The sequence below is a fragment of the Anguilla anguilla genome, chromosome 10 (assembly GCF_013347855.1).
Source record: "Anguilla anguilla isolate fAngAng1 chromosome 10, fAngAng1.pri, whole genome shotgun sequence".
NCBI classification, from domain to species: Eukaryota; Metazoa; Chordata; class Actinopteri; order Anguilliformes; family Anguillidae; genus Anguilla; species Anguilla anguilla.
This window is the reverse complement of record NC_049210.1, coordinates 672,511-800,388: the sequence shown is the minus strand read 5'-3', so window position 1 is coordinate 800,388 and position 127,878 is coordinate 672,511. Positions and strand designations below refer to the sequence as shown.

The 127,878-nt window shown below is 45.8% G+C and overlaps 12 protein-coding genes across 16 annotated transcripts; 9 read left to right on the top strand and 3 right to left on the bottom strand.

Moving 5' to 3' along the window:
• Positions 1-42,988: 42,988 nt before the first annotated feature.
• On the bottom strand, positions 42,989-59,972 carry LOC118206581 (hypermethylated in cancer 2 protein-like). Of its 2 annotated transcripts, none has more exons than XM_035379425.1 (2): positions 59,273-59,972; positions 42,989-44,832 (listed from the first exon to the last, which is right to left on the bottom strand). In XM_035379425.1, the coding sequence occupies exon 2, from the start codon at positions 44,801-44,803 to the stop codon at positions 43,058-43,060; it is 1,746 nt and encodes a 581-aa protein (XP_035235316.1). In that variant the 5' UTR covers positions 44,804-44,832; positions 59,273-59,972; the 3' UTR covers positions 42,989-43,057. The 2 variants fall into 2 exon arrangements, with proteins under 2 accessions (XP_035235316.1, XP_035235317.1); XM_035379426.1 differs by lacking the exon at positions 59,273-59,972 and adding an exon at positions 58,570-59,246.
• Positions 59,973-61,328: 1,356 nt separating this feature from the next.
• LOC118206582 (adenosine receptor A2a-like) lies at positions 61,329-98,237 on the bottom strand. 2 transcript variants are annotated; one of them, XR_004761209.1, is made up of 3 exons: positions 98,099-98,237; positions 97,439-97,473; positions 61,329-62,449 (listed from the first exon to the last, which is right to left on the bottom strand). XR_004761209.1 is itself a non-coding variant. In XM_035379427.1 (2 exons), exons 1-2 carry the CDS (start codon positions 64,330-64,332, stop codon positions 62,377-62,379), a joined length of 1,113 nt encoding a protein of 370 aa, XP_035235318.1. In that variant the 5' UTR covers positions 64,333-64,348; the 3' UTR covers positions 61,329-62,376. The 2 variants fall into 2 exon arrangements, 1 of the variants encoding a protein (XP_035235318.1); XM_035379427.1 differs by lacking the exons at positions 97,439-97,473; positions 98,099-98,237 and adding an exon at positions 63,293-64,348.
• Positions 67,420-69,611, top strand: LOC118206589 (G-protein coupled receptor 183-like). Its single transcript, XM_035379435.1, has 2 exons — positions 67,420-68,434; positions 68,560-69,611. Exons 1-2 carry the CDS (start codon positions 67,569-67,571, stop codon positions 68,630-68,632), a joined length of 939 nt encoding a protein of 312 aa, XP_035235326.1. The 5' UTR covers positions 67,420-67,568; the 3' UTR covers positions 68,633-69,611.
• On the top strand, positions 71,490-73,545 carry LOC118206586 (trace amine-associated receptor 7e-like). The gene is made up of 2 exons (XM_035379431.1): positions 71,490-72,368; positions 72,459-73,545. The coding sequence occupies exons 1-2, from the start codon at positions 71,503-71,505 to the stop codon at positions 72,532-72,534; spliced, it is 942 nt and encodes a 313-aa protein (XP_035235322.1). The 5' UTR covers positions 71,490-71,502; the 3' UTR covers positions 72,535-73,545.
• LOC118206587 (trace amine-associated receptor 7e-like) lies at positions 75,603-77,912 on the top strand. Its single transcript, XM_035379432.1, has 2 exons — positions 75,603-76,481; positions 76,572-77,912. The coding sequence occupies exons 1-2, from the start codon at positions 75,616-75,618 to the stop codon at positions 76,645-76,647; spliced, it is 942 nt and encodes a 313-aa protein (XP_035235323.1). The 5' UTR covers positions 75,603-75,615; the 3' UTR covers positions 76,648-77,912.
• Positions 79,477-80,762, top strand: LOC118206588 (trace amine-associated receptor 7e-like). Its single transcript, XM_035379434.1, has 2 exons — positions 79,477-80,578; positions 80,669-80,762. Exons 1-2 carry the CDS (start codon positions 79,713-79,715, stop codon positions 80,742-80,744), a joined length of 942 nt encoding a protein of 313 aa, XP_035235325.1. The 5' UTR covers positions 79,477-79,712; the 3' UTR covers positions 80,745-80,762.
• Positions 83,963-84,917, top strand: LOC118206590 (trace amine-associated receptor 2-like). The gene has a single exon (XM_035379436.1). The coding sequence runs from the start codon at positions 84,048-84,050 to the stop codon at positions 84,915-84,917; it is 870 nt and encodes a 289-aa protein (XP_035235327.1). The 5' UTR covers positions 83,963-84,047.
• LOC118206591 lies at positions 88,278-89,203 on the top strand. Its single transcript, XM_035379437.1, has one exon. The coding sequence runs from the start codon at positions 88,334-88,336 to the stop codon at positions 89,201-89,203; it is 870 nt and encodes a 289-aa protein (XP_035235328.1). The 5' UTR covers positions 88,278-88,333.
• LOC118206583 (G-protein coupled receptor 183-like) lies at positions 93,177-94,606 on the top strand. The gene is made up of 2 exons (XM_035379428.1): positions 93,177-94,131; positions 94,217-94,606. Exons 1-2 carry the CDS (start codon positions 93,266-93,268, stop codon positions 94,341-94,343), a joined length of 993 nt encoding a protein of 330 aa, XP_035235319.1. The 5' UTR covers positions 93,177-93,265; the 3' UTR covers positions 94,344-94,606.
• A 30-nt stretch (positions 98,238-98,267) lies between the features above and the next one.
• On the top strand, positions 98,268-104,687 carry ube2l3b (ubiquitin-conjugating enzyme E2L 3b). 2 transcript variants are annotated; one of them, XM_035379440.1, is made up of 5 exons: positions 98,268-98,403; positions 100,537-100,632; positions 101,088-101,274; positions 101,875-102,039; positions 102,492-104,687. In XM_035379440.1, exons 1-4 carry the CDS (start codon positions 98,377-98,379, stop codon positions 102,027-102,029), a joined length of 465 nt encoding a protein of 154 aa, XP_035235331.1. In that variant the 5' UTR covers positions 98,268-98,376; the 3' UTR covers positions 102,030-102,039; positions 102,492-104,687. The 2 variants fall into 2 exon arrangements, with proteins under 2 accessions (XP_035235331.1, XP_035235330.1); XM_035379439.1 differs by having other exon boundaries at positions 101,875-104,687.
• Positions 104,688-104,971: 284 nt separating this feature from the next.
• Positions 104,972-110,568, bottom strand: ydjc (YdjC chitooligosaccharide deacetylase homolog). Of its 2 annotated transcripts, none has more exons than XM_035379430.1 (6): positions 110,468-110,568; positions 108,875-109,053; positions 108,273-108,432; positions 106,647-106,746; positions 106,094-106,271; positions 104,972-106,005 (listed from the first exon to the last, which is right to left on the bottom strand). In XM_035379430.1, exons 2-6 carry the CDS (start codon positions 109,036-109,038, stop codon positions 105,666-105,668), a joined length of 942 nt encoding a protein of 313 aa, XP_035235321.1. In that variant the 5' UTR covers positions 109,039-109,053; positions 110,468-110,568; the 3' UTR covers positions 104,972-105,665. The 2 variants fall into 2 exon arrangements, with proteins under 2 accessions (XP_035235321.1, XP_035235320.1); XM_035379429.1 differs by lacking the exon at positions 110,468-110,568 and adding an exon at positions 109,813-109,941.
• A 1,247-nt stretch (positions 110,569-111,815) lies between these two features.
• On the top strand, positions 111,816-114,448 carry sdf2l1 (stromal cell-derived factor 2-like 1). The gene is made up of 3 exons (XM_035379438.1): positions 111,816-112,089; positions 112,616-112,812; positions 113,267-114,448. Exons 1-3 carry the CDS (start codon positions 111,906-111,908, stop codon positions 113,543-113,545), a joined length of 660 nt encoding a protein of 219 aa, XP_035235329.1. The 5' UTR covers positions 111,816-111,905; the 3' UTR covers positions 113,546-114,448.
• Positions 114,449-127,878: the final 13,430 nt, after the last annotated feature.

Genomic DNA, 127,878 nt, shown 5'->3' with positions numbered 1-127,878 from the left:
TTTGTAGCTGAAGTGACACTCTGGAGGAACTGGAGTCGGGTCTAAACCAGACCCGTGTGTCGTCTCAGATAAGGATTAACCCCCAGAGAAGCTGCCCAGGCCCCAGGCTCTGTCTGCTGCACAAAACCGTCTCTGTGTCCCAGTCCGCGCCTTCAAGCCCCAGTCTGAACCTTTTTAAGTGGGGGAAAAAAAAACATCAGTTGAAAGAGCCTGAAACGTCAACATCCGCCTCAGTTTCTGTTTAACTCTTAAATGTGTTTATTTTAAGATTACTGCACTTGCACAGATGAGCTATTCCTAAATGCTTCTGGATTCAGAATTTTCTGTCTGAATGTCAGGGATAAACCCCAAGGAATATTGTGGTCACACGGCAACAGATTTTAGTTGCATTCATTCAGTGTCGAGAGGCTTCTGGGAGATCTTGTGGAGTAAGTCGCTGCTTAATTAACGTGGCGTTCCAACAGAATATAATGTGATTAAATCATGATGAATAACTGCCACACGCAGTCTTGCCAATTACACTTTGGTTGTGCAGAAATGGCCGCTGGTTACATTTAAAAGAATCAAGCTGATTGCACTGAACTTGTCTTTATTGTCTGATTTCGGGCATTATCTTTAGTCTAGAGGACGTTGTGAATCCATGTGAGCTGTCCTTTTATAGGAAATATTTACTGTAATAAGCATTTTGCTCTGACGGTCACTGAACCGATCTGTAGTGACGGGGAGACTGGAAATGTGCTGAAATAAGTCTTTGTATTTGCCAAGACGCTGAAGCGAACTCTTCAGTTGGCTTGCAGAAGCAAGAGCTAATGGCCAAGAACTGAGCGGCTTTGGGCTGCTGCTCGAGCGAACTTTCAGCGAGAAAACTTTCTGCATAACAAACAAACGTTGGTCATGAGCAGGTCTACTATAACATCGCATCTTCCCAGCGCTTTACTGCGAGTTCAGTGTTTTGGGCGAGTCAGGTGTCTGTGAAAGGATTGCACTGTTGCTCTGCAGTGACGATTCGTTTCAGGTGTAACTGTACAGTACAGGTATCATGTCGTCATTTTTTGTTCCATGTTCTTTGAGGCTTACATTTTTCTGTACGTTTTACCTTATATTAGACACATTTATGCAATGCGACGTACAATTGTGGCATACCGAAGTTCATTGGACCAACTTAAAACACAGGTCCGACAAGGTACACTACTCATTATGTAACGGTCATAGGCATGAGCACATTAAGTCCAGTTCACACAGTAAGCATAGGCTAGGTCAGAGTAATGCTAAGTCAAACTAGGAGGCACGACAAGAACTACAACATCAAGATAACGATACAAGTGCAATATAAGTGCCGGATGGAGGTACGTGTATCATGAAAGTGCTTTCGGCCAGCCAATCCCAGTGCACGCTGGCCGACAGTCGGCCAATCCCTGCGCTCGCTGCCGGACAGTCAGCCAATCCCAGCGCACGCTGCCCTTCAGTCAGCCAATCCCAGCGCACACTGCCCGACAGTCAGCCAATCCCTGCACATATTGCCCTTCTGTCGACCGATCCCAGGGTACACTGCCCTACGGCTTTCATCTGGGAGGCCTAATTAGCATATTTACATATTTGGGTACAAACACAGCGTGTGCTAATTAGCTTAATTAGCAGGAAGGTTTTAATGATTTGTTTAACAACAACACCCTGCCAGAGGGATTATCCAGGGGGACAGAGGAAGTGCTTATTTTGGGGCGGTGGTGGGGGGGGGAAATCACCCCTCATTTCTGCCTGTGATGTCTCCATCACTCCCCCCCCCCCATAAACATTGTAACTGCTGCAGTACCAGACGAGTGCGTTGCCCCCATCCTTCTTCTCCTCCTCCTTCCCCCCTTTTCTCTCGTGTGTGACCCCCCCTCCTCCTCACCCCCAGCCCCCCTACTTTAAGCATACTTGTTCAGTCTCCCCCCCCCCCACCCCTCCCTCCTGCATTAATTAGGGGCTCCAGTGAGGAGCTTCTCTGGGAACGGGAGCCGCTGCTGATGTTCACTTGTTATTAAGCCCCCACCCCCCCCCCCCCCCCGAATCACGGCCCTGAATGAATTATTCACCAGCACCGCTCCTGACTTCAGAAGGGGAGGGGGGATGGGGGGGGGGCCCGGGGCCTGCACTGAAACCTGGGAAATGCAGGGGGGGAACAGGCCACTGTGGCTGCATGCTCTGGGCTTCCTGGCTTCTCCAGGGGTCAGCGAATTGGGGGAGAGAAGCTGAACCCCTTCTCCTCTCCTCTCCTCTCCTCTCCTCTCCTCTCCTCTCCTCTCCTCTCCTCTCCTCTCCTCTCCTCTCCTCTCCTCCCCTCCCCTCCCCTCCCCTCCCCTCCCCTCCCCTCCCCTCCCCTCCCCTCCCCACCCCACCCCACCCCACCCCACCCCACCCCACCCCACCCCACCCCACCCAGGCACTCTTAGCAGCTCATGAACACTGCAGCACTCTCAGTCTGCTTCATTTCATGTTGAATTTTTACATTTTATTTTTATTTTTTTATATTTTTGTAAAACTTCTCGTTTATTTCTGACTGGGTGTGTTGGGTTAATATTTAATGGCAGCAGCTGGATCCCAGCGCTGTGCTGTGATGTTTGATGGGCTGTACACGTGTAGCTGTGCATCTTGCTCTCCTCATCACCATCTTTATGAAGCTGCCTCTCCAGCTGACCCTGTGGGCCGCGTCGTGTGATTGGACTGATGATCCCGCTCCCGTGTTTCAGCCGCTAAGAAGAGTACGGACTGATTTTATACCCTTCCGTGGCGATTCCTGTTTTTCTCCGCGTTCTTATGAGCTGGTTATTAATCATAGAAGAGAGCATCCATTCCTTATGCTGTGTCATCTAAAAAAACCCAGTTAATGAATTCATTCAGGGACTGCCGTGGCTGCCAGCACAGATCACTGCTGCTCATAATAAGCCCGGCTCTCGTGAAACAATCTCATACGCTGGAAAAAAGAGCGTTTTTTTCTGTGCTCTCTGAAAGGCACGCGGCTTCATGTTTAAATTTCAGATCGAAATTCTCTCAACCAGAACATCTGTGAGCTGTTCTCCTGCTGCGGTCTCGCCCAGTGCGCTGTGTGTAGATGCAGCTGTTGTGGTTTAGGTGGAGTAACAGGGAGGCTGAATGCTTTGGGAGGTGTGGGGGGGGGGGGTTGGTGCGCGTGTGTGAGATGACCGGGGGGGGGGGGGTGAGAGTAGTGAGAGATGTGAACTAAACATGGGAGTGGTGTGATCATCATGCTGTGTGTGATTATCACTCTTGCTGTTTATTTGCCACTTCTCTTGTAAATAAACAACCTCTCCCAGCCCCCCCCCCCCCTCCCTTACAGAGCTGTGTTGAGTGTTTTCGCGATGTCAGAGTTGTGAGGGTTGGGGGGGGGGGCTGGCTGTTTGTGGAGAGAGGAATTTGGTGCCTCCGTTCTCCCTGTGGCCAGGACCTGTCAGAGGGAGATGCATGTGCGTCTTTAATCACACGTTTTCTCCAGAACGCTGCGGCTGCTTCAGATCTGACACAGACGCAGTGATTTATCCGAACCGAGGGAAACCCGGCCATTCTGAGCAAGTTCAGACACAGAGTGTGTGTGCAGGAGAAGCCTCTGTGGCTGTCCAGCACCGCGAATGGCCCGCTGTGATTGGAGGAATGAGCAGCTGAGAAACGCCGACTCGTGTGCACACGCAACGCCACCGTGTCTGACGCGGACGCGTCTCTGCAGTCAGAGGGGCCCTATCCGCTCCCTCCGCTCCCTCCGCGTCTCTGTGACGGTTCATCTCGTGGTTTGTCATCGCGTGAGATGGCCGTCGCCGCGTTCTGGAGACGCTGTGGGGAAGGCGTGGCGTCGCTGGGTGCTCGGGAGCAGAGCACCATCCCTTGGTTGGGGCACTGTGTTAGAGGCCAATGGGCATGCAGGACAGAGTCTCCTGTAGAAGATGGCGGAAACGCGTGGCGGGTCATGCGACGCTCTCTCGCGCGCGGCGGGTCATGTGACGAGGCGGGGGTCTCATGGCCTGCATGCGCTCTGCAGTAATTAACCCTTCGTTATGGGGCCTGATTAAGCAGAGCCGGGGGAGAAAGGCTCTGTTGTGCGGCCCCCTCCCAGACAGTCGGCCCCATTGATGAGGGTCTAATCGCCACGCGGCCGTGAGCGGTTCTCCTTCCGGGGTGCGGAAAATTAAGGGGGGGGGGGGGGGGGGGTGGGGTGTGGGGGGCGGCATCCCGTGTCCTCAATGAGCTGCGAGCCGCTCACAGAGCTCAAGGCCGCTTGTTCACGCTCTCTTAGCGTGTGTCCAAGCGGTTACCCGGGTCTGCGCCGGGCCCCTCTCCCTGAGGCGCGCGGGGTTTTGGACGCTGTCCAGAATCGCTCACGGACACAAAAGCAGCGCGTGTGATCTGCTCGTTCGCTCTTGATTAGGGGGTGTGCCGCTCGTTTCCACACCTCGTTAATTTCAGCTCGACTTCTAAACGTCTCGTTTGCGGTCAGCGGACGGTTTCGTTTGGACACACGTGCCACTGCAAGTAAACACCGTGTTCGTTAGGATGAGAAACGTGCGCTGCTGAATACTGAGGTTTTGGGATGCGAGTTCAAGAGTAGCTTGTGACGTTAGCCTAGGCCGGATGGCAGTGGTCAGGAGAGCCATGCGTTGAGTGGGATTCCCCCAGCACTCCCTGCTGCTCACACTGTGAGCTCAGCCAAGTGCACAAGTTGAACACTTTGCTCTCCACTCAGGAAAACAGGGATGCACGCTCAGGAAAACAGGGATGCACGCTCAGGAAAACAGGGATGCACGAGGTTGAGGAGTGCCTCAGGTCACCCTTTACTCCCAGATGTGCCCCCCCACCCCCCGGGTGAGTCATGCAGCTGAAATGCAGGAGACCCATCAGCTGATTAGAAATATAGTTTGGGATGGCAGACTACAGTCTCAAGTTCCCTTCTAGACATTTATCTGTGCTTTGAACCCCCCCCCCCCCCCAGCTCTGGCTGGTTAGAACCCCCACCCCCCCGCTGGCTCTTATCAGTCTGGCTCCGTGTGTCTCAGCTGGTGGGGGGGGGGGTCACCTCCCTTTTAAACCTTTATCTCTGATCACTCTAAGAATTCCAGCCTCTTCACACACACTCACACACACTCATACACTCTCTCACACACACACACACACACACACACTCACACACTCTCTCTCACACACACTCACACACTCTCTCACACACACACACACACACACTCACACACTCTCTCTTACACACACACACACACTCACACACTCTCTCACACACTCTCTCACACACACACACACACACACACACACGCACTCTCTCTCATACACACACTCACACACGTGTGTATATTGTATTTGTCTTACATCACAGCAGAATTGCCTCAAACTGAAAGGAGTTCATTTTGTCATTTTGCCCTCTCATGATTTCTTATTTGGCGTCCTTGGTGACTTGCTGGGCAGTACCTTTCCTGTCCAGCAGGGGGCTGGTGCTCTCTCACTAGCGGGGCTTTGGTAGAGAACTCCTTGCTTTTCAGTGGATTACTTTAGATTTACACTGACCTCTCTGCATTTATTCTAAAAGGCATTCTGTATCCTGTCACAAGCAGTAGCTGTAACTTCATCATATAAGAGCCTTTTAACTTTTGACTTCAGTTATATATTGATCTATGTTTCTTGTGGAATACAGTTTTGTTAAAATTGAGATTCAGGCCTCTCTGTTTCCACAGTGGATTTTCTGTTTCAGGCGGAGCTAGGAGAGCAAAGCAGGTGTTTCCCTTTGCCTTGGAGACCTGAAACCCATCTTCCTACGTAGCATAGTGTTTGTCTTGGGGAGATATTAATTTCCAACGAGAGACGCAACGCAGTATTACTGCCGTACCAGTTCCCAGAATCCTCGGCGTGAGCAGTGGGAAAGCGTGGCTGGGCTGCCATCCTGGAGGGGGGGCTCTTTTCTCTCCGCCGCTCGAGAGTGCGATTCAAACGACGGGGGCATCTGGGCGCTAATGCCCCAGGGGAGGGGGGCGGGGGGGGGGGGCAGGAGGGGGGGGCGCAGCAGCTTGTGCTCATCAGGGCTTTGAGAGGGGTCTTTTCAGCTGGCCCCTTGACCGGGTGCATCTCATTACGGGGGGGCGAGGGGGGCGAGGGGGGGGGCAGGGTCCCAGCGCAGCGCAGCTGCTGGAACTGCCCCACAATCTCTGTCGCCACGGCAGCACAAAAGGGGGAGAGGCCGGGGGGGGACCCCATATGGCAGCGAGTTGGGGTACGCTGGCCGGGGAGAGGGAGGGCACGGGGGGCATTGGGGGGGGGGGGGGGGGGGGGGGGGGGGGGGCATGGGAGGGGTACGGGGGGGAGAGGGGGTCCTGGCCAGGGTGTGGGTGGGTTTGTGGGGGTCTTGGGGGGGTGCTCTGGCCAGGGAGAGGGGCGCTCATGGAGGGGGTATGTGGTGGGGTTAGGGGACCATGGTCACAATGGCCATACCCAGGGGAGGCAAAAGCCGCGTTTCCACCGCAGGAACTATACCCCGGAACTAGGAACCTTTTGAGGAACTCAGTGCGTTTCCACCGCAGGAACTAGGGTCTAAATTTAGTTCTGGGGGCTTTGTTTTACCCCCCAAAACGTTCCTGCTCGGGGGGTAGTACTTTCCGAAAGTACAGGAACCTTTTGGGTGGAGCTTGCGGCGCTGAACATTTCTGATTGGTCGAGTACTCGTAGCATTTGTGTTGTATTTATTTTCCGCCATTACCCGCCATGTTTGAAAATATGCGGGCGCAACCCGATTTATTTTCATAATAACTTCAAATCAAACTTGTATGTTATGCGGCGCAGTAGCCTAGTTTTGGTTATAGCCTGCCAACGTCTTGGAATTATAACGTGTGCTCTTCTGTTCTTTTCTTGCTTTAGTATTCGTTTTATAAAATGCTAAGCATTCGTGCTGGGACAGCATATTACGTACTAAAACATTCAAACTGATGAATTCGGTTGCTGAATATTTTCTTCCGGATTTTCTTTGTTAGCCCGTTGTAATTGACTCAAAACGTTTGATACAGTTATGGGAGGTATGCGGTAGTTCTGCGTAATTCACATTGGTGATAGCCTACAGTAAAAGCAAACTGGAAATCACCTTCCGCACTTTTTGTCATGGTAAAATAACAGGTTAATTCTAGTAATAGTACCTTTAGCTTTTTCAGACTGCCGTAATTTTACTCTGCCATTCTTCAATTTCACAAAAAGACCAGGAAGACTATGGACTAATTTATGGTGCATGGTTCGCATCTGGTGGGCACACTTCGCTGCTCGGCTAGCAGTAACTCCGAAGGAAAACAAACGGTGGCTGTACCACTACTAATTTAAATTTTCACGCAAGTCCGAGTTTTCGTTCTATTCTTGTCATAATGCGATTAGCCTATATAGAATTGACGATGAGAAAGTAATTAAACAGCAAATTGTTTACAACGTGTGCATGTTTTCTGCTGTTGTTGCCAGTTATATTGGAAATGTGAATGCATTCTGTCGCTTCGGATGTCAAGACATGAAAGCGAATGTTCGCATAAAAACATAATGAATGTGTTTGAGAGGATATATAAAACAGTTACAATCTGACTATTGGTCTGTTATATCCTATTTGTTGCATAACGGTCCAAGTTCAACTACCAACGACAGTTTTGCTTGACAACAGTAAAATATGCCCAAACGGCTGCAGAAGAATATTTCAATTCCATGTGATTAAATCGATAAAAATCAATAAATACAAAAGTAACCATATATAGTCATTGTTGGTAACCCGTTGTATATAAGTGGAATAAACCCCTCCGGGCTGTCCCGGTTATTAGAAAATAATGTAGGCTACTTCGGTGGTAGTATGGTGTTACAGAAGAAATCATATGACAGATGGACCGACGACAACGTCGCTTTTCCATACGTCAGTGGGCTAATTTGCCTAATCTTCGCGGGACTTTAGACCCCGGTGGAAACGCAGACAGCCATTGGCTGAAGGAACCTTTTAGTTCCTGGTAAAGCAGTTCCTGGGACTGAAAGTTCCGGGTAATTTTGGTGGAAACGCGGCTAAAGCCAACCTTCTTATGGGGCGGGGACTTGAAGTTCTGTCTGGGGTTTGGGTGGTGGTGGGGGGGGGGGGGGGCTTGCACTGGTGGCACTGACCTGTACTGTGCTGCAATCAGAGAGGGAGATCCATAATGGAACTCAGGTGAGTGATGTGTGCGTGGGTGTAAATAGTTTTTAAACTGGAGAGCCGGTCGACTGCCTTTGGATCAGCTGGGGTTCCCTGTGCTGTGTGGGACGGCGGGAGAGGGGGCCGGGTGGGGCCTGTTTCTCTGTTGGGTCAGGGGCAGGGGTTATTTACGAGCCCCCCCCTCCCCCCTGTTTATCAGCCGGTGATAAAGACTGACGCTGGGATCCTGTGTCTCTGCCTCTTTAAATTTTTAATAGTCCCATGTCATCAGCTGCATAAGCGCAGATATCATCTGTTGAGCTAAGATTAGCCAAGGCAATCATGGGAGGTCATGTGTGAGCTATCTGTACTGTAAATCTGCCACCATTACCAGCAGATAAAGCTACAGCTCGCCCCTCTCTCTCTCCTCCCTCTGAGCTCGCCCCTCTCTCCCTCTCTCTCCTCCTCCCATCCCTCAGAGCCCACCCCTTCTCTCTCTCTTCCCTCAGAGCCCACCCCTTCTCTCTCTCTTCTCTCAGAGCCCACACCTCTCTCTCTCTCTGTATGTCCTCCCCCCTCCCTCTCGATATATTTGTATATCCACCCCCCCCCCACTTGCAGCATACCCAACCCTATCACACACATGCACTGATGTACCTCCCTTGCATGGGTAAACCCCCCCTCTCCCCCTCAGCTGCATCCACCATCCCACACATGGTATGGTGGTCTGGCTATGTGCAGTACGGTGGTCTGGCTGAGTGCAGGATGGCGGTCTGGCTGTGTGCAGTATGGCGGTCTGGCTGTGTGCAGTATGGCGGTCTGGCTGTGTGCAGTACGGTGGTCTGGCTGTGTGCAGTATGGTGGTCTGGCTGTGTGCAGTATGGCGGTCTGGCTGTGTGCAGTACGGTGGTCTGGCTGTGTGCAGTATGGTGGTCTGGCTGTGTGCAGTATGGCGGTCTGGCTGTGTGCAGTACGGTGGTCTGGCTGTGTGCAGTACGGTGGTCTGGCTGTGTGCAGGATGGCGGTCTGGCTGTGTGCAGTACGGTGGTCTGGCTGTGTGCAGTACGGTGGTCTGGCTGTGTGCAGTACGGTGGTCTGGCTGTGTGCAGTACGGTGATCTGGCTGTGTGCAGTACGGTGGTCTGGCTGTGTGCAGTACGGTGGTCTGGCTGTGTGCAGTACGGTGATCTGGCTGTGTGCAGTACGGTGGTCTGGCTGTGTGCAGTACGGTGGTCTGGCTGTGTGCAGTACAGTGGTCTGGCTGTGTGCAGTACGGTGGTCTGGCTGTGTGCAGTACGGTGGTCTGGCTGTGTGCAGTACGGTGGTCTGGCTGTGTGCAGTACGGTGGTCTGGCTGTGTGCCAGGGGAACCCGCGTGTTGGGTGTCCCTGTTGGCACGGTGCCCAGCCCTCCTGCATAATCACAGCCTTCAGCACCTCACAGGAGTGTGGCTCTGTTTACATGACTGGGGTCAGAGAACAGACTCCCGCCCGCTCCCAGCACCCAGCATCATGTGACCCAATCCCCCGCGGCTGCCCCGGAGAGAGGGAGGGAGGGAGGGAGAGAGCGAGAGAGTGAAAATGAATGAACAAGAGAAAAAGAAAGGCAGTGGAAAAGAGAAAAAGGGAGTAAATGAAGAAGGAAGAGTGTGGTAGAGAGTAGGTGGGTGTGTGGAGAGAGGAAATGAGAGGACGTGGTGGGGGGGTGAGGGGGCGGGGGTGAGTAAGCAAAGGCTCAGTTCCTCTTGTGGTAAACACATTCACACACACACACACACGTGCACACACACACATACACTCACACACTCACACACGCGTGCTTACTTTAGGTTGTCCGTCGTGTCCGACGATGACAATCCTGCTTCTGCTACTTGTGAGTCTTCTTGTGGCTGTGGAGCCCAATCCGCGATCCACACTGTCTGCCACAAACAGAACAGGTGAAAGCACTGACTGGGGGTGTGGATGTGGTGCTGGCTTCATGTCTCTTTAGACGTTTCCAGGCTCGTCGATCACCTCGGTCCTCCTCGAGCTCATGACCTCCTTGTGGGCAGAGCTGCAGCCAGATGGAGCGTTGAGCGGCTGGGTCGGGTTCAGACCACACTTTCTCATCTCACACACACACGTACACACATACACACCACTCACACACACGCACACGCACACACACACACCACTCACACACACGCACACACATGCACATACACACACACACACACACTCATACACTTACACACACACACACCACGCACACACACACACACACACACACCACGCACACACACACACACCACTCACACACACACACACTCATACACTCATACACTTACGCACACACACACACACCACTCACACACACACATACACTTACACACACACACACCACGCGCACACACACACACGCACACACACACCACTCACACACACGCACACACATGCACATACACACACACACACACGCACACACCACTCACACACACGCACACACATGCACATACACACACACACACACACACTCATACACACACACACACTCATACACTTACACACACACACACCACGCACACACACACACACACACACCACGCACACACACACACACACACCACTCACACACACACACACTCATACACTCATACACTTACGCACGCACACACACACACACCACTCACACACACACACGCACACACACACACACACCACTCTCACACACACACTCACACACACACACACACATACACTTACACACACACACACCACGCGCACACACACACACGCACACACACACACACACACTCATACACTCATACACTCATACACTTACACACACACACACACACATTCATATACTCACACACACACACCACACGTACACGCTGACTGACACCAGTCTCACACGCACTACGCTTGCTGACACACACACGTACACCACTCATACACATATACAAATACGCATGCAGCTCCCTCTAACACAGCAGATGCATGCTAACACACCAGGGACATGCTAACACACCAGGAGCATGCTAACACACCAGGGACATGCTAACACACCAGGAGCATGCTAACACACCAGGAGCATGCTAATACACCAGGGACATGCTAACACGCCAGGAGCATGCTAACACACCAGGGACATGCTAACACGCCAGGGACATGCTAACCCACCAGGAGCATGCTAACACACCAGGGACATGCTAACACGCCAGGGACATGCTAACACACTAGGAGCATGCTAACACACCAGGGACATGCTAACACGCCAGGAGCATGCTAACAGCCTTGGGGGAAAGCTAACACACAAGATGCTCAGCTCTGTGTTTTTAACTTTGAAAGTCCGGGCCAAGTAAAATTCTGTGGAGGATGTTCAGTGTTGTATACAGCACCAGAAGCTCCTGTTATCACCTGACACTCCCTATAGCTAAGCTGGGAAATGCCTACGTAGTCTAAAGAACCTGTTCTGCCACCCGGCCTAAACTGCATCCGGATCCTCTAGCTGGTTTTGGGTGCAGAGCCCATGCTAACTCTGTGGGGGCGCTGTTGTTTGCCCTCAGGGGCAACTGTCAGCCCACATTGTGGATCATCAGGTCTGCTTGCATTCTTCTCTGCAGGCGGGCTAACCGTTTTCACCCCCCCCCCCCCCATGCCTAACCCCCCCCCCCACCAGGGCCCCCCCTCCAATGCCCGGCACCACTTTGTTGAGCTGCATTTGCAAAATGGCTCCCTCACGTTTGCAAAACAAAATGTGTCTCTGGTGAGGGGGAGACCCTTAAGGGGCTGCTGAGGTGTGGTGAGAGCAGCGGGACTTTCACACGATGCCTGGGACCGCTGCCCTCCAGCCCCCGGCCTGTACCCCCGGCCTGTACCCCAGACCTGTACCCCCGGCCTGTACCCCCAGCCTGTACCCCATACCTGTACCCCCAGTCTGTACCCCCGGCCTGTACCCCAGACCTGTACCCCTGGCCTGTACCCCCAGCCTGTACCCCATACCTGTACCCCCAGTCTGTACCCCCGGGGGGGACCCCGTTCTGGGAGGACTCCATTTCAGGGTTTCCCTCCAGCTCGTAATTAACTGGCTCCGTCGTTTACCTGACATTTCAGGGGCTTTTATTGATAAGCGTGTGAATGACAGCTGACCCCTGGTCTTCTACCTGCGGTGTGTGAGCCTTTCATTGAGTCCCTTCCATGGCTGAACAGGCCTTCAGTTAATGTGTGTGTGTTCAGTTAATTAGCTAATTGAGCGGGTTAATTGATGGAAAGGGGAGACGTGCGCGCACACACACACACACTCACGCACACACACACACACACACACACACCGGCCCACCAAGAACTGCTCTCCCACTCCTGAGCCAGTCAGCCGCGGCAAGCCCCACACCCTGCTGCAGAGCTCAGCCTGGAGGGGTGCAGAGAGTCAGGGGGCACGGGGGCACTGGGGGCAGATAGGGTGCATTTGCTGCAAGGGGAGGAGCAGGTGAGAGGGAAGGAGGGGCAGTTGGAAGGGGAGGGAGGGGTAGGTGGGAGAGGAGGGAGGGGAAGGAGGGGCAATTGGTGCAGTTGGAAGGGGGGGAGGGGTAGGTGGGAGAAGAGGGAGGGGCAGGTGGGGGGTAGGTGGGAGAGGAGGGAGGTGCTGTTGGGAGGGACAGGTGGGGGGGGGGGTAGGTGGGAGAGGAGGGAGGTGCTGTTGGGAGGGACAGGTAGGGGGAGGGGGTAGGTGGGAACAGTGGGAGGTGCTGTTGGGAGGGGCAGGTAGGGGGGAGTGGGAGAGGAGCTCTTCTCTCCGAAGGCAAGTGTTTCATGTGCTTCCCTTTCTTGCACCAGCATGAATACTCCACCAGGTCTCCATGGCAACCGGCCAACTACTGCTGCATGTTAAGAAGGGGGTAGAGCAGTTTGATGCCCCCCCCCCAGCACAGAGCCAGGGGATGGGGGTGGGGGTAGGGGTGGGGGGTGTAAAAGAGAATGAAAAGGGGGAGGGGGAGAGGGAGAGGACGAGAGAGAGGGAGGGGTTCATGTGTGTGTGCCTCAAATGGCTCTCCACTGCCGCCAAGACACAGGAAGGAAGAATCTCCTGCACAGAAACATCATCATCATCATCATCATCATCCTCCTCCATACTGCTATGGGGGAATCAGATTCTACCACTCAGACACACACACACACACACACGCACGCATGCACACATACGCACACACACGTGAATGCACAGCATTCGTTTCATGACACTGAAAGCAAATAATCCCAGAGCTGTGTACAGCTGTGGCTACAGGAAGAGTGTAAAATGCAAGCAAAACAAAAGCAGATGTGCTGGTCTGTGGCAGCCGGGGTCATGATCTATTGCCAAGCATAGTTTAGCCTAGTGTAGCGTAGTGTAGCCTAGCCTAGTGTAGCCTAGTGTAGCGTAGTGTAGCCTAGCCCATGTAGCCTAGTGTAGCGTAGTGTAGTGTAGCCTAGCCTAGCATAGCGTAACGGCTGAGCACTTTCATGAGCGCTGACTGGGCAGCTGCAGAGAGAGAGAGAGAGAGAGAGAGACAGATGGTGTGGTTGGCGGGGGTGAGTTTGGACCCTGGTCTCAAGATGGAGGGAAGGAGAAGAGTCCCACGCAGAGCCGTGTGGAGTGCGTTTGTCCTTGGGAGGGGCTGTGTTAAATGCTATAAAGGCTACAGCAGCGGGTGAAAGCGCGATGCTAACAGCTGTGTTTCCCCCGGAGCTATGGCGGTGTACCGCTGGTCCTCCCCGCGGCTGTAGAGCTCATAAACCCTGTGCACCGGTAACGCCTGGGTCTCCAGCGTCTGTGAGCCCTCTCAGACTGGACGGGACGGGACGGGCGGGGCGGTGGGGGCAGGGGGGTCAGGGGGACAGGGCGGGGGGGGGCCCCGGGTGGCAATGCTACTCCCTCTGTGATCCTTTCCTTCCCCAACGTGCCAGTGCAGCTCAAGGCTGGTAAATTCCCCGGCAGATTAAAATGCCAACTGTGTGTTTATGGGGGATTGGGCACAAATCCCTCGCCCGCAATCCGGATTAGCGCTCAACATGGCAACCCGGACAGCCAGCGCAGGACCTGCTGTATCAGCGCTACGGCAGTGTGCACAGCACAGCGGGAACGCGCAGGAGGATCAGGGAGAGCGGGGCTCAGAGGGACACAGACCGCAAGGTACTGCCAGCACAACCCGCCCCCCCTCGTCCCCCCCATAGCACCAGGCAGCAGGGAACATATAAGCTCCAAAATGAAGTGTTTTTGTACCGCAGCCCGGCCCAGCCCAGCACAGCTACAGAGCAGCGCAGAGCACAGCAGCTGGTTACAGCATGCTATGTGCTACGGTGTAATAGCGCTGCGCTCACGGTGCTGGTGAACGGGGTGGTGAACGGGGTGACTCAGATGGTGAAGAGAAAAGGCAGGAGGAGAGACCCGAGTCAGCAGAAAGGACGAGCGGTATGAGAGAGGAGGAGGGCCAGAGAGAGAGAGGGAGAGGGAGGAGGAGGAGAGCCAGAGAGAGAGAGGGAGAGGGAGGAGGAGGAGAGCCAGAGAGAGAGAGGGAGAGGGAGGAGGAGGAGAGCCAGAGCGAGAGAGGGAGAGGGAGGAGGAGGAGAGCCAGAGACAGGAGGGAAAGAGGGAGAGAGAGAAAGAGTGAGCAAGTGAGCGAGTCAGAGGAGAGGTGAGAGAGAAACAGAAGAAAGGATAGAAAGGCATTTAGAGCTGTGAGGAGCATTACCCCCCCCCCCCCCCCCCCAGCCTACTCGTGCCCTGAGTGCTCCTGTAATGACCCTGGGGAGGGCAGCTCTGTGCAGGGGGGGCTGTGCGTTAGCCGCTGGAGATCCGCTAATTAAAACCTGCCCCTCCCCACAGCCCTGATCAGCCTCACACAACTGCCCTGAGAGAGCGCGTCTGCTCCTGGGGGGGCCCTGTCCGGCCCAGCCTGGCCCCCAGCCCTGAACCCCCAGCCTCACCCCCAGTGCACCCCTCAGCCTAAACACTGTCCTTAACGCTGTCCCTATATACTGTCTGTATTTCTGTCTGGGGGAGGGAGGTCTGTGGCAAATTGTATGCTGGACCTGGTCCCAGCCCCCCTGGTATGAACCCCCCCACCCACCCTCCCCCCCTCCTCTCTCTCCAGCTGCCAGACTCTGCGTGTTCTGTCCATTTCCCTCTCCTCCTGCTCGTTTTTCACCCTCTGGAGCTGCTCTTGTAAGACTCCTGTTTAACGTCTATCTCCAATATTCAAACTTCACTCAAATCTGGCATGGCTCCACTGGGGGGGGGGGGGGGGGGGTCTGGATAGGATGCTCCAGGGAGGGGACCCTGGAACTTATTTCCATGCCCCCCCCCCCCCCCACCCTGCCCCACCCACCTGTTAAGAGAACCAGAGGATGAGAGTCACCCTCCTGTTGTCTCTAAGTTGCAGTTTAGTGTAATGGCTGGTAACTGGGAGGTTGCAGGGTTGATGCCTTGGTAGGGCACTGCCATTGCACCCTTGAGCAGAGATGGTGAAGCTGCATGTAAGATATTCAGCAGTATCAGTGGTCTGTGAGAGAAGGCTGAGGGAGGGGAAGTGTGCTGGGCTCCTAAACGCCGGGGGGGTCACATGGGCTCGTAAAGGAGGGTGTGTTTGACCCTGGGGGGGGGGGGGGGGGCATGCAGTGCCAGGGCGGGCGAGGGGGGGGCTGCAGGTGATGAATGGTGGTTAGTGAAAGGGCTGTGCATGGCCAGCTGTCGCCCCCCCTCCCGCCCCGCCCCCCTCTCCCCCCCTTGGGCTGGGGTGCGAGGGACACAGTTAATGCAGGGTGACAGAGATGAATGGGCTCCAGGCCCCACCAATCCGCTGCAGCTGATTGGTCCTCTGCCCACCTCTCATTTGCATATATTGTGGGGGGAGGGAGGGAGATGGGGGTAGGAACCATTAATGTTAATCAAATCACTGCTGACAGGAAAAAGCTCCTGATGAGTTTCATACGAGGGGCTGCCCACGTCCTCTCCAACTGCCGAATTTCAGGCAGATAAAAAAGGAAAGACAGCAAATTGGCACAAGCTTAGCATGTACTGTGTAGGGTGTGCATGGGGTCTGTAGTCCTGTGTAGGGTGTGCATGGGTCTGTAGTCCTGTGTAGAGTGTGCAGGGGGTCTGTAGTCCTGTTTAGAGAGTGCAGGGGGTCTGTAGTCCTGTTTAGAGAGTGTAGGCAGTTTGTAGTCCTGTTTAGAGAGTGCAGGGCCTGTAGTTCTGTTTAGAGAGTGTAGGCAGTCTGTAGTCCTGTTTAGAGAGTGCAGGGGATCTGTAGTCCTGTTTAGAGAGTGGAGGCAGTCTGTAGTCCTGTTTAGAGAGTGGAGGCAGTCTGTAGTCCTGTTTAGAGAGTGCAGGAGGTCTGTAGTCCTGTGGAGAGAGTGCAGGGGGTCTGTAGTCCTATGTAGAGAGTGCATGGTGTCTGTAGTCCTGTGTAGAGTGCGCATGGGGTCTGTAGTCCTGTGTAGAGTGCACATGGGGGCTGTAGTCCTGTGTAGAGTGCGCATGGGGGCTGTAGTCCTGTGGAGAAAGTGTGCATGGGGGCTGTAGTCCTGTGTAGAGTGCGCATGGAGGCTGTAGTCCTGTGTAGAGTACGCCCCATGCACTGTAGTCCTGTGGAGAAAGTGCAGGGGGTTTGTAGTCCTGGCCTGATACCCTGTTCAGGTCATGTTCTGAGCTCATTAGGCTGTATTTGTGGCACTGATAGAATCAAGAGGGTTTCAGGTAATCCTGTAATCTTAAAGCCTGTGTGCGTGTGCATGTGTGTGTGTGTGTGTGTGTGTGCGTCTGTGTGTGTGTATGTGTGTGTGTGTGTGCGTCTGCGTCTGTGTGTGTGTGTGTGTGTGTGTGTGCGTCTGCGTCTGCGTCTGTGTGTGTGTGTGTGTGTGTGTGTGCGTCTGCAACTGTGTGTATGTGCGTGTGTGTGTGTGTCTGTGTGTGTGTGTGCGTCTGTGTGTGTGTGTGTGTGTGTGTGTGTGTGTGTGCGTCTGTGTCTGTGTGTGTGTGTGTGTGTGTGTGTGTGTGTGTGTGTTTGTGTGTGTGTGCGTCTGCGTCTGCGTCTGTGTGTGTGTGTGTGCGTCTGCATCTGCGTCTGCGTCTGTGTGTGTGTGTGTGTGTGTGTGTGTGTGTGTGTGCGTCTGTGTGTGTGTGTGTGTGTGTGCGTGTACATATAGTATACAGGAAATAGTTTTAGATGCACAGGCCCTGTGACAGTCCACATACAAGGATGTTTAAATTAATGCTTTTTAAATAAAAATGTGCATGTAGGTGCATAGATGTAAATAATTAAGTCAGATCCGCATTATGGAAGACAAGGTTATTTTTGTTGCCTTCATCTATGAAATGTGCTGAGGGCAATCTTCCACAGACTAAACACGCCTGGCAGATGCTTAATTGCAAATTGTATTAATTAGCTAATTAGCAGAACATCCAATTGGAGCCTCTGTTTCAGGCCTGCTCTAGGCTCCCAATAGGGAGCAGGCTTTGGGTTTCATACAGCTAATACTGTTATGGCCCTGGAGGTAATGACTAAGGGACGAGAGCCATGATGCCCTGTGCTGAGCTGAATTCCATGGTAACAGAATGCCACGGTAACTGAACACGGACGCTAATGACACTGTTCAGGTTACTCTGGCCAGTGACACTTCCTCCACTTCTCTTGTGTTCCTGAAATATGAGCTACAAACTCACGTGCCGCTTCGAAGCCATACAGTGAAGCTCACACCGTCAGAGCTGGTTCAATGATCTAATATAAGATATAATATATCCAAAAGTGTTTCATTAAGAGGAGCATGGGTAAGAAATATGGGTGAGAATAAAACTTAAGTGTCATGTCTGATTTTACAAACATTTAAAAACATAATTTTCAGATAATATGGTGTTTACTGGGGTTTGTTCATTAAATAATGCTGTAATGCCCTTTAAAGCCGACAGAAGTGTTTGCATCCAGATCCTTGATTGGCTAGCAGCAGGCCACTAAGCCTTCTCACAGATAAATATCTTAACTTTCGCTGGCATCAAATTAAGTTAATTAAAATTGTCACAAATGATTGATCAAATGCCACATACTGTCTGTATAATGTGAGAGATCTTGCAGAATGAAAAACACGCGTTTGGACATCGTTATGAGCTTGGCTTTGAAATGCTTTCCCAGAGAAGGAAATTTATGATGTATTGTTTTAATAAAATGGAACGATATGAATCTCTTGGCAGGAGCTTCTGTGACCGTGGGTCCAGAACAGATGCTGTGCGCTTACATGCGTGTCCTAAGCATGTGGCATCTGGCAACACGTGTGTTTCACCGGGGTGTGGTCATGTGCTCCTTTGTCTCCTCTCAGTTGCACATGGGAATGGAAGGTGTCTGACAGTGTGAGGACGGTGTGCGGCAGTGTGAGGAAGGTGTCCGGCAGTGTGAGGACGGTGTCCGGCAGTGTGAGGAAGTTGTCTGGCAGTGTGTGAGGAGACAGTGTGTGGGGGGCGGATCCTTTTGTTTTCAGGAGATTTCAGTCTGTTTTCTGAAACTGAAAATGCCCCCCCCCCCACCACTGGCAGCATGCTGACTCCTGTTGTATCTGCCTAGCGCCAGCAAACCCCCCCCCCCCTCCCAGCCCCCCGACCCCAGTCAGCACAATTACAGTACAGCTCCTTCGTCAATCTAACAGCCGAGGAGATGTGCAATTACTGTGGGGGGGGGGGCAGCCTGCTGGGCTGATTGGGGTGGGGGGGGGCAGTCAGCTTGCTGGGCTGAGTGGGGGGGGGGGGGGGGGGGGGGGGGTCAGCTTGCTTGGCTGAGTGGGGCGGGGGGCTGGGGGGGCGGGGGGGGGGGTAAATCCGGCGAGCGCGTCTCTGCCTCACCTGCAGAGTAAACGCATTACCAGGTTGCCGCCGCCGTCACCTGTGCGCTGGAGTGTTCTGGGGGGGGGGGGGGGGGGGGTACAGAGCAGACTGCACATCAGTGCAGCCATATTACAAATCCTTCTCCCCCATTGTGTTATATAACTCACAGTCATCTGCTGTTTCTGCTGGTCAGTCATTCTGAACCTCCCGTCTGTTATTTCCTGTGCAGTACAGACATGCGGTACTGTGTAGCTGTGTGATACACACTCCCTGTCTGTAATTATCTGCCTTTGCTTACAGTCCGTCACGCTTTCATATTCCCCTGAAGCCCCGCCTCTAATTCTCCCAGCAGCACAGAGGGGTTGTGTACGGGTCAAAACCAAGCGAATCGTCTCCATGGCAACCCTAATGAATATGGTTCCCTCATGGCCGAACCCCCGCTGTGTGTCCGTGCCCCCGGTGTGGGCAGGACGGGGCACAGCCTGTGGGCATTACAGTGGGGGGGGGAGGTCACTACCCCCCAGGCCTGTGGAGGGGTGGTTTAGCAGTCTTCCCTCTCCTTTGTGTGCGTATTGTGACGATGATGATGGTGGCAGTTTGGAGGGAATAACCCGGTCTGGAGAAATCCTCCATCCAACATCCAACAGCAATATTTTGTCCGACAGGCCACACCCACCTCCCACAATGCAACAGGGCTGTTCCTTCAGGCCATGCCCACTTCCCACAATGCAACAGGCCTTTCCCCCAGCAGGCCATGCCCCCCTGCCCTGCCCCTGCCCCCAGAGAGCTGTGAGGATGTGGTCCGGGGTCCAGGTCTCCAGCTCATGGGGGAGAGGCTTACTCTGAGGCTGATTACAGTAATGCTGACCTGGCTAAACCCCCCCAGTCCAGGGGTGGGGGGGGAAGCGGGTATTACAGGATCTCTTTCTCTGCTCTGTGTGGGGGGGGCTGGTGGGGCTGGGGGGGCTGGGGGGACTAGTACAGGATCTCTTTCTCCCCTCTGCTCTGTGTGCACATGACACCGTAGATGTGCTGTGGTGCAGAGACACAGGTCACATGACTTCTGTCCTGCTCATTACCGTAGTGCCAGTAAGAGCCTGGGAGGATGGTGGCTCATATTATCTGAATGATTAATGCTTTAGTCACAGCGTGTTACATGCAATATTCAATTTAAACTGTTGGAAACTGTCCTCTCACTTTCATTTTTATTTATTCATTTTTTGAAGCATTTCAAGCATTTTGTACAGAATTTAATATAGATGTGTGTGTGTATGGGACAGTGGCTGTGGAGGGCAAGGTGTGTGTGTGTGTGTGTGTGTGTGTGTGTGTGTGCATGTGCGTGTGTGTGTGTGTGTCTGTGGGACAGTGGCTGTTGGAGACGCTGATGGTGTGTGTGTGTGTGTGTTGGACAGTGGCTGTGGAGATGCTAATGGTGTGTGTGTGTGGGACAGTGGCTGTGGAGACACTGACAGCGTGTGTGTGTGTGTGGGACAGTGGCTGTGGAGACACTGACAGCGTGTTTGGTGTGTGTGTGTGGGACAGTGGCTGTTGTGAGATGCTAATGGTGTGTGTGTGTGGGACAGTGGCTGTGGCGATGCTAATGGTGTGTGTGTGTGGGACAGTGGTTGTGGAGATGCTAATGGTGTGTGTGTGTGGGACAGTGGCTGTGGAGACGCTGATGGTGTGTGTGTGTGTGTGGGACAGTGGCTGTGGAGATGCTAATGGTGTGTGTGTGTGGGACAGTGGCTGTGGAGACTGACAGCGTGTTTGGTGCTTCCTGCTCGGGTTGCTCGTGTTTTTATTGCACATTGACTTATTGCCACTGAGTAAATCTGTCGGCCGCCATAATGAAGTCCCTTTATTGGCTTAACGGCTTCGGTCAAGTGTCTGCCACCGTGGCGGGGTCTCTGACTCCGTGGTGGTGGAGGGGAGGGGGTGGGGAGGGGGTGGGAGGGGCAGGGGGAGGTGTTTCCTGCTGGTTAAAGTAAAACTGGTTTAGCTGGCTTTGGTTGGCTTGTGTGAAAGTCTACCTGAAAACAGCGCTGAACTTTACTTTAAACTCAAACACAGTTACAATGTGTTTCTGGGTTTCATACAGACAAAGCCTTGATTATTGAGAATAGTCTTGTTGGCTTTGCCTGGTATGTACATTTGCTGGTGTTCAGTAAATGTCAACAAACATATGATCAAGTGTTATGTATCTGAAAAAATATATAGTTAATTTGTTTTGGGAAAAAGATCTGACCTCTGAATCCTTTGGAATATTATTTCACCAGTGAAACAGGATCAGTATATTATTTCACCAGTGAAACAGGATCAGTATATTATTTCACCAGTGAAATGGGATCAGTATATTATTTCACCAGTGAAACGGGATCAGCTCTTGCATGGTGTGTTTCGGTGGAAGTTTGGTTAGCCTGGGATTTGCTGGATCTGGCTTGATGCTAGGGGCCTCAGTCTTTAGATACAGAGTTTTTTTGTGTTTCTTTGGATGGTACAGACGTGAGGCACGCCTCAGAGAGCAGGGGGCTCCAGTGGGGGGGCGGGGGGGGGGGGGGGGGGGGCGGCGTTTCTGCCAGCGTGGAAATCCAGGCTCCAGCACAGGACAGGATTACCAGGATCCTCCCCAACCTGTTGGGCAGCATTCCAGGGAAACCATGGCAACTGCAGGGGTGTGGCCTGGGTCCCGCCCCTCTTCTCCGTTTGGGGGTTTGCGGGTCGTGCACACGTAGTGGCTTGAGTTGGTACCTGCGTTAAACAGAGCACCTCCGCGTCCCGTGGCAGCACAGAGAACGACCGTGTCGCGGTCCGGGATCTAAATATGAGCCTCGTTTGCACAGCCCCGCTGAAGTACACACCCAGTCAACACAGGGAGCTGTTGGAGCGGAGCTACAGTGGAAAACCAGCACATTGCTACATAGCTGTGCCCCATAAAGGAGAACTGTGTGAAGTATCCCACAGTACCCTCCCTCTCTCCCTCTCTCTCTCTCCCCCTCCCTCGCTCTCTCTCTCCATCCGTCCCTCCCTCTCTCTCTCTCTCTCTCTCTGGTGTGTATGTTGTACAAACATGCCGCAGTGTATCTGGTGAGAGATGTGCGCTGTTAGTAAATAGTTTTCTCTGCCTGAGAGAACAGGGACTCTGGGAAGCTGATTTTCACGTGTTTGAGTGCTGGTGCCCTTGGCCTCTCCATACACCTCAGGGACTACACTGTAGCCTAAGGAATAATACCCTGCATGCAGCAGGCTCAGTGTAGGAATAATATCCAGTATGCAACAGGCTCACTGTAGGAATAATACCCAGAATGCAGCAGGCTGAGTGCCCCGGCAGCCCCACACTGTGCTGAATTCACTCTGGAAAATTTATTTTTCATAATTAAATCCTTACACATAACATACCTGGTTATTTTCAGCACAGAAGCTGGAATTTAACATAATTAAAAAATAAAAATCTATAAGTGATAGCCCTCTTCTTTCTGATTCATCACAAACGGAAAGGGCTCCATGTCTGTTGAACAGGCGCACAGCAGAGACTATCCCCTCCCGTTGTACAGAAGTGAACGTGATTTAATTACATGTGCATGAGCACAAACTGCATGTTTCCTGGCCTAGTTTAGCTAGGAAAGAAGTGTAAAGTTTTAGCCAATTTAAAAAAACACCATGGGAATTATTTTGCTTTTTGGTATGAAATGTGTTTTGACATGTTTCTGAGTTTGGGAAGAGGAGTTTCATCACCAATTAATTTATGAAAGGAGTGTAAAGTGAGCTTTTTAATCTCCGCGCGCTCAGCGCTGTCCCCTGGGGAGGGCTTCATTTCCCCTGAGCCGCGGAGCGTCACGTGTTTGACACTGAGAGGGTGTAGCTGAGTGTGTGACACTGTCCTCCCCAGTCCTCTCCAGTCCTCTCCAGTCCTCTCCTGTCCTCTCCTGTCCTCTCCAGTCCTCCCCAGTCCTCTCCAGTCCTCTCCAGTCCTCCCCAGTCCTCTCCAGTCCTCTCCAGTCCTCCCCAGTCCTCTCCAGTCCTCTCCAGTCCTCCCCAGTCCTCCCCAGTCCTCTCCAGTCCTCTCCAGTCCTCCCCAGTCCTCCCCAGTCCTCTCCAGTCCTCTCCAGTCCTCTCCAGTCCTTTCCAGTCCTCCCCAGTCCTCTCCAGTCCTCTCCAGTCCTCCCCAGTCCTCTCCAGTCCTCCCCAGTCCTCCCCAGTCCTCTCCAGTCCTCTCCAGTCCTCCCCAGTCCTCCCCAGTCCTCTCCAGTCCTCTCCAGTCCTCTCCAGTCCTTTCCAGTCCTCCCCAGTCCTCTCCAGTCCTCCCCAGTCCTCCACAGTCCTCCCCAGTCCTCCCCAGTCCTCCCCAGTCCTCTCCAGTCCTCTCCAGTCCTCTCCAGTCCTCCCCTGTCCTCCACAGTCCTCTCCAGTCCTCCACAGTCCTCCCCAGTCCTCCACAGTCCTCCCCAGTCCTCCCCAGTCCTCCCCAGTCCTCCACAGTCCTCTCCAGTCCTCCACAGTCCTCCCCAGTCCTCCACAGTCCTCCACAGTCCTCTCCAGTCCTCTCCAGTCCTCTCCAGTCCTCCACAGTCCTTTCCAGTCCTCCCCAGTCCTCCACAGTCCTCCCCAGTCCTCCACAGTCCTCTCCAGGCCTCTCCAGTCCTTTCCAGTCTTTTCCAGTCCTCTCCAGTCCTCTCCAGTCCTCTCCAGTCCTCCACAGTCCTCCACAATCCTCTCCAGTCCTTTCCAGTCCTCTCCAGTCTTTTCCAGTCCTCTCCAGTCCTCCACAGTCCTCCACAGTCCTCCACAGTCCTCTCCAGTCCTCCACAGTCCTCCACAGTTCTCTCCAGTCCTCCACAGTTCTCTCCAGTCCTCCACAGTCCTCCACAGTCCTCCACAGTCCTCTCCAGTCCTCCACAGTCCTCTCCAGTCCTCCACAGTCCTCCACAGTCCTCTCCAGTCCTCTCCAGTCCTCCACAGTCCTCCACAGTCCTCCACAGTCCTGCACAGTCCTCTCCAGTCCTCCACAGTCCTCTCCAGTCCTCCCCAGTCCTCCCCTCTCCTGCTCCGTTCATGTGTGCCTGTAAAAAGTGCATGTGAGCGTGATCGTGTTTCACGCGTGTCCATGCTAGTGCATGCGTCGGCTCTCTGATAAATGCTTGTGTGCATTTCTGTGCGCACGCCTGCTCCTCCTGCATGCGTGTGTGTTTGCGTGAGAGCGTGTGGAAAAGGCCCCGGGGGGGGGGGAAGGTGTTTTCGCGTTATTGCGGTGAGACCGTGGGTCCTGGCCGTGGTTACAGTACACCCCCTCAGCTGTGTGCGGTGGGACCTGCTTGCAGCAGCCCTGCTAACGGCAGGACCCAGGGGCCGGGGGCCGTAATTAGGGCTCATGCTACATAATTACTCCTGAGCTCAGCCCCGGGACTCACAGCACTGAGGGCGCAGCCCCACATCCCTGACACGCCCATTTTCACTGCTGCGTTTCATGGGTAAGTGTGTAACCGCTAACACACAAACATTATGAGGACATTGAGATAAATTTACCATAAATATATATTTAATGTTATATGTTAAATATATAACACCTCACACACAATACATACAAATAATAATAAATACAACAAAATATATATAATCATAAATAATATCGCTAAAAAACTCTAATTATAGATATTTTAATGTATTGGAAGGAAACCTTTTCGTTATCTGGATCAAAAGAAAGCTAAATGTAAAAGATGAATCTGTGTAATGCTGATGCAGAAGCACAGTATAATGCCATAAAGGTAATATACTGTATTAGTACAATGTGCTAATTTCAGATCTGAGGGCGTCACAGGCGTTTAAAGTGATGGACAGGAGGCCAGAGTGATTTTCTTGGAAACAGATCATGACCTCACTGTGAGATATTAATCCGTCAGAATTAATCCGCTAAATTCACTTAGCTAAGCCGTGTCTTCCTTTGCATGGCTGCGCTATGGGGACGTATCAATCATCCTGTTCCAGGAAACCTCGCGAAACATCTTTATGAGATCAGCCCGAGCTTCCTGCCCTGTGGCCAGCTGGAACACTGCTGTGGCCGGAGATCTCACAGGCCTGCATTCAGGCCCGAAACAGAGCACAGTTCCTGACTCTGGAAGTGCTACAGAGACAGCAGCCTGTGGGCAAAGAGATCAGCTGGCTCACATCTTTTTCCATATCACGTTGTGTTTTATGTTTATTTATTTATTTTTCTTCTTCTGTTCTCCTGTGAAGCCTCAAAGCAGCTCAGCTGCAGAAAAAAGGGAAAAAAAGAAAGAAAGCCCGATCTGCTCTCGGTGGTGAGCCCATTCCTAGGAGCCCTCGGGGAATCGCCCACTCTAAAGATCAGCGAAACATCTGACCCTGGAGCAGCTGCTTCGCTTTAGCGCTGTAGCCTGTGAGCGTAGCCCCAGCCTTTAGCACCCTTAGCGCTGTAGCCTGTGAGCGTAGCTCAGGCCTTTAGCATCCTTAGCGCTGTAGCCTGTGAGCGTAGCTCAGGCCTTTAGCATCCTTAGCGCTGGAGCCTGTGAGCGTAGCCCCAGCCTTTAGCATCCTTAGCGCTGTAGCCTGTGAGCGTAGCTCAGGCCTTTAGCATCCTTAGTGCTGTAGCCTGTGAGCGTAGCTCAGGCCTTTAGCACCCTTAGCGCTGTAGCCTGTGAGCGTAGCCCCAGCCTTTAGCACCCTTAGCGCTGTAGCCTGTGAGCGTAGCTCAGGCCTTTAGCATCCTTAGCGCTGGAGCGTAGCTCAGGCCTTTAGCACCCTTAGCGCTGTAGCCTGTGAGCGTAGCTCAGGCCTTTAGCATCCTTAGCGCTGTAGCCTGTGAGCGTAGCTCAGGCCTTTAGCATCCTTAGCGCTGTAGCCTGTGAGCGTAGCTCAGGCCTTTAGCATCCTTAGCGCTGTAGCCTGTGAGCGTAGCTCAGGCCTTTAGCACCCTTAGCGCTGTAGCCTGTGAGCGTAGCTCAGGCCTTTAGCATCCTTAGCGCTGTAGCCTGTGAGCGTAGCTCAGGCCTTTAGCACCCTTAGCGCTGTAGCCTGTGAGCGTAGCTCAGGCCTTTAGCATCCTTAGCGCTGTAGCCTGTGAGCGTAGCTCAGGCCTTTAGCATCCTTAGCGCTAGAGCGTAGCTCAGGCCTTTAGCATCCTTAGCGCTGTAGCCTGTGAGCGTAGCTCAGGCCTTTAGCACCCTTAGCGCTGTAGCCTGTGAGCGTAGCTCAGGCCTTTAGCATCCTTAGCGCTGTAGCCTGTGAGCGTAGCTCAGGCCTTTAGCATCCTTAGCGCTAGAGCGTAGCTCAGGCCTTTAGCATCCTTAGCGCTGTAGCCTGTGAGCGTAGCTCAGGCCTTTAGCATCCTTAGCGCTGTAGCCTGTGAGCGTAGCTCAGGCCTTTAGCATCCTTAGCGCTGTAGCCTGTGAGCTGGTTGTTAAAAATTTTTTTAATATTTTTTCAGATATTTGTCACTCTTTCGACATAAGACTATAGTCTTCTGTATTTTGGTGTTTTTGCCAGAAATTCATTTTTTCCATAAATCTTTCTATGCACATTAAAAAGAAAGATGTTTAAAAACATTTTTTGTCCCATTTTTGTCACTTTTTGACATAAGGCTGTGGTGTTACTGTATGTGTTTTTGTGTTTTCCCCTGATACTCATTTTCACCACAAATTTCTTGAATGCAATCTGTGTGAAGCTCACATGTTTCTGTGTGTATTCTGTGTGAATCTCACATGTTTCTGTGCGTATTCTGTGTGAATCTCACATGTTTCTGTGCGTATTCTGTGTGAATCTCACATGTTTCTGTGTGTATTCTGTGTGAATCTCACATGTTTCTGTGTGTATTCTGTGTGAATCTCACATGTTTCTGTGTGTATTCTGTGTGAATCTCACATATTTCTGTGTGTATTCTGTGTGAATCTCACATGTTTCTGTGCGTATTCTGTGTGAATCTCACGTTTCTGTGCGTATTCTGTGTGAATCTCACATGTTTCTGTGTGTATTCTGTGTGAATCTCACATGTTTCTGTGTGTATTCTGTGTGAATCTCACATGTTTCTGTGTGTATTCTGTGTGAATCTCACATGTTTCTGTGTGTATTCTGTGTGAATCTCACATATTTCTGTGTGTATTCTGTGTGAATCTCACATGTTTCTGTGTGTATATGTTCTGTGTGAATCTCAGTCCAGCTCACATCCTGCCACAAATGGCTCCTCTCATTTCCAAACCTCTCATTTTCTCTCAGCAGGCTCCAGCCTGTCGTTCCCTTGGTGAAATTGGGAAAACGGCCACAAATCCATCAATTCTAATTAGTATAAACAGCATCTTTTTTTACTGCCACTGCAGAAGTGCTCATTACGGAGTGTAAGTGATGAACAGAGGGATAGAGGGAAGAATGGCAGTGGAGGGAGAGGGGGAGGGGGGAGGGGGAGGGGAGGAGGAAGAGGAGGAAGAGGATGCTTGGTGTGTTTTTCGTGTTGCGGCTGTGAACACAGTGTGAAACTGCACCAGACATGGAGTCTGCTTCTTAATCACCTCGATTCTTAAGCCTAAAAGAGGAAAATAATAACAAGACCCCCACTCCGGTTCCCGAGTTACACACGTGAGGTCTCAGCACGCTGGCCGCACCGCAGACAGAACAGAACTCTGCGTGTTAATGACCCTCTCCCAGCCTCGAGGGGGCTGTGCGGAACACAATGAGCTACCGCTACACGCTACACGCTACACGCTACCGCTACACGCTACACGCTACACGCTACCGCTACACGCTACACGCTACACGCTACCGCTACACGCTACACGCTACACGCTACACGCTACACGCTACCGCTACACGCTACACGCTACACGCTACCGCTACACGGGGAGTAGGACACATTACTGGTGTTCTGGGCTTCGTCTCGCCTTCCCTCTTGTCCTCTCTCCCTCCCTCCCTCTCTTCCTCCCGTCCTCTCTCCCTCTCTCCCTCTCTCTCTCTCTTCCTCCCTCCCTCTCTCCCTCTCTCCCTCTCTCTCTTCCTCCCTCCCTCTGTCCCTCTCTTCCTTTTCCGGAGTGCAGAGAGGAGGATGAAAGGAGGAACGGGGGCTCCTCTCCCTGAAGCTCCTCTCCCTGTGATCAGGCCCCTGCTACAGCGCGGCCTGTCGCTTTGCATTGTGGGACGGAGAGAGGGGGCTCGGCTAGCAGGGGCTGCAGGTGCTGAATTAATAACAGGTCTGTGAGTGAGCGAGCGAGCGAGCGGGGGGGGGGGGGTTATGTAACCGTATTGTTGCTTAGAGGCCTTGAATTACGCCAGTTTCTCACGAGTTGTGCAGGAAAAATATATTTAATATATTATATATATAAAAAATATTCATTAGCGTTTCACTCAACCTAAGCATTAGACACATTGATGTTAGCTTTAGCATTAATTTACATGGTTTTTATATCCCTTTATACAGGTGGACAAAGGGAGCAATGACTGCGTCCCATCTGGGAATCGAACCTGCAACCTCTGAGTTGTAAGCCCAGTTCTCTATCCACTACAGTTTGAGAGTCGACACAGCCGGCCTGTCTATCTCACAGACTGCTGTGTGAACCCTCTATCATCCAGTGTACAAACAGCAGATCAGCTTTATCAGAGGCTCCTGTTTCACACCGGAATAGAGGGACATATAGGGAGGGGCAAATACAGAGGGGCATATAGAGAGGGGCAAATACAGAGGGGCATTCAGAGAGGGGCAAATACAGAGGGGCATTCAGAGAGGGGCAAATACAGAGGGCCATATAGAGAGGGGTAAATCAGAAGGGAATAGAGAGGGACAAAAACAGAGGGGAAGATAGAGAGGGGCAAATTCAGAAAGGCAGAGAGAGGGGCATATAGAGGGGGCAGATAAGAGAGGTAGACACAGAGCGGCAGATACAAAGGGGTAGATAAGAGAAGTAGAAACACTTAAATTGTGCTACAGTGCTGGAAAAAAGGAATAGAAATGGGTATAGAAATATTTATGAAAAAAAGAGTTTCTGGAAAAACATCAAAATACAAAACACTATAGTCTTATGTGGAAATAGTGACAAATATCTGAAAAATATTTTAATGTCAATTTTGTATTCAAAAAGCTTGCAAATCATTTAAATTGTGCTGCAGTGCTGAAATAAATTAATAGAAATGTGCATAGAAATATTTATGGAAAAAAAGAATTTCTCGAAAAACATCAAAATACAAAAGACCATAGTCTTATATCCAAAGAGTGACAAATACCTGAAAAATATTTTAATGTCAATTTTATATTCAGATGGATTGCAAAACATTTACATTGTGCTGCAGTGCTGAAATAAATAAATAGAAATGTGCATAGAAATATTTTTGAAAAAAGGAGTTTCTGGATAAAATACAAAAGACTATAGTCTTATATCCAAAGAGTGACAAATATCTGAAAAATATTTTAATGTCAATTTTATATTCAGATGGATTGCAAATCATTTACATTGTGCTGCAGTGTTGAAATAAATTAATAGAAATGTGCATAGAAATATTTATGGAAAAAAAGAATTTCTCGAAAAACATCAAAATACAAAAGACTATAGTCTTATGTGGAAATAGTGACAAATATCTGAAAAATATTTTAATGTCAATTTTGTATTCAAAAAGCTTGCAAATCATTTAAATTGTGCTGCAGTGCTGAAATAAATTAATAGAAATGTGCATAGAAATATTTATGGAAAAAAAGAATTTCTCGAAAAACATCAAAATACAAAAGACCATAGTCTTATGTCCAAAAAGTGACAAATACCTGAAAAATATTTTAATGTCAATTTTATATTTAGATGGATTGCAAATCATTTACATTGTGCTGCAGTGTTGAAATAAATAAGTTGAAATGTGCATAGAAATATTTATGGAAAAAAAGAATTTCTCGAAAAACATCAAAATACAAAAGACTATAGTCTTATGTCCAAAGAGTGACAAATATCTGAAAAATATTTGAATGTCAATTTTTTATTCAGGTGGATTACAAATCATTTAAATTGTGCTGCAGTGCTGAAATACATTAATAGAAATGTGCATAGAAATATTTATGGAAAAAAGAGTTTCTGGAAAAAATACAAAAGACTATAGTCTTATGTCCAAAAGGTGACAAATACCTGAAAAATATTTAAATGTCAATTTTGTATTCAAATAGCTTGCAAAACATTTCAATTGTGCTGCAGTGCTGGAATACATTAATAGAAATGTGCATAGAAATATTTATGAAAAAAGAGTTTCTGGATAAAATACAAAAGTCTATAGTCTTATATCCAAAGAGTGACAAATATCTGAAAAATATTTTAATGTCAATTTTATATTCAGATGGATTGCAAATCATTTACATTGTGCTGCAGTGCTGAAATAAATAAGCTGAAATGTGCATAGAAATATTTTTGAAAAAAAGAGTTTCTGGATAAAATATAAAAGACTATAGTCTTATGTCCAAAGAGTGACAAATACCTGAAAAATATTTAAATGTCAATTTTGTATTCAAATAGCTTGCAAAACATTTCAATTGTGCTGCAGTGTTGAAATAAATAAGTTGAAATGTGCATAGAAATATTTTTGAAAAAAAGAATTTCTTGAAAAACATCAAAATACAAACGACTATAGTCTTATTTCCAAATAGTGACAAATATCTGAAAAATATTTAAATGTTATTTTTTGTATTCAGAGGGTCTGGGAAACTTTTAATTTTGCATCCAGTCTGATGTACCAGGACAGAAACGACTCTGAAGAAATTTATGATGAATATGAGTTTCAGGGGGTAAACACCAAAACACTAAAGTGTATCGTCTTATGCCCAGTAATTGGAAAAAAATTACAAAACATTTTAAATTTCATTATTTTACTCAGATGGATTGGAAATCATGTTAATTTAACAACCATGGTTAAGTAAATTAATACAAATATAAATCAATATGCATATTTAAATTATTATTTTTTTATTCAGTGGAAATTATGTTAATGTAACAACCAGTAAATGAATAGAAATCTGTTTGAAGCAGTTCACGAAGAAAAGTGTTATCAGGGAAAACAGCAAAGTGAAAAAAATGCAACAAATATTTAGTCTTTTTATTCAGATGAATACAAAATCATTTATCACACCCTGGTTCTTATCGAGGTACTTTGATGTGTTGATCTTCTGACTGAGAAGGGAAGTGCACTTTCAGAGGGACCCCTGATGCATTGTGGGTACTCTCCACCTGTGGAGCTCCGCCGATCGACTCCATTGTTTTTGTCGAACTTCATTTGAACGAGGCGTCCCCTTCACTCCAAACTGTCTGCATTAAGCGCCCTGCTAACAGATAACTGAACAATGAGGGTGTGAAGGCACTCTGCGGACACAGCTGCTCAATCAGCGGATTAATAAAGGCCAGCGCTACCTCAATGACACGCCACGCTAATTAACAAAACACTTACACCCAAACCCGCACTGGCCACAGCCGAGACGCGGTGCTAATACTAGCGTACGCCTTTGCTGTAGCCCGCGCGGTAGCTTACATTAGCATCCAATGAAAAGACCAGGAGGGGGAAAAGCAGGTGACAAAAAATTCCGCTTTGCATTTTTCTCCCACCGCTCTGCGGCCCTTTCTCCCCACGGGCACGGAGAAAGGAGCTCGCATTATTAACAGAAACGCGATTGTGCTCCGGCAGCCCAAGCCTGTTAGCAGGGAGCGGTGGCTGAATGGAAATAAAAGGGCCACGGCGGTGGAGAGTGGGCCCCGCTGCCCGCTGAACCGGCCCATATGCTGAAGCCTGTCGCCATGCCCACCACCTGCAGGGCCCATTCAGTGCCGCCGCCGCCGCACCCACGCTCACATTCAGCTCCATCTGGGGCCAGGCCCGCAGGAGAACAGGGACGCACAATAAAAACGAAAAAAAAAAGAAGGTTTATTTCTGCGGAGGGAAACACAGGTACCGAGTTTCTGTATTAATCCTGGGGCGACACAGCTGGCATTCAGCATTCAGGAGGTCAGCTTTTATTCTTCATCCCCCCCCCTTTTTCTCTCTCTCTCGCTCTCTTTCATTCATGTGTGTGTGTTTCCCTCCCCCCGTGGCTGACGGGGGTCTGAGTGAAAGAGACGGGCACATTTCTGGCACCATTTGCCCGCACCGTGCGCTCCGTCTTCAACACCCAGCGCTGGAGAGCAGCGTGTGGGCTCTGAGCGCAGAGCAGGGCTGCTGGAGAATGTGCTGCGGCTAACACGCGGGGCTAAAGGCTGTGCGGCTAACACGCGGGGCTAAAGGCTGTGCGGCTAACACGCGGGGCTAAAGGCTGTGCGGCTAACACGCGGGGCTAAAGGCTGTGCGGCTAACACGCGGAGCTAAAGGCTGTGCGGCTAACACTCGGGGCTAAAGGCTGTGCGGCTAACACGCGGGGCTAAAGGCTGTGCGGCTAACACGCGGGGCTAAAGGCTGTGCGGCTAACATGCGGGGCTAAAGGCTGTGCGGCTAACACGCGGGGCTAAAGGCTGTGCGGCTAACACGCGGGGCTAAAGGCTGTGCGGCTAACACGCGGGGCTAAAGGCTGTGCGGCTAACACGCGGGGCTAAAGGCTGTGCGGCTAACATGCGGGGCTAAAGGCTGTGCGGCTAACACGCGGGGCTAAAGGCTGTGCGGCTAACACGCGGGGCTAAAGGCTGTGCGGCTAACACGCGGGGCTAAAGGCTGTGCGGCTAACACGCGGGGCTAAAGGCTGTGTGGGCTAACACGCGGGGCTAAAGGCTGTGCGGCTAACACGCGGGGCTAAAGGCTGTGCGGCTAACACGCGGGGCTAAAGGCTGTGCGGCTAACACGCGGGGCTAAAGGCTGTGCGGCTAACATGCGGGGCTAAAGGCTGTGCGGCTAACACGCGGGGCTAAAGGCTGTGCGGCTAACACGCGGGGCTAAAGGCTGTGTGGGCTAAAGGTTGTGCGGCTGTGATTGGGAACCCCAATCATTACAACTACAATGATAACGACAACTATATAATAAAAATAAATGTTCTGCGTTTATGTAACACTTTTCTCACACTGAAAGCTCTTTACAGTGATGAGGGGAAACCCTCCTAAGCCCAGCCCACCTGGGTGATGCACAGCAGCCATTTTGCTCCAGACACCCTAAATATTAGCCAATTAAACTGGGAGATGATTAGGTGGTTGAGAATGTGGCCAGGACACCAGGGAACCCCCCTACTCTTTGCAATATGTGTCACAGGATTTTTAATGACCACAGTGAGTCAGGACCTCAGGTTAACATCTCATCCAAAAGTTGGCATCTCTAAAAGCACTGTGTCCCCATCACTACACAAAAAAATTAGGGTTTATTTGACCATAGGGAAGATCACCCCTTACTGTATTAGATGTGAGAAAGCCTGCACCTACTTAGCTTCAGTCCGTGGTGGTAGAGCCCCAGCACAGCACGAAGGCAATAATAACAAGGCAATACTAATAAGGTAATAATGACCATGATAGCCTGGAGCCAATAGGAACAGCCAACCGGGACACAGGCCCACCCAACAGCAGAGGACTTGGGGGAACGACCCTGGCCTTCAGCACCACTTGCAGAATAATTCTGTTGGACCGCGGGCCCATAATGCACCTGGGCTGCACCCGCTGTGCGTCGATAGTGCTGGGTTATTAATGCAAGGCCTCGCACCACCACGCCAAGAGCCTTTGATGTGCTCTGGCTCACAGTATACCTGCAGGCTGGCAGAGTACCTGTAAGAACAAAATCAATTCCAGCCCTGCAGCCTGGAGCTCTGAGGGGCTTCCCTGGGGGGCGGGGGGCGGGGGGGGAGTCCACATAAATGCCCCTCCCTTTTCAGCTCCTGGAGAATGGAGGGAGGGAGGGAGGGAGGGAGGGAGGGGGGAGAGAGAGAGAGTGCTCACTCTGAACCCCAGTTTCATACGGCAACCAGAGGCCGAGTCAGAACTCTGAGACAGCAAACAAGTCCGGGCTGGAACTGGGCCGACACTGGGCCAATACCGCGCCAGACCGGACTCAGCGCAGACCCAGCTCGCTTGCCCTGCAGTACATCTCTTAAAATTTAGCTCAATTCTCACAGTGCAAAATAAATTAAAAAAAATAGAATAAAATGGAGGCCTACAAAACAGATCTGAGACCCAGCGTTGAGCACAGTAGACCAGGACCCCCCGCTGGCCTTACATAAGCAACACGTCTGAAAGCTGCAGAATGCAGTTCCGTTTACCGCAAAGAGGAAGAGGCCAGTCAGAGTCAGAGAACCTGTGGTTTATGTTAGATCCGCAACCCAGCTGAGTAAAGGACGCAGGAAGCGTGTGACGGGGAGAGACGACACTGGTTTCCCAGCTCGGGGTGGGGGGGGGGGGGGGGGGGGGGGGCGGGTCTTTCTTTGGCCTCCAAGACCCGCACAGGCAAGAGCAGACAAGCAACAGCCCCCCCACCCACCAACCCCCCAGGGCTGCTGGGAAATTCCTCCCTGTCAAGGAAGGTATGCCACAGGTTAATTGCAGCCACGTTTCTGCATGTCCCTACCCTCTCTGCTGCACAGGGAGAGCAGCGGTCTGTGTGGCAGAGCGGTGCGTGTGGCAGAGCGGTCTGTGTGGCAGAGTGGTCTGTATGGCAGAGCGGTCTGTGTGGCAGAGCGGTCTGTGTGCCACAGAGGTCTGTGTGGCAGAGCGGTGCGTGTGGCAGAGCGGTCTGTGTGGCAGAGCGGTGCGTGTGACAGAGTGGTCTGTGTGGCAGAGCGGTCTGTGTGACAGAGTGGTCTGTGTGGCAGAGCGGTCTGTGTGGCAGAGAAACAGGCCAGGAGCGTCAGGGAGCACCACAAGATTTCAACTTACTGCTCAACATCAGCGAACATTTTTAACAGGTACACAGGCTTTGCCAATGACAACAATCCAGCCAAAAGATACAGACAGACCCTTTTTAGAATGACTGACTCTACTTTTTTGACCCGTGGTTAAGCTGATTGTGTGTGTGATTGTGTGAGTGTGTGTGAGTGAGAGTGAGTGTGTGTGTGAGCGTGTGTGTGTGTGTGTGTGTGAGTGAGTGCGTCTGGGTGGAAGGGGGGTGTCGGTGGAGTATCAACACCCGGCTCTTTGTCCCGAGACGCGACCCCATTCAGGGTCATTTAACATGTGACACCACTGGGGGCACAGTCTGAGGGGCCCATTATGAGCCGCTCAGGACCCATAAAAATGCCAACTGCTCCCCCTCCCCACCCCTTCCCCCTCCCCCAATTCTCCCCGATGCTAAACAAGATGGAACAAAGAACTCGCCCAAGAGAGGGAGAGACCCAGAGACGAGGGGGGAAGAGCGAGCGAGAGAGGGAGAGGAAGAGAACAAGAGAGTGCGAGAGGGAGAGACAAAGAGGGATAGAGGCAGATGGAGAGAGGTAGAGAAAGAGAAACAGGGTGAGTCATTTGCCCCTAGCTGATATGCAGCAGGCTTCCTGAAATTGCCCCCAACACACACACACTCTCTCACATACACACACCCACTCTCTCTCTCTCACACTCACACACACACACACACACATACACACACCCACTCTCTCTCTCACTCACACACACACACTTTTACATTTACTGAACACATTTGTGCTGGTTTTTCCTGCCCTGGGGAGGGGTGTGGTTTCCCCGCTGGGGGAGGAACGCTGTTTCGGGTCTCTGCTGGAGGACGGCGTTATTGTGAAACGGGATTTGTCCGGAGAAGCTGCACCTGGCCCCCGCGGCAGGTAAACCTGCGTGGGAGGGGCCAGGGGAGCCAGCAAGGTGTGGACATGCAGGTGGAAAACAGGTGTGCAAGGGCCACATGAGCATGCGCATCTGCAGCGCGCCTAGTCACGATCCCCCCGTCACATGACCACCCCGTCCCAGGAAAACAGGAACACAGTATCACATGTAAACTTAACCACCTGATGCTGCAGAAACGCTGCTCACATGAGCCCCTGCAGAAGGGTCCACGTGCCCGACTCACAACGTGCCCACAAAGCAGGAGGAGCCTGGTATGAGCTGGGCGAGGAGGGCCAGCACTGGGGCTGGAGCAGCGATGCCCCCCCCACCCCCGCTCAGGCAGAACAAGACTATACCCACACACCACCCAGGAGAAAAAAAAAAAGAGAGAGAGAAGAACTTGTTTTCAATCAAGCTTTTAATGAAAAGATCATAAAATAAGAGTTTTTTTTCTTTTACCGCTGTACATTAAGACTGCAAGACTGAACGCTCACCTCTTTACACTGAACAACATTTTTGACACGTTGAGTTTTTGAGCTGCACGACCATGTCAGCTCGAACCTGAATACAGCTCTCTGAGGAGCCCGGAAACAGCCAGGGTACTGCCAGCGGCAAGAGCGGTGCAAGGCCCAAATGAGGGGCGTGTGAGCGTGTGGGTGTGCGTGTGTGTGCGCGCGTGTGTGCGTGCCAGTGTGCGTGTGTGCGTGCGTGTTGGATGGAGGGGACAGAGGGTGTGTTTTACTCCTAAACTGTTCCTCCTGGTCAGTGCCGTTGAACACACATCAATAAACTGATCTTAACCCAGACGGATCAAGCTCCAACATGCATTTTCAAGTACTAGATTAGCAGCTAGTTTTCTCCTTTAAAATGCAACTGAACTACTAAGGAATCAATGCCACAAATGGGAGTGTAAACACTAGGGATTACATTGAGGTACTCTGTGTAACATTTTGGATATCAATACTGATGAGCCAGTTGTGGGAGTATATCTACAAAACATATATACACAAATGCGTGCACATGCATGTGCGCGCGCGCACACACACACACACACACACACAAATGGATGACCTGGGACAGTAAGAGCTCACAGGGCAGAGGGTGGGGAGGAGGGTATTTTCAGTAAAGCTTTCAAATGAGGTCAGAAAGCGTCTGAACGGCAGCATCAGCTGAGGAGGCGTGGCCTACAGCTCAGACGCGGGACAGAGCGGATGTCAGCTTTGGTTTAGCATGCTGAGGAAACCGGACGAGTCAGCCAATCAGGCTGAGGAAACCGGACGAGTCAGCCAATCAGGCTGAGGAAACCGGACGAGTCAGCCAATCAGGCTGAGGAAACCGGACGAGTCAGCCAATCAGGAGGCCGTGAATAGAGAGGACGCCCGGAGGGCCATGGCACAGGAAGTGGGGATGTGCTGGGAGGTAAACAAACAAACAAACAAACAAATAAACAAACAAAATGAACAGGAAAACTGTGTAGAGGAAAAAGTGGAACAGGAGGAAGGGATGAGCCTTCAGAAGAGCCTCAAAGTCTCAGAGCCCAGTGGAGTCTTAAAGCTTTATAACACTGCATAACAGAACTGCACGCACGCACGCCAACGCCACAGAACAGCTGTGTTAAATGTGTGTGTGTGTGTGAGAGAGAGAGAGACAAATCAGGGACATTTTGAAGCTTTTTAAAACATACAAAGTGCATTTTCATAAAGCTATTTCAGTCATCTGTAATAGTCAGCGAGGTGAACTGGAAGATAAATTAATGCTGTAACCTTTCCCAAAAAAAGCTTTGGCTTTCAGGAGAATGCACGATGCAGACTCCTCTCAGAATCCCGTCTTAAAGCAAAGCTTTGAACCGCAGTCCCCGCTGGCAGCCCGGCTGGATAATGTACAGCAAACAGAGCGATGGACACGGCAGTATTCACCACCCGAACCAGGAGGTTTTGCAGAACACCACAGAACCACACAGGAGTGGACGAATCAGTGGAAACTGACCACAGAAACTTTTTTTTTTTTTTTGTGCGAAGGACATGGGCCATTTTACCCATGGTGCACTGCTTGTACGTCTTTGCAAAGACAAGAGGACATCAGAACCACACAAAGAACATTATCGTTGGCCGTCCGCAGCCAAACGAACCAGTCCCTTGCATATACTTCACAGATAATGCTTTATGGCTGTTTTCGTGTCTTAATCTTGTTTCTCAGCTTGTAATCCAGAAAACAAACAAACAAACAAAAACAAGAAAGACCCTGCGGACACCTCCTCTCTCACACCGAGAAAATTCTTTAGCGAAAGCGAGCGCAGGGCCAGAGAAATAAATACATTCATCACTCACAATAATAGACATCTGATAAAAAAAGAACACTGTCAATAAGTGTTTGCACCAGATTTTTTTTTTTAGTTTTTTTTTGTTTTCAAAGTGAGGCCAGTCATTGATTTGGTTTGCTTTTCTCCTGCACAGACGCCAGGCAGCTCAGAAATAGAAATAAAGTTCAAACAGCAGAAAAGGGACACATTCACAGTAAGACCGCCACCTGATAAACAGGTTCACAAGTAAGTATCACGGCTGCTATACTTTAAAATAAAAAAGTAGAAAATCCATAGTGGATTATTTTGAGGTACCATTTTTAACTTGAAATCTGTCAACTGTATTCTTCTTCCACACTTATGTAAACAAATGTCTTTACATATTTAACATGCAAACAGTAAAAGTAAAATTTGAGCTCAAGTCCAACGGGGTGTCAAGAAAAAGAAAAACCCCCTTTCACCGAGAGTTTTAAGGAAACGCAGCACCCCCCCCTCACCCAAAGCTTCGCCCCATTGAAGGCAGCAGCTAGAATGTGGGGTCACAAAAGACCAGGCGTCTAAAAGAGGGCCTGGGCAGCTGGCAGAGGCCTTTGGACGGCCCCCCCGCTCCCGCCCCCGCCCCCGCCCCCGCCCCCCTTTAAAATATGCAGCGGCCGTCCAGAGGGTCAGCACCACCCGGTCGTTTTGGCAGAAAAGCAGTCGCGTCTCCGACTGGCCTCACTTGCGCTGAGGTCTCAAACTGTACGCGTATGTAAACAATGAGATCAATATATCCGTCTCCTTTCCAGCCACAAAGGGTTCCATAATCATTCAAAAATGTGCTTTGGTTTAAAAAATAGTTTGTGGATTTTGGGTATGAGCTATTTTCTTTATACTTCTTTATGACTATTTTATTTGGAACACATTCCGGAACTAAACTAAAACAGTAGGTTCTCATTTCTGTATTTTGAGCTGCCTAACCTTTTGTCAAGGCCTTTTGTATTAATTGAAAAAGTACCCCCCTTTCGTAAAATCTTAAATATGAAACTAGTGTTTTGCTTTTTGTCATTAAAATACAGAAATCGATACAATACTATGTCTTACAAATGTATCCGTTACAGAACAATCCCTGAAGTTTTTTTGAGTAGTAGTATTGTCACAGTATGGAGTTCTTTTTCAAAAGTTCATTGAGCTGCAGAGCCGCGGTCCTGGTGGAGACGGCTGGATGTCATGCTGCTGCACAGCTTTGGAACCACAGACGTTATGCCATACAGCAAACAGCCGTTCAAAAGCAGTGCATCCTGGACTTCCCAAAGGGGGGGGGGGGGGGGGGGCCTTTTTAAAGTATAAATATATTAGAGACGTCATTCCCAGTAAAGTCATCCTCATCAGAAATGACGAGGACCGCTGTTTTGAAAATAAAGGGGAATTTATTAATTTATTCATTTTTAAACTGTAAGGCAAGGCCACATATCAGATCTGTCCGTGACTCTGGCCTGAAAAATTTGGCTGAACTGAAAGTTCGGTTTTGTGCCAAAATGGAAGAGGGGAACTTTCTGGAGTTTTTAAAAAAAACATATATCTGGCCACAGTCGGCCATGCTGGGCAGGGAGAAGTCCAGGATGCAGGTGCCTGCAATCACAGGTTACAGCTGATCACAGCCGCACCCCGCAGATAAAGTTTAACACAGAACATGAAGATGTTGGGTAATGAAGTCCAGCATAAAGCGAAACGTTAGGAATGCCTTCGCCTCAGACGGCGGGTCCAGCACGGGGATTAAGACACACTGGACGCCCGCTCTTCGCAGAGGTTTAAGACTTCTTACACAATTTGGCTCGTGACAGTTTCACAGTTTACAAGAGTAAATGCTGTATTCACTAACTGCATCAGCAATGTAGTCAAGAAAATAGCAGTGTAAAGCGGATAATCTAATGATAAAAATGAAAAAAATGACATATGGTAATATGAGAAGTAAGCTGTCCAGTGCATCTACCAGGGATGCTAACGAATATATCTGGGTATTCGGTTAACCATTAACAAACGCCTACATCAATCCCACAGAAAGCTAAAATGGACAGAGCAGGAGAGAGGGAATAGGGAGGTGTATTTTCAGGGCCAGGGTGAGTTAAACTACAGACTTCCAGCAGAAAGCAAGCATGGGCCACCACAGAGCTATAACAGTACAGCTCTATGGTGGTCCATCTCACAGCTAGTAGCATTTGAATACTGTGATTTAGTTCAGAGCTAACAGGATTACTCTATGGTAGTCTAGCTGTAAGCAGAAAACGCAGTTTAATGGTGGTCTAGCTCAAAACTAAATCATTCACTCTATGGTGGTCTAGCCAATAGAAAGACTGGTGGTCTGACTCAGAGCTAAACATGACTTTAACTGTGGTCTAGAACATGCTAATAGCACAACTCTATGGTGGTCTAGCTTAAAGCCTAAAGCATCACTTTGTGGTTTTCAAGAAAAAAGCATTACCTTATGGTGTTCTAGCTAACAGCATGGCTCTGGTAGTCTGTCGATGTTAACAGCATTATTCTGTGGTGGTCTAGCACAAAGCTAATATCATTACTCTATGGTGGTCTACATCAAAGAATCACTATGGTAGTCTAGCCAATAACATGAACCTAGTGGTCTACATCAAAGCCAATAGCATTGTGCTAGGTAGTCTAGCACAAAGCTAATAGTATTACTCTATGGTGGTCCAGCAAATAGCATGGCTAGTGGTCTAGTTCAGAGCCAATAGCATGACTGTTGGTCTAGATTAGAGCTAATAGCATTAATCTATGGTGCACTAGTTCAGAGCTAGTAGCACTAATCTCTGGTGGTCTATCTCAGAGCAAACAGCATTCATCTATGGTAGCCTAGCCTTACTCAATGGTGGTCTAGCTCATGGCTAATAACATTACTCTATGGTGGTCTAGCTCAAGAGCTAATAGCATTACTCTATGGTGGTCTAGCTCATGGCTAATAGCATTAGTCTATGGTGGTCTAGTTTGGAATGTTCAGGGAAAGGAAGTAAAGCTGTTCTGCTCTCTGCTACGTCCTTCTGGCAAGTCCAAAACGCTACAGGGTTCTCCGCATCATGTACGGGATCCAGCAAACTCTACGCTAGTGAGCTGTGATTATAAACATTTGAAGCAGGTCAACCGAATCCCACAGTCGTTATTTACATCACTGTTCCCTACTTTTCAATACAAGTTTTCACAAGTCTGGACTAAAACAAAAAACTTAACTTCACATAAAAATCTGAATATAATTATCTAATCTTTTTTTCTTTCTTTTTTTGGTCTGAACTGAACAAAAACATAAGTCCCACTAGACAGGTAAATAAAGTGATGAGGACCCTTGTAACAAAATTTAAAAATTGAGGGAACATCGTAAACTTCTGAAGGACTAAAAGTTTACAGTTTTACCGGCCCACCAATCAGCAGAAGTTTTATCGCAAACCACAGAGACATACCTCGGTCATAAATACAGTCATTAGTCGAGATTCCAACACCATTTCAAAAGAGTTCTTTACCTAGAATCATACAATTCACAATTTGTTTTTATACAGGAAAAAAAGGAAATTAAACAGAAAATAATTTAGTCGCCTATATATTTATGGACATATCTTTTAACTTTGGTTATGAACTTCTATAGCAAAGTTTTAGTTAGCTCCTCATCTCCCTGACATTCGCGAGCTCTTTGGAACACACTTCAGAAACGCAACCATCTTTTTGCTCCAGGCAAGGACATTACAGTACATTTTGAGGTGAAAATCCTGAGCACGCAGGACCCAAAAAGCTATCCTTTCTTTTGACAAGAAAACAATCATAAAAATGAAACTCGTAAAATCTAGTACTAAAAACCTCTGTTGAGAGCTGGGCTGGATAGAGCATCAGGTTTAAAGTTGCTGTACTCTACACACACTGTACAATTAATTACATTTGGAAACTTCACTAATCATTGTATTGTTCTTGAGAATAATTAAGAGGTAGCAATGTAACAAGCCTATTCAAGTAGACTTGCCTTTTTTTCTTTTTTTTAGTGAAGGGAGAAAAGCTATACAGACAAAAAAAAAAAGTACCTACAGGACTGTGAACAAGTCCAACCTACACCAAAAAGACCCCCCCCCCCCAACCCACCCCCCACATCCCCACCCAAACACAACCCCCTTCACTATAGGAACAACCCCAGAACCTTCCAGTTTAAACATTCACATAAACATTACAAGTTCTTTTAATAAAACAAGTACCTCTATTATTTGTTTTGAAGGAAATACCCCCATTATCTATAAATGAACATACCAGAGAAAATAAAGCAGAGAACTCAGCCCCCCCCACCCACCCCCCCCAACCCACCCCCCCCAACCCCAGGATGTGTGCGTTTGGGACACTAAAATAACCATGTGACCACAGTGAGGCCAGTGGACCCCACAGACCACAGAAAGGGTTTAAAGCCTAGACATGCCCCCCCCCCCACCCCACCCCATTACTGACAGGATCAATCGCTTGTGCCCTGGACCTGCAGCCTTTCTGCTTTAAACTTATTGCCTCGGTTCGTGTTTGGTGCTGAAGCGGTCTGACGCGGGTCTGCAGTGTAAACGGAGGATTCCTGGTCTGACGCGGGACAGAACGCTCCGGAATGCCCCGCCAACAGCGGCGGGAGTCGGCGGAAACCACGGCGACGTTACGGAGGTGACGCAGCGGCCTCAGGTGCCCGCCGTGCCCGTGGTGCCAGGGTACCAACCCACAGACACTCACTGCAGCAGAGAATACCACCCAGCCCTTCCACCCGCCCCCGGGCAGAGCAGCACAGCACTCGGGGGCGCCCCCCGCAGGTTGGGCTGCTCTGAGACGGAGCTTTTCACCACGGCAACACCTGCGCAATGACACCTGTGTCCTGTGTGTGTGTACCTGTGTGGGTGCGTGCCCATCTGTGCATGTGAGAGTACCTCAATGTATGTGTATGTGTGTGCATGCTTGCATGTGTGTGTGTGAGTACCAGTATGCGTGCGTGTGTGTGTGCGTATGTGAGTACCTGTGTGTGTGTGTGTGTATGTGTGTGCATGCTTGCATGTGTGCATGCGTTTGCAGGAGGAGGGGCTGCAGTCTTTGGCTTATGACGGGGACGTGTGCATGCGCAGGTGGCTGATCAGGTTGCGCTGCTGTGTGAACTTCCCGCCGCAGAGCTGGCACTCGTAGGGCTTCTCGCCCGAGTGCACGCGCATGTGCTCGGTCAGGCGGTACTGGCGGGTGAAGCGCATGCCGCACTCCTCGCAGGCGAAGGGCTTGAGGCCCAGGTGGCTGCGCATGTGGCGGGTCATGGTGCCGCGCTGCGTGAACATCTTGCCGCAGATGTTGCAGGGGAAGGGCCGGGTCAGCCAGTGGCTCTTCTCGTGCTGCCGCAGGGTCGCCGGGTCCTTGTAGCTCTTGCTGCACACCGTGCACTTGAAGGGGCGGGGCTCGGAGCCGGCGCCGAAGGCCGGCGTGCTGGCGGACAGGTCCTCCGCCTCCTCCTCTTCCTCCTCCTTCACGTAGGTGCCCTCCTCCTTGATGTAGAGCTCCTCCTCGGTGTGCGTCTCCACGTGGGCGTTGAGCTGCTCCGAGCTGGGGAAGCCTTTGCCGCAGGGGATGCACACGTACAGGTTGTCGCCGAACGCCGGCTCGAAGCCCTCCTGCCGGTAGACGTAGTTGGCGCTGGAGTGCCCGCCCCCGGCCCCGCCCCCGGCTCCGCCCCCAGCCCCGCCCTCCCCGTCGCTCTGCCCGCTCTCCTCGCTGTGCTCCTGCCCGTTCGCCTCCTCCTCCTCCTCCTCCTTGCACTGGAAGGAGTGGTCGGAGGCGAAGCTGCTGCCGCTGCCCCCCCCGCTGCTGCCGCAGTGGCCCTCCCCCGGTTTGGGCCCCACGATCACGCCGTTGGGCACCGCCCTCTCCTCGCCCTTGGCCCCGCCCCCCTCCTTCTTGGGCCACTCCTTCTTCCGGGCCACCTGGCGGGAGCTCTTGCGCGGCTGGCCGGCGTCCGGGGGGGTCGGGTTCTTCTCCTCCGCCCCCCCGCTCACATCCATGGGCTCCACGCCGTCCAGGCCCGGCGGGTTGGGGGCGGAGTCTTCGAAGGAGGCACTGTTGGCGGTGGAGGCGCAGGCGGACTGGGGGGACCCCTGGGCCAGGCTGTTGGGGCTCACCTCCTCTGTGGCGGTGCTGTCGGACGGGCTCTTCTTGGACAGGTCCAGGCCCAGCTCCTGGTCGCCGCCGCTCCCCGAGCTGAGGTTGCCGCTGCTGCCGTTCTTCCCCGCAGAGCGGCGGAGGGGGGCGGAGCCGGGCTGCAGGCCGCCGCCCACGAACAGCTCGTCGTCGGACAGCTTGTCCTTGAGCCGGTCGTCGGGGGGCTTGCTCTCGCAGTCGGACCCGGGGAAGCGCTTGTGCCCCGTGGGCGTGGCCGACAGCCTCGGGGCGCGGAGGGGGCGGCCCCCCCCGGGGGCGCTGGGCTTCCCCGGGACCACCCTCCCATTGCGCTTGAGCTTCTTCCTGCAGAGCGCCGCCAGGTCGTGCAGCTGGAGGTAGCTGGCCGCCGTCAGGAGGGCGGTGAAGTTCTGCTCGCTGCTCGGCTCCGAGGACAGCAGCTTGCCCGTGTAGATGAAGTCCAGGATCTGCCGGAACACGGACGGGTTCACCATCTCCGTGTCCAGGTTGATCAGGTTGTCGTGAAGCACCAGGGACTTGAAGTAGATGCTGCTGGCCGCCAGGATGTTCTTGTGCGCCCGGAAGAGGGCGTTCTCCACCACGATGATCACGTCACACAGGAAACCTTTGGCTCTTTGCTGGTTCAGCTGTAGCAGTATTTGTTTGGCATGATTTGGCAGTTCCATTTCCACCTTCTCTTCCTACACCTGTACACCTGCAAGAGGCACGCAAAGCATTAAACATCAAACGCAAAAAACATTCAGCTTCCAGAGTGGCACCCACACCAGAGCCCCACTGAGATCACCAGGGCCAGGCTAAGAAACCAGCAGAGAACCACTCACACTCTGATACACACACACACACACGCACACACAAACAAACGTGCGCGCGCACACACTCACACACAGGACAACATTAAAATAGCACCGTAAAACAGTGATGCTCCACTGTAAATCCCTAAGTCCTCAGTCTGTCATGAATTCCATCATTTGTTAAACTGATTTACTCCTGGGGGCCCAATTCTCTTTATAAATGGAGCACATCGGCCAATTATCATCCACCTTTATCTATAAAGAATGTATGAATGAAATGCAGCCTTACATGCACTTCTGTCCGCACAATAGATGCCTTTTTAAATATGCATGTATTACTAGAGCCTGGAGAGCACGAGAGATGAACTGTCCTGAATAGCTACAGCTACTATCTGCATGCATTCATTAGCCATTGGACGTACAGGGCTTTGAAATAAAGCTGCTTGGTCGAGTGTTGCCAAACTGGAAATGGTTTCTAGACGGTCATTGTGTGAAAGGGAACAGTCCATGTTGTAAAAAAGGGACAGTTCGTGTTGGGTTAAAGGGACAGTTCGTGTTGGGTTAAATTGGAACAGTCTGTGTTGGGTTAAATTGGAACAGTCTGTGTTGGGTTAAAGGGACAGTTCGTGTTGGGTTAAAGGTACAGTTTGTGTTGGGTTAAATTGGAACAGTCTGTGTTGGGTTAAAGGGACAGTTCGTGTTGGGTTAAATGGACAGTTCGTGTTGGGTTAAAGGTACAGTTTGTGTTGGGTTAAATTGGGACAGTCCGTGTTGGGTTAAAGGGACAGTCCGTGTTGGGTTAAAGGGACAGTCCATGTTGGGTTATAGGGATGAAGGCGCAGAAGCTAGGCCTGCACAACAACAATAACAAAAATGCACAAATCCTGGGTGATCTGCCCGGGGCAGAATAAACGATGTGAAGCTTAAGTCAAAGAGCTCCCCCCCCCTACCCTGTAATTATTCTGAGGCAATACTCAGCTGCTTTCCAAAGAGCTGTAAAGCCTACAGCCCTCTCAGAAACAAAGAGCACAGCACCCCCCCTCCACCCCACCTCCACGCCCCCACCCCCCAAAGACTGCAGCAAGTGCCCCAGTAAAATATTTATAGGGCCACTGAAAGATGCAGACCTCCGCTGCTGATACAATCTGGACTGACGCAGCTGTAGATACCACCGACCCCCAGACCCACACCGACCCCCAGACCCACACCGCCCCCCAGACCCATCCCGCCCCCCAGACCCAGCCCAAACACAGACCCACCCCGCCCCACAAACCCATCCCAAACACAGACCCACCCCGCCCCACAAACCCAGCCCAAACACAGACCCACACCGCCCCCCAGACCCACCCGACCCACAGACCCAGCCCGCCCCACAAACCCATCCCAAACACAGACCCACCCCGCCCCACAAACCCAGCCCAAACACAGACCCACATCGCCCCCCAGACCCAGCCCAAACACAAACCCACCCGCCCCACAAACGCACGGGCCTCACCCACCACGAGGCTGGCGCATGACACCGCTCGTTCTGCAGGTGAGCGCAACGCAGAGGGTGGGACAGAAATCAATCCCTTTCACCCCGCCCCCCAGCCCCCCAGCCCCCCTGCCCCCCAGCCCCCAGTGACTTCCTGTACGCTCAGACACACTGCGGCTCAAACCGAGGAGCAGAGATCCAGGCTTCACAGGCCTGCTAAAGCCCTGAATATGAGAGAGAAAGTCTCTCTCTCTCACACACAGGCACACTCACACACGCGCGCACACACACACACACACAGGCACACACACACACGCACGCGCGCGCACGCAGGCACACACACACACACACACAGGCACACACACACACGCACGCGCGCGCACACGCACACACAGGCACACACACGCCGGGAGGTGAAACAGTAGCTCCTGTAATCTCGCTCCGCTCCCTCAGTGTTCCTTGCATTTGGGTCGAAGCGATGGCCAGGCCCCCCATTGTCTGTGTGGGGGGGGGCGGATTAGGAGAAACCTGAGACTGAGAACCTGCACACACAGCAGGGGGGGTGTGGCAGAACCCGATCGAGTGCCAGCTCTTCTTCTGCCTGGGGGGGCTTCGGTAACTCTCCCTGCGCCCGTCCGAATCCGACCCGACCCCCCCCCCCCCCCCCCGCACGCGCACACGTTTCACCTCACACCGGCATGTGAAAATGTCTATTTCTGGGTGAAGCACAAGCTAATGTTAATGTATGAATGTTACACAGCCCACTTACCCACCACTCACCAGGCTGTGAAGTCCTGCGCAGGAGAGGCTACCAGGCTAAAGGCCTGTGGCAGGTTCATCATAACAAACCCTGCTGTGTGTGAACTGCACTGAACTTTGTATATCGCTTTCTGGAGGGTGGTGGAAAAGCTCCAGTTATAGATTTTAATATTCATCAGTTAAACACTGTATATGCAAATAATCTGAAGCACTGAGGTGTGAACTTCAAGTGTGATGAACGAGCAGCATTCCAGGGGAGGCCGTAAATCAGGAGGAAACAGAAGTATTTACGCCGCAGACGCTTGGAGGAATGAGAGGAGACGTCACCCGAGAAGTGTGGAAAAGTCACCATTCCAACACATGACCCAACCTGCACTCACTCAACCAATCAGCTGTATTCTTATAGCACAGTGTCCCAAACAGCACTTACTCAACCAATCAGCTCGATTCTTACAGCACAGTGTCCCCAACCTGCACTCACTGAACCAATCAGCTGTATTCCCCATCAGTGCATGGGGGCAGTGGTTCCCAGGCCGGTCCAACTGAGCCAGAGAGACAGGAGAGCATTGTGGGAAGGAAAGACCCCCAGGAAACAGAGCAAGCCCATATCCAACTGCCAGTAGTTCTGCCTTTTTAACAGCCGCAACGAGAAAGTCTAACAGCTTCATGAATCCCCCTGTATACTGTATGATCGGCCCAATGAAGGCAGAGAACAGAATTAAGGAGTTACTAAGTTTGTCTGTTTCAGTCAAAGCCAGTTCAGGATTCCCTCCATTCTAAACTCAGAACACTGGCTAAGTTAGCATTAGCGCAGCACACAGTCTTCACACCCAGCCAATTAAGTTCCTTCTTCCTGACACTAGTGTGTATCCACTGCACATATTTACAGCAACTAGCTGGGCAGATCTAAGCCAGTGAAATTCCTTTCGGTTTGCTTGCTTCCCCCCCCAGGAGCTATAAATGAAACATCCATGGAGCCAGCAGCTCCTGCAGGACACGCGGGAATTCTCAAATCAATACGGTAAAGGAAAACCTGCATTTCAAAGGCTAGTTTTTCCAATGCATTTGCTATTCACAAGGTCATCATTTTGATTGGCAACAACCCAGCCCCTCCTCCTGCTAAACAACAAAGAAGCATCGACACCCACATCAAGGCCTCGCCAGAACCAGACCAAGGTTACGCATGCAGCTAATGTTACCTGCCTCGGCTTGTCAAGCAGTGGCACCCAGGGGCTCCACCATCCTGTAGGCTTTCACTTCAACCACAATTTAGCTACCTGACTACGAATTAGCAGCTCAACAAGATCTCTAGCTGTAGAATGAGGTGTGCTTTGTTAGAGAGTGAAAACCTGCAGGACTGTGGATCTCCAGGAGGAACAGGTTTGGTTACGACTGTTATAAAGCAACATTGGTATCTTATCAACAGAATGAGGTCACAAACAGAGAGTGAAGTTGGGAGATGGTTTATGTGCAGATGAGGAAAGCTATCCCTGTGAAAGCTCATTCCCGATGTCCAGGCGTCCGATGACGGTTCACATAAAGCTGTGAAGGAACAATCGAGGGTGAGCAGGGACTGAGGAATCAGACCCCACCAGCAGATGAGACCTGCCGGAGGAACAGAAGCAGCAGGTGAGACGATGCTGGACCGCGTGGGGTGCAGGAGTCCCCAGAGGCTAGCCGTTAGCCGTTAGCCACCGCCACCCCTGAGGAACAGGCTAGTAAGAGCAGAACCCACAGCAGCCAACGTCACCACTGAGGAACAGGCTAGTAAGAGCAGAACCCACAGCAGCCACCGCCACCACTGAGGAACAGGCTAGTAAGAGCAGAACCCACAGCAGCCAACGTCACCACTGAGGAACAGGCTAGTAAGAGCAGAACCCACAGCAGCCAACGTCACCACTGAGGAACAGGCTAGTAAGAGCAGAACCCACAGCAGCCAACGTCACCACTGAGGAACAGGCTAGTAAGAGCAGAACCCACAGCAGCCAACGTCACCACTGAGGAACAGGCTAGTAAGAGCAGAACCCACAGCAGCCAACGTCACCACTGAGGAACAGGCTAGTAAGAGCAGAACCCACAGCAGCCAACGTCACCACTGAGGAACAGGCTAGTAAGAGCAGAACCCACAGCAGCCAACGTCACCACTGAGGAAGACCTCCTCAGCACGGTACAGACGGCACAGTAAGGAGGACAGCCTGAGCGTATAAAAACCTCGTGTGAAGAGCTGGCAGTCCTCCAACCCAACCCTAACCCAACCCCTCCCCCCCCGCAGCACAATCTCCCAGCACTGCTCTGTGGGTGAGGTCCCTTCAGCATGTTAAAGGTCTCTGTTTTTGGCCACGTTCGGCATGTCAACATGATTGCAGTTAAAGTCAGTTCCAGCAGTGTGGCCAGTAGTGCAGTACAACCGTTAAGGGCCTGAGATTGGGTCCGAGATTTGGCCCGGCTCCACTCCCAGGAGACGGCTCTAATCTCTGCCAGTGAGGATGTTTAAAGTGAACTGCTTCAGTAAATATCCAGCTGTATAGATCGATTGTTTGTAAAAGAACGTCAAGAGTGCAAGTCACTCTATACAAAAGCGCCTGCAAAACTCAATACAGAATAAGGGCTCTTGAGCACCATTGCAGATGATCAATATGATCATAAAATGATCATCATCTGGGCTGTCATCGTTCTATCACAGGTGTTATTCTTAGATTATGATAGGGATTATCGTGTCATCATAGGAGTCATTATATTATAGCTATCTATTATGAGTATTTAGTCAATGAAATTTCTACAATAAATCTTTTTCAAAAGGGGAAGAAAATAAACAGTGTGAAAAAGTCACCAATAAACACACCAGCCCAGCGCATGTCCGATATCCACCTTCACAGACCCAGCGCATGTCCGATATCCACCTTTACAAACCCAGCGCATGTTCGATATCCACCTTCACAGACCCAGCGCATGTCCGATATCCACCTTTACAGACCCAGCGCATGTCCGATATCCACCTTTACAAAACCCAGCGCATGTCCGATATCCACCTTTACAGACCCAGCGCATGTCCGATATCCACCTTTACAAACCCAGCGCATGTCCGATATCCACCTTCACAGACCCAGCGCATGTCCGATATCCACCTTTACAGACCCAGCGCATGTCCGATATCCACCTTTACAAACCCAGCGCATGTCCGATATCCACCTTTACAAACCCAGCGCATGTCCGATATCCACCTTTACAGACCCAGCGCATGTCCGATATCCACCTTTACAGACCCAGCGCATGTCCGATATCCACCTTTACAAACCCAGCGCATGTCTGATATCCACCTTTACAGACCCAGCGCATGCATACAATCAGCTGTGTACAGGTGTGAACAGGTATGTAAAGTGAAAGAAACCTCACGCCCCATTGGCAGAGAGACTGTGGCCTTTCTCCGCTGTCGGGGGAAACAGGAAGTAAAACCCTGGAGGGGCAGTATTTCAGCATGAAAGAGGCAGACTCCACCAGCCACGAGCATCACTATCATATCACACTATAATTACACTGCCGTGGAAAGGGACCTAAATAATCACATCACTGTGTCTGAAACAGGGGTATTAAACACGTGCAAACATGAATATGTTTCTGTGATATTTGCAAACACAGGCAGTTATTGTGGAGGCAAACATGGCAGCGGTTCCTTCACAGGTCTGAGGCCCCCTCAAACGGAAACACAACAGTCTGCCCTCAACCCGGACAAAGACCCGACAGCCATCCTGTCATTGGTCACCGTTCCGTTTCCATGGCTACAACTCTACCAGGAACTGGGAACAGCACAGAAAGTTATTATTTTCAGTTTTTTAAATTGAAACTAAGAGCCACGGGAACTGCTCATTCCTAACGGAATAAAATGGCAAAATGTGTCCGTGTGCTCAAGCAGCCTTCCGCACTACAGGAATAACGAACCACAAAACTCTGCAGTATTCAGCACTTCTTAACTTGACCATTGCCCGGTTTAATACAATTAGCAGAGGGCTCCAGTGCAGGTTTAATGACTGAAACTCGGGGCTGAAGTTCACCATGATGCCCACCCCCAGCGCCGTATCAGCGAACATAAATCTGGCTACGGTTCGTTTCTGGGAATTGTGGAAGGGGGACGGTGGGCAGGAGGAGGAGCAAAGTTTACCTGAGATAAGAGGCTGGGGAGCGGCCGTCTGGGCAGGAATCGCTGACCGCACACAGAGCGGGTCACAGCAAGACCGCACACAGAGCGGGTCACAGCAAGACCGCACACAGAGCGGGTCCGCACACAGAGCGGGTCACAGCAAGACAAGGACGCGCTTCCCTGATAACCCAACAGCACCCTAACCCAACAGCATCCTAACCCTAACCCAACAGCACCCTAAACCTAACCCAACAGCATCTTAACCCAACAGCACCCTAACCCTAACCCAACAGCACCCGAACCTTAACCCAACAGCATCCTAACCCTAACCCAACAGCACCCTAACCCTAACCCAACAGCATCCTAACCCAACAGCACCCTAACCCTAACTCCCCCCCCCCTATTCAGAGCTCTCCTCAGCTGCACAGTGCAGTATTTCAGGTCTTATCCAGAGCGACTCACACAGAGCACATTTTACTCAAACACAACCCAAGGCAAACACTTCACTCAGGTTAAGTGCTGTGATGAGTTGTAAGAAGTCTTGGCCCCACCCGGGAATCAAACCTGCAACCTCTACCTTACCAGGCAGAGGGGGGGGGAGGTGGTTGTGATTCACTCAAGTCCAGGCATGAGTGCCGCTGTCAGAGTCCACAGCCCCACCCCTGAGAAACACACTCAGGTGAGGAAGCAGATCTCCACCCGCCCACACCTGAGCCACACAGCGCCTAGTATTTCAATATTAATTAAAATGGAATAAATAAATAAACGTGTCCCTGCTTGGTTATCTGTAACCCCAGCTGCAGACCTGAGGCTGGCGGTCCAGGGTCTGCAGGAAATGCCAACCGCACCCCCTGCCCCCACCCCCACCCCCACCCCCACCCCCACCCCCACCCCTGCCCCTGCCCCTGCCCCTGCCCCCGCCCCTGCCCCCTCTTGTATTTTTAGCTCGGGCTGCGATAGGAAAGGTCTGCTTGGGCAAACCTGCAGAGTGTTCTGAGGTCAGTTAGCGCCACCCACGAGACACGCCCCCTAAAAGGGAACGTGAAATTCACGTTACGCGCAACAGATTGAGGCATGTTCCTCTTAGGAGAGCGGGGGCGGGGGGGTATCCAGGGACAGGGTCGAGTGCCAATACTGCTGGAACTACACACCAGGGGGGGGAGGGTCGGGCAAAGTCCGCCGTGGAGTCATGTGAAGCAGCACGAGATTACGACCAATCACCTCACAGGAGCAGCGAGCGTGGCGAGCAGAGACACTGATCCCGTAAACAAGCCTCCGCAGCCGCCAACACCCCCCCCCCCCCCCCCCCCATGTGGCCTAGCCACACGCCCCCATGTGACTTCAGAAGGGTTCGAGCGTACGGCGGCCCCCCCCCAAACCCCACTCAACTCCCCCAACCCGCCCTCCATCGGCACCCGCAGGGGAACAACTCCCCGCCGTTTCCCTGGAGTCCAAATAAAACCTCCTGTCAAATGTGCCAGGCCTATAAAAGCAGGATGTAGGCGATAATGTACTGAGCCCCCCCCCCCCCCCCTCCGGTCCCTGGGAGTAAGTACCAGCCAGTAGGAGCTCAGACCCCAGGCTGACAGGAATTAGAAAATCCATAAATTATGCACCCGGAAAAATGCCTGCGAAGGGAGAGAGAGAAAGAGGGAGGGAGATAGGGTGAGAGGGAGATAGAGAGAAAGAGGGAGAAAGGGAGGGAGAGAGAGAGAGAAAGAGGGAGAAAGGGAGGGAGAGAGAGAGAAAGACGGAGAAAGGGAGGGAGAGAGAGAGAAAGACGGAGAAAGGGAGGGAGAGAGAGAGAAAGACGGAGAAAGGGAGGGAGAGAGAGGGACAGAGCGCACGCAGATCTTTGGCAGGGTCTGAAACGCACAGGAACTTGGGCTGAAGAGCGGGGCAGGTGGGAGGCCAGTGGGACCAAGGCTGTGTGGTGCAGTACAGGGGAGGGACACCCCCCCCCCCCCCCCGAGCCCCCCGTGCAGAAATGCCTCACATTCCAGTCAGACACGAGGACGGAAGTCGCTGCCAGAGGCGGAGGGGGCCTTCCATCTCCCAGCCCCTCCCCCTCCCTCCTCTCCCCTCCCCCTCCCCCACACTACAGCTCCTCAGAGAATTACCCATCTCACGCCTAAAACTCATCTCTCTGCCCATTCGTCTTCATAAACATGCCCCTATTCAGCACTCTAGAGTGGCAAGCAGCCCCCCCCCCCCCCAGCTCCTTCCCCCAGCTCATTAACCCTTCGGTGCCAGAGACGCGCAGACTCAGGGATAATGAAGGCGGAAAGGGGCTGTGGTAGATTCAGGGATAATGAAGGCGGAAAGGGGCTGTGGCAGACTCAGGGATAATGAAGGCGGAAAGGGGCTGTGGCAGACTCAGGGATAATGAAGGCGGAAAGGGGCTGTGGTAGATTCAGGGATAATGAAGGCGGAAAGGGGCTGTGGCAGACTCAGGGATAATGAAGGCGGAAAGGGGCTGTGGTAGACTCAGGGATAATGAAGGCGGAAAGGGGCTGTGGTAGACTCAGGCTGCGATGGCTGCGGAACAGGCCGCTGAGCCGGGGAGCTTGCAGAAGCAGCCCAGCGAAGCCCTGTACCCACCTCAACACCCTCCACACACAGAGCGGAAGTGTGGGCGTGGTCATTTCAAAGGGCTTAGTCTCCCTTCACTTTTCACCTCGACTGTCAGATGCGTTTCCCAACCTTGGACGGGCATGAAACTCTCCCGGTTGAATAATCACCTCAAAAAAAATTTGCAATAGCCATTTCAGAAGGTACATAAGCTGCCAGTCCCAAAGACCACTGTGTTGGGAATCATCCAATCACAATCTCAATTTTCAGCATGTCCACCATTTTGCTGATATAAAGCTAAACCAGCCAACGAGGATGGTACCCATAATTCTTTGTTTCCACATGCTCTGACCCACACTATCGCCGCGATAACAGGCACAGAGGCTCATGGGCTTTGTAGCATTTGAAATACAGAACTTTAATAAAATATATATTTTTTTTAAAACACGATTTCTCCTAAACGAAGTTGAAAGATCCATAACCGCAGGCCATGACATCAATCTACCACAACATTTCATAATCCAGCAGACTCCCAGGAGTCTCTGCGGCGCAACGTTACTGCTCAGATTACTAATCTACCATCTGGAGAATCTGCATCTGGGAACTCTTCTGGATCCCTCAGCCCCGCCCATTTCTGGTTCAAATACAACCCTTTTTACCTTATCATCCACGACCCCTGGATGTCTCTGAGCCTGGGCGGGGGTCCCTGGATCATAAAAGGTTGAAAGCCTCTGTTCTAAATACTGAGCACACTTTGGGAAGAGAACAGCGTGCAGTTAGACACAAACACCCTGGAATCGGTTAGCCATTACAGCCAGCCTCCAACAAAAGCCATTCCTAGTGCCCTTCCAACTGGTGAGGGACTTTATCTGTAATCCTCCTGAACTGAACTGCTTTCTTCGCCTCCCAGTCCTCAACAAGCACACTGCCGATTGGTCACTGTGCTGAAGACGGAAGTGGCTGATTGGTTCCTGTGCTGGGGGGGGCTCTGGGTCGGTCTGCAGCGCTGACCTCGGGGCAGATCTTCCTCTCGGTGGTTAATGAATAAGCGGAATCAGACCTCAGGCCATACGCCCAGAAAGACGCTGTATGAGCGCAGGTCCAGCGTGAGAAACACACAACCAAGCCTGTATGCTGGGGTGTGTGTGTGTGTGTGCTGGTGTGTGTGTGTGTGTGCGTGCGTGTGCTGGTGTGTGTGTGTGTGTGCTGGTGTGTGTGTGTGTGTGCTGGTGTGTGTGTGTGTGCTGGTGTGTGTGCTGGTGTGTGTGTGTGTGTGTGTGTGTGTGTGTGTGTGCTGGGGTGTGTGTGTATGTGTGCTGGTGTGTGTGTGTGTGCTGGTGTGTGTGTGTGTGCTGGTGTGTGTGTGTGTTCTGGTGTGTGTGTGTGTGTGTGTGTGCTGGGGTGTGTGTGTATGTGTGCTGGTGTGTGTGTGTGTGTGTGTGTGTGCTGGTGTGTGTGTGTGCTGGTGTGTGTGTGTGTGTGTGTGTGTGTGTGTGCTGGTGTGTGTGTGTGTGCGCTGGTGTGTGTGTGCGTGCGCTGGTGTGTGTGTGTGTGTGTGCGTGTGCATGTGTGTGGGGGGGGGGGGGGGGGGGGGGGGGTTCGTCGATGAGAAACTCAGAACCGGCCCTGTATGCTGGGGGGGGGGGGTTAGGGTTAGGGTTGGGGGGGGAGGGGTCACTGAAGGACAGGCTGGGACTGAATCAGAGTCCCTGTAAAGCAGCTGTTCAGCCTGCTGCTCTGAAAACAGCAGCAGTGTCCCAGCGTGGCAACGAGCACGTTTTCATTCAGAGAGCAGACATCAACACTACCTGCAGAAACTCCACACTCAGAGAGAGGAGAGATATTCACAGAGAGAAACACTCAGAGAGAGGAGAGACTCAGAGAGAGAGAGACTCACAGAGAGAAGAGAGACACTCACAGAGAGAGCAGAGACACTCACAGAGAGAGCAGAGACACTCACAGAGAGAGAGCGCAGAGCTGGATCTGCACATGCAGGGCAGGGTTACTGCTGGCAAACAGACACACTCACCCTGCCCTGTGTGAGTCCACTTATGGAAATGAGTCTGTGTGATAAGATCACGCAAATCCAAAGCCCGCTTCCACTCCTAAAGTAAATATAACTCCAGCAGGGTCTGTAAGTGCAGTCTTTAGTAAACCCAGCCTGCTCTGCCCAGCTAAGCGTCCCCTACAGCAGGAGAGCACATGCTACTCGCTGCAGAAATGAACTTACAAACCAAATGATGCATTTTTGGACAAAACAAAACTCCACATTGACTCTGATCGCCGCGATGTGTACACCAACGCAGAGTTTGTCAGCAATTTGTCTAAAAAAAAAATCACATGGGTGGCCAAATCCACCACACACACACTACCTACTGCACCCAAATCCACCACACACACTACCTACTACACCCAAATCCACCACACACACACTACCCAAATCCACCACCACACACACTACCTAGTGCACCCAAATCCACCACCACACACACTACCTACTACGCCCAAATCCACTAAACATACTACCTACTACACCCAAATCCACCACACACACACTACCCAAATCCACCACCACACACACTACCTACTATGCCCAAATCCACCACACACACACACTACCCAAATCCACCACCACACACACTACCTACTACACCCAAATCCACCACACACACACTACCCAAATCCACCACCACACACACTACCTACTACGCCCAAATCCACCACCACACACACTACCCAAATCCACCACCACACACACTACCTACTACACCCAAATCCACCACCACACACACTACCTACTACACCCAAATCCACCACTGTGCCACCCTGCATCTGAAGGTCTGGCCTGTACGTGTAATCCCAGAGACCTTAGCACTTTGCGGGGGGAGGGCGGGGCTAAACCTTAGCACTTTGCAGGGGGAGGGCGGGGCTAAACCCTGGCTCCCACTGGCCGGTTTTACAGCCCAATTTCACTGCCAGCCCCCCACCCCCCCACAACACCCTCCACACGCCATTTGAATGCCAGCACACACACCACATGGGCTTCCAGAGGACTGCTTACAGCTGACAAACGTCCACTTCCAGCCTCACAGCACACACACACATACGCACACACGCACACACACGCACACACACCAACGTCCACTTCCAGCCTCACACACACACACACACGCACACACACGCACACACGCACACACGCACGCACACACACCAACGTCCACTTCCAGCCTCACACACACACACACACACACGCACAAGCTGGGTCTCCAGCACACTTCCAAAACAACACTTTTCCAGAAAACGATGAGCCCCACAAACCTCACTATCATGTTTGCACTCTTACGTCTATATTCTGCACAGATTGCACACATTTATTTTCTAAGAAAAAAAACCCACTCGCATAACTACGTGCATCTTTCACCGGCACAAACACTTCTGATCTCCAAACCGATCTTAAAGAACGGCCGGCTGTCCAACACCCAGCTTTATTCTGACCGCTGCATTCAACAGCGCACTAATGGTCACATTTTACTGCACCAACACGTCAACACTGCACTCAATGCAAGAGCCGTGAAGCAAGGGCCAAGCCCGTAAAAATAACAGCATCACTATTAAAGACAGAGTGGCACACGAGGAACTTCCTCATGCAGAAACAGAGAAACAATACCAACACAAAAGCATAGGGACACCAGATTAATTAGAAAAACTGTACATAAATTACCTAAGGCTGGACTTTAAAAGATACAAACTGAGACTTCAGTTTGTATACAAACTGCCTTTGTTTGCCATTGTTATTTGTTGGCTTATTCCAGTTGAAAAAGAAACAATAAACATACATTGAAGTCGTGTCATTCATTGGTAGGTATACAGTTCTGCAATCTGAACAACGAGCGTCAAAGGGGAAGCAGTGCTCCATAACAGAGCAAACCTCCCCAACTTATTTACCAACTTGTCATTTACCATTTACCAACTTATCAAATAACAGGCATTTACAATCGACTACACTACCCAGGACACTTCAGCAACAATCCAACAGATTTTTTTAGTTCAATGTTGGTGCCAGTGCTGAGCGATTACAAACCGAAGAATTTCATCGGTTAGACAAACGCCAAGGAACTGTTCCAAAAATCAACGGAGGTACAATAACAGGTAAATCGAACGTTCACGGTGCCAGCGTAATCTGTACACACACACACAAAAAAGATTGAAACACGATATTTCATTCAAAATTAATGTCCAGCACTTTACACCTCCGGTGGCCGCTGCTGACATACTCGCAACAAACTGGATACTATGCCACAATATTCACTGTAAACACGAAGATCGGCACACAGACTTCAAAACAGTTGTGCCTGGAAGCGTACGCATATGAAAAACAGTTTTTCCATTTGAAAAAAATGCCTACATATTCGTACACGCACTTTCCTTTGTAGGGACAAATGAACCATTTTCCAAGCTAACTCGCAGGGCGTCCCAAAGGAGCAAATCGATTTAGATTACAGAGGAATTCTGCTATTTTGCAGCTGACGATGTAAGGCTACATGAATTCATATAAAATGAACAATAGCTTTGAAACCTAAAATAAAAACTGCAGCCTACCTGTCCTTAACCACAAGTGCATTATAAAAAAACTAAACGGGAGGAGGGAAATATAGCTCCCCAGAGCAAAATAAGACACACATCACCTTATTTTTACTTTACCTGATGCAATGACTTGCGTCCACATGCCGAACATTTTAATTGAATTATCCAATTTGAACTGCCGAACTGGACAGAGTCGATCGTCGTTTTCATCCGATCGTGAAAATTGAAACCATCTCGATGCCAAGTGTCCAATGTAACGCATTAGAAATTGGAAATCAATGTAAACCAAGTTTGGAACAAATACAAACAAATTCAAGGAAACGAAAAAACCCCTCTGTGCAATCGTAAACAATGAGAAACAGATGCTTTCTTTGTCGTAATTGCATTTACCAGTTCGCTAATTCAATCACAAATTACTTCCTTATGGGAACTGAATTATCTGCTCGGATTGTATTGTTTTATATAAACAAGAGTGACAAAGTAAAACCTTGAAAAACATGACATTATGAAGGACTAAGAAACAACGGGCTCGCGCTGAAGTCCGTATTGCTGGCGTTTGCACCGCAGGTTTGACCAGACAAAACGAGGCGCTCACATCTTGCCAAGCTGGTATGTGTGGTCTGGAGTAGGTACTCGCTATAGGCACTACATACGCTACACTAGCGAAGCCCCCTTTTTGTTGGCACGCGATAGCAGGCTATTTTGGACGAACCAAAGCATTTTTAGGCGAGTCAAGCCCAATCAGACCGGAAAGTGACCCCGTCCTGTTCGAACAAACTTTCACACGAACAAAAAAATAATAGAAATGATATTTTGATACCTTATTACATCGGTAGGAGCGTTCTCAGTTAACCACTCTCTCTCTCATCTCACAGCCTTCCGAGCGCCATCTTGCAAGCTTGTGACGTTGAGATCTCACCTCTGACCCAAATTTGAATAGAATCCAACCGAAAAGGGGTAACGAGAGAAAAACACAAGCCCCTTCTTCCTTCGTGTGGTTTACGGCGGTTTGAAAACACCATCTCTACCAATAATTTAACCCAGCTGTGGTACAAGAGAAGAGTAGGCCTATCGGTCGCCAGTGTACCTGAAGTGTCAATACGCCACAGAACTGCACAGAGAACGAGAAATTAAAAATCAATATATAAATAGTAGGCTATTTAAATTATTGGACATCGTTTAATTGGATCATTTATTTTAACGGAGCATTCAGACGACAATGATCACATTTAGGCTAACTGTGAAGTCGAAATTAAGCAGCATTCTTAAAGTACTAGTTGTTCGTTAAAGGTTGGCTCGTTTATATATGAAATTCCGATTTACAAATGTCTGTATTGTGAAAGAACAGTAAGCATTTTCTCTTTTTAAAAAACATGTAAACATTGATATCACTCTTAGTCAGTCTGTCTATTAAACTATTAAAATGACAGTAGGCTACTACTAAAACAGTGAATGAGCGTTAGCCTATGTTGAGTAACGAATATTACTGAGCATGTTAATATTACTTAAAATGCAAAAAAAAAAAAAAAAAGCCGTGTAATAGTCACGTATGAATTATAACACATTCCTAACAGGGACTCACCCCAACCTACATGGCCTAAAAGGTTGTGGCCTATCTTAGCCAAGTCGTTTAATGGGAATGACTATCACTGCTTTAAAATACGTCTATCATATTTGTATAATATTAAATGCGTATATCTCTGATTCTGTGCTAAGTCCACTGCAGGTTTTATGCATATTGATTAGTGGTTTATGTAAACTACTTGAAGAGCAGGAAGTCTCCTGTACCAGATGTTCTTAGCGGAAGTGAGGTCAGAATACTGCTTCCTCTCCTTCTCCACAAACGTCCGCCTTACCAAAGCAAAATAGAAAGAAGTAGAACTGTTTTACAGCTTGGCAACGTCTGATTATCCGGACGCTAATAAGATTACACATTGATTATAAATGTTAAAGCTCCTCTAAATCAACCCATATGACAAATCACGTTAGATTTAGTTTACCATGGAATATAGCTATTAATTGCGCGAACCCTGCGTCCTATAGGATATAAATCTTCACTGAAATGTATCAACAAATCGGTCAATAATTAGGCAATGGAAAACACTTCTCCAAAGTAACGATAAAGCATGGTCAATAAAGAATGCATTAAGTGCGTGACTAAGTCTTGACTAAGGCCTGTGTGTAAGCTACTCTCGTGGCACAGTGCACATTCCTTAAGTTTACTAAATAAACAAATGTTTATTTAGCGATACTAACACAGCAACATGAGCTCAGTGGTTGTATTATTAAAGAATACAGACTAATGCTGGTTCGATTCAAGTATAAGGACAAAGCACAGGGTTATACACACTAAGGTGTCCCTTTTAATAGCCTATTTTATATGCGGCCTGTTCCTTGCCATTCCTATTCAAGTTTAATAACGCCTAATATGATCCATTTTAATTCGTGCATTATCTACAGTATTGCGAGTTTATAATCCTTGCGAAAACCAATCGCCTGATACAGACAAAACCAGCACTCCCATACTTACTTTGACCAGGGGAAACCCCCGAACAATCGGCCAAAAGACCAACAGAAGGCTTCCCCTGACACCATGTGGTTGCCACGCAAACTGCACGGTCGAACGAAACGAGAACGAAAGCAAGGAATCCTAGGCGCTGTTACTTCAACACATTCACCGTAAGGATCAATGGGAAATATTTGTGTCGTGAGAAAAGGCACGGGCGACACGACGTTATTGTACAGATCAATATATTTTCCCAAAATGAACGAATGAAAATGAATGCCAACAACAGTAAATAATACAAATATTAATATTTAATCAAATTAAAGGGGCACCTCAAGCACGTGGGACACCCAGATCTCCCCAACCCACCCCACCCACGTGCGGGATGCACGGTAAGTGAATTACAGTACTGTTTTCTCACATTGCAGCAACATTTTGAATAAAAAGTTATTTATAAATCTAATCGACAGGCGTCTGTAAAGCATGATATTTTAAACAGGTTTTTTGTTTCTCTAAAATTCTCTAGCAGTTTTTGTAAATTCTGGAGATACTATACCCACATCTTCAGAGAAGGCATACAGAATTAGATTGAAAATTACATGTCTAAATATATTGTAGGTTTTATTTTCAACATACATGTTTGTATAATCAATCAAATTGATCAATTACATTGAAGCTTATGGAGTGCTGACTGATGTACAACACAGAAAAAGAGTAAAAATGGCTTTAAAGAGAGGACAGCTGTGGGGTAATGCATGCAGCTACCATGAGAGTCAATGGCCAAAGTAGACAATGCGTTTAAATCAAAGTTCAGCATCAACAGAACACAAAATAATAATTGAGATCTAAAGTATTAGAATGGTTCATGCTCTGGATATGATTTTCCATAGACCCGGATGCATTCAAACTGTCCATGCTCTTGATATCATGTTCCACACTCAAATTTAATGGCAATGACTCCTTTGAAATATTACCTGTCAGCAGAAAAATGCTCTGCAATCAAAATGCATGTGTTGCCTTGGACAAGATAATATTATTGTCACACACAAAAAATTGGATACATATACATATACATACAAAGTATGTCCATATATAGAACAAGAAATTGGCTTACCATTTAATTTATCTGTGTTATTCTTATATGTTACATTTTAAAAATGTAATGATAGGAAACATTTTCAGAAAAATTTGGGAGACATATTAAATTGACACCCAGAATAGCACACACACATTTTTATGAAAGCTACAATTATACTAATTGTGGCGTATGATTTATTTTAAATAGGTGACCGTAAATTAGTCCTTTTAAAACAATTGTTCCTGGCAAGGAACATACGGCATATTCCATGCAAACGTGTACTTCAGCACCTTATCAATCCCAGAATTCCCCAGGATTGAGGAGCTCCTTCAGAACGTGGTCACCATTTGAACAGAACAGTAACCAGACGGCCGTGAAGCCCCTGGCCTGGCCTTCCTGCTACAGGGATGACCCTGGAGAGAGAGGAATAAAAAGCCACATGAAGCAAAACAAATCTTTCACAATTAAAATTTGCAACTGAAAAACATCTCTGCACAATGGCTGCCTTATCTCCTATGTTATTATTTGACCCTTTAAGACGCAATAATGTGTGATTACAATGATTCGATCTTAACTAGAATTATTAGAATGATCTTAACTGAACATTCTAATGCTGATGTAGCAATCACCACTGAGTTCTAGAACACTGACTTAGAATTTTGAAAAAAAAAAAAAAAATACATTCCAGAAATGGAATTCCAAAACTCTTCAAAAAGGGTTAGGAAATGTGAATGCTACCTGATAGGCTACTCAAAGCACAGCGGTTTACTCTGTGAATATAACATATTCTTTAATAACCTGCCTTTCAGATACAGCCTACAGGCTGCAGGTTGGGTCACATTATTATCCAGACCTGAAGTTTGATCGTGGCAGCATTTAAATAGGCTACTCTAATTAGCTTGTTGTTACACCGTAAATTAGTATACTTCCAAACTACTGTTGTGTTTTCAATATAGCCTTAATGTAAATTATACAGGGCAAATGTGTGTTTTTGAATAATAATAATAATAATATTAACAACAACAATATCTAATCGTCATCATCATAATCGTGCCTTTTATGTGGTTTTTAGCATAAAATAATGAAAAATGCATGCATTGAATTGCCCGTTCAATTATGTCCAATTTCAAAGAACACTGGTGGGTAGAGAAGACATTGCATCACATCCTGCTTCCGGGGGACACTGAAGGAGAGGGATGCAACAACCTGTTCTGACAAGTAAAACCAGGTTTCTCGCTCCGTGTGATCTCCCCTACCTTCGTTTTGTGGAGCACTTTTTCCAGACTTTTCCAAATAGCGTTTCTCTCAGCGGCGTGCAGCCTCGAACGTACAGTACTGGCGTGAGAACTGCGTTTATTCGGGGCAAAATTCGCAGAGGGTCCGTGCCCTCGTTTTTGAAAGTGTAGCAGGTGGTTCCGACAAAGTTACACAATATAATGTGAATGAAAATCGGTAACCAGGCGCCTAAGAAAAACACAGCCACCAAAATGATGAGATAAACTGACGAACGCTTGTTTTCTCTCTCCACGGACGGCGGGTCCCTCTCCAGGTGGTACTTTGCGATTAAGAACAACCTGATGTTGAGCCCTATCATTATGACAACGGTGAAAATGTTTCCCACAAACGTTCCGATGCCAGTGACCCTTTTTGCGACCCCTACAGTCACAAGGTTGTTCACACCTACGATGACGAAGGCGTAAATCCAGTACGCTAAAATGACTAACAGAGTTCGGTTGCGGGTCATTCTCTGCGAGTATTTGAAAGGTGCGCTAACGGCATGGTATCTGTCGGCTTGTGCCGCTAAAATAGCCATGTAAGACAGCCCCAGGAATGTCGGTGCGATATAGAAAGTTCTTTTCGGAGAATCATAGCTGTCTCTGACGTCGAGTACGCCGACATAGTAATAAGAAACGCCCGAACAGATGTCACTGAAACACGTACTGAGCATGTACATAAATTGGTTTTCGCTACGTAAACACTTGTTAACCATAATAGAAATAAACACCGAAAGGTTAAGAAATATTATCGCCGTAGCTAAAGCTATGTTGAACAGGAACATCATTACATTCCCAAAGCTATCAAGAGGTAATACTGGCGAATGATCCATTCTTGTTTCATTCAAAGCATTTCCGACTCGATCGTTCAAAACAGACATTGGCCTAAAGGTGCTGTCGACAAACACACGTGAAGTGGCCAGTCTCGAGCTGTTCGCCACATTTTCAAAGGCACGCGGTGGGAGCAGAGGAGGTCTCGGAGGACGAGCTCGCGCAGCTGGGACGGGCACTCCAGAGCTCATTAGCAGTTAGTGCGGAGAGAACAGAAGCTGGTTTTTACTTGGAACATTAAAAAATAAATAAATAAATAAATAAAAGCATATTCAAGAAATAATAAAACGCAGCGCTCTGGCAGTTAGAATTCAGACATTCAGGAAATCAGGAGCTCGAATTGTGCAACTATAATTTTTTTTTTTAAAATGATGCAGAAATCCTCATAAAATTCCACACCATGCAACAAATTGTATAACTGTCGAATTGAACACATGATAGTTCTAAAACAACTGTGTGGCAATCCATAAATGTGAATTTCACTCACACTCACTGCTTGCTGTAAAACCTTGAATCTTGGAAAATACTGGAAAACAGTCACAGGTTGCTTCCCTCATGGGGAACTCTAATAATGAGGATTATGGACTACATGCTTGTGTGAATTATTGCATTCAAAGCAAATTGTTTATCCAGTTTCTTTGCAGAGGAACTGAGTCTACTGAGCTCACATGCTTTTTGGCTGGAATAGATTGATTCCCTGCGCAGTAAAATGTCCATTGTTAATTCAGCGCTTAACAGATAACAGATGGTCCCTCATTCCAGGGTGGGAACAAATGTTATCTGTTAAGAGTTGAATTAACACTGGACATTTTAGTGTGTATGCATGTTGTTTCTTATTATTTTAAAAAAGATTGACCATTGCCTTACATTACAATCAGCAGAATGGAGAACACCAGTTTACTCTTGGAGAACTGCAAAACTGAAATATCATCCAGAAGGGATATTTAAAATGTATGCGTAAAGTTATCTAGGCAAACCAACAATTAGTATTGTAATCAAAAATAAATACCACTGCACAGCTAACCATTCTTTGCACTGCTACAGCAAAACATTATTATCTCAACAGGACACGTCCAAAAAGAAAGAAAGAAAGAGGATAGCTCAAGAGGGTCGGATTATGGGCAGGGTTTCTGCTGTCCCTGCTGCACTGGTAAGCTCATTCCACCACCAGGGGGCAGAACAAACAGTCATTCCACCACCAGGGGGCAGAACAAACAGTCATTCCACCACCAGGGATCATAACAGACAGGAGATGTGTCTGGGTAGCACAGGCACGCTGAGCTGAGAGGTCGGGCTAGCCTGTGGAGTCAGATGACCTTTTATGGTTTGACAGAGCTGTCCCTTTATGCTGCCTGATAGGTTAGCTCCAAGGGTTTGAATTTGAAGTGAGCTGTTACAGGTGTCCAATGGAGGGACTGGAGAAGGGGAGTGACATGGCTGAGTCTGGGGAGGCTGTAGACTAGAGGAGCAGCGGTGTTTTGGAGGAGCTGCAGGGGTTCATACATTAATGAGTCAAAAGTCAAAACTCAAAAATCTATATTCATATATGCATAGTTTCAGAGAAATGTATTCAGACCACAAGGTTAAAATGTTTGAAACCTCCAAAATTAGTGGCGACTATGCTGTCACCCGTTCAGATGCCTTGAAACAAATAATTCAGTCTTTCAAAAACTCCCAAAAACTCTGCTTGCCAATTTGATGGTTTTCTTTGCAGCAGTAACTTCAGTGTAGATAGCTGTTGAGCTAAGGGTGAATTCACACCATGTGAGAGTCTTCCTTGTGTGGGAAAGACCCCCAGCATTGTGCTGAATAAAAACACATCTTGTGCTGCTGAAAGACTGATACTGAAGCTAAAGGGACAGATGTGCACCTCTGTACACCCTGCTGTAGCGCTGCTCAACCGTTTCCCATCTCCTCAACAGATACACAGAAAACAACCCTAACAAAACTAACCCTAACCCTGGCCCACCAGTCCGTGCTCCTCAGTGGAATTACTGCATAATGTTTGTTAAAATTGTGTAAATTTCTGAAATTGTAAAACTGCCTTTCTGCATGCCTGTCTGCTTGTCAAATTCTTGTAATGGTGCATGTCTATGTTTGTTTGTTCTTTTGTATTGTTGAAACTCTGTTTAATTCTAAATACCAATATGAATAAATTCGTTTAAAAAACTGTTATTGATTGAAATGCCCTGTAAAATACAATGAAAATGGATGTAAAAGACCCTGAACTGCCACTCACTGCAATGTCAATGTAACTCCTTGTCATGAGTGTCTAATTATAATTTTACGAGTAGCGTATAGTAATCAGCAAATGTCCCCGTTGCTGTGTGAACCAGATTGTAGATTTTGATGTTAAGACGTGAGGTCATTTGGCGTTTCTTTTCGTGGAGAACACTTTCTTCGTCTTGAGCCAATAAATTCCGAAGACCATTTCTCACTCGACAGTTTCCAAACAGTGTGTGAGACGCAAAATGGTCTATTGAAACACTTTATTTTAATAGTATAGATTTTAATATCTAAGAAAAATACACATCTACTACAAATTGTAATAGCCTAGAATATGATCACGTCATCAAGCAATAGCTCTGAGAGCAGCATAAGAAAGAATATGCTGTCCAATTTAAAACATGAACCGGTGCGGGGTTTCTCCAATCGCTTAACCTTTCCTATCCAGGTGCACCCGTGCGTTGTGACTCTGTTCACACTAAGTTCGAGCTCCATCTAGTGAGCAGACGAGTAGTTCAACATAAGAGTTCATTGGACCTGTTAGCCATTACATTTAAATTCAGCTTCAATCACATGGCAAATAATTAACGAACAGAAATATAGTTGCTATGTTTATCGCCTGAGCTCACTTTTGTACATACGCAAGGAAATGTGCGTATACGTTTAGCTTTTGTCACAAGAGGTTATTTGATATTTCTGCATAAAACGATTATAATTTGTAAAAAGTTACCAGTTCTGTAAAATAAAAAACACACTGTAAAAGTGTGTGCGTTCTGTAGAACACAAACACACACACCCGCGCGCGCGCGGAAGCATCCTCGCACGCACACACTGTTAACATTCGATTAGAATAAATGGGTCGCATATTCGTATACAGCTGGCCGCGGACGACAACATTCGAAGGAGCGATATAAACCTGTAGGGAATATAGACACTTTTAACGCTCAAAACAACACCGGAGCGAACTGTACATCTGTAGGCCTACGGTTCTTACTGCAGAGTCATATGCCACGGTGTGCGCGCGCACTCGCGTTATATAAAACACATAATTCTTTCCACGTGTCTCGCAATAAGCAAACGTAGGTCCCTGGAGACGGGCGCAAATCGATTTGAATGTAAATTGCAGCCTTCATAGGTCAGAGTCGTCCTCCATAAAACACCACAGATCCTGATTGGGCCGTACTCCGCGCGCACTTACACCATGCTCTCATTCAACATGAGCATTCCTCTTTCAGTGGATTTCGATCATCCCGAAGACTACTTAATTTTTATCTTCCACATTCTATTTGCAACTAGTGTTGTCCTCCTCGCGGGCTCAGTTGTAGTTGGAATCTTGAAAACGAAGAACCTTCGACTTCAAAACAGATTTATTTTCATGCTCAACACCAGCATTAGCGACACACTAACTGGGTTCTCCGTGTATTATCTTGGTCTATTTGACGTAGAGGAGGGATACCCGTCGAGGAACAGTACACTTTACGTTCTGCCTACTCTTCTTGGAGTAAATATCCTCACATTTCTATTTGCGCAAATTGACCGCTATTTCGCCGTTTGCCATCCTTTCTTCTACTGCCGCTACATTAAGCGACCGATTGTCGTTGGGATTTGTGTGTTTTGCTGGTTGGACACATATCTTTTATTAATAGTGAAAAGTGTCGTCCCTGTTTCAAAAGCTGCACAAATAAATGCATTTAGCGTTTTGAGCATACAGATAATTGTGCTCACTAAAGTGCTCATGACTATAAAGTTGTATGTAATTGCCAGGTATCAGCTTGCACGAGACCCGCCAAGCGCCGAAAGGGAGAACAAGAAGGAATCGCTGAGGATAATAATATTTGTTGTCATATGTTTCTTAACGCTGTGGTGCCCCTCCTTCGTCAACATTATTGTGAAACAGGTGACAGTGCACGGTATTCGATTCAGGAACGAAGCCACGAACCTCTTTGCTATTATGGCGCGATTTAACGCGCTTACAACTCCGGCCGTGTACGTCTGGGGAAGCCCCGCGCTGCGCGAGGCTGTGAAGGATACTGTCTGGGGGAGAGTGTGTCCAACGCGGAAAGCAAGGTAGTCTTAATTTATCTATTTATCTATCTTAATTTATCTTTAGCACGGCTAGTACATAGTTACTTGCGGACCAGTGTCCAAGCATACGAGACCCGAAACCTTCTGTCTTTTCTTTCTCACTGCAGGTCCAATATTCAGCACGGAGGCGGCGAGAAGCGTCGACAAAAAACGCGCGTATCGCGGGAGAAAATACCGTGAAGCTTGGAGGAAGCAGCAGAGTCACCAAAACGAAGAGGTCTTTGTTCATATTCCATGTAAAACTCTTCCACTGTTTAAAATAAGTTAATAAAAGGTCCCCTCCTATTTGCATTTTACATGCTCCCACTCGGTCATATTAACAGGCAACACATTGTCAGTTTTCACAGTTATGCAGGTGACGCTCAATTATACATTTCCGTTGAGCCAAACGACCCAAATGCCCTGTGCTTCTCGGCCAGTTGCTTGGCTTCTGTCAATCAATCGATGAGTGACAGGTGTTTTAAATTAAATGAGGAAGAGACAAAGATACTTTTAATTGGACCCAAATCTAACACGGACACTCTTCTTAATAGACTCAGGGACCTTGCTCACCAGATTAAATCAGAAGTAAAAAAGCCTTGGTGTAATTTTAGACTCTGATTTGAGTTTTAAAGCCCATATTTGCAAAGTGACCAAGACGGCATTCTTTCACTTGAGAAACATGACCACAGGACGGCCGTTATTATCACGACAGGATGCTGAGAAATTAATTCATGCTTTAATTTCTAGTATGCTGCATTGTTGTAATACCCCACACACTGGCCTTTCATAAAAGTCAACAGAGATACCGCAACTTATTCAGACTTCCAACAAAAACCTGGACAAGAGACAATATTCTCCTGTTTTAGTTTCCCTACATTGGCTCCCTATTTATTTTAGAATTGATTAGAAGGTCCTTTTACTCATATACAAAGCTCGTATTGGTATACCTCCTTCTTAAATCCCTGACTCCTCAACATTTTATCACCCAACACGAGCCCCTAGGTCCTTTGATGCCGGTCTTTTAAATGTGCCCAGTGCATCACAAACAAAGAAAGCGGAGAATCCGCGTTTGCCCACTGAGCCCCTGAGCTGTGGACCCCCCCACCCAAGGATGTGAGACAAGCGGACTCGGTGGGGACATTTAAAGGCAAACTTAAAACCTGCCTATTTACTTCAGCTTTTAAATGATCTTTTTGTTATTTTATCATTGTTTTCTAAATATTTTAAGATGTTTTCCCATTTTTACTTGTGCTTATTTTTTCTGTGCTGAGTGTGTATTTTTATTTTCACATGCTTTCAATTTTATTATTTATTTTATATCCTTTTTATTTATCTATTTTAATTTTATTATTATTTTATAATTCTCTACACTATAAGCACTTTGAGCTGCATCTCTGTATGGAAGGTGGTACACAAATACAGTTTTACTATTATTATTACTATTATTATTATTATTATTATTATTGTATTCACTAGCCTTTATTTTTAGGGTTCTACATATCTGGAGACTGTGACTTAGTCATTGGACTGCGATCATAAAAAATATAAAATATCAGCGAAACATCTTCAGAAGGAGAACTGATCCAAGAGAATAAATTATCGTTGTAAATAATTTGGAACTCTGTGAACCACAGTCATTTGTTTTTTCACAGTTGTCCCCGGACTACTGTGATGTCCTGCTCAACATTTATGGGGAAATCAATGCCTTGCTTCATTCTAAAAATAACGTTTCCTGTCATTACTTGATACCATTAGGCAAATGGAGATGGTGAACAATGTATCCTTCATCTACGTCCTGGTAAAAACATATGTAAATACATGTAAAATCATTATCTATTTCTCGGTACTGTTACAGTGCACATGTCCAAGTTTGTGCTGGAAACCTTACCTTTGAATTCTCAGAATTTCCAAATGATCAGGAAACAGAAAAAGAACACATTGATAATGAAGCAAAACAGCAAACTGTACTTTGAGTTATGATCAAACATTCCAAAAGCACACAAATACCACTTTACCAGGAAAAATGTGTGTGTGTATGTACATGTATATGTGCGTGTGAATCTGTGTATGTGTATGTACTTTGTGTGTGTGTGTGTGTTTGCATGTGTGTTAGGTTCGGTTACCTCACCCACCCCAATTTCCCTAGGAGCATGGACAGGTGTCCCTTATTTATTTGTGAAACAAATAAGTGAGAAGCATAAAAAATAGAGGCTGAAAAATGCGGAGAGTTGGTTTGCTCTGAGACCTGAAATCCATTTATTAAACAGATGAAGACACAGACTACTGCGTGAGCCGTGCACGAGCTAAATCTCACAGCACCGTTAGGCTTTGTCAAATTTTAAATCGATGAGGAAATGTGGGCACCATTAAACTAACTTCTGACCTTATGAGCTCATAATTAGTGGCTCATTAGTTGTCGTTTTTTTTTTTTTGCTGAATCAAATGAATGATCATCTGTGTATCTAGTAATTATTCAGTGGACACTGCTGTGACAAATTTATTTCAACAAGTAGCATGAAAATGATAATTTTAGGCATATTTTAAACGCAATCAAAATGCAAGGCAACCTGCTGACGCAGAAACATTAACAGCTGTTTGCGCTGTCCGTGGTACAGAAATAATTTATCCTGTAATACCCGCCAAGTCAGAAGTTGAAAGCTGAAAGTCTAATTATGATTGATAACATTTGTTTACTTGACTACAAAAATCCATATGTTAAATTTTACATTCTCTTAACATGGCATTAAATAAATTCACAGGGAAAGAAGTCTGACCATATTTATTATAGCTACTTATGTACATCTTGTCCTGTGTGCTCTCTAAGGTGCTGACAGAAGCGGTCAGTAACTTCACCTGGCAGCCAAGTTAGCAAAACCTCCGAAGGCTCCTCTACGTCGCATGTGCAGTATCCAGGCGCGGCCTAAAGTAATCCCGCATCAATAAATCTCTGACGAGATCGCCTATAATCAGATGAATTCAGATCCCAAGAGATCATCCTATTATCTGAAATAAAACAGCGTGGACCTTCTTCACGTAGTCACAACACGCACAGCACCATAAGTTGCGCCATGCTCCCATTCAACGGCACCATTCCCCTCTCAGTTGCCTTTGTTCGCCCTGAAGACTACTTCATTTTTCTGTTTCATATTGTTTTTGCTACTAGTGCGGTCCTCCTCGCGGGCTCAGTAGTAGTTGGAATCTTGAGCACGAAGAGTCTTCGACGACAGAACAGATTTATTTTTATGCTCAACACCAGCATTTGCGACACTCTGATCGGGTTCTCCGTTTATTATCTCGGTCTGTTCGATGTGCAGGAAGGATTCCCCTCAAGGAACGGTACATACTACATTCTACCTTCACTTCTTGGAGTAAATATCCTTACGTTTCTGTTTGCACAGATTGACCGCTATTTCGCGATTTGTCACCCGTTCTTTTACTGTCGATTTGTTACACGACCGGTTATCATCGCAATTTGTGTGTTTTGCTGGTTTGTCACTTATCTCACAAACGCGCTGCAAAACACTGTCCCCGTTTCAAAAGCTGCACAAATAGGCGCAATTAGCATTATGGCGTTACAGGCTGTAGTCATCACTAAAATTTTAATGACTATAAAGTTGTATGTAATTGCTAGATATCAGCTTGCACGAGACCCGCCGAGCGCCGAGAAGGAGAACAAGAAGGAGTCACTGAGAATCGTAATATTCGTAGTCGTGTGTTTCTTAACGTTGTGGGGTCCCTCCTTCGTCAATATTATTGTGAAGCAGACGACATTTAAAGGCTTATGGTTCAGGAACGAAGGAACTAACCTCTTTGCCATTATGGCGCGATTTAACGCGCTTAGCACGCCTTCTGTGTACGTCTGGGGAAGCCCCGCGCTGCGCGAGGCTTTGAAGAACACCGTCTGGGGGAGAGTGTGTCCAAAGCGGAAAAGAAGGTAGAGTGAGTTCACGGCGGCGTCGTCGTCATTTACAGCGTTCTGTCAGAACGCAAAGGGTAGCTTGTTGTCTTTGTCTTTACAATGCAGAATCAGTTGTGATCACGGATGCAGGAGCGATCGTCGGCAGAAAATACCAAGTATATCGAGAGGGAAAATACCATGAAAATCTGGATGAAACAGCAGCCCTACCAAGTCGGCCTTTGAACCAATACCATATGAGCTATGTGAACTTTTTAAAGTAGCAATATTCGGGTTTTTCCATTAATGAAATAGTACGATGGCCTGCATTTATATTAGCGCATTTTTTCAGCAAATACTGCACAAAGCGCTTAATAGTGAATGCCTCTCATTCTGCCAGCCATTCCGCTCACACCAATGACGAAGAGCAGCCATGCAAGGCGCCAACCAGCTCGTGGGGAGCAACCGGCATTAGGTTGGGTGTCTTGCTCAAGGACAAGTCAACACACCCAAAAGGCGGGGATAGACTACCGCCTAATGTAAAAGCTTAAGTACCGCGAAATGCATGCTTACACGCACCTGTATATTTGTCGTCTCGTGAAAAGTGTTAAGGTCGTGATACACAATGGCATGGGGACGGAAACGGTAACCGAAAACAACCAATAAACGTGACATTTAAAAAGTGACATGGCTGAGTCTGGGGAGGCTGTAGACTAGAGGAGCAGCGGTGTTTTGGAGGAGCTGCAGGGGTTCATACATTAATGAGTCAAAAGTCAAAACTCAAAAATCTATATTCATATATGCATAGTTTCATAGAAATGTATTCAGACCACAAGGTTAAAATGTTTGAAACCTCCAAAATTAGTGGCGACTATGCTGTCACCCGTTCAGATGCCTTGAAACAAATAATTCAGTCTTTCAAAAACTCCCAAAAACTCTGCTTGCCAATTTGATAGTTTGCTTTGCAGCAGTAACTTCAGTGTAGATAGTTATTGAGCTAAGGGTGAATTCCCACCATGTGAGAGTCTTCTGTGTGTGGGAAAGACCCCCAGCATTGTGCTGAATAAAAACACATCTCGCGCTGCTGAAAGAGTGATACTGAAGCTAAAGAGACGGATGTGCACCTCTGTACACCCTGCTGTAGCGCTGCTTAACCGTTTCCCATCTCCTCAACAGATACGCAGAAAACAACCCTAACAAAACTAACCCTAACCCTGGCCCACCAGTCCGTGCTCCTCAGTGGAATTACTGCATAATGTTTGTTAAAATTGTGTAAATTTCTGAAATTGTAAAACTGCCTTTCTGCATGCCTGTCTGCTTGTCAAATTCTTGTAATGGTGCATGTCTATGTTTGTTTGTTCTTTTGTATTGTTGAAACTCTGTTTAATTCTAAATACCAATATGAATAAATTCGTGTAAAAAACTGTTATTGATTGAAATGCCCTGTAAAATACAATGAAAATGGATGTAAAAGACCCTGAACTGCCACTCACTGCAATGTCAATGTAACTCCTTACAGTGAGTGTGTATTTTTATTTTATTATTATTTTATAATTCTCTACACTATAAGCACTTTGAGCTGCATCTCTGTATGGAAGGTGGTACACAAATACAGTTTTACTATTATTATTACTATTATTATTATTATTATTATTATTGTATTCACTAGCCTTTATTTTTAGGGTTCTACATATCTGGAGACTGTGACTTAGTCATTGGACTGCGATCATAAAAAATATAAAATATCAGCGAAACATCTTCAGAAGGAGAACTGATCCAAGAGAATAAATTATCGTTGTAAATAATTTGGAACTCTGTGAACCACAGTCATTTGTTTTTTCACAGTTGTCCCCGGACTACTGTGATGTCCTGCTCAACATTTATGGGGAAATCAATGCCTTGCTTCATTCTAAAAATAACGTTTCCTGTCATTACTTGATACCATTAGGCAAATGGAGATGGTGAACAATGTATCCTTCATCTACGTCCTGGTAAAAACATATGTAAATACATGTAAAATCATTATCTATTTATCGGTACTGTTACAGTGCACATGTCCAAGTTTGTGCTGGAAACCTTACTTTTGAATTCTCAGAATTTCCAAATGATCAGGAAACAGAAAAAGAACACATTGATAATGAAGCAAAACAGCAAACTGTACTTTGAGTTATGATCAAACAAGTTATGATCCAAAAGCACACAAATACCACTTTACCAGGGAAAATGTGTGTATGTTGTGTGTATGTACATGTATATGTGCGTGTGAATCTGTGTATGTGTATGTATGTGTGTGTGTGTGTGTGTGTGTGTTTGCATGTGTGTTAGGTTCGGTTACCTCACCCACCCCAATTCCCCTAGGAGCATGGACAGGTGTCCCTTATTTATTTGTGAATCAGGTAAGATAAGTGAGAAGCATAAAAAATAGAGGCTGAAAAATGCGGAGAGTTGGTTTGCTCTGAGACCTGAAATCCATTTATTAAACAGATGAAGACACAGACTACTGCGTGAGCCGTGCACGAGCTAAATCTCACAGCACCGTTAGGCTTTGTCAAATTTTAAATCGATGAGGAAATGTGGGCACCATTAAACTAACTTCTGACCTTATGAGCTCATAATTAGTGGCTCATTAGTTGTCGTTTTTTTTTTTTTTGCTGAATCAAATGAATGATCATCTGTGTATCTAGTAATTATTCAGTGGACACTGCTGTGACAAATTTATTTCAACAAGTAGCATGAAAATGATAATTTTAGGCATATTTTAAACGCAATCAAAATGCAAGGCAACCTGCTGACGCAGAAACATTAACAGCTGTTTGCGCTGTCCGTGGTACAGAAATAATTTATCCTGTAATACCCGCCAAGTCAGAAGTTGAAAGCTGAAAGTCTAATTATGATTGATAACATTTGTTTACTTGACTACAAAAATCCATATGTTAAATTTTACATTCTCTTAACATGGCATTAAATAAATTCACAGGGAAAGAAGTCTGACCATATTTATTATAGCTACTTATGTACATCTTGTCCTGTGTGCTCTCTAAGGTGCTGACAGAAGCGGTCAGTAACTTCACCTGGCAGCCAAGTTAGCAAAACCTCCGAAGGCTCCTCTACGTCGCATGTGCAGTATCCAGGCGCGGCCTAAAGTAATCCCGCATCAATAAATCTCTGACGAGATCGCCTATAATCAGATGAATTCAGATCCCAAGAGATCATCCTATTATCTGAAATAAAACAGCGTGGACCTTCTTCACGTAGTCACAACACGCACAGCACCATAAGTTGCGCCATGCTCCCATTCAACGGCACCATTCCCCTCTCAGTTGCCTTTGTTCGCCCTGAAGACTACTTCATTTTTCTGTTTCATATTGTTTTTGCTACTAGTGCGGTCCTCCTCGCGGGCTCAGTAGTAGTTGGAATCTTGAGCACGAAGAGTCTTCGACGACAGAACAGATTTATTTTTATGCTCAACACCAGCATTTGCGACACTCTGATCGGGTTCTCCGTTTATTATCTCGGTCTGTTCGATGTGCAGGAAGGATTCCCCTCAAGGAACGGTACATACTACATTCTACCTTCACTTCTTGGAGTAAATATCCTTACGTTTCTGTTTGCACAGATTGACCGCTATTTCGCGATTTGTCACCCGTTCTTTTACTGTCGATTTGTTACACGACCGGTTATCATCGCAATTTGTGTGTTTTGCTGGTTTGTCACTTATCTCACAAACGCGCTGCAAAACACTGTCCCCGTTTCAAAAGCTGCACAAATAGGCGCAATTAGCATTATGGCGTTACAGGCTGTAGTCATCACTAAAATTTTAATGACTATAAAGTTGTATGTAATTGCTAGATATCAGCTTGCACGAGACCCGCCGAGCGCCGAGAAGGAGAACAAGAAGGAGTCACTGAGAATCGTAATATTCGTAGTCGTGTGTTTCTTAACGTTGTGGGGTCCCTCCTTCGTCAATATTATTGTGAAGCAGACGACATTTAAAGGCTTATGGTTCAGGAACGAAGGAACTAACCTCTTTGCCATTATGGCGCGATTTAACGCGCTTAGCACGCCTTCTGTGTACGTCTGGGGAAGCCCCGCGCTGCGCGAGGCTTTGAAGAACACCGTCTGGGGGAGAGTGTGTCCAAAGCGGAAAAGAAGGTAGAGTGAGTTCACGGCGGCGTCGTCGTCATTTACAGCGTTCTGTCAGAACGCAAAGGGTAGCTTGTTGTCTTTGTCTTTACAATGCAGAATCAGTTGTGATCACGGATGCAGGAGCGATCGTCGGCAGAAAATACCAAGTATATCGAGAGGGAAAATACCATGAAAATCTGGATGAAACAGCAGCCCTACCAAGTCGGCCTTTGAACCAATACCATATGAGCTATGTGAACTTTTTAAAGTAGCAATATTCGGGTTTTTCCATTAATGAAATAGTACGATGGCCTGCATTTATATTAGCGCATTTTTTCAGCAAATACTGCACAAAGCGCTTAATAGTGAATGCCTCTCATTCTGCCAGCCATTCCGCTCACACCAATGACGAAGAGCAGCCATGCAAGGCGCCAACCAGCTCGTGGGGAGCAACCGGCATTAGGTTGGGTGTCTTGCTCAAGGACAAGTCAACACACCCAAAAGGCGGGGATAGACTACCGCCTAATGTAAAAGCTTAAGTACCGCGAAATGCATGCTTACACGCACCTGTATATTTGTCGTCTCGTGAAAAGTGTTAAGGTCGTGATACACAATGGCATGGGGACGGAAACGGTAACCGAAAACAACCAATAAACGTGACATTTAAAAAGTGACATGGCTGAGTCTGGGGAGGCTGTAGACTAGAGGAGCAGCGGTGTTTTGGAGGAGCTGCAGGGGTTCATACATTAATGAGTCAAAAGTCAAAACTCAAAAATCTATATTCATATATGCATAGTTTCATAGAAATGTATTCAGACCACAAGGTTAAAATGTTTGAAACCTCCAAAATTAGTGGCGACTATGCTGTCACCCGTTCAGATGCCTTGAAACAAATAATTCAGTCTTTCAAAAACTCCCAAAAACTCTGCTTGCCAATTTGATAGTTTGCTTTGCAGCAGTAACTTCAGTGTAGATAGTTATTGAGCTAAGGGTGAATTCCCACCATGTGAGAGTCTTCTGTGTGTGGGAAAGACCCCCAGCATTGTGCTGAATAAAAACACATCTCGCGCTGCTGAAAGAGTGATACTGAAGCTAAAGAGACGGATGTGCACCTCTGTACACCCTGCTGTAGCGCTGCTCAACCGTTTCCCATCTCCTCAACAGATACGCAGAAAACAACCCTAACAAAACTAACCCTAACCCTGGCCCACCAGTCCGTGCTCCTCAGTGGAATTACTGCATAATGTTTGTTAAAATTGTGTAAATTTCTGAAATTGTAAAACTGCCTTTCTGCATGCCTGTCTGCTTGTCAAATTCTTGTAATGGTGCATGTCTATGTTTGTTTGTTCTTTTGTATTGTTGAAACTCTGTTTAATTCTAAATACCAATATGAATAAATTCGTTTAAAAAACTGTTATTGATTGAAATGCCCTGTAAAATACAATGAAAATGGATGTAAAAGACCTTGAACTGCCACTCACTGCAATGTCAATGTAACTCCTTACATTGAGTGTGTATTTTTATTTTATTATTATTTTATAATTCTCTACACTATAAGCACTTTGAGCTGCATCTCTGTATGGAAGGTGGTACACAAATACAGTTTTACTATTATTATTATTATTATTATTATTATTGTATTCACTAGCCTTTATTTTTAGGGTTCCACATATCTGGAGACTGTGACTTTTAGTCATTGGACTGCGATCATAAAAAATATAAAATATCAGCGAAACATCTTCAGAAGGAGAACTGATCCAAGAGAATAAATAATCGTTGTAAATAATTTGGAACTCTGTGAACCACAGTCATTTGTTTTTTCACAGTTGTCCCCGGACTACTGCGATGTCCTGCTCAACATTTATGGGGAAATCAATGCCTTGCTTCATTCTAAAAATAACGTTTCCTGTCATTACTTGATACCATTAGGCAAATGGAGATGGTGAACAATGTATCCTTCATCTACGTCCTGGTAAAAACATATGTAAATACATGTAAAATCATTATCTATTTCTCGGTACTGTTACAGTGCACATGTCCAAGTTTGTGCTGGAAACCTTACTTTTGAATTCTCAGAATTTCCAAATGATCAGGAAACAGAAAAAGAACACATTGATAATGAAGCAAAACAGCAAACTGTACTTTGAGTTATGATCAAACAAGTTATGATCCAAAAGCACACAAATACCACTTTACCAGGGAAAATGTGTGTATGTTGTGTGTATGTACATGTATATGTGCGTGTGAATCTGTGTATGTGTATGTATTTGTGTGTGTGTGTGTGTGTGTGTTTGCATGTGTGTTAGGTTCGGTTACCTCACCCACCCCAATTCCCCTAGGAGCATGGACAGGTGTCCCTTATTTATTTGTGAAACAGGTAAGATAAGTGAGAAGCATAAAAAATAGAGGCTGAAAAATGCGGAGAGTTGGTTTGCTCTGAGACCTGAAATCCATTTATTAAACAGATGAAGACACAGACTACTGCGTGAGCCGTGCACGAGCTAAATCTCACAGCACCGTTAGGCTTTGTCAAATTTTAAATCGATGAGGAAATGTGGGCACCATTAGACTAACTCCTGACCTTATGAGCTCATAATTAGTGGCTCATTAGTTGTCGTTTTTTTTGTTGCTGAATCAAATGAATGATCATCTGTGTATCTAGTAATTATTCAGTGGACACTGCTGTGACAAATTTATTTCAACAAGTAGCATGAAAATGATAATTTTAGGCATATTTTAAACGCAATCAAAATGCAAGGCAACCTGCTGACGCAGAAACATTAACATCTGTTTGCGCTGTCCGTGGTACAGAAATAATTTATCCTGTAATACCCGCCAAGTCAGAAGTTGAAAGCTGAAAGTCTAATTATGATTGATCACATTTGTTTACTTGACTACAAAAATGATAAAATTTACATTCTCTTAACATGGCATGAAACAAATTCACAGGGAAAGAAGTCTGGCCATATTTATTATAGCTACTTATGTACATCTTGTCCTGTGTGCTCTCTAAGGTGCTGACAGAAGCGGTCAGTAACTTCACCTGGCAGCCAAGTTAGCAAAACCTCCGAAGGCTCCTCTACGTCGCATGTGCAGTATCCAGGCGCGGCCTAAAGTAATCCCGCATCAATAAATCTCTGACGAGATCGCCTATAATCAGATGAATTCAGATCCCAAGAGATCATCCTATTATCTGAAATAAAACAGCGTGGATCTTCTTCACTTAGTCACAACACGCACAGCACCATAAGTTGCGCCATGCTCCCATTCAACGGCACCATTCCCCTCTCAGTTGCCTTTGATCGCCCTGAAGACTACTTCATTTTTCTGTTCCATATTGTTTTTGCTACTAGTGCGGTCCTCCTCGCGGGCTCAGTAGTAGTTGGAATCTTGAGCACGAAGAGTCTTCGAGGACAGAACAGATTTATTTTCATGCTCAACACCAGCATTTGCGACACTCTGGTCGGGTTCTCCGTTTATTATCTCGGTCTGTTCGATGTGCAGGAAGGATTCCCCTCAAGGAACGGTACATACTACATTCTACCTTCACTTCTTGGAGTAAATATCCTTACGTTTCTGTTTGCACAGATTGACCGCTATTTCGCGATTTGTCACCCGTTCTTTTACTGTCGATATGTTACACGACCGGTTATCATCGCAATTTGTGTGTTTTGCTGGTTTGTCACTTATCTCATAAACGCGCTGCAAAACACTGTCCCCGTTTCAAAAGCTGCACAAATAGGCGCAATTAGCATTATGGCGTTACAGGCTGTAGTCATCACTAAAATTTTAATGACTATAAGGTTGTATGTAATTGCCAGATATCAGCTTGCACGAGACCCGCCGAGCGCCGAGAAGGAGAACAAGAAGGAGTCACTGAGAATCGTTATATTCGTAGTCGTGTGTTTCTTAACGTTGTGGGGTCCCTCCTTCGTCAATATTATTGTGAAGCAGACGACATTTAAAGGCTTATGGTTCAGGAACGAAGGAACGAACCTCTTTGCCATTATGGCGCGATTTAACGCGCTTAGCACGCCTTCTGTGTACGTCTGGGGAAGCCCCGCGCTGCGCGAGGCTTTGAAGAACACCGTCTGGGGGAGAGTGTGTCCAAAGCGGAAAAGAAGGTAGAGTGAGTTCACGGCGGCGTCGTCGTCATTTACAGCGTTTTGTCAGAACGCAAAGGTTAGCTTGTTGTCTTTGTCTTTACAATGCAGAATAAGTTGTGATCACGGATGCAGGAGCGATCGTCGGCAGAAAATACCAAGTATATCGAGAGGGAAAATACCATGAAAATCTGGATGAAACAGCAGCCCGGCCTTTGAACCAATACCATATGAGCTATGTGAACTTTTTAAAGTAGCAATATTCAGGTTTTTCCATTAATGAAATAGTACGATGACCTGCATTTATATTAGCGCATTTTTTCAGCAAATACTGCACAAAGCGCTTAATAGTGAATGCCTCTCATTCTGCCAGCCATTCCGCTCACATCAATGGCGAAGAGCAGCCATGCAAGGCGCCAACCAGCTCGTGGGGAGCAACCGGCATTAGGCTGAGTGTCTTGCTCAAGGACAAGTCAACACACCCAAAAGGCGGGGATAGACTACCGCCTAATGTAAAAGCTTAAGTACCGCGAAATGCATGCTTACACTCACCTGTATATTTGTCGTCTCGTGAAAAGTGTTAAGGTCGTGATACACAATGGCATGGGGACGGAAACGGTAACCGAAAACAACCATGATTATGATTTGTTGGAATATTATCTTCAAAGGGGAAAATGATCAATAAAAGATGCTTTAACATTCTTTTTAATGGCTGTTCCAAATTATCTCCATTTTGGGGAATTATGCACGGCGATACGTTTCAGATGCAGAAGTATGGGAAATATTTACTTTAAGTAGGTTTACGTGGCCTTAATGTATGATGAAACAATGGGACATGCCTAAAGATAGTTTTTTGTAACATAACATAACATAACATAACATAACATAACATAACATAACATAACATAACATAACATAACATAACATAACATAACATAACATAAAACATAACAGATAAACTGTTGTTTTCACCGTGTATCTGAATGACTGACTCCTTATATCGCTTTACCGAAACTGAATCCCTGGTTCTCTAATAAAATAACGTTCACAGGACCCGCGAGCCATAAACTTTCCATTTCACTGTCAGATGAGGTTTTCAAAAAAGGAACAGTTTTCATTTTTAAGTCCCTTTTGTGATTTCCATTCTTGTTATTATGATTATTCGCAATTATGGGCATTTAAGTTCATTATTTGTATTACTGTTAACCGTATGTAAGTCTGATTGCTATTTTAACAATTCATTATTCATTTGTACATTTCTTCATTAGTTTTCGTTAAAAAACTTTTTTCTCTATTTACTTTGCATAATTATATATGGAATGTGCATTCAAGCTTATTTATTATTATTATTATCAGAAACTGAAAACTCGACTGAAGGCAGTAGCTGTTCCTAAATGGTAATGGTAAATGGACTGCATTTATATAGCGCTTTTATTCGAAGCACTTTACAATTGATGCCTCTCATTCACCCATTCACAGACACAGACAGACAGACACACACACACACTCTCACACCAACGGTGAAAGGCTGCCATGCAAGGTACCCATCAGCTCGTTGGGAGCAATTAGGGGTTAAGTGTCTTGCTCAGGGACACTTCGACGGGCGGGGATCGAACCGAAAACCCTCCGACTGTCAGACAAACGCTCTTACCTCCTGAGCTATGTCGCCCGCTACAAACATATTTGGAAAAATATTTGGCACGACAACAAATCATCGCATTTACAAGCACCGGCGCGTTTCCACACATCATTTGCTTGCGTATACAACTAAGAAAACGAGGCGACATAGGTCAGGAGGTAAGAGCGGTTGTCTGGCAGTCAGAGGGTTGCCGGTTCGATCCCAGGCCCTGGGCGTGTCGGAGTGTCCCTGAGCAAGGGACTGAGCAATTGTCCCTGAGCAATTGCTCCCAACGAGCTGATTGGTACCTTGCATGGCAGCCTTTCACCGTTGGTGTGAGAGTGTGTGTGTGTGTGTGTGTGTGTGTGAATGGGTCAATGAGAGGAATCAATTGTAAAACGCTTCGGCTAAAAGCGCTATATAAATGCAGTCCATTTACCATGATTGCCGGTCCAATTTTTTAGTGCGCTGTCCATTGTTCTGAACACCACGACTGCAGGACGATCTTTTCTATGCGGTTCACGGCTAAATTAGAGGGCACGTTTTTTTTGTACATTAAAAAAAAAATTGCACAAACGTACCGTACAGCCAGAGTAAAATTAATTGCTAAATACTAAATGTAACTTCAAACTAATAGATATGTTTATGGGATTCAGTGTCATCACCGTATCTCACATTGGATGACACTCCTTTTCAGCATGTGCTATATTGTGAAGATATGTATTTTTTAACATCACACTTATCAAATATTATACCTGCTGAGTTGAGTAACTGGTCGAGTTAACTGGACAAACTTATTTAATTGGTCATTTCAGCACCGAAACAAGGAGAGCCCACAGATCCTGCGGTTCATCGTGACCAATAAGCTTCCTGCTTGTGTCCAGATTTTTTAATGTCCAAATGCAGGACTGGTGGCTGTTTACTGCATACGGATGAAAACGGCACAATTTCCTCTCGCTGTTTGTTGTATTTTGAGATGCAAAAACGGGTTCATACTTCACAGTTTGATGATCAGAATACATTCTATCCCGGAGAGCAGTGAATGCTGTTTAAAAAAAAAAAAGAAAAAGAAAAGATACGGGTATAATAAAGAAATTCCATGTTTAGAAAAGATTTTTTCTATGATTATTTTCATGATGCTGCCCAGGAAAAGTCTAAATAAATATTCACCGAAGATCATGTTTAGATCAGAACTAAATATTCATGTTTAGATCAGAACTAAAACCTGACAGGTGATGTGTAGCTTTAAACCAGAGTACATTTACACAACCTAATCAATAAGTAAAGATCGGCACTCATTGGCTGCCAGTACAAAGTTGGAACAATTATAACCACAAGTGTGGGGTTTTAATAATGGCAAATCAGTCAACGTTTAGCTAACTGAAACGAAGAAGTAGCTGTTCCGAAAAATACATGTCAAAGGATGCATTCACGTGAAACAGTGGATTTTTTGTTTTTCGAATGCAAACCACATTGTCAGCGTTCATTAAATCAAAATTTAAATATTGAAGCAAATAAATAAATAAATATGATTATGATTATTAGATTATTATCACATGTGACCTCCTGTGTGGTGACTAATATTGGCAATATTTACTTTATCGCGTGCCAATAAAGCATCATGAATTGAAAAACAATTTTTAAAAAAGTTTTCATTGCAAAGACTGATTTCGTGGAGTCTTTTTATGTATTTCTCGCTTGAATGATATTTCAACAGACTCGGCTCCAAAGACTCATCGCCCCGGAGACCGTCACCTACTGACAGGTAAGCAAAACTGAGCCTCAAGAGGTTGGAACGGATCCGCAATAAAAATACGACTCTGATCGTGCATTGCACGCAGACTGAACCCAAGCATCGCCTTTAAAAACACCATGCTCTCATTCAACGCCACCATTCCCCTCTCAGTTGACTTTGATCGCCCTGAAGACTACTTCATTTTTCTGTTCCATATCATTTTCGCCACTAGTGCGGTCCTGCTCGCGGGCTCAGTGGCGATTGCAATCTCGATCACGAAGAGTCTTCGACGTCAGAACAGATTTATTTTCATGCTCAATACCAGCATTAGCGACACTCTTGTCGGATTCTCTGCGTATTATCTCGGTCTGTTTGACGTACAGGAAGGATTCCCGTCGAGGAACGGTACATATTACATTCTACCTACACTTCTTGGTGTAAATGTTTTTACTTTCCTCTTCGCGCAGTTTGACCGCTACGTCGCGGTTTGCTATCCCTTCTTTTACGACCGATACATCGTGCAACCGGTAGCTGTTGGAGCTTGTGTGTACAGCTGGGTTCACTCGTATTCAATATTATTAGTAATGAACGTCGTCCCCGTTTCAATAGCCGCACGAATAAGCGCATTTAGCATTGTAGCCTTACAGGTTGTAGTCATCACTAAAATTATAATGACCATAAAGTTGTATGTAATTGCCAGGTATCAGCTTGCACGAAGCCCGCCGAGCGCTGACAAGGAGAACAAGAAGGAATCGCTGAGGATAATAGTATTTGTAGTCATAACCTTCTTAACGCTGTGGGGTCCCTCGTTCGTCAATATTATTGTAAGGCAGCAAACGTTTCGCGGCATTATATTTAGAAATGAAGCCACGAACCTCTTTGCCATTATGGCGCGATTTAACGCGCTTGCAACGCCCGCTGTGTACGTCTGGGGAAGCCCCGCGCTGCGCGAGGCTTTGAAGAACACCGTCTGGGGGAGAGTGTGTCCAAAGCGGAAAAGAAGGTAGAGTGAACTCAGCGCGTTACACAGCAAAGTGATCAGTTTGAAGTCAACTACGCATGTCAGATGATAGAATATATTTTAGCCTTGTCACGTATCCATCATACATCTATCATACGACCAGTTTGATAGGCGTATAATAGGCGTGTATCAATTGCAGCCATTTAAAGCCATTTAGAGTTGAATTAGCACTGAAAAGATTAGCTAATTATAGGCCTACCTAAACCAGCCAAATAATGTTTAGTTCTTTAGATTGTCAAAATTTGTATCCTCGGGATTTTGTCGGTTCGCAACACGTATTTTTCTTCTTCTTTTGATGTAATTGGTTTCAGAGATATACATAACTTCAATTTATCCGGAATGCTATTTAACTAAATATTTTCTGGCGAAGTACTTTTCAAAAGGGAGTGTTTTGGGTGGTAAAAAATAAGGACTTCGTAAACACGCTTTTCACCAATATTCCCCAAGCTGTGTGTCAATATGTACATTGCAATCACTTACAATCACAGTAACGTTTTGTGTTCTCTGGAAAGCCGTTCGTCATTTGCAGCTTATTCTCTGTTCAATGCAGAATCGAGTTTGCCGGATGCAGGAGCGAACATCGACAGGAAACATCAAGCATCTCGAGAGGGAAAATACAAGGACAATCTGGAGAGAATGTTAATAATCCATAACGCAGTGCTCATCAACATCTCATCTGAAGTTTTTCTATTTTTCAAAGTAATTTGTGTTTTTTTCGGGAACGAGGCTCACAGCAATGCAATTTCCTACAGCGACATGTGTCGATACAAACACGTGTATATCGATTTATTTTTGTTTCAGTGGCATAACAGTAATGACACACACTTGCTTTGAACCTCTGTGTTCGTTGTAATATTATACAGAATACATTATATAAATAAATGTAATGCACTTATGTCCATAGGTTTGCTTGCATTTATATTTTAGGGATCTACAGGTCTTGACCTCGAGAAACGCATTAGAGGAATTTTATACTCAGAAAATGATCGTCAAAAAAGTGAAAACAATATAAAAAGAAGTAAAGCAATCCTACCGCAGAACTATACTGCCCAAGAAACTTTTCAACTTTGGCCTGATATTGTAACTTTAAAACATATTGCGGTAAAAAAAAAAAAGTCAGAATATTTTTGAATTTGAATTTTTGTGAAATGTATTCTTCAAGTAGGGGCGAGCGGGGAAATAAGTAACGGTTTTCGTATTTGGCTCAATTCTGAAAATATTACCAGAGATAGATGAATCATATTTTGGAGATAGATAGATATTACCAGAGATAGATGAATCACCCCTTGGCTATGATTACACACTACAATGAATTTTCTGGGACACACCATTCACTAGCAATCTGATCGAAAGTACCGTGAGTGAAATGGTGCATTTAACCCCGAGATTGGGGTAAAAACGAACGGGACGCGGGGCGCAGCTAACAGTCTTAACGGCTTTAAAGCTTACCACAAGTGCAGGCAATTCAATACCGTTCCACGTTGCATGATACAAACATTCTTTAACTTATTTATTGATTACATTTATAGGTTTTTTGCGGCATACCTATATCGGTGAAAATCCACCACAAGACTGCACATTATTCTCCAGTTCCCGTCTAATGCCTGTTCGAATTAAACAGCAGTATCGGTCGATGTCACATGTCACCACGTAGCCTAAAGTTAAAATTCAGTTAAATAAATGCACGAGGGTCCGGTTTGAGTTGAAGCAATCCAATCAAATGGTTAATTAATAGTCTACTAACAACAGACTAACCAATCCATTTGGTTTAACCCGGCATCTTTAAACCGAACAAGCATATCCTTTAAACTCTATGCTTGTTTGTTTTCACCAAAAAATAGATATTTTAGAACTATTTTAAAAATAAAATGTTATTTTAGTTTCTGGAGACAGAAAATTGATTTTATTCTGTCTCCAGGCAAATGTTTTTCATTACACACTACAATATGGATAGGCTGTTTAAAGAAATTCAGTTTGACATCCACACAAAACATAACGCCCGTTCTGTCAGTAGGTTCTCACCTACCACTATCATTGGTAGTTTCAAACAATGATATTACTTCCAAATCCATAAGTACGATTTTTTTTCATTTTTTAACCAAGTTCCTTTGAAGAAGTCATACTTTTAAAATTCCATTCCCATTCCTGTTTTATGGTTATATGCAATTATCGGCATTTAAATTCATTATTTGTATAACTGCAGCCGACTTTGAACTACATGTAGGCCTGCTATATTAACAGCTCATACTGTATTTTCACATTATTTTCTGTATTATTGTTTTTATTATTATTGTTCTGTAAAATCTCGTTTTGCTTTGTATTATTTCATATGGAATGTCCTTTTAACTTTGTAACCATAGCCTTTTATTATATTAATAATAATAATAATAATAATAATAATAATAATAATAATAATAATAATAATAATAATAATAATAAATAGTTTCTATATATGGATGTTCGTTACCTTAATTGTACTTTTGTTACAACAACAATAATGATAATAATAATAATAATAATTATTATTATTATTATTGTTTTATGGGACTATTCTCAAGAAAATTCGAATTTTCTCAGAAGATCGGGCTGAGATTAGAATGAAAACTGCACAGGGGTTGTGTTGCTTTGGACGAACGTGTCAATATACAGCAGCACACAGTTTACTGCCAGTACAAGTTGAAATAAATATTACCACAAATGTGGGGTTTCAGAAGAGGCAAATGGCATCAGTCAATGTGAATGTAACTTTTAATTGAAATGCAGAAGTATTCTGAAAAAATACGTGTCACAGCACGCATTCATATGAAACGTTGGATTTATTTCTCGCATGAAAACAGCATTGCAAGTGTTCATTAAATCAAAATGTAAGCATTTAAGTAAATAAATCAACATGATTATTAGATCCATTTTCAACTATCGGGAGTGTCCATTCTTTTCTGAATAATGGCCGGTTTGGGCGCAGGCTTCTGTTATAGCACTAAAACACCGAATTCTACTTATCAGGGTCTTGATTAAATATTTATTAGTCAATTAGTTGAATCGGGTGTCTTCTTGCTGTGCAAAAACGCCCAGTTTTTAGATTAGATTGGACACCCCAAACATATGATCTCAAAATTTGTGTGAGTAGAGCAACGTTGGCAATATCTACTTCGTGTTTTTCATGCCAATCCACAGTTCCCGTTGCAGTCTAATTTCACGGAGACTGGCGAGTGATAGATTTTTCTTTTGAATGATATTTCAACAGACTCGGCTCCAAAGACAACTCTATCCCCCGGAGACTGTCACCTACTGACAGGTAAGCAAAACCGAGCCTCAAGAGGTTGGAACGGATCCGCAATAAAAATACGACTTTGATCGTGCATTGCACGCAGACTGAACCCAAGCATCGCCTTTAAAAACACCATGCTCTCATTCAACGGCTCCATTCCCCTCTCAGTTGACTTTGATCGCCCTGAAGACTACTTCATTTTTCTGTTCCATATCATTTTCGCTACTAGTGCGGTCCTGCTCGCGGGCTCAGTGGCGATTGCAATCTCGAGCACGAAGAGTCTTCGGCGTCAGAACAGATTTATTTTCATGCTCAATACCAGCATTAGCGACACTCTTGTCGGCTTCTCTGTGTATTATCTCGGTCTGTTTGACGTACAGGAAGGATTCCCGTCGAGGAACGGTACATATTACATTCTACCTTCACTTCTCGGAATAAATGTTATTACTTTCTTCTTCGCGCAGTTTGACCGCTACGTCGCGGTTTGCCATCCCTTCTTTTACGAGCGATACATCGTGCAACCGGTAGCTGTTGGAGCTTGTGTGTACAGCTGGGTTCACTCGTATTCAATATTATTGGCATTTAACGTCGTCCCCATTTCAGTAGCTATGAAATTAAGATCAGTTACCCTCATGGGCTTACAGGTTGTAGTCATCATTAAAGTTATAATGACTATAAAGTTGTATGTAATTGCCAGGTATCAGCTCGGACGAGACCCACCAAGCGCTGATAAAGAGAACAAGAAGGAATCCCTAAGGATAATAGTACTCGTAGTCATAACCTTCTTAACGCTGTGGTGTCCCTCGTTCGTCAATATTATTGTGAGGCAGCAAACGTTTCGCGGCGTTACATTTAGAAACGAAGCCACGAACCTCTTTGCCATTATGGCGCGATTTAACGCGCTTACAACGCCCGCTGTGTACATCTGGGGAAGCCCCGCGCTGCGCGAGGCTTTGAAGAACACCGTCTGGGGGAGAGTGTGTCCAAAGCGGAAAAGAAGGTAGAGTGAACTCAGCGCGTTACACAGTAAAGTGATCAGTTGTAATTCAACTTCGTAAGATAGGTATAGGCTATGATATAGGATATTTTATTGTCAAATATCCACGACCACATTAATAGGCGCACACCCATAGAACTCATATAACGTTGAATTATCACAGAAAATGTTACTGTGTAACCAAACTAGCCAAATAAGTTTTAGTTCTATAGATTGTCGATTATCCTCGCGATTTTTTCGGATAGCAAACACGTCTTTTTCTTCTTTTTTAGTATAACTGGTTTTAGAGAGCGATTTCCACAACTTCAATTTATCCTGCATGCTATTTAGCGTAAATATTGAGACAAAGTACCTTTCTGAAAGGAGGTTTTGTGTGTTAAAAATAAGAACTTCCTAAACATGCTATAGGTTTACCATAACTTCAGTGCAACATAGTAATAAGCTTTGGGTCAATAGATTTACATTTCAATACCTTGCAATCGCAGTATGGGCGTAATGTTCAATGTTATTTGGGAAGTCTGTCGTCATTGGCAGTTTACTGTATCTTTCTTATCAATACAGAATCGATTTTGATCACGGATACAGGAAAGATCATCGAAAGGAAACATCGAGCATATCGAGAAGGAAAAAACAAGGACAACCTGGAGATAATGTTAATAATACATAACGCTGTGCTCATCACCATCCCATCTGAAGTTTTTTTATTTTTCAATGTAATTTCTCTTTTTTTCGTTAACGATGCTCACAACAATGCAATTTCCTACAGCAGTATGTACGTACACGTGTACATCGATTTATTGTTGCTTGAACTGCTTAACTAACACACGATTATATTGAAACGGTGTGTTCGTTGCATTATACATCATGCATTATATTAACACCTTTGATGAACTTCTGCCCATATACTTCTATTTTTAGGGATCAACCCGTCTTGACGGGGAGATACAAGATATTTTGCACTCGGAAAATGATCGTTAAAATAGTGAGCAATGAAAATGCCATTTAAAAACGACACAGTCCTGGCAAACGAATGTCGGTATTCTACTGTAAAACTAAAAAGCCTGATATCGTTACTTGAACGCTCATATTCGACCCCGTTCAGTGTTGTGTTGGGGTCTACTGACCCCAGCTCTGTAGCTGTATAAAAGAAAACTTAAAACCTTTTTATTTTTATCTCTGATATTTTCTGAGCGATTCTTGAACTTTCCCATACACGTTCAAAACGTTAACTTACCCCAGGCTCCAAAATGAAAAGTTTCTCACAGATGTTTTTATATTTAGAGATAAAAGGCTAGTCATTAGGTAGACAGATACGAAGGCGAACACAAAAAGTGTCAAAATGTTTCGATTACAATAATTTTGTGTCGGTTTAAACTTGGTGTCGATTTGACCGCAAACATTAAAGTTGTTATAAAATGTGTCGCACCAAAATTACCCATAAAACTCATATTGGTAATTAAGCCTGAGAAATTGTTACCAATGGTACGTGATATTTTTTTCTGCAGTTGATGAGCTGAATTTGCATTTTGTCTAATGTTGTAATTAATGGGCGTATTAAATGCACCAAAATCATACATTTTTAAAAACTACTATTGCTGCTGCTGCTACTATTATTACTACTACTACTAAGAATCATCATATTCATAAATATGTACTACGTAATACGCAAACTGTCTCCATTAAGGTACGGGTAAGATCTTCGTCACTTTTTGTTGAAAATCTTGTATTAAAATATTCTGGTGTTTATTTCCTGAAGTTCGCGCCTATTTTCCCATTTCGCAGCTAGCGCAGTCCCTGGGGTGAGGGAATCACAAGCGCGCCATGTCGCAGCCTCGCGCCGATGCCGGATAGGCTTGGTCGGGAAAGCTCTTTAAAATTCCACTACCATTCAGCGGGGAGGCGGGAGATCAAACGGAGTTTTTTTTTTTTTACAAAATAGCTTCTAAATAGCCATTTTGTTGAATTTTAAGGGTACACCATTGGTTACTAAAAACACAACATTCTGTAGGATAATATTGTTTTTCTAATACCATATATTTTGAGACAACCCATTAGTTGTTTATTTTATGAAATATTCTATAAGAACATAATAGATTTTTCATGGAACATACCAACCGTTCGTGCTTGCCATAAAATCTTAAAATCTGCACTTGCCCCAGCCCTTGCCCCAGCCCTCGCCCTCGCCCCTTCCCCGCGGGTGGCAGTGCAGTCATCATCATGGATGGAAGCAATCACACACCTTGCTTATAGCATTAAAATTCCCCGTGAGGAATACGTCTCCTTAGACCTTTTTCTGCTACATATGTAGAGATCATCTTAAATTAGGTAACACATTGGTACAGAGACGTGTTTTGAGAGGGCAAACATACATGCCCCAGAGACGGAATATACTCACTCCTTTAACGGCACTCAGTTTCAGGCAAACTACAGGGACCGTGTTAAAAAGAAGTTATCACCGTTTAGACAGGAACAATATAGACCTTTTACTGTTAATCATTTTATCTGACACTCGCATACTTGCTATATAACTTCATCTAAATGTTGACGGAAAGTAACCATCAACCACAGAGTACGTTATATACATACAGTACAGGTTTCTTATTGCTCAAACAAGCTGCTCAAACATACTGCACATTAAACACTGAAGTGGAACAACAACAACAAAAAACCCCACACATTCTGTCTCTTGGATCAACACTCCCAGGTAAAAAGGTACCAAAAGTGCCTAAAAGGGTACAGATGTTTTTCACTGGGGTGGTACCTATAGGTACAAAAATGTGTGCCCTTTAACAGCAATACAAAATCAATTTGTACCTTTATTTACTTGTAAAAGCCACTTACTGCATTTCTGAGAGTGAGGGCGAAGCTAAACGAGATGCAGCAAAATAAAGGAAAGTAGTTTACCTTCACCGTTCACGTGCACATTCTTTAAGAAGTATTTCTACCGGTCCCTTGTGAAACGTAACTTTGGCAAGCGACCCGTCCAGATGCTATGAGCACGAAGTTAGAGCTCCATCTAGCGAAAACAGACGGAAGTTCACTTTCCCAATTGGGTAATGCAGATATAGAAATTTAAGGTAAGAATTATGTTGCCGAGAAGAATAAGCAAAAATGAAATGCATTTTCTATGACAGACGTATTATTATTATTATCATTATTGTTGTTGTTGTTAAATCTTAAAGACGACAAATGAACATAATATAAATTATAAGGAAACACTTTTTTCTTTAAGAAGGGACAAACGTGTACAAGCTGCGGAGGAAGGCTATTTAGTTTAGGCCAGGGGTCCCAAACCTGAACCGAGTGAGCCGCAGCGGCTGATGGTATGATGGTTAAAATAAGCAGCCAGTTCAGACTGAGTCAGTTGAGTTCATTGCGTAAAACTGCTTTAATTGATCAATTAAGTATTAAGTAGATAACGATGAAAATCAGCACCCCCCGCGGCTCGCCAGGACCAGGGCTGCAGAAGCCTGTCACAGGCCCATCTTCCGCGTCATCCGTGCAAATTATGCTAGGGATGTGGACTGCAGTTAATCTGCTCAGTGGACTGGTAGCCTAACATTTTTACATAATATGTTCGGTACATTATAATAAAAAAACTATTTAGATTTAATCAATTTTTGTGAAGTTACTTTCATCACACCATAAAATTCCCTCCAAACGGTTGATATGTTCCTGGGGGAACCTAAGAGTATAATTTAGTGAAAATCTAGCACAAGTATACCAACCAAAATATGTGATGGCCGTATTATTGTTATTACAGTTGTTGTTATTATTATTATTTTTATTATTATTATTATCAGCAGCAGCACCCAGAATATCTAGACACTTTACTTAATACTACAGTGAAGGTCTGCAGTTCCAAATGCAGCTAAAGTTTTCCACGTGCTGTTTTTTAAGGTTATCATCGTGACAGAAGACATCGTCTTGAAGACTCGCGTTTCTCACGAGACCGTCGTGTACTGATATGAAGCACAGTCTCAAGGGAGGAGAATCCTCGCGCCATAAAATATGGTGGATCTCGCGACCCAGGCAGAGCAGACGGAGCGCCGCACAGCTCCGTTACACCATGTTCTCCTACAACGCGACCGTTCCACTTTCATTTGACTTCCATCATCCTGGAGACTACTTCATTTTTCTGTTCCACATTGTTTTTGCGACTTGCGCGGTCTTTCTCGCGGGCTCAGTAGTAGTTGGAATATTGAGCACGAAGAGTCTTCGACGTCAGAACAGATTTATTTTCATGCTCAACACCAGCATTAGTGATACACTGACCGGGTTTTCCGTTTATTATCTTGGTCTGTTTGATGTGCAGGAAGGATACCCGTCAAGGAACGGTACATATTACATTCTACCTTCATTTCTTGGAGTAAATATCCTTACGTTTCTATTTGCACAGATAGACCGCTACATCGCTGTTTGCCATCCTTTCTTCTACGGTCGATACATTTTGCGACCGGTTGTCATAGGAATTTGTTTGTTTTGTTGGTTTTACACATATACTATTGTAACTGTGCAAAACGTCGTCCCCATTTCCAAAGCTGCGCAAATTAACGCGTTTGGCGTTATGACATTACAAATAATAGTGCTCACTAAAGTTCTAATGACTATAAAGTTGTATGTAATCGCCAGGTATCAACTTGCACGAGACCCACCGAGCACCGAGAGGGATAACAAGAAGGAATCGCTGAGGACAATAGTATTCGTCGTCATATGTTTCTTAACGCTGTGGTGCCCCTCCTTCGTCAACATTATTGTGAGGCAGCTGACGAAGAACGGTCTGAAATTCAGGAACGAAGCCACGAACCTCTTCGCCATTATGGCGCGATTGAACGCGCTCAGCACGCCGGCACTGTACATCTGGGGAAGCCCCGCGCTGCGCAAGGCTGTGAAGAAAACCATCTGGGGAACAGCGTGCGCAAATCTGACAGCAAGGTAGAGAGAATTCTGTCAGCGGAGAGTTGTAATTTGAAGCACTGTTTCCGAAGGGTGGCATGTTTTAATCTTTCCCTCAACACAGAATTGATTTTTCCCGCGAACGGAGTGGAGGTGATCGAGCCGAAATGAGCAGCATATCAAAGGGTTCCAAGAAACTGAACATACGGAGGAAGGCACGCGCCGAGGTCCTCTGCTCATCCGCCATGTGAGCATAGTCGTTTTTCATTTTAGATTATTAAAATAAATAAATACATTGTGAACAAAATGTATCCTACAATTAGACAAGAATACACGTGCCTACACGAATGCGCTTACAGAGCCTGTTTCGACTTTTATTCCAATGGCACTGCAACCGTGTAGTCACAGAATCTGAACAAGGGGCAATGGGTCTAAATGTGTACTTGATTGTATTATTTTTAATGGAAGGATTGCAAAAATCAATATGCACCCATCTGGTCTTTTTATGCTTATCATCCTGGGGCGACATAGCTCAGGAGGTAAGACCGATTGTCTGGCAGTCGGAGGGTTGCCGGTTCAAACCCCGCCCTGGGCGTGTCGAAGTGTCCTTGAGCAAGACACCTAACCCCTAACCCCTAACTGCTCTGGCGAATGAGAGGCATCAATTGTAAAGCGCTTTGGATAAAAGCGCTATATAAATGCAGTCCATTTACCATTTACCATGAAAATCCAGCAAAGAATCAACCAGAAAGAATGCACTAAGTAGAGTGCAGACCAGCGCCAAGGTGCAGTAATCTCTCCTAGAATGAACGTGCTCAGCAAATGTCTGGCCAATCCAGTCATTACTTTCTGTTTGTCCTGACGGTGGCGCTACAGGAAAGGCCACGGGGTGACCCAAACCAGTAGGTTTCTTCCTCTTGGGAACATGAATGTGCAAAGCAAATTTCTCTGTAGAAATGTTTGGCCTCCCAAAATGAATCCTGCAGTGCATTTGGTTGAGACTGATACGCAGATATAAACCCTGCACAACAAGGTCTGGATGTTTGTGAGTAACCGTGTCATTATATTTGGAAAGAGACGCTGCGGTTGAGTTTTTACATGTAAATTTGTGGTGCTTTGAGTGCCACAAACGTTGGTCCTGTTGAGGTCCGTTATATCAGGGTGACCTGCAGTGGAAAAGTCATCAAGTCTCAGCGAAACTATCTGGATGGATAGAAAGCACTCCAGGTAAGTGTAAATATAGCTTTATTTAATTTTTGGGTGAAATGCCCTTTAAACAGGCTGGCATAAACAGTTCATTTAAGAGATGTATAAAAACTATACAGGGAGGTGAGAGCTAAGTGCCTTTGTTAAATGTGGGCAATTATAAAGGGCATTTATTGGCATTCTGCAAGAAAATGCACACTGATATTCAACAACAAAAAACATTTAACACAAATCTTTATATTCCTACATGCATGATTTAAGCATGGCAAGTAAGGAGTGACTCCACTGATGTGCTGGTGCTGTATTTATTGCTATTTATCGCTGTCAGATTCATACAGTATCTTAAATATCTTTCCCTGGAATTTAGTCCCGGATATGTTGGTCATATAAGCCAACATATCATCATGACTCCAGCAAGCTGTACACAGCAGAGTAGGTCGCTACAGATTAGGCCTACATATTTTGAGATAAATGTTTTTTTTTTTTTTTGTTATTTGTTATTGCTTTATATTTAGTTTTGTCCATTATACTTTCGTTTTATCCAAATCAGGAAAATGTATTGTCTCGAGCGACTGGAACCCCCAGCTTCATCTGAATGTTTTAGAGATTCTATGATATCAATAAACTGATAATTCCAGAGTGTACAGTAACTTGCTCTAAAAATCTGTCTTGAGCAGAATTTGTTCAGAGATTGTCCCAGACACCATCTCATACACAAGCTCTTTATTAGAGGACTCAGGACCCCAAAATACTTGCCCCCCAATAAAGAGTTTGTACAGCTGACCTCCCAAAGTCCACTCCTCCCGATTTCTTGTCTCAATGATCAATTTACAAAAGCAGTAAAAACCTTGATTTAAAAAAAATGAGAGAACGAGAGAGTGAGAGAGAAATTGTGCTATTTGCAGTGAGAATCTTTTAATGAAATGTCATGTTTTGTTTTGTGGGGATGTCAAACTGAATTTCTTGAAGCACACATCCATTTGTGAAGTATGTAATGAAAAATGTTGGAAAGGAGGGAATAAAATTAATTTTCTGCAATGGTGTGTGTGCTCCATAAATGCACCATGCTGGTCTATGGGTTCATTCATGTTTACATGAATCCATTGCTGGCTTTTAAATTAAATTAAATTCAATGAAATGAAGCCATTTACAGTGTAATCAATAGATAAAGCCACTGATTGAAGTAGTAACTTTGACACAGGTGAGCTGAACAGACAGAAGTTCGTTCATTTTGGAGGACTCTGGTACAATGCTACATTTAGAATGCTCTATATCTGAAACCAACACACCATAATTCTCCCATTACAAAACTGCCCACATAGTTTTGGAAAATAATTTCTCAAGTGCATGGATTAGAGATTTATGAAGTCTAGTACATCTCATATACATGATTACAGGAATCAGATAAGTGGTGTATGGTTGTGTATAGTATAAATTATTTCTTCCATAGGTAGTAGATATGATTAGGTGTTGACAAATAATTTTAAAAAACATTTTGTGAGTTTATGACCTGAAGACTAAAGTGAAAAGCACAACTACACGTATTGCTGACTACATGTACACACAAGGATTATGATTAAACCAGGCCAAGCAAATCCCTTCTGCAGCTAAACAACTACAATCTCATAACTAAAACACCTGAAACACCAAGTATGTCCTTGTGCCGCAGACCTATCAAAATCCTGAGAAACACCACATGCAGCCTGCAGCCAATCTCAACGCTGAAAAAGTGGTGAAAAGTGACTTTTTTATATCTTTGAAGATGCAAATACAAGAAATTTAGGGGCGAAGAATAAATATTATGCACCACTACCACATATTTGGCCTAATTTATTTATTCCAGTCCGAGACACAAGGTTACAGATAATCCACACAGAGCAGAGTAAAATTACAGTATGGCAGAAATGGTTAATGCTATGGAACTCAACTGTGCCAACCTAACTCCCCCCCTCTCGCCTTCCTTGTGATGAAACTTCTGGCACAAAATGGCAGCCGTGCATCACCCAGGTGTGCACTAGTCTTATTGGTGGTTAAGCTGAGTTTCCCCTCTTCACTGTGGAGTACTTTGAGAAGTGTTTGATCAATCTTTACATCTGAGTTTGAGCTGCAGCATTTTGAATTTGGCACTTAAGGTACGTACCGTTATCGACTGCTGTCACAGATCCACAGTAAGCACTAGAAAAGGATAACAGGCAACAAAACTAGGCATTAATAAATGTCAACATTAAACATGCATTATTACTGCTGTCTGTCAGATTAGTAAACCAGTTCACAGTAATGGTACGTAATAGTGATGTAAAGATGAAACAGTTTTATAAACTCAATAAAAACCTACAGTGTAAGAAGAAGAAAAAAACATTGCAGACAGCAAAAAGTCTTCCCTGAAATAAACACCAATATATTTCTCCAACTACATGACGAAATAATAAGTGTAATAAGTATTTGCCCTGGTGTATAGCCTACATTCTAAAATATACGTGTAGGTTTAGTCTCACTATTAAGGCCAATTAATGTTTTATATTTTTGACACATTTTACCAAATACAGGCAGATACTTAAAATAAATATACCTATGTAATATCCAATGGAACTTTATGGTATATATCGTTTCCCCCAATTAGCTAAGTTAGTAAATCGATATTAAAGTTCCCTGTTAGATGCTAGCGCTAGCCAGTAGACCTGTACAAGTTTGTGACGTAAGGCTACACCAGGGATCATAAACTCAAATCCTGGAGGGCCGCTGTGTCAGTGGTGTTTTAGGCGTTCAGAAGTGCTTAAAGAATCCTAAAGAAACTACTCACCTTGTTTCCAAGGCCTACACTCGTTGCTGATCGAAAGGAAATCACATAAACCAGCAGAAACTGCGGCCCTCCAGGACAGGAGTTCGAAACCCCTGGCCTACACAAGTAGGCTAATGTACGAGTAGGCTAACGTAAACCCTTGAGTATTTCCACCTTCAGTACCCGCTCTACCAGGAAGTACGGGGTACTGTCCATACACTTCATTGGTACTGTCTATGGCTACTGCTTTAGCCGCCCTGCCGCCGCGGTGCATTCTGGGAGCAGTTACTTGATCCAAGATGGCGGCGAGCAGGAGGCTGCAGAAGGTAAATCTCCTCATCTAACGTTTATCTGGTTTCATTTCTTTGAAAATAATGAAAAGGCCAATACCTAGATAGCATCCTCGATAACATGTAACACATATACTAATAAGATTTCTATATGTAGATTAAATTCGTACTTCCATCTACAATAATCTTGATAATGATTATGTTGAAGCTAGCTAAATATATTGTGTGGCAGTGAGTAAGGGAAGCGCACCGGCATTAGCTAGGCCGGAGATCTGTGGATTAGGGGAAGTATTTTTCGCCTATAGAAAGTGTCAGAAAATGACCGTAGACTGAAATAACAATCACTTACAATCTTATGACGCCGTTTGATATACTATTTTGTTCCAAAAACGTTCGAACTGTGAAAACGACCGATTGTCTTGGGTTGGCTGGCTAATGTTAGCTAGCGGGATAAAATGAAAGGACGCTCTGCTGGTTTGTGACACACAGGAAGCGCAAATCTTATTGTGTGAACGCAGCAATGCTGGGTTACTCTTTCAGCCTTGAACATACTAGCGATCGAAAATAAATTAAAGCTGACTTACTAGTAATCTGATCGCGTTTTTTTGTGATAAGTTTCGTTTTAAGTTTCAATGCCGTAATGAGTCTAATTAGGTACCGTTAGGTTGGCTGCGATCCAAACCGGGAGTGGAAGTACTGTGCGTCATACAGGAGAAGCTACATTCATATGATAACATCCTAAATTTGAGTTGATTTATGAGTTAGAAAGTTAGCTAGCTTGCTAGACGGTGTCGTAAAATCGGCTGTTGATTTGGCTAGCTGGCTAGCAAATCTTATCGGCAGTAATGGCAGGTGCACGGAAGTAGGCTAGCTGGCACATTGTAGCTAATGTCAGCTACGCCTTTGTGAATTAGCAACTGAGCTAACTAAGTTACAGCTAGCTAGAATTTGTAACGTTAGACTAGCTAGCTAACGTTGCCAATCCATGCCATTATTTTCCATGTATTCGTTTTTTCCTAGCGACTGTTTTTATTCAAATAAAAATAGGAACATATCTACCATGCAGCTACTTTACCTGTATATTGCTAGCTTGTTATGTTAGCTGGCTTGCTAAAGTTAGTTGGATTGTCGTCTAATGAAGACATTCTAAGTGGAGTTAAATGAAACTCGCTGACTTTTTTGCCCAAATAGAATTGGAGCTATTCCGTTTTAAGATGACGATATTTGCATTAGTCACGCAGCATATCTAAAGCTGATACCTACTGTTGACCACCAAATAACTAGTTAGCTACTACACAAGATAATCGGTTGGGAACATAAACACAGAAGCTGTTTTGGGAAACAAAGCCGAAACCTGTTCTTGAGGAAATGCACATCGTGCTGCCATTGTCGCCGTAGCTGGCTAAGTTAGCCAAAACGTTGTATGGCAACCACTAAACAAAGGTCACTATCCATGTGCGAAATTGACGTGCCGTATTGTCTCTGAAAGACTAATGCTGCTGTGCAGTTAGACATGAATCGCAAATAGCCTCGATATCTTTTTTTCCCTGTCACCTGAAACCGAAAATGAATGTGGTATTTCTATAGCTACAACAGAAACTGGCTTAATAGCTGAAATAGTTGAGATTTCCCCTGTATTCGTCCTGCCCGTGGCCCTCCTAACTCATTGTACTGATCTATAATCAATAGTGAAAGCAACATTTATGGGAAAGTTGCCTTTTATTGTGGTAATTTGTGTCACTTTTATTTGTTTAGTTAGTTGTTATTGGCATTGCATTGCTGTTGGTGCCAGATGATAAAGTATCGCTTATCTGTTACCGTACGCATCCGCGTGCGGTCCGCTCACTGCCATGCGCACAGCGCTGGAGCAGTATTTTGGTTCTGCCCGGCTCCTGCCGAAGCTCCGAGTTCAACGGACACTCCCCCCTCCGTAGCGCGAACCAGCCTCACGAGCTGGGAACGGAAGGGCCAGTGAGGTCCAGAGCAGAGTCTGCCGCTTTGGGGAGCAGGGAGATGGGGGAAAGCAGATTAATGTGTCCGTATTTGTAAAACTGCAAACTAAGAACAGCACTTTCCCCCAGTGCTGCCGTTGTACACACCTGTTGGAGAACTGCGTGGTCAGAGGGGATGGTGGAGCCATGGCCTGAATCTCTCCTTCTGTTTTCACAGGAACTTGAGGAACTGCACAAGTCTGGAATGAAAAATTTCCGTAACATCCAAGTTGATGAAACAAACATTTTGACTTGGCAAGGGCTTATTGTTCCTGTAAGTACTAGTCTTTTACAGACAGACGGTTTAAGATTTACTGGGGAGTAACATAAACATTCTACTGTATGTCAGTGGTCCTTACAAATGCCCTGGTTTTTAAAAACGAAGTCTGGCTGGAGCTCCAATTCCTTCCTCTTAATGTATAAATATTAACAAGTTTTAACTGTCAGAATCTAATTGGAATGATGGTTCCTGTTTCTGGAGGCTGTGGGAAAGTTTAGTAAATACTTTTACTTGTACTTTCAACAGCTGTGTGGTTTTCATTTCTGAACTTGAGTGTTGGTGTATTAGAAGGGGTACCATATAGCACCCTTGATTTAAATGTGTATATTTTTTAACGAATGAAAGCATTCATGGAAAGTGGCATTGAAGGACACAGTTGTGAATGTTTTGAGTGTGGACTGGAGCCACGCACGGCTTTGACTGAACCTGAACGTTGCTTCGCCTCGCAGGACAACCCCCCGTACGACAAAGGAGCGTTCAGGATCGAGATCATCTTCCCTGCCGAGTACCCCTTTAAGCCCCCCAAGATCACCTTCAAAACCAAGATCTACCACCCCAACATCGATGAGAAGGGCCAGGTTTGCCTGCCGGTGATCAGTGCGGAGAACTGGAAGCCAGCTACCAAAACTGACCAAGGTGGGTCCCGTCCGGTGGGCCCCGTCCGGTGGGTCCCGTCCGGTGGGTCCCGTCCGGTGCCTGTTCACAGGAGGGCTCACATCGGCAGTTCAGTGCCTAGCGGGGCTAACCCAAACCTCAAACGAGTGCAGGTCAAAGAGTTAAACAGCACAGAAGGGGTCCTTGCTATGAGACCTCACACAGTCGAGCTGGTCTTAGCACGTGACCCCAGCGAAAGTGATAGCATGGCTCATACTGTGGTCACTATAATGAGCTGACGCAGCCCAGTCATGAGCCTGACTAATTCAGTCTCACCGCCGATAGCAGCTTAGACACCCGATTTCCTTTCAGTTCTTGTCCCCACCCTGCATCTGTGTGATATACTGGTTTAGTGTCCTGAAAGTTGCATGATGGGACTGTGGGAAACTATTTTCATACCCTTGATAATTTCACATGAAGTTCCATAAACCTCTTTATGTTTTTCTGAAGCATAAGAATAAAATGTTACATTTAAAAAAAAAAAAAAAAAAAAATTTCTTTACCTTTAATTGATCATATTTTTTATTGCTGTTCATGCTTTAACGCATTCTCTCCCTGTAATTCTGTTGTTTTTAATTGTAGTAATTCAGTCCCTGATCGCGCTGGTGAACGACCCACAGCCAGAGCATCCCCTGAGGGCCGACTTAGCAGAGGAATACTCAAAGGACCGTAAAAAATTCTTTAAGAACGCAGAAGAGTTTACAAAGAAACATGCCGAAAAGCGACCAGTGGACTAACGCTTGACAAGTGTGTACCCCTTCCTGTCCCAGCCCGTACCCCCCTTTCCCCCTCCTGCCCTGTACCCCCCCCCCCCCCACTCCCACCCCTCCCCCTCCCACACCCCCGCACACACTCACGTACACGTCATTCTAGCAGACCCGGAGCAGTGCATCTGTCGCTCGCACCTCGACCTTCAAGCAGGACTTTGTGGATCAGAAAAGTCTCGTCTCTGCTGTTAGCTTGAGGCCGTTACTAACTTTCTACTGTTTTCTTAAATTAAAAAAAGAGACAAATGGTTAGAGAACAACCTGTTAAGATGGGGAAACAAAAAGTAGGAAATGTTCTGCTCTTTGTTTAAAAATCACAGCTTGATAATAGTGCACTTCTGATGTAGACGTTATTGACTGTTTTCAAAGTGAGATTCAAAGCCCTTTGGGAAGGAGGTCGTTATTAATCCTTTTCTTTTTCCCCATCTTCAGTCTCACATTTTGTGTCCTGCCCTTCCCAGAAAGAATGTGTCTTACTTTCAAAATGACAACACCTAAAACAGCGAGCAGAAGGTCCTGGAGGCGTCTAAAAAGCTTCATGTATATTTTTACTTTGATTTCTGAAGTGGCACTGTGTTCTATGGAACAACCTTTTTAAGTTTCCCTAAAATTCAGTTTGTAACACTGATTAATCAAAAGAATGCAGCCTATTTACCAATATTGTTGCAAATTACAATGTCCCAAAAATTATAAAAAAGGAGGAAAAAAAATTGTGTGTGATTGAACATAATTATGTTTTTAAAAGGTTTTTGTTTTGATTTTTTTGTGGATTGTCATTTTCTCATAATTTCAAGGAAGCGTATGTCCTTTTTCTTTCTGTTTTGCCTTGGCCACCATCACCCAAAGCTATAAAACTTCACCAGTTGTGTTCTTAACACGTGGCATTAATTTTCAAAAACTTACTTTGAAAGCAACTACATTTCAGCAGGGAAGTTAATTAGAATGACCCCTCTTCTGTTTTGTAACTCTGTGACCTAGATGTAGAAAGTAAATTCAGAAGTCTAGTCAGGATTTACCTTTATATTTTTTACTTATAAAAAAATGCAACTCAAATAATTGCTTTTAACAGCAGTAGAAATGCATGCTTCATCTGTAACCCCAGTGCAGTATTTACATTAGGGATTCTGCATTATGGTAAAGTATCTGGAGTCAGTGTCACTGCCTTTGTGACAGAACAGTTGACAGTTGTATATTTAATGGTTAAGCAGTTTTATTTATTTTTTTTCCTCTCCCAAGTGCTTATGTCCATAGTGTATTTATTGAATTGGGATGCATGTGAATGATCTTAAATCTACTCCCCATTTGATGTGCTAATGCACAATGCCATCTTCTCCTACCCCATTGTCATTTTATGCAGTGCTTACATTGTTTTTCAGTAGAAAATTGCTTTCTCTTAAAAGTTCCCCTCGTATAATTCTAAATGTGTGTACACATACCTGCATACATACTGAAGTACCCCTTCACTCAGAGGCAGCCGCTCTGTAGGGCATGGAGTTCGGCTTTTGAATCCTGACATGGTGTCGGTCGGGAGTCGGGACAGTGCACTGAACAGAGGCTGGGGGGGAAGGGGGGGTGCAAAGACTTTTGTTCTGGAAATAAACGGAACTGTACATTGAGTGTAATTCTGTAATTTAGCCCCATATCTGATAATAAAGCAGGCTAACCATTTAACCTTTTGCTGGTGACAGCATTTTTCAGACAGAGTGCGAACACTGGGAGGGGTGGGGGTGGGGGCGGGGGGGTAGGGCGTGGCAGAAGGGGTTTTCCTGGCCGTGGTCCCCGGCTCCACTCGAGTGGGGACCCTCAAACTAGGGACCCTCAAACCGTGGGGGCCCTCAAACTGGGACATCCTCAGGGGACACTCAGACCCGTAGTTTGGGTGGAGTCCTGTGACACAGCTTATACAGCGGGGGTGTCACGACAGCATCGGCGTAGTCATGACGACATTTCAGCCGCATTTCCGGGTCTAGATGATTACCTCAGCAGCCTGGCCTGTTCCGCCATCTCAGACACAAGCCAGCTATCCCATCAACCCGCTGGCTACGTTTGCAAAGCCGTGAAGAAAAGCAATTTTCCCCCCTTCAGATTTCACGTTTTTGCCTTGGTTAAAGCTGACCCTCCCCCCCCCCCGCCATCACCTGCATGTTTGTGTTGCTTTGCTTTACACTCATTTACTTTTTTAACAAAGTCAAACTTCACACTGCGCTTGGGCCCAGCGAATGAGAGCAGATTGTGGATCAGGTCCCCCCTCCCTCACACACGATGCTTTTTCACCAGAGCTGGGGGGCCCCAATGCCACGTTCCAGGTGCCAAGGAGATTTAAGGGAGTCTGACATTTTTCCAGCTTCAATCTTATTCTAGATTTAACTATCCCGGTGTTTTACAGAAAGGATGTGGAAGTGAGGTTAACCAGGCCAACTATGGAGTTGAGACTGCTGTATACAAATTATCAAGTCATTACCTGGGGATGGGTGGGGTCCAATTTTCTTTAATTTTAAAAAAAGTATGTTACATAGTTACCACTGGGGGGCAGCAGACTCAGAAACGCAGGCTCTGGAGGTGATTAGACCAAACCGAAAAAGCTCAGTCTTCAATATCTGCAACCTATTAAAATCTGACTTGAACTGACTGCTGAGTTTTGCGTGTTGTATGTCGAACACTCCTGACACTGGGGTGGGGGGGGGGACCTGCGCTCAAAGGCATTTACTGCCGATTATTTCCTGGAACACCTGTGAGAAGGAAGTGACAGAGCCAATCACAGCAGAGCTCTTAGCAGAGTGCTGGTGTCTAACCCGGAGGCCATCCGCACGCCAGGCGAGGACAGGGCCCTCGTGGAGCTCACTCCTGCTGCTACAAACTCCCCCTGGTCCACCGCTCCTGAACCCCCTTATAAAAGACTGGTAGTGCAAAGATCGGGCAGAAAATAGCTTTATTCATTCAGAATAGCTACACAACAGAGGGACCTGTTATTGCTTCCATCCACTCTGAATATAAACCAGGGCAGGTTCAATTTTATGGGCATTTTATCACAGGTATTAAGACACGGTGTAAAACAATCAACCAGCACAGTTCAAAGTGCAAAGATCCTACAGGACTTCATATGATCCCATTTGTGGAAATGGAGAATCGTCCATTTTACCTCCCATAATTCATACATTCCCTTATAAAAAATGGCTGTATTGATGCTTATTTAAAAAAAAGAGTTATTTTGGCAGTGCCCGTTAAAATAATTAGAAGTCCTAGTTTAATATTTTATAAATATATTAAGAAAATAGATATACAATCTACAATAATATTTTAGTACATTAACTTTGCATTGCATTAAAACATTTTACATTACTATTTCCTGGTGCCTTCAGTTTGATAACACTGGTGGTTTTGAACGAGCCACCAATAAAACGTGCTTCCTGTTTGGCGCAACACCCTTGCCACTTCCAACTTCAAATGTTCTTTATGGGCGTTGACCTGGTACATAAAAATGGCTTAGAAAAGCAGCTCGAGAAGCTGTGCTCTGAAGGGTTACCGTTTGTGCAGGACGGGGGGGGGAGGTCATTTGGTGCCCCCTCCGCAGTCCGGGGGGGGTGTGGGGCTGGGGAATGGGGGGGTTTAAAGGTCCCTGAAGGCACACAGCTGGATTCTCTCCTGCTTGTAGAAGTCCTGCAGGCGGGGGTCCATCAGGGTCTCCAGCTCGTGCCGACGATCCAGCGACTGAGAGAAGTCGTCGGGCCCCTGTCCGCAGCCCCCCTGCTGGGGGTCACTGGGGTACCCCGGGTGCACCATCAGCTCCACGGTAATGGGCCGCCCGACCGCCTGCGCCTCACCACCCCTGGTTACCATGGCATCGCCCGGGGGCATGGCCTCCATAGCGTGCTCGATGGCCCTCTTGATGCTGGTGACGGACATGCTGTCTCCCATGGTCGTCAAGCCCAGGTACACGTCAGGCCACCTGTGAAGGCACACCTCTCAGACCTGCCGACCGGCCCAGAACCCAAAACCGCAGTGACATCTACAAGGCTCTCAAACTGGATGCGTACCTGATGCCGTGCCTGCCGAACACCCCCACCGCCTCGCGGGCGTCCTTCTCCACCTGCGTGTAGAAGTCCCGCAGAGCGGGGGGCAGCCAGGGACACGCCTGCAGGCCCGGCTCCACTGGCACCCGTGTGTACGGGACGGCGTAGTCCAACAGGACCTGCGCAAACACGTCTCGCACCTCTGACGGACAGACAGACAGGCGGACAGACTCACCAATGGGGGCCCAGCCACACCCAGAACTCTACACAACGGCAGGTGTGTCTCTAACCCGTGGGTCAGGACAACCCCTCAAATGCCCCCTAAAATTCCCACTCTGATCTGGGTAAAATCAGAAATCACTTCTGACTCCGGAACAAACCAGTTAGTTTCTCACAACATTCCTGCTCTGACTGATATTTAGACAGTTGGAAACATGAAAAACTCCATTCAGGGATGGTTTTTAAGAAAATTTCGGGCAAAAAAATTCCCCATTTTCTTTTCTCTGTCCCCAAATCTGAGAAAATGGCGGCAGCTGTGCGAGCGGTTCATTAGCGCTTTTATTAGCGGTTAGCTTACCCGGCAGGACGTGCACGTGCTGGTGGCCGTCCATGTGGAGAGGGAAGTGGCCAGTCAACTCGCAGAATAACTTCACCTGCGCATGCAGCTCCCGCTCCACCTGGATGCCAAAGCAGTCAGTAAGGGGTCTGCATTTCAGCGCTGTCTAGTGCCCCCCGCTGGTCAATCAGGCGCCCGTGGACTGCAATAAATCTAAATTCAATCACGGCTCTGTTCAATGCAATGGTGTGTTTTCCTCCCAGTATATTTTATTCTGTGTTTTAGTCCCCTGGATACACTCTGGTCTGCACCACCATGGGACCGGATCACAACTGAATCTTCTCTCTGAATGTTATTTCAGGACCAATATGAGCACATTACTGCTGAGCACTTTACTGCCTGCAGACAGCATCATGCCAGCAGGCGTGTTAATGACACAGGGCGTATCCAGGAAGCTTTAAGGAGCTGAAATACTATATGAAATATTATACCTTTGCCTTCCTTGGATAGGAGCCACAGACCCTCTCAGTTTCTCTCACACAATCGCTCATGAAGACGGGCTGAAACAATACCGCTCTGTGCTCAGAACTGAACAGACGCAGACAAAACATAAAACCTACAGGTTTTCTCTTGGTGGAAATTTTATAGCAACGAACTTTTATTGTTCGTATGCACAAGGATCAGCCCTGGGGCAGCATAGCGATCAGCCCTGGAGTAGCTCAGCGATCAGCCCTGGGGCAGCGCAGGGATCAGCCCTGGGGTAACGCAGGGATCAGCCCTGGGGTAGTGGATCAGCCCTGGGGCAGTGCAGGGATCAGTCCTGGGGTAACTCAGAGATCAGCCCTGGGGCAGTGCAGGGATCAGTCCTGGGGTAACGCAGAGATCAGCCCTGGGGCAGTGCAGGGATCAGTCCTGGGGTAGTGGATCAGCCCTGGGGCAGTGCAGGGATCAGTCCTGGGGTAACGCAGAGATCATCCCTGGGGTAGCGGATCAGCCCTGGGTTTTAGTTTAGTTTTTTTAAAGTGTTTTTCTCCATTCTGATAACAGCACTGAGCTTTATTATTCAGATGTTACAGTCCCCCCTTGAATTCACTGAGGTCTCTGCATGCAAACACTGCTGAACACTGTGTCCATTTTGTCATATGCTGACCTTCTGAGGGATATTAAGTTAATTCTCCTGATTGTTCTTGCCTCTTTTCAGACACAACCTGCCTGCAGTTCTGAGCCAGCAGTCCACATTCCTTCCGTTCCTGAGAGGTGAACAGGGTGTGGGCAACTCCTGCATTGTACCGGCACATATCACCCCCACCCTTCCCTTCACATTAAAAACCCAACTAAAAAACCCTAACCCTAACCTTGACCCTAACTGAAAAAAAGTAACTTCCACAAAATAAACGTGTGTGAAATATAAAATGACCTGACACCTGGTGACACCTGTCAGGTATGTTGCCTCTGAAATGGTGTCCACTAACCAAATGAAGTTCACACAATGGAAAGCGAATGTTTGTAAGGCTTAGGGCAGTGATCTGCTGATTATGGTCTGATAAGAGGGCTCGGCAGGCCACCAGCTCGGGGAAAACAAACCACCTGCGCCAAAATCCGGAACTATTGAGCAACAACCATTTACCTTCCGAATACAACACCGACCTCTGCCATGCTGAGTTGGCCGTTCTGCAGCTGCTTGCGGAACCCCATCTTTCCGTGGAAAACCCCATCGTCGTTCAGCAGGGTCGAGCCGCTCCTGAGATTCGGGCAGACCGGGAGACCTTCTGAAAGGTTCGCGTGAAGGCCGATCGGCATGGCATGCCTTTGAGGTGAGGAAGAGTAGCGTTAACGGATTTTCACACTGGAGTAGCTTTCACGTCCGCTATATCGAGCCACCTTAAATCAAACCGGCAATCCTTGGAATTCAATCAACTTTCCCCGGGGGGTAAAAGTGATGAAAACACTTTAGTATTGTCTTCCATTATTAACCTACATTAGGGTGACTGCAGTATCCTACGTTGTCAGAGGTGACTATATAAAAGAAGGGGGTTGTTTCATTTTTCAACATATAATTCCTTCCCAGGCTAAGACAATATCAAAATATGATAGATGAGTTGTAAAAGTTAATTATCTACGTCGCTGTGTTGAGTCTAACAGTCACACATGTATTGCAAACACGTTTTGAAGTCTGTGCGACGTTGTTTTTCAGCAATGGATATTAATCAGCATAGACACGGTTGGCTGGTCAGGATGTGTGGGCTTACCGCTTTGCCAGGTCAGCGGCGTCTTTGGCCGAACACGCGTTGACCAGTAGGGACACATTGGAAATCGCCCCGGCTTGGAAACAGTCCACGATTCCCTGATTCCTCCTTTGGCAATATCCAAAATCATCCCCGGTCACAACCAACTTGACTTTGGGTTGTGGCATTCTCGGTGGCGGTAGCTGGCAGCAGATAGAAGCAGAAGGAGTCACGGATTTCCATAAGCACGCAAAGTGCAGCGCGCCCTGAACATTCATGCAAAAAGCACCATGGGACCGCCTTCACAGAAAACCAGTTTCCCATATTACCACTGACACGTTGACTTCAGTTGACAGTGGCCTGACACCGTTCAGCTACATGGGCTGCCATATTTAAACAACTTTAATCGCCATCAAGCAGCTAAGCGAACATTAGTAAGTATGGAACAAATACTTCAAAACAGCCTCCAAATGTCCGCATGTATTGGGACTCTGGTCCCAGCTTTTTTAACCCGCTAAAAATGTAAAACTCAAACCACGTTACCTCATATTATACTCATATTATCATACCCCATAAACTGTTCTCCAACGGTGTCTAGTAGGCTAGCTACAGCTGGTTCTGCGGGGTTGCCACCCAACCAACCAATGGATATTTACAATCTAGATTCATCCATATGGAAACAGAATAGACGGATTGAAAGCTTCTTGTAGCTACTTTCAGACGTGGAGCATTTTAAGGACAGTCATGACAGACGAGCAATGGCAACTCATTTTTATCATCATTGACAACGTTGGATCAATCATGGATTAAGCCCGTAAAGTATCAGTTAGCTAGCCAACAAGCTGCTGTTTGCACGTACACAGCATAGAAAAGCTATCTAACTACTAATCGTTAAAAACGACAATCCTAAAATTATTTATTAAGAAGTATTCGGGGAAACTTGCTGAAAAACAAATGCTTACCCATTTTTAATACACGTGTTTTTCCATAAATGCAAATACCCGGTCAGCCATAGGAACACGTTAGCACAGCGCACGCCTTTAAGGGTTAAATTGGTTACGTAGCTTGTTCCCTTTCCGGATGTTCACGCCCTCTAGTGTATTTTACGGGAAAGACCAATGTAATGCCCTACTGTACATAGCCTACACAACACCTTCCGTTCGGACACGATGACGTGGCCAAACTACCAACATCTGAGTTCCCAGACGTTTCACAGACCAATTTATGTTACAGTAACTCAAAGGGTTCTTGAATAAAACAGATAAATAAATACATTAGAATCTCTCTCTCTCTCTCTCTCACACACACACACATATAGCAATATAATTCTGACACTACTTTTTTTTTTTACTCTACATACTATAGGATGTAGGCTAATTATAACTGTGAACTCAAATGGTCTGTAGAGATAGGTTTTCAGCCTCACCTGAAGAGACTGCAACGTGTGAGGAGTTCATATACATTAAAACATATACATAAGAATTTATTTTAGGCACTTTTAACCTAATTTGGTTATCAGTAAGACTGAAATAATAATAATAATAATAATAATAATAATAATAATAATAATAATAATAATAATAGTAAAAACTGAGAAAAGCGTTCCAGTTGGCTTACCGGACTGTAAAGGCACGATTCCCCAGCACGTGAAGCTGCTCACGGACACTCAGCCATGTGGAGCCATGGCTGAGTTTCAGCACGCACGTCTGTGACATGGTCTGTGTGAGAGAATCACAAGGTAAACACAGATGTGACTGTGTCTGAAATGAACATGCTCTCCAAAAAAAGTTAAGTAAATAAAGAGAAAGTGACTGTGTTAAGTTGTCCTGTTTCGACTGTGACACTCTGAAGGTGCTCAGACTACTGGTAGTTGACAATTAACAGAAGTTGATCGATTCTGATTTTGAAGGGGGGTTATTCTTCAGACATTGAAGTGCTTCACTCTCAAGGCTATTATGTTCACACTTTGTCAGCGTTTGGTGCCGTTCCTAAAGGACAAATCCCAGATCCTCGCAGAAACTGCTGCTCCTCACCATACCATGGAAACAAGCCAGATGATGAACAAAGAAATGAAAATTATAAGTGCAGACACTATGGCAACCGCGGATAAACAAAAGGTTACCGGGTCACGTGCTGCAAAAGATGCTCCAGCAGATACTACACACAAGATCTAGTTAAACAGAAAAAAAATGGCTCAACAAAATTTGTGTTTATCTCATGAACATAAAGCTTTCTAGCACAGCGAAATTCGGCAGGGTGAAACGATAAAACGTTCACCTGATCACATCATTACACAAAAGCGGTGATCAGTAGCCGACATTGCAAGGTGCCGTGTAACCTATAGCGATGGACTGGAGCCCAGAATCGCAGCAGAATACATCTACATTGCGTTTATTCGAACTGGCATAATGACAGCGGGACACATCGCACGCATACGACCAGTCACTGGGTGAAATTCAATCTGAAAACAAGCTGCTTATAATTCTACTAAGTTAGAATAAGACAGCAACCACTTGAGGAGTAAACAACACTTTGACCAAAGGGCGACTTCGTTCGTAACGAGATTGTAACGACTTGCTTTCTCAAGTCAGAGCAATAGACTACATGCAGTCACAGCATTCGTACCATATCACGCTCATTCGTGTGCAGTAGGCTACTATGACACTGAGCTGCATGCTAACGCACCATGAGATCTTCCGCGCTTCCACTATTTGTCCAATGGCCTTGTCGATCCGCCTTTCAGTTCTACGAATCAGATGCCATTTAGTGGCGATCTTTCCGGGGACGCATTTCTCAAAACAAGCAACTGGAATGGGCCAACCATCGGACGAGTGTCTACTCTCAACCAATCGCATCAGTGGCTTGAGCTCCCATCGTAATCGTCTTGGCCAGTCATCGCGAAGCAGAAGCTTTCACTACTTCCGTAAATCTCGAGTTGTCAGGCTGTGATTGGTTAACGTCAGCGCTCATTGCTATCGTGTGTATCTGCCCCCAATTCGCACACTTCCTACAAAGCAATTACTAATGTGCTTAGATAACCTGCCACTCGCGAACAATGAAATTTCTTCAGGAGATTCACCTGCGCATCTTTTTAAAATTGTTTCTGCTGTTTTGTGTTTTACTGCAAGGTGAGAGTCGGGAAGCGGAGAGCGGTTTTGTCACCTGCGGTTCCCTGGTCAAACTGATTAACACAAGGCACAACGTCAGGCTCCACTCACACGATGTCAAATACGGATCAGGTAGGAAAAAGTGTTTTCAGATATTTTAACAATATTTTACTCCAAATAACTGCACCTGTTTTTGACACGCAGTTGTTTGGAGCAATAAATAAATAAATAGTTGGTTTAATTTGCACTGTTTACCATTAGGCCATTTCGAAGTATGGGACATTGTTCTTTGACTAGTAATTTATATGCGTTATGCTTTTCCCGTCCATGAAGTGGTTGTGCACCTTTTGTCTATTTATTCATATGTAATACATTGGCAACTTTAAGTTGGGATTTGTTCAAATGCTTCCAGTTTTGCACCAGTGACCGTTCAAAAGTTGCATTTGGACTGATGTTGACAAGAGAATCGCACTGTTCGGATTTAAATGAGTCACATCTACAGAGGAACACATGCTCACTGGAGCTGTCCAATTTTGGAATTGCAGGTTAAAACAGTCTGGGACCGTTTCGCTGCAAGCGCTGCTAATGCGGTTTTTGGCGGGTTTTGGCGGTAAAGCTCCTGTGTGCGGTGTGCAGTAATGGTGGTTTGCCCTGGCAGGAAGCGGGCAGCAGTCGGTCACCGGGGTGGAGGCAGCGGACGACGCTAACAGCTACTGGCGCATCCGGGGCAGGCCCAGCTCCGTGTGCCAGCGCGGGGTGCCCATCCGCTGTGGGCAGGCCATCCGCATCACCCACATGACCACCGGCCGAAACCTGCACTCCCACCACTTCACCTCGCCCCTGTCCAACAACCAGGTAAACCCTTAGCCCCCTCTCAGGGGTCTGCGTGCGGCTGTGTACAGACAGTACACCATATCCCAGAGTTCAGTTGCAGAATGTACTCCATCACTTGCATATCCTGTTGAGCTCAGTTATCCCCCTGCTGGGTAATTAAAGGATGTTTCCCTACAGCAGGGCTGCCCAACCCTGTTCCTGGAGTCCTACTGTCCTTTAGGTTTTCATATTAACCCTAATTTGGCACCCCTGGTCCTACTAATTTGTGGCTCAATGAGATCTATTGCTGTTGAATGAGGTGTGCTTTGTTAGGGTTGGAGTGAACACCTGCAGGACGGTAGATCTCCAGGAACAGGGTTGAGCAGCCATGCTGGACAGGAAGTGAGCAGTGTTTGGTGTTTTTTTCCCTACAGGAAGTGAGGAGTGTTTGTTTCCTTACAGGAAGTGAGCGTGTTTGGTGTTTGTTTCCCAACAGGAAGTGAGCGCGTTTGGGGAGAACGGTGAAGGGGATGACCTGGACGTGTGGACGGTCCAGTGCAGCGGGACGTTCTGGGAGCGTGAGGAGGCGGTCCGGTTCAAACACAAAGGGACCGAGGTGTTCCTGAGCGTGACCGGGGAGCAGTATGGCCATCCCATCCGGGGACAGAGGGAGGTGCACGGCATGGCCATCCCAAATAACCACAACTACTGGCGTACCATGGAGGGGGTGTTCATCCAGCCCAGCTCCGAAAACCCCCGCCACGATGAACTCTGACCCTCTGGGCTCTGCCTCTCCTCTCAGAAAAAGATTTCCCCTGCTTTACTACGCAGGTGCACTCCTGGTTCCCTGATTTCTGTCCGATTGACCCTTTGAAGTGATAAATTTAGTATTTTACAGGTGTATTTATTTTTCCGATGTGTGGGCTTGATTCATTTTCTGTATGCTGTTTTAGTTTTTTTTTTTTTTTGTTTTGTTTCTTTTTTGGCATTTTGGGCACCAGAAGATACATTTCTGGAATTTTTTTCACAACCAGGTAGCTGTTGGCAGAAGCGTCTGTGACTTTGTGGATGTGGGGTTGGTGAATGGATTACAGGGCTGTGGTGAAGCTAACTTCTAAATTCTGTTACAGGTGGTCTGGAACATGACTGAAGTACATATATAAAGCATAATTATGTTATGTAATCATCAGTGTCCATTCTTGCAGCTTCCTGAACTAGATTGGGGGGGGCGGTCGTATTTTATGTCAAAGCACTGCAGGTGATAGCATGCACTGTCATATCTGAACAATGAGGCTGTTCTTTGCCATGGATACAGGCCAAAACTATCACTATCAATGTGAACTATCAATGACATTTTAGAAAAATAGAAATTTTGGCTTCGAACAAGATTTGATTATTATTTTGTGCCAAGAGGAACGTGACTTAACACACACACACACACACACACGTCATTGTTAGCACAGTATGCTCAAGAGCAGGCAAGCCTCATAGTTTTACCATTACAACAGTCCCAAAGATGATCTGCTTGCCACTAAAAATAACAGAAAAGCGAAGGGAATGTAAATATGATGTGTGTGGAAAACCTTTTTATTTCCATGTCCAATGTGCACTAATAAAGTTTTATGTTTTACATCCACCTCAAATGACCTGGTCTGAATAAAACCGCACATGATTTTTACGATGGTTTGCTATTCTTGTTTGTGTACGTGTGTATCTGCACATGATTGCTGTTGAACACATTACCTGAAAACCTGTCCTTTCACATTATGGTCTTGTTCCCTGACAGGATGAAAGAGTATATGACACAGAGTAGCACCAAGAAGTGCAGATCTTATGATAAATATAAAAGGTGCTTCAGATACTCCTTAAAATGGAAGTCCATAAACTATACATGTTTCCTCAAATATGCTTGCATTAGTTTTTTATTACTGATTTACTTACCAATTTACTTATGAAGATGTTTAAATGTTACAGTTCAGCACAGTTAAATAGTTAAATGTTATAGATAAGCACACTGCCAGTTACACTCGCAGTTTGAGGAGGACTGAGGTTGAGTGAGCCTGAATGGCTGTCTTCAGTAGAAGCCCCACTCCTGATTCGCCAGAATAAAGAAAATAATCGTCCAATGGTTTACCGCCTTTGAGAAAGTTCCAGAAAGTCTTCATTTTCAATAAAGCCACATGAAGAAATATTATGTTTTAAATTAATTCATAATGCATTACGTTTGAATATGCCTGTTTTGCATACCCTTTGAGGGAAATTCGAATCAAATCAATTTTCCTTGTGTAGAGGTTTTACAGAAAACTGTCCCCAAGATGCTTTACAGCAGAAAAGAGCTAGAAACAGAGCAGAAGGTAAATTAATATTAAGATTATTTTTCTTGCCCAAAATAAAAAAGTGAATTTGCGCATTCCGACTATGTTCTGTCACACAGGCACACCATGAAACATGTTTGCATTTGTTTGTTATAAAATGTTGTATTTACATATGCAATCTTATGGGCCCAGAATGAAAGGAAACAATAGTTTTTGTGGTCCACATCATAACAGCATGCAATTCAGTCTGAATGTGGATATTTTTTATATCATGCTAGCTGTATGAAATAGTTCATACTCTGAATAATAATTTAAAGGGTTTCTCACGAAATTAGAAACAGGAAGAAAACAGAAACTTGTCTAAAATTAATTTTTTTTCATGAATGAACTGTCAGAAAATGGAACGATTAGAATTTATTAACAAACAAAAAAAAAGTTTGTTGAACTATTACTGAATAAAAATCTAGATATATTTAGTTTCATGATATGGTTTAACAAACAACATTACTGCACAGCTCAGCTACTTACTGCACACAGATGAGTATCTGTGCAGGAACATGGTCAGAACAGAGCCGTGGTGTCACTGCTGGTGTCGGCTGCTTTGTGCCAGTGAGTGTACTGGGGCAGAATGGAAATACCAGCTGAAACAATGAAAATAATACTTCTGATTTGGTTTACATGTGCGTGGATCACATCTTACTTCTCAACTTAAAAATATAAACACAGTACCGCAAGGATGGTCATTTATCTTGCTAATAGTACCTTAAAAATGTAAAACTATAATTCACAAGGAGTTGTATCCACCCACATATTTGTTTTCTGCCTGTGAAAATGAGAAAATTCTGACTTTAAAACCTGTTGCAGGTGTAATGAACGAGTTACTATATTTCATGGTACACAGTTTGTTTTCCACAAAGTCCCTGGGTGGGTAAGGGGGGGGCACCTGATTTTGCTCCTGCCCCTACTGAAGGGTCGGACTGTTCAATTTGCCATTGCGTGATTAACCTGGATCACTTCAGCACATATACATAGTATGTATGTAAACAATGTGAGCCTTTTTCATCAATTAAATGATCTTTTTATCTTCCTATAATTATTATTCTGCAATTTTATTTAAAATGTTATTTTGTATATATTTTTTTTTAAGTTGTTAAATTTGACAATCACATAAGTGCAAAAACAGTTAACACTCTACAGTACTTTTTTGTATTGTACTAAAACAATATAATAGTGATTCTAAAAAACTACATATATTTATGGGATTTTAATGTATCTACTGCAAGACGGAACTGCATGTTCATCATACAGTATCTCAAAAACAGAAGAAATTGAGCAACTACAGAATGCAGAATACAGAATTAAAAACTTTTAAAGTGAACTACCCAAAGCAGGCTTGCTATTAATGACCCCGCAACAGAACTATCCAGAGCATAAAATAGCAAATAAAATATCTGAGTGGACTCAGTTGTTGAATTAGATCTGGGTCAAGACTACGCAAGTGTTCAAGTATTTGTGTTGGAAGGACATGTTTGATGCATACAGAGTATCTTAAAAGAATCTTGAAACTGTTTATATGTCAAGAGGTGTTTAAAGAGAAAAACTGAATTCTTCTAGGTTTATTTAAAATATTTAGCAAGTAGGCTACTTTCCAAATACATGTCACATATTTTATCAAGTACTTGAAAGTCAGCTATAAAAACAATGTTTTGACTCTCAATATTTATTTTTAAATTTTAAGCTTTTAAAATATTTTTAGTACGCCTTGCAGCTGATTGACATCCAGCTACGTCGATGTTTTGTGTGGCATGCATGCTTACTCAGCCTATGTAATTGTAAAAATGACGGCCGTTACATGTTGTTGTTCAGTAAGTTATAAAGTTGTTTTTACTCAATATAAAATGTATAACATATGTTTTTGAAAACGTCCATGAAACCAAACACCATTTTAACATAGCCAAATACTGAAAATATGTTGCCTGTAATGAAATTAATTCCTTTATTAAATACTCATATTCAAACAACAGTCTGGTAATGTGTGTATACAAAGGACAGAGCGGTTTAATTGTGTATGGAGAGTGTTTCCCTGGGTTCCGAAAACCGCGCCGTTTGTAAGAGAACAAACTGCTCTGGACGTATTACCGACAGGATTTAAAAAAAAAAAAAAACCTTTGTCCACGTTTCGTCCGTAGAGTGCGTCACGCTTTGTGTCCGGAAGATGGCGTCCTGCCATTATTTTTCAAGCGACATAAACTATATATAATGACTTCCTCACGCACGGCGGCCGAATTGTTTGACAGTGCTATATTTATATAAATACCCATCGCCTTCCTCCCGGGCGATAATTATTCATCTCGTAGCCAGGGTTAAATTGCACATTTTACGCCCTGCCTTTGCTCAAGTGACAGCATTGCTGCTTTAAGTATTTGTTCTTATAGGGGCGATTTTTATTTTTAAAATATCAAATAGAATTATAATACAAACACAACACACAATACATTTATTTTAAATAGATCTTAATCTTACATTACTTGGCAAATACGATACTTGAGATCACATTTGATCAGACACACATTCGTTTGTTAGTATCAAATTGCATAAATTATATGAGTGAATATAGGAAATTCAGAAGTTGCAACAAAATCAGTAAGGAATTCATTATGTGTCTCACCGACCGTACATTGCCCTTATTGTGGTAACCTTAACTTAAGAGTTGCGGCAGTTCACGCTGTTATAGGCTACTTAAAGTATAAACCCATCATTAACGGTTTGAGCCGTTAATGAGATGTAAATCATAACTGAACACGCTTTTCACAAGCCCTTCATATAAATCACATTAAACAAGAACATTCAGATTTAGTCTATGGAAACAAATACATTACCCCACACGGCGTAGACAACTGCGTTTTATTCTACCAATAGTGATACCGACAAAGGTGAGACATTGCTGATTAGCCTACTGTGAGTGACAGGCCACCATATTTCTTACTGCTAGCCTAGCTTGTCTTATGTGTGTGCTCACATCATCAAATGACAAACCCATGTAAACATTTACAACGTTTAATCTTACCTGCTAATAATACAAGGGCTGAAATATTATTTTTAGAATGTGTTCTCTCCTTAAGTTTTCAAACCTTTTTTTTTTTTTTTTAAAGCGGCCAGCTGAATGTGCAAATTCGCATTAGTAGGCGATGTGGAGGAGGAACATGTACAAATATCTCAATTTTATGGGGGTAAATCAGGGTTTAATGATCATTTAATTCTTCTCGAATCAACGTAGTACACTCATTTAAGCGCTGGTCAGACAAACTGATTGTTACTAGAGCTTTACTGATTTTAAACGATGAAATCATAAAAATGTCTCTGTACTTGGGTGCTCTCTGAACAGAACTGCATCACTAAAGACGCGTGATTACCGGAAGGGGGAGTCTGAACCGGTTTTGATTAGAGTTCCAATTTGATTAAAAATTAAAACGGACGATTATGGCTGACAGTAAATTGTAAAGTTTGTAGTTCCGTATTTTCAAGTGCAGAGATATATTTGCCTCCCATCAAAAAATGTATAGGTCTATTTAAGACCATTCCGGAGTCGTTTTAAAGTGACCCCTTTACCTGTTATTTCATGATGAGCAATAGTTCTAGTTTGCGAACAAGTTAGTGACATATTAAAATTACTACTACCTCGCCTAATAATAATACTAATATCTGTATCCTATAGCCCCATTCGTCTGACAGCTCAATGAGCCATGTTGGGGTTTTTAGGACTTGGCTTTCTGCGCAGCTGGGCCTCCCTCTCGCCTCTGAAAAGGCTGCAAGCGAAAGAGTCGCGCCATCTTGTTTACGTGTGATGTGAAATACAAGAAATTACTAGACTCCACAACTGTCATTTCACCAGAAACTTAAACGTTTTATTTTCTTTGACCAAAGAGCTATGGATATTCGGCTACGACCCAAGCCAGTAATTTACGTGGCGATTGATGGGCCGCTGTTAACGCATTTTCGGTGATTAATGTAAGTAAATAAATAAATAAATAAAGTGTGTTGATTGCTGTTCAGTCTGATCTTAACTCCTAGATTCACTAAGAAAATGGTTTCAGGATTTCCCCCCCTGAAATTCACAGTCCCCCACCTTTGCACTCAAGGTTCGTTCAAGTAAACAAAAGATAGCAAAGCGACTCTAGGATATATGCATCATTTAATTCACAGAATTAACTGCCCAATGTGCGTGTCAGCGAGGGGGGAACCCTATAAGATGGAACGGTGGGGTCGAGGGCTCTAGGCGGGGGGTCATAACCTCTTAAATCTTCAAAGGCGTTGCCGCCTCAGCAGCTGTCAGGGCCCGTGCTGACCAGTACTTCAGAAGGTCAGGACACGCAAACAATGCGTCTCTCCGGGCTCCCCTCTGTCGGTAACTGGACGTTTACTCCCACAGAAGCGTCCATTCCTCGCAATACCCGGACTTTGAGAAACCCCAACCCCGCACAGACAAAAAAAAAAAAAAAGGGCGAGAGGGCAGGAGGTGGGCGGAGCCTAGGGGAAGAATAGCGATCTGAGCGAAGTGTTCCGCTCATATCGCCTGTGTGGGAAAGCCAAAAGGACTGCATAGTGTTCACTTGGCCACCCAAGAGTTCGGTCGAACCACTTGAAAAGAAGTTCCGAAGAATAGGAGGAGGGGTTCTCAGAACCTATTGTCAAAACAAAAATGTATACGACCATATGAAATTACAAACGCAAAGCCATATTACCCATTATAAAATGGCTGAATATTGCACAAGCGTGTAGTCCACGTTTGAACTCATTTAAACGGCCGATAGGGAGCTGGGCAGGCTATATGTGATTTTGAGATTCACACAGAAGAGATTTAGTTCTAGCCGCACCAGAACTCCCCGAAAATGTATTAACAATTAATTCATTCAAAATGAGATACCGTTTATGCAACTGTTTGGAAATGGGACAAATATCTTGTTTTTTGTTTGTTTATAAAACAGTCACATTTTTACCATTCATAATTGACGTTACTATTTACATTTGCCTTGACTTTAATGTCACTATTAAAAGCACCACGAATTTTAAAGATTTTAAACAATTTTTAAATTATTTTTTTTAAACCATGAGTTTGAAAAATTCACATTGCTTCATCTGGGTGCTCCTGTATATCTACCATGCCGATGGGTATTTGATTCTTGGGGATTTAAATGATCAATGTTACTGGACAAGTATGGAAACACACCATAACAATGAAGACCAGTGACCTGCAATGGCACTGTCCTGGCATGGTTTGAAAAAGTCCCCAACGATAGTTCTTAAAAACAACAGCAAAAACCACGAACCTCCTTTCCCCCCCAAAACCAGACTTCAAGTTTGGTTACTTTGCAAATGAATTGTTTGCAATTTCAGAATAATAACAACAAAAAAAATGTTTACATTTGAGAATTTATTTAGAAATGTGAGAGACTGCACAGTGGTTTACTGAGACACTGCGGACGTTCAGGACGGATGTGACAGACTGCGCAGTGGTTTACTGAGACACTGTGGACGTTCAGGACGGATGTGAGAGACTGCGCAGTGGTTTACTGAGACACTGGACGTTCAGGACGGATGTGAGAGACTGCGCAGTGGTTTACTGAGACACTGTGGACGTTCAGGACAGATGTGAGAGACTGCGCAGTGGTTTACTGAGACACTGTGGACGTTCAGGATGGATGTGAGAGACTGCGCAGTGGTTTACTGAGACACTGAGCACTCTGGGGACGTTCAGGATGGACTGGAGCGTTAGACGTGCGCCCTGGTGACCGATGCCCTTTCATTATTGCACTGCTAGCTGCTCCAACAGTAGTGCAACAGGGAAAGAGGCTCAGACAACAGGCTAGGGCAGCCAGCCAGGGAGCAGCACCTCCAAACGAGACACACACACACACACAGTTATACACACTCACACACACACACTCACACAGTCATACATACACACACACACACACACAATCAGACACACACAGTTATACACACTCTCACACACACACAATCAGACACACGCACACAGTTATACACACTCACATACACACACACACACTCTCTCACACAGTTATACATACACACTCACAATCAGACACACACACACTTATACACACTTATACACACACACACACACACACACACACACACACACACAGAGTCATACATACACACACACACAATTATACACACACACAATCAGACACACACACACATAGTTATACACACTCACACAATTAGACACACGCACACAGTTATACACACTCACATACACAAACACACTCTTGCACGGTTATACATACACACTCACAGACACACACACACATACAATCAGACACACACACACACATACACACAACCATGAGCCACACACACACGTACACACATGCACACACACACAATCACACAAACACACGCACATGCACACACACAGATTACTCAAGCTCAGATGAATGCTAATGTATAATCTTATCAAGAATCATTCTGCACATTTCACCTAAAAAGCTTTTTTTAAAAAACACTGTTGGTAATATAAAATAGTAATAAAAAACCATGAGCTACAGAAAAAGCTAGAATTCAGGCTTCTGCAGAATTATCCAGAATAAAACATGGCCGTCTCTGTGACTCCAGACAGACAAACACATCCCACACTTATCTGATGTTTTACACATCAAACACAGCTGGTGAATATACCTAAACTCAGCACTTCCACCTAAACTCAGCACTTCCACCTAAACTCAGCACTTCCACCCAAACTCTGATCCACGACTGAGGTGTGATGGGTACTACCAGTTACAATATTTAGAGTTTGGCGATCAAGAGACACTTTCAGTCCTCCAATCAAAACAACGGGTCGATGGAACCATCCACATTGCCAATCCAATCAAAAGCAAGAAACTTCCCATAAAACTCCAAAACACCCTGTTGTCTTCATAGTGAAAGAACAGGAGCAGTCACCAAGTGTCACAATTACCTTACAGACAGTTATTAAATACACCCCATCTTCGCACCAAGGGTGGCGTCCCACACATTAAACATCAAGCTCGTTTTGCCCTGTACAGATTATGTCATTCTTCCTTCTTCTCCCAACCCTTCTAGCCTAGTAGTAAATAAATCATATTCGCAGTGTACATGCCATTTCAGAGGATAATAATTAGCCCCATATGGCTGCAAACACGCCTTTTTTCATCAGCCACGTAACCGAACAGCATTGACAGCCAACGGGCCTGACAACTGCAACTAACCAGCACAATTTCAGCAGTTCAACCAGCATCAAAATTAAAATTCTGCTTCTCCTTCTCATAAAAGAAGCATCCTTTGAGATTAAAGGTTTATCCGCAGAATGTATGCATTCAAGACATGTGCAAAGCCAATTCACGAAGAAAGGCCAGAATCCTTCCCTCTGAGTTTCCTGGAAATGGCTGTACGCAGACAGCAGCCCATCTGGTTTTGGAAAGTGGGGGCCACCCACTGGCTCCCACCCTTGACAATGTGCTAGCGGGTACGCAGAATGTGCTCCAGCTTCCCTGGGCCAGCACCTGAGGAGGGAACTCTGTTAATCACACGGTACTGCAGGGTTTGTTGGGTTGAGTCACTCCGAAGCACACCAACGGTGACTTCCTCCTCCACTGGTGCTTCAGTAGCTGTAAACAAGCCGCTCACCGATTGTGACACACCTCCCTCGACACTGGGACAGGAGCATTTTAAACAGTCTCCTCCTGCCCCACTCTGAAAGAGCCACAGCCTCCAGCTCACTCAGTTTTAATAAAACAATTCTGCATGACACTCAGAACACCAAAGAACTGTTGTCTGATTGTGCTTCACAACACTAGAGCTTCAAACACTAACAGTAATCAGAACACCCAAACAGCAACAAGTACATGGTAACATTTCATAACTTACGTGAACATCTTAGCATGAAAGTTCTAATGAAGCAAATAGCGTGTAGGGCGAAGCAAGAAAATAACTTAAGAATTAGAAGAACATTCCTCAAAGTCAAGACCCTATAAGCAATATTGCACTACTCCATTTATACACAAAAAAGCAGAGGCAATATTGATAGGGTCTCGTCAGCAAGGCACGTAGATATACATTATTAACAAAGCAGCAAATAGCTTGTCTGCAAGTCATTTGAGAGGAAAAACATTAGAGTGGAAAAATTCGAATGATGAAGGTTTCCAATTGAATTGCAAACGTCTTACCACAGCCGTCACGTGGCGAGTTTGCTGACGTCGTGTGAATTCCAGGCTCTGCGCAGCCCTGCTGGTGGGCACGGAAATGGCGCGTGCCTGAAAATCAGCCATTAGTTTAAATTCCACATCTCTGCATTTCAATCTCGAGGGCACTCCACAATGCCATCTTCAATCCCACCCGATCAAATCATTCACGTTTCTGAAGGCGACTAGTTCGTTGCATTTTATGTATGCACAAGCAGTGAAAAAAAAAAAAAAACACAAACCACAATAAACCACAGGTCCTAAAATATATACAGGCAACTATTGCGTGTAACACGTGATAATTCTGGCAATTATAACGAGAATGATACTAAAAAATTAACAGTATACAGAAGCATGGCTGAATCAATTCAACAACACGATCTGACAAATAATTTGACCAAAAGACTGAAATGCGCGCCCATAGCTTAAAAATAGCACATACTGTATATACTCGACGCTACACAAACAAATTCTCACTTACGAAGAAATAATCACTTGACTTGTGTAGTTCCCGTACACATACGTCGTCTTCTCAAACATCAGCACTCCTCTCTGCTTCACACACAAACAGAGCACGAGAGAGAGAGCGAGAGAGAGGGTGGGGGCTGGGGGCTGGGGGCTGGGGGGAGTGGGGGTGGCTGAGCGACAGCGAGAGAGACTTCCTCCTTCCTAGGGATTAAAGGAAATGGAAACGCGCAGACAATCCCCCAATTCACGGATTCCTGACTAATTTAAGAATTCCTCATTGATCTGTTCTTTTCCACCAGGATTCCTCACGTTCCACGCGACGGTGGCAGACACACAGCCGTCCCTTGATAAACGTCGGCAGAATGAGTGCTCGAGACAGCGGAGGGAGGGGGGAGAAGGGCCCCAGCTATTTCCCTAGTATATTTACAAACTCTCCATAAACTCAAATGGTTCCACTTAAGAAACAAGATTACTCTTTTTGTATTAATTCTTGTTTAATCTGCATCACCCTTTGCCACTTTTGCCCGTTACTGGTTTCCGCAGTATGCTTTAGAGTGGACTCGCCTCGTGAAAGAGTATGACGCGCAATACATGTTCGTTTAAAACTATTAATTACACTTCACATCAGCATTTTGATATATAAAGGCCTCAAAACTTGTGAATAAAAAGGGGGAAAACATTTGGAGGTCCGTGCCTGACTATTTACATTATCCCTACATTACAATCATTTTTGCAGACTCTATCATTCCGATCGGATGAAGCACAATAAAGTTGTAAATTCGTCTTTCCAATTAAATCACAATTGGGACCAATGAAGAATTGTTTTAGAAGTGAAGTAGAATTGTTGTTGGTCTTCACAGGATATGGCGTTGCGACTCGCCTAATATTGTTTTCCTGTATGTTTTCGTAATGGTCATTTGCAAACCACCCATCTTTGCAAAATCATCTAAACAGTCCCATTTTAATCCGTTCTTTTCGTGTTACTGTATCCAATTGTTTCCTCTATATAAACGTGTGTGAATAAAAGCATTCTGGGCAATTTGACAGAGAAACTGTGTAGACACCTCACTGCAGTATAAACGCGGTAAACAGATCAGTGGGGCGACTTGTCCATGTATTTTTTCCATTTAGACTTAGGTCATAAGAGAGACTAAATGTGCAATTCTATTGTTTTGAATAATTAAGAATAGGCTAAAAACATATTTTCCTTTCGGTTTGTGACAGTAGAGACTAGTGTCCAGACGACTTGTACATTTACAGCCCAGTTGAACAGGCGAAGTCGTATTTATAAAGACCAGGCAAAGACGACACACCAAAACTCCTGCATTTAAGTTAGGACCGGGATCCTAACCGCTTCATGGCGGACAAGGTTGTTTTCCCCCTTCGTCTGATGATTTCCACACTATGGGGACGAAAACCCTGAGACCGAAAACACCACACTACAAAAGTAGCCTATTTCCAATGAGGCTGATCCTTCTCTACTTTGATGACCAACGGGTTGGGAAGGTTGCCGTTTGCTCGCGCAAATGACACATTCTTCACAGCATTGGCCTGCACATTTATGCCCAATGGCTATACCCCTTTCCTACGCAGACTTTACGCTGCTGTCGCTTTAATTCCGTGCATTCCAGCTTTTGCCTAGGAGCGCGGGGCAAGCTTCTACAAGCTCGCGCCTGGACTCGGGGATTCCACACTGTCAAGCAAGATTTGACCTGCCTCTGCACTTATCGCATTCCCTTCATTTTCCAGCAACTATTCGAACGGAAACACGCATTCTATCCATAGGTTCGAGAAAGCAGTTAAATATGCTTTCCAAACTCATGCTAAATTCGTGTCGTCGGTCTACCTTTGAACCCTGACATGGACAGAAGACCCTTCGAGAGGTTGTTCGCCATTTTAAACCCACCTCAAAAACAAACCAGCTGATCATCAGTTTCACGGAGGTGTAAATAAAGCGTTGCTACAACTCGATTTGTATGCACGTTTTAAGCCCTTAGTTGATCTTTTCAGGTCAGGCTAGTGACTGACACGCCATCCCCTCCCTTTCGATGTTTGTGCTTAAATAATACGGTCTGTGAAATAACCCTATGTGATTCACACAGCTGCAAGCAAGCCCCCAACCTGGGGATAGCAGGTCTTTCACAGACACGCTGGGCGCTAACAGGGAGGGCCATCTCGCATTATATCATGCAAATTGCAGCAATGTTACTCATACTTAACTGGTCCCAGAGAAGTTTTCTGAGAAACTTATAGAGACCGAGGATGAAGCTGTCCCTCCCCCTCCCCTTCCCCCGTGGTGTAGGACCTGCCTCCCCACATTCCACAAAAATAGTCCCTTCCCCCACTGACCTGCCACAAATAGGAAGCTCAACCCACCCAACACCGACCACCCCCTCCCCCCGCCGCCACACACACACACGCACACACACATTTCTAGAAATAGTCTTATTTTGTCTAATAGTCTAGCCAACGCACCGTGCGTAAAATATTTTAAACTCCTTGGAAGGTTTTCCATAATGTATTATCGTAACCGAAACGTCAATAAAAATGTGAATTACATAAGAGTAATGGTTCCAAATTATGTGTTCAACAACAAATATTAGTAGTTGACTGGTCAGGCGCATGTTGCGTTTGTAGAAAATTAAGGCTCGTCCGAAACTTCCATACTTAACTCAAGCAGCAGAAAAAAAACGTAGGTGAGACAATGAACCCCAATGCTTTCCATGCACTGAAGCAAAACCTCAACACTTATCCAGTCAGGCCTATTTTATTTTGCAAAACAATACAAGCAGTGCACAATTATGGGTAGATTCAAGAAAGTGAAATATGTTCTGATAAACTTCGTTAATTACGTGCATTGTTTCCAATATCAATAATATTCTAAACCGTTTTCTATATCAGTGTTATTTCAAACAGAACGAGCAGGCTACATATGTTTTAAATTAGAAGGTGGAAAAAATATTTTCCCAAAAATAAAAGCTACTATTGGGCTCCCAATTAAAATGAACGAATGGCTATAAAATTGTCAGTTTCTGCTAAATCCGGTCAATTCTTGATAAGCACTGGAAACCACTGAGATACGAAATCAAGTATAGGCTACATGTCCACTTTCCGCCCCTCCAATTTAATTTGTTGTTGAAAGCTCACGTTTCTACAGGATTTGCACTGCTATACGACGAATACTGCCACTACTGTTTTCAGCAAATACGAGATGGTATTTAATCTACATCTTTGTTTAAGGTCTGTGTTGTTCGGCTGTAATTCACACACACACACACACACACGCACGCACACAAACACACACACGAATTTAAGGATATAAGACAAACTCAATTAGGGGGCAAAAACCACCGCGATAATGCATTTTAAAAACGTGTCCAGTACTGGGAATGTGTGAAACTTCAAAAAAGACTGTTGCTCAAATGTTACTCAACCTTACACGTGGGTTTCTAGGAAAACGAAGACAACTTCTACGGTGCTTGTCGAACAAAATGTTCTTTTTTTCGGAGGCGTGGTCTGGAAGGCCTCTCTCTACGAGGAGAAACTAGCATGGTCGGTTGTGTAGAAATGCCTTGCTGGATGAAGGCCTCCATTAGAACGAGCGGATTGATGTTATGAGTTTCGCTAATTGTAAACATTCCAAAAGCACTCGACATATTAAAATACTCGCATCCATGCATTCCCGACTGTGTGAGTGTGCGAATGGGCGAATGAGTGTCCAAGCCCGCTCGGCTCAGCATTAAGGTCCACAGAACTGCAATCACTGTTTTTTTTTTCCTTCAACCCAAGGCTTCTTAAATGGCGTGTCTCGCGAAGGCCCAATGCTATGACAATACTATTGCACTGCTTGAGTGGGTGGAACAGTAGTGCAACATCGTCAAAGCAGCTGACCTCAGCTTTACTAAAAAAGGCCAGAACAGCGCAAAAACAAACAGGCTCACTGGCGACGTAGATTTTCCTGTTAAACACTACGGACATCGTCATTTTCTGCTGGTCCTCGATCAATGCAGAATCTCGTACAAACCAACCGTATGGCTGTGCATAGACACTCATTCTGTCTATTCCTTTATCTCGTTTCTCTCACACACACACATACACAC

Coding starts and splice junctions, on each gene's coding strand:
- LOC118206581 (XM_035379425.1), bottom strand. CDS start 44,803: ATGGAACTGCCAAATCATGCCAAACAAATACTGCTACAGCTGAACCAG.
- LOC118206582 (XM_035379427.1), bottom strand. CDS start 64,332: ATGAGCTCTGGAGTGCCCGTCCCAGCTGCGCGAGCTCGTCCTCCGAGA. Junction 62,450..63,292: donor AAGTGCTCCACAAAACGAAG/GTAGGGGAGATC, acceptor CTCTCTCTCCAG/GGTCATCCCTGTAGCAGGAA.
- LOC118206589 (XM_035379435.1), top strand. CDS start 67,569: ATGCTCTCATTCAACATGAGCATTCCTCTTTCAGTGGATTTCGATCAT. Junction 68,435..68,559: donor TGTCCAACGCGGAAAGCAAG/GTAGTCTTAATT, acceptor TTCTCACTGCAG/GTCCAATATTCAGCACGGAG.
- LOC118206586 (XM_035379431.1), top strand. CDS start 71,503: ATGCTCCCATTCAACGGCACCATTCCCCTCTCAGTTGCCTTTGTTCGC. Junction 72,369..72,458: donor TGTCCAAAGCGGAAAAGAAG/GTAGAGTGAGTT, acceptor TTTACAATGCAG/AATCAGTTGTGATCACGGAT.
- LOC118206587 (XM_035379432.1), top strand. CDS start 75,616: ATGCTCCCATTCAACGGCACCATTCCCCTCTCAGTTGCCTTTGTTCGC. Junction 76,482..76,571: donor TGTCCAAAGCGGAAAAGAAG/GTAGAGTGAGTT, acceptor TTTACAATGCAG/AATCAGTTGTGATCACGGAT.
- LOC118206588 (XM_035379434.1), top strand. CDS start 79,713: ATGCTCCCATTCAACGGCACCATTCCCCTCTCAGTTGCCTTTGATCGC. Junction 80,579..80,668: donor TGTCCAAAGCGGAAAAGAAG/GTAGAGTGAGTT, acceptor TTTACAATGCAG/AATAAGTTGTGATCACGGAT.
- LOC118206590 (XM_035379436.1), top strand. CDS start 84,048: ATGCTCTCATTCAACGCCACCATTCCCCTCTCAGTTGACTTTGATCGC.
- LOC118206591 (XM_035379437.1), top strand. CDS start 88,334: ATGCTCTCATTCAACGGCTCCATTCCCCTCTCAGTTGACTTTGATCGC.
- LOC118206583 (XM_035379428.1), top strand. CDS start 93,266: ATGTTCTCCTACAACGCGACCGTTCCACTTTCATTTGACTTCCATCAT. Junction 94,132..94,216: donor TGCGCAAATCTGACAGCAAG/GTAGAGAGAATT, acceptor CCCTCAACACAG/AATTGATTTTTCCCGCGAAC.
- ube2l3b (XM_035379440.1), top strand. CDS start 98,377: ATGGCGGCGAGCAGGAGGCTGCAGAAG. Junction 100,633..101,087: donor GGCAAGGGCTTATTGTTCCT/GTAAGTACTAGT, acceptor TTCGCCTCGCAG/GACAACCCCCCGTACGACAA. Junction 101,275..101,874: donor AGCTACCAAAACTGACCAAG/GTGGGTCCCGTC, acceptor TTTTAATTGTAG/TAATTCAGTCCCTGATCGCG.
- ydjc (XM_035379430.1), bottom strand. CDS start 109,038: ATGCCACAACCCAAAGTCAAGTTGGTTGTGACCGGGGATGATTTTGGA. Junction 106,747..108,272: donor GCCAACTCAGCATGGCAGAG/GTCGGTGTTGTA, acceptor TTTGGCATCCAG/GTGGAGCGGGAGCTGCATGC. Junction 106,272..106,646: donor GCACGTGCACGTCCTGCCGG/GTAAGCTAACCG, acceptor TCTGTCCGTCAG/AGGTGCGAGACGTGTTTGCG.
- sdf2l1 (XM_035379438.1), top strand. CDS start 111,906: ATGAAATTTCTTCAGGAGATTCACCTGCGCATCTTTTTAAAATTGTTT. Junction 112,090..112,615: donor CGATGTCAAATACGGATCAG/GTAGGAAAAAGT, acceptor TTGCCCTGGCAG/GAAGCGGGCAGCAGTCGGTC. Junction 112,813..113,266: donor CGCCCCTGTCCAACAACCAG/GTAAACCCTTAG, acceptor GTTTCCCAACAG/GAAGTGAGCGCGTTTGGGGA.